The following is a 111,335-nucleotide window of genomic DNA, read 5'->3' as shown; positions in this document are numbered from 1 at the left end:
TCTTCATGCCTCACCCACCCAGCACATCTCTCTTCCAGGAGGGCTTCCTAATCTCCATACTTCACCCCCCTCAGTTTCCTCCTGCATCTGCGGTCAGTTCTGAGACTGGGGCGTGAGGCTGTGGGAATGAAGGGCAAGAGCCAGGACTTGTGCTACATTTTTTTCTTTCTTTCTTTCTTTTTTTTTTGAGATGGAGTCTCGCTCTGTCGCCCAGGCTGGAGTACAATGGCGCAATCTCAGCTCACTGCAACCTTCACCTCCCGGGTTCAAGCGATTCTCCTGCCTCAGCTTCCCCAGTAGCTGGGACTACAGGCGCCCACCACCGTGCCTGGCTGTTTTTGTATTTTTAGTAGAGAGGGGGTTTCGCCACGTTAGCCAGGATGGTCTCTATCTCCTGATCTTGTGATCCCTCCACCTCGGCCTCCCAAAGTGCTGGGATTACAGGCATGAGCCACTGTGCCCAACCTACATTTTTTTCTAATTGAAATTATTTTGGGTCCGGGTGCGGTGGCTCACGCCTGTAATCCCAGTACTTTGGGAGGCCGAGGCAGGCGGATCACTTGAGGTCGGGAGTTCGAGACCAGCCTGACCAACATGGAGAAACCCTGTCTCTACTAAAAAATATAAAATTAGCCGGGCGTGGTCGCACATGCCTCTAATCCCAGCTACTTGGGAGGCTGAGGCAGGAGAATCACTTGAACCCGGGAGGCGTAGGTTGCAGTGAGCCAAGATCGCGCCATTGCACTCCAGCCTGGGCAACGACTGAAACTCTGTCTCAAAAAAAAAAAAAAAAAAAAAGAAAAGAAAATATTTTGGGCTAGGCACGGTGGCTCATGCCTCTAATCCCAGCACTTTGGGAGGCCGAGGAGGGCGGATCATGAGGTCAGGAGTTTGAGACCAGCCTGGCCAACACAGTGAAACCCCGTCTCTACTAAAATATGCAAAAATTAGCCAGGCATGGTGGCGCCTGCCTGTAATCCCAGCTACTCAGGAGGCTGAGGCGGAAGGATTGATTGAGCCCAGGAGGTCCAGGCTGCAGTGAGCCATGATTACCCACTGCACTGCACTCCAGCCTTAGCAACAGACTGAGAGCCTGTCTCAAAAATGAAAAAATAAATAAGCTGGGCACCATGGCATGCACCTGTAGTCCCAGCTACTCTGGAGGCTGAGGTGGATTGCTTGAGCCGAGGAAGTCAAAGCTGCAGAGAGCTGTGATCGCACCACTGCACTCTAGCCTGGGCCACAAAGCAGGACCTGTCTCTAAAAAATAAAAAGGAACAAAAATAAAAAATTTCAGACATACAAAAAGTTATGAATATATGTGTTTATTTTTTTTAATTAAGAAATTTTTAGAGATGGGAGTCTTGCTATGTTGCCCAGGCTGAGCTTGAACTCTTGGTCCTCCTGCCTCAGCCTCCTGAATAGCTGGGATTACAGGCTTTAGCCACCATGCCCAGCTTTTATATACACTCAGTTTAAGAAACAAAAGGGGCCAGGTGCTGTGGCTTGTGCCTGTAATCCCAGCACTTTGGGAGGCCGAGGAGGGTGGATCACCTGAGGTCAGGAGTTCAAGACCAGCCTGGCCAACATGGTGAAACTCCATCTCTACTAAAAATACAAAAAAATTAGTCAAATGTGGTAGTGGACGCCTGTAGTCCCAGCTACTCAGGAAGCTGAGACAGGAGAATTGCTTGAACCTGGGAGGCGGAGGGTGCAGTGAGCTGAGATTGCGCCACTGCACTCCAGCCTGGGCAACAGAGCAAGACTCCATCTCGAAAAAAAAAAAGAAAAAGAAAAAAAGAAAAGAAATAAAAAGGGCCAGGTGCTATTTATGCCTGTAATCTCAGCACTTTAGGAGGCTGAGGTGGGAAGATGACTTAAGCCCAGGAGCTCAAGACCAGCTTGGGCAAAGAGCAAGACCCCATCTCTACAAAAAATAAAAACATTAGCCAGGTGTGGTGGCACATGCTTGTAGTCCCATCTATTCAGGAGGCTGAGGCAGGAGGATCTCGAGTCCAGGAGTTCAACATTGCAATGAGCTATGATTGTGCCATTGCACTCCAGCCTGGGGGACAGAACAAGACTCTGTCTGCCCCTCCCCATCAAAAAAATTTACCATTGTTACCAGTGACATTCTCTCTGTATACCTCTTCTGGAAGGTAACCATTCCCAGTTTGGTATGTGCAATACACTTCCATAGACCTTGCCATATTTTCCACCTCTTCCCTCTGGGAAGAGGGCTGTCCAGTAGAACTCTGTGCAGTGATGGAAATGGTCTATACTTGCACTGTCCAATATGTTAGTTACTGGCAACAATTGGCTACTGAGCACTTGAAATGTAGCTAGTGTAAGGGACTAAATTTTTTTTTTTTTTTTTTTTGAGACAAAGCCTTGCTTGCTCTGTCGCCCAGGCTGGAGTGCAGTAGTGCAATCTCGGCTCACTGCAAGTTCTGCCTCCTGGATTCAAGCGATTCTCATGCCTCAGCCTCCTGAGTAGCTGGGATTACAGGCACCCGCCATCATACCCGGCTAATTTTTTTATTTTTGTAGAGACAGGGTTTCACCACGTTGGCCAGGCTGGTCTCGAACTCCTGACCTCAAGTGATCCACCCACCTTGGCCTCCCAAAGTGCTGGGATTACAGGCGTGAGCCACTGCGCCCAGCCCCTACATTTTTAATTCTAATTTTAATTCACTTAAATTGAAATAGCCAGGCCCAGCACGGTGGCTCACACCTGTAATCCCAGCACTTTGGGAGGCCGAGGTGGGTGAATCATCTGAGGTCAGGAGTTCGAGACCAGCCTGGCCAACATAGCAAAACCCTGTCTCTACTAAAAATACAAAAATTAGTCTGGGTGCAGTGGCTCATGCCTGTAGTCCCAGCACTTTGGGAGGCTGAGGTGGGCGGATGATGAGGTCAGGAGTTTGAGACCAGCCTGGCCAACTAAAAAATATACAAATTAGCCAGGCGTGGTGGCGGGCGCCTGTAATCCCAGCTGTTCAGGAGGCTGAGGCAGGAGAATCACTTGAGCCCAGGAGGTGGAGGTTGCAGTGAGCTGAGATCACGCCACTACACTCCAGCCTGGACGACAGAGCAAGACTCTGTCTCAAAAAAAAAAAAAAAAAATTAGCCGGGCGTGGTGGCACACACCTGTAGTCCCAGCTACTCAGGAGGCTGAGGCAGGAGAATCGCTTGAACCTGGGAAGTGGAGGTTGCAGTGAGCTGAGATCATGCCACTGCACTCCAGCCTGGGTGACAGAGAAGACTCTGTCTCAAAAAAAAAAAAATAATAATAATAATAAATAGAAAAAGAAATAGCCAAACGTGGCTAGTGGCTAGTGGCTACCGTACTGGACAGTGAGGCTCCAGAACAGAAGTGCCATACGGGTGAGGACTTTGTTGCACTCACTTCTGTGAGTCTAGAACAGAGCTGGCAAATAGCAGGGAATCAATAAATATTTAAGTCAATGGCTGAGTCTTGACAGCAAGCTAGTCATGTAAGTATTATTCCCATTTCCCAGTGGGGACCACTGAGGCCCAGAGAAGTGAATGACTTGACAAGTTCACCTTGCTTCTCATTGAGGAGTCCAGGATTTGGGTCCAGGTCTTCCTGACCTTAAGCCTATACCCTCAACCACTCCCACAGGGCCTTCATTAAGCCTCTACCAGGGCTGTTGCTTGAACAAGAGGCAGCCTCTCCAGGTCCTTCTCAGAGCATCTCCCTCACCTGCAGTTGTGATAGCAGCTCCACAGTTCTCCAGGTGCCCTGGTTGGGCCCTGCCCGTCCTTCTACCCAGGCGGCACGGTGTCAACACCTTCTCCTCTCAGGAGCCAGGTGACCGAGCTCCCGAAGCCACAGATAGGTAGAACAGACAGAGGTGGAGAGAGGAGAACGGAGGAGGGTGGAGATAAGGTGAAGGGGACTGGTGCCCCGTGTGGGCAGGAACGGGAGGCTGGAACAAGCAGTTAGTTCCTCCAAGGAAGACGCATGAACCTTTTCTACACCTTTATTTATGAAATGCTTATTGAACGGATACAAAGTTAGTGTCTGTCAGCAGGCTGGTGGAGGGAGTTAATGTGCCCTCCTTCCTTCCCCTGGTGGGGGCTGAAGCCAGAAGTGGTTTATCCTTCCCTCCACCTTGGCAGCAATGGGCTGGGAGGGCCCTGGGACAGGGAGGGGGTTCAAGGGCAGGAAGAGGAAGGGAACAATGGGTAGTAGGGCCTGGGGCAGAGCCCCCTTCTCCTGGAATAAGAGGCTTGACCCTGCTCAACCTGGCAGGAGCTGTGCTTCTCCTTTGCAGCATGGAGAAGTGGTTTGCACTGGGCAGCAGGGGGGATGAGCTCTGGGACTCTCTCCTCCTCCCCAGCCCGGGGTTGGGAGTGCCCTTTTCAGCTATTTCTCACGTAAGGGTCCTCTGTAACACCTCTAGTTCCCTTCAGGAATGCCTGCCTCCCCAGATCTCAAAGGGCACTGCCCTCAGTCCTTGGGGTTAAGGGGCAGGGAGCCAGATGTGGTGGGGCACAGCAGCTGGTGACCTCTCCCTGACGGGGGCCTCAACTATGTCCACACTTCTAGGGGGATCATGCCCTCCTTGCTACCCAGCGGGGGCAGCAAAGACTCATCCTCTAGGAACTTGAGGGGGAAGTGGACCAGGTGGCCCTGGACCTGGGTGAGCTCAGACCGAGCCAAGGGGGGACTGACCGTGGCCAAGGGCTCCACGGCCACGTACTCCCGGAGAGTCCGCAGGGAACGCGTGGCATTGGATGGCAGGCAGCGGAAGATCTGTGGGCGGGGGCATGGACGCCAGTAAGGCTTGGGGAGACTCTCCCAACAATCTAAGTCCAACTAGGCTAGACCCCTTCCCCCATACCATCTCTCCATACCCCCCATTGACCCTGGGCCACTAACTCTCTCTCTTTTTTTTTTTCTGAGACGGAGTTTCACTCTTTTTGCCTAGGCTGGAGTGCAATGGTGCGATCTCGGCTCACTACAATCTCCACCTCTCGGGTTCAAGTGATTCTCCTGCCTCTGCCTCCTGAGTAGCTGGGATTACAGGTGCCCACGACCATGCCCGGCTAACTTTTGTACTTTTTTTTTTTGAGACAGAGTTTTGCTCTTGTTGCACAGGTGGCTGGAGTGCAATGGCGTGATCTCGGCTCACTGAAATCTCTGCCTCCTGAGTTCAAGAGATTCTCCTGCCTCAGCCTCCCAGCCACACCTAGCTAATTTTTTTGTATTTTTTTTAGTAGAGACGGGGTTTCGCCATGTTGGGAGGCTGGTCTCAAACTCCTGACCTCAGGTGATCCACCGGGCCTTGGCCTCCCAAAGTGCTGGGATTACAGGCATGAGCCACTGCACCCGGCCTGGGCCACTAAATCTCTTGATAGCAAATGTCCCCAGGCCCTCATCCCCCTTCCGAGAATGACTGTATGGTGGCGCTTCTCTCCATCCTACCCTGAGCAGGATAATCCACAAATTTCCCCAGGCCACTCTCCCCCACCCCTCCCAAGTTCCCACCTGCTCATAGATATTGGCGTTGCTCTCAGCCGTGTCTTGCCACAACTGGAAGAAGTCATCACAGATGGGGTCTCGGAGATCCAAGTCTGGCCGGGTATTTGCTCCAAGAATCACACTATAGGAGAAAGGGGTCCCAGCAGGGCCAGATTAAGATCCTTAGAGAACCTGAGTACCAGAAAAGTTACATTGTCCCTACTCAGGTAATTCAAAATTGGCTGGGCGTGGTGGCTCACGCCTGTATTCCCAGCACTTTGAGAGGACGAGGCCGGTGGATTGCTTGAGCTCAGGAATTCAAGACCAGCCTGGGCAATATGGCAAAACCCCATCTCTACAAAAAAATACAAAAATTAGCCAGGCGCGGTGGCATGTGCCTGTAGTCCCAGCTACTTGGGAGGCTGAAGTGGGAGGATCACTTCAGCTGGCGAAGTCGAGGTTGCAGTGAGCCGTGGTAACGCCACTGAACTCCAGCTGGGTGACAGAGCAAGACCCTATCTCAAAACAAACAAACAAACAAACAAAAACAAAATAAATGCAATATAAAATAGTAAAATAAGTGTAAAAGAAGCCAACAGAGTTCTGATTTGTCTTGACTTTGATGACTACCTTGATGCTTTAAAAAATTATTTTTATTTTAAATTTTCTTCTTTTTCTGTTCTTTCCCCAATCCTCAGAACCTGTGAAAAAAATTACTTTTAAAAGATTTTTTTTTTGGCCGGGCACGGTGGCTCATGCCTGTAATCCCAGCACTTTGGGAGGCTGAGACGGGCGGATCACGAGGTCAGGAGATCGAGACCATCCTGGCTAACATGGTGAAACCCCATCTATACTAAAAATACAAAAAATTAGCTGGGCATGATGGCGGGCGCCTGTAATCCCAGCTACTCGGGAGGCTGAGGCAGGAGAATGGTGTGAACCCGGGAGGCGGAGCTTGCAGTGAGCCGAGATCGCGCCACTGCACTCCAGCGTGGGTGACAGAGCGACTCCGTCTCAAAAAGAAAACAAGCAAACAAACAAAACACAAAAGTTTTTTTTTTTTGGCCGGGCGTGGTGGCTCATGCCTGTAATCCCAGCACTTTGGGAGGCCGAGGTGGGCGGATCATGAGGTCAAGAGATCTAGACCATCCTGGCTAACACGGTGAAACCCCGTCTCTACTAAAAATACAAAAAATTAGCCGGGCGAGGTGGCGGGCGCCTGTAGTCCCAGCTACTTGGGAGGCTGAGGCAGGAGAATGGCATGAACCCGGGGCGGCGGAGCCTGCAGTGAGCCGAGATCGCGCCACTGCACTCCAGCCTGGGCGACAGTGAGACTCCCTCTCAAAAAAAAGAAAAAAAAAAAAAGATTTTTTTTTTTTTTTTGGCCAGGGGCGGTGGTTCATGCCTGTAATCCCAGCACTTTGGGAGGCCGAAGCCTGAGGTCAGGAGTTCAAGATCAGCCTGGCCAACACAGCGAAACCCTGTCTCTACTAAAAATACAAAAATTAGCTGGGCGTGGTGGTGGGCGCCTGTAATCCCAGCTACTCCGGAGGCTGAGGCAGAAGAATTGCTTGAACCCAGGAGGCGGAGGTTGCAGTGAGCCAGGATCGTGCCATTGCACTCCAGCCTGGGCAACAAGAGTGAAACCGTGTCTCAACAACAACAACAACAACAGAAAAGATTTCTTTTTCGCGGCCAGGTGCAGTGGCTCACACCTGTAATCCCAGCACTTTGGGATGCTGAAGTGGGTGGATCACCTGAGGTCGGGAGTTCGAGACCAGCCTGACCAACACGGCAAAACCCCATCTCTACTAAAAATACAAAATTAGCTGGGCGTGGTGGCGCATGCCTGTAATCCCAGCTACTCGGGAGGCTGAGGCAGGAGAATCGCTTGAACCCAGGGCAGAGGTTGCAGTGAGCTGAGATCTCGCCATTGCACTCCAGCCTGGGCAACAAGAGCAAAACTCCATCTCAAAAAAAAAGATTTGTTTCTCTTTTTTTTTTTGGTGTTCCTGCTTTACTGATACTCTAAACTGATTAGTCCTAGTAGCTGGGATCACAGGCGCCCGCCACCACACCCAGCTGATTTTTTGTATTTTTAGTAGAGACGGGTTTCACTATGTTAGCCAGGCTGGTCTCAAAATCCTGACCTCAGGCAATCCACCCGCCTTGGCCTCCCAAAGTGCTGGGATTAGAGGCGTGAGCTGCCGCACCCAGCCTTGCCTATTGAGAATCTAGTACTGCCTCTACCTCTGGCTCCGGGAGTACCTATGCGGTGCTACCTCTTGTCCTGCTCAAAAGGCAGACCCCCCCATCTCCCTCCCACCCTGTGGCATCCCGCCCCAGCTCTACCTGAAGCAGTGCTTCCGCAGACTCAAGGCAAACCTGCCCGCCTGATACTCTGCCCCATTCATGAGGGATGGTTCCGTCTCTGTGTCCTCGATCAGCACGGCCAGCTCACTGTCCCGCTTCCCCAGCAAGCTCCGGTCATTGATGTTTGCAGAACCTGGGGTGGATGCGGGGCACACCGTCTGCTTGGGCCCAGGGCACTCCCCCAGTACCCCATCCCCTCTACTAAAGCACTGGCCTGCAACATTCCTTCTTGGACCCTCCACCCCTACATGAGCCTCAGCTGCAGTCTCTGTCATCCCGCCTCTCATCTCTTCGCCTGTCCCCACACCCTCTCCCTGCCAGAGGCCCAGATCCGGCACTGACCAATGATGACTGTCCGGTCATCTGCGATGAGCACCTTGCTGTGGATGTAGATGAGCTCCGAGACGGGGTGCCCGCCCAGCTCTCCGTGTGTACGAAGCCCGCAGATGGAAATATAGTCCCGCCATGCTGTCCCCACTGCGTGACAGGAGGGGAAGTGAGGTGAGAGGTGGCTCTGTGTGCACAGGGCCCTGTCCCACCTCCTCTCACTCCAGAAGCTCTTCCTACATAGAGTCTGGTCTCTCTCCTTCTCCCTGCAGTGAAAGGCCAGCTATGGTCTGCATAGCGTCAGAGGCTCACAGGAATGACAGCCTCCTTCCCCCACCCCCAGGCCTGCAGCGCCCCAATCTCCCTCTCCCAGGGGCCCAGGGCTTGAGCCCCCAGCCCCCAGCACTCACTGGCTGCTTTAAGGCGATGCAGGATTGAATACTCCCCACGACACAGGGTCCTGAGAGAAAAGAAAGAGGGAGAGAAGTGGAGGCTGGCAGAGGGGAGGGGAGGTCAGGAGAGGTGACCCTCCTTTAAGGCCCCGCAGGAAGGGATCAGGACAGAATCAGGAGGGGGACACGGGTGGGATGGGGCCACTGAGAGCTGGAGTCGGCCTGGGGGGTCACCTGTAAGTAAAGTGCAGAATGGCCTGGATGGAGTTGCCACCGCCCGTGGAGATGTCACCCTCGAAGCCAGGGAGTAAGGGCAAAAGCACGTAGACTCGGTAACACTGCCCCTGTCTGGGGAGGGGGTGGAGTCAGAAGTGCGACTGGTCCCTCAAACCCCACCCCCTTCAACCGGGCTCAAACCACACCCACAGTCCCCACCTTCCTGACAGTCCACCTTACTTGTGGGCCTTCAGGATTCTGTCCACAATCTCATCGCCCACCTTGTTCAGAACCGTCCGCCCATCTGAGCAGCTAATGAAGAACTGATTCTGGGGCAAGAATCAGAGACAGACATCAGCAGCCTGGCCCCTGGCCCTGTCCTCGGCCTCCAGCCTTGGTCCCAGGCTCCAGGCGTCTGCTTCTGCTCCACCAGCCCTCAATGACTGACTCCACTCATTCCCCAGGTCTCTCTCCTGGGACACCCCTTCCATGCTCTCCCCCACCTCCTCCCAGTCAGACCTCAATGTAGAGGAAGTGCCGGCTCTCCCTGATGGTGTGCAGGTAGGCATTGAGGATGGAGTTCTCCAGAGTCCCTGCTGACCAGCGGTCCACTGATCGCAAGACCTAGGGAATGGTGAATGCGATGTGCTTCATTTCTTTTCTTTTTTAAGACAGAGTCTTGCTCTGTTGCCTAGGCTGGAGTGCAGTGGCATGATCTCCGCTCACTGCAAGCTCTGCCTCCCGGGTTCACGCCATTCTCCTGCCTCAGCCTCCTAAGTAGCTGGGACTACAGGTGCCTGCCACCACGCCCGGCTAATTTTTTGTATTTTTAGTAGAGACAGGGTTTCATGGTGTTAGCCAGGATGGTCTTGATATCCGGACCTCGTGATCCGCCTGCCTCGGCCTCCCAAAGTGCTGGGATTATAGGCGTAAGCCACTGCGCCCGGCCTTTTATTTTATTTTTGAGATGGAGTCTCACTCTGTTGCCCAGGCTGGAGTGCAGTGGCGTGATCTCAGCTCACTACAACATCCTCCTCCTGGGTTCAAGCGATTCTCCTGCCTTAGCCTCCCTAGTAGCTGGGACTACAGGTACGCACCACCACGCCCGGCTAATTTTTTGTATTTTTAGTAGAGATGGGGTTTCACCATGTTAGCCAGGATGGTCTCGATCTCCGGATCTTGTGATCCGCCTGCCTTGGCCTTCCAAAGTGCTGGGATTATAGGCGTGAGCCACTGTGCCCGGCCGTGATGTGCTTCTTAACCCCAGGAAATGAGAGTGTGGGCAGCTCTCACACCAGGGAGAGTGGGTTGGGGTGTTAGGCTGAAGGAGACAAAGGGGAGGGCTGGCTGAAGTGGGGGGCCTCACCTGTACGGTGGTGCATTGCCCTCCTGGAAGTGTGAAGGGGAGCTGATTGGCCGTGCTGGTAGACTTGGGAAGCAGGTAGGGGTATGTGGGAGTCTTGTACTTGGCCTTGGTGGTCTGACGTGGAGGGATGGCAGAGTCAGCAGGAGGTGCCAATCTGCCCTGGCTCCCTCCCTACCTCCAGCCCCTATCGGAGGGAATGAACACCTTGGTGAAATTCCAGCGCTGGATGAAGTGCCGGGCGAGGTCCCGGGCTGGTAGGCCATGGACGACCACCCCAACGTCCCGCCATGGCATCCGAGGGGTCGTCTCCCTGTCAATGAAATCTGGGGGGTCCCAGGAGAGTCAGGGGAGACGTCAGGGCTGGACTCCTTGGGACACTTGGGGCAGGGAGAAGGAGCCTGCCAGAGGGAGGGCTGTCCCACCCTTGACCCCTCTCATCCCACTCTCAGTACCAGCCTCAGCTTCTGACCCTGCTCTCAGCTCTCTGGGGCTTTGGCGGGTGGGAGGCTTCACCTTCGAAAGGCCGGTCCAGCTGCACCCAGTCCTTGGTGATAAGATTGCTGTAGTCCTTGCCCAGCCAGAAGAATTGGTTGTGAGAGAGGTCTGGGGTGGCTGGCGAGTCTGGGCACAGGGTGGGAGGCTGTAGGGGGAACACACCCAAGCCAGGGGCAAGGGGAAGTCATGGGGCTGTACAGAGCCAGGGCCAAAGAGAGGAGCACTGAAAGAGTGAGAGAGACCGAGAGGAAGAATGAAACAGAGGGTCTGATTCCCCAGCCCTCCCCTCCAGCTGCCTTTGACACTTTTAGAGGAATGGGGTGATGGTCAGTGAAAATGGGGAAAGGACTGGGTGGGTGACAGCACTTTTTTTTTTTTTTTTTTTTTGAGACAGAGTCTCGCTCTGTTGCCCAGGGTGGAGTACAATGGCACAATCTCGGCTCACTGCAACCTCCGCCTCCTGGGTTCAAGTGATTCTCCTGCCTCAGCCTCCCGAGTAGCTTGAATGACAGGCAACTGCCACCATGCCCGGCTAATTTTTTGCTTTTTTAGTAGAGACAGGGTTTCACCATGTCAGTCAGGCTGGTCTCGAACTCCAGACCTCAGGTATCCACCCGCCTTGGCCTCCCAAAGTGCTGGGATTACAGGCATAAGCCATGGCTCCCGGCCAGTTACAGCACTTTCAAAGTGGGTTCTTGGAGTCCCAGAAAGTCTGAGGAACCCTGAGGTGGGCAGGGCCTGGAATGACTGAGGGGGTAAGGCTGGAGCTGGGAAACGGTGTTGATTGAGCTTATCTGAGTTTGGGGGTGCTCAGGAAAGCCTCAGGGGGATTACCTGGGAGGCAGCTGATTCAGAGGAGTCTCCAAGGTCAGTCAGTCGGTAGTGCAGGTCATCCCAGCGGCCATAGGCAAGGTCCAGTCCCCCCAGGAATGCTACCACTTGGTCCACCACCAGGAGCTTCTCATGATGGGCCCACAACGTCACTTGGTCTGGGTGACGCATCACCTGGAGCAGGCATGGAGGGTTCATTAGGGTGGGTTTAGGTGAAGGAAAACAGGAGGTACTGGGAGGGAGAGAGGAAAGATGGAAAGATGAGACCGTCAGGGAGCGGGAGCGCTGGGGGCTGGGACAGTGTGGGGAGAAGGGCTGTCATGTGGGAGGGTCTCTGAGGCCCAGAGTCACCTTTATGTTGGGGTGCAGCAGCATCAGCGCCCTCTTGCTATAGCCACTGTTGATGCCCAAGGCCAATTCCACTTCTTTAAACAGGAGAATAGACACGCGGACACCCTCCTCCTGGTGGTGAGTTGGGGAATCAGATCCTAGTGCCTCTCCCAGAGTAGCCCCTTTCCACACTCCCAAACCTTTTCCATGTGTGTCCCTCCAGCTTGTCTGGAGATCCTAGAGGCTCTGCCACATATGCCCTGCTTTGCTGCTTGCCGCAGACTTAGACTAAATGTCATCTGTGTGCTCACCCACTCACCCATCCACACATCTATCCACCCACCCTTCATCATCCATCCATCCATCTTCCCAAGCATTTACTCATCCCTTTATGTACCGTCTATCATTCATCCATCTACCCGCCTACCCTCCTAGCCCTCCACCTTTCCAACTCATATCCTTCCATCCATCACCCTTTCTGTCCTCTGTCCATCCACCTGCCCAGCCACCCTGCATCATCCATGCATCCTTCTTCCTGTCCATCAACACCACACATGCCCCCTCCATGGCAGGTACTGTGCCTTGTAGTGGAACAGTGATATTAACTAGTCCAGTGAGAGAGATAGACATGTATACCCCCAGATAACACAATAAAGTATTATGTATAGTGGGAGGGAAGTCCCTGCCAGGTGGAGGGAGCATGAAGAGGAAGTTGTCAATTCTCCTTAGGGCAGAGGGAGAGGGCGGAGGTGATGTCTGACAGGTGCTGCACCAGGATGGGCATTTTTGCCTCCCCTGAAGCCTCAGACTGCCTAATTCTCCCACATTGCAGCCCTGCTAATCAACCTCCACCCACAGGCAACCCCCTCCCCCTGCGGCCTGACCACTCTCCTCACCGCCTTCCTCTTGAGCATAATGTCCAGTCTCCAGTCATCTGAATGGGCCGGACGCTTCAGGTAAACCTCAGGACTCAACCTGGGATTCAGGGCAGTGGATTAGGGGCAAACGAAGCCCCAGACCACCAGCTGCACCCCCCTTCTCCTCCTAATGCTGATCTGCCCCAGGCTCTATCCTGCCCCATGTTGTTGGGGACTTTTCCCACTCACCACCAGTCTGTGATGAAAATCTCCTCTTGAGCTCGAAGGATGGCATCTGCCACAGCAGCAAAGTAACCTGCCCCATTCACAAACCTGGGGGGAGGCCAAGCCAAGGAGGTCAGGGGAGTCAGAAGCCAGAAAGCTCTGGAGAGTGAAGACCGGAGGACAGTCGTGGGTCAGAGGTGACAGCAAGGTCAAAGATCAGAAATGATCAGAGAACACAAGTGGTATCAGACACATCCAAATAGTGTTTGCCCATATGCGCTAAATACAAATAAAAATTACAAAAAGACACAATAACCTAATCAACTAAAGAACAGGAGGATTAATACATCATACATAAAGAACACCAATAAATCGACAAGAAAAAGTCACATGAGCCAACTGAAAAATGAGCAAAGAGTAAGAACTGACAGTTCACAGAGAAATTAAAATGGCCAATCGTGGCAAATGTTCAGTTTCACTAGTAAACAACGAAATTAAAATGAAATTACATTTAAAAAATCCATTAGATTGGTAATAATTCAAATCACTGGTAACATTCAATATCAATATTCAATATGCTGGGGAAGTGGGTATTCTCATAGACTATGGGAATATAACTTTTAGGAGACAATTTGGCAGTATCAAAAAATATATATATAGCTTTTTGGAGATGGTGTCCCACTCTGTCACCCAGGCTGGAGTGCAATGGCATGATCTTGGCTCACTGCAACCTTCGCCTCTTGGGTTCAAGCAATTTTCCTGTCTCAGCCTCCCAAGTAACTGAAATTACAGGCGCCCACCACCACGCCTGGCTAATTTTTGTATTTTTAGTAGAAACGGGTTTTTGCCATGTTGGCCAGGTTGGTCTTGAACTCCTGACCCCAATGATCTACCCGCCTCGGCCTCCCAAAGTGCTGGGATTACAGGCATGAGCCAAAGCGACTGGTCAGCAGTATCAAAATATTAAATGCATATACCCTTTAATATCATTAAATATACATGGTAATTACATGTCTAGGAATACATCCTATACAATGCTTAGGCAAATGTTGTGTTCATCACATTGTTTGTAAGAGTGAAAAATGGGAAATAATCTAAGTGTCTAATCTCTCACACAGGTATTAAGTGAAAAAATAAGTCACAGAAGAGGTTGCATGATCTCATTTATGTTGAAACAAAAGTAACACGTGCATGCACATGTGAAAATTTGCAGGAAGGCTGGGCAAGGCGGCTCATGCCTGTAATCCCAGCACTTTGGGAAGCCGAAGCGGGTGGATCACTTAAGGTCAGGAGTTCGTGACCAGCCTGGCCAACATGGTGAAATCCTATCTCTACTAAAAATACAAAAATCAACTGAGCATGGTGGTGCACGCCTGTAATCCCAGCTCCTCAGGAGGCCGAGGCAGGAGAATCGCTTGAACCCGGGGGGCAGAGACTGCAGTGAGCCGGTATCGCGCCACTGCACTCCAGCTTGGGCGACAGAGCCAGACTCCATCTCAAAAACCAAACCAAACCAAACCAAAACAAACGAACAAACAAAACTTCCTTCCATGACTGCCCTGTGTGCCTGTGATATTAGCACATGGGACCCTGTGAGATCAGGTGCCACTGACTCCCACCTTCTCCTCTGACTGCTCCTCCTCACTCAGTAACAACAATATGTCCTGGTGGTTCCCAAACACCCTGAGCTATTTCTGTCTTCTGTGCCTGGACTGTTCTGCATTTTCTTTATCTTGTATAGTTCCATGAGGATCAGCAAGTGTATGTTCCCACGCAATCACCAGTCCTATCAAAATATAGGACATTTTTATCGTCCTGGAATGTTCCCTCGTGTGCCCCACTACAGGCAATCATTTCCCCATACCCTGCCACAGGCAACTGCTGATCTGATTTCCATCACTGTGGATTGGTTTTGGCTGTTTTAGAAGTTTATAGCCAGGTGCAGTGGCTCATGCCTGTAATCCCAGCACTTTGGGAGGCCGAGGTGGGCAGATCACGAGGTCAGGAGATCGAGACCATCCTGGCCAACATGGTGAAACCCTGGCTCTACTAAAAATACAAAAATTAGCTGGACATGGTGGCATATGCCTGTAATCCTAGCTACTCAGGAGGCTGAGGCAGAAGAATCACTTGAACCGGGGAGTCAGAGGTTGCAGTGAGGTGGGATCCCGCTACTGCACTCCAGCCTGGTGACAGAGACAGACTCCATCTCAAAACAAAAACAAAAACAAAAACAAAAATTAGCTGGGTGTGGTGGCATGCACCTGTGATCCCAGCTACTTGGGAGGCTGAGGCAGGAGAATCCCTTGAACCTGGGAGGCTGAGGTTGCAGTGAGCTGAGATTGTGCCACTGCACGCTAGCCTGGGCAACGAGAGCGAAACTCTGCCTTAAAAAAAAAAAGTATATAGGCCAGGCACTGTCGCTCATGCCTGCAATTCCAGCACTTTGGGGAGGCCGAGGCAGGATGATCCCTTGAGCCCAGGAGTTCGAGACCACACCCGTCTAATTTTTAAAATTTTTTGTAAAAAAAATTTTTTTTAATTAGCCGGGTGTGGCGGCATGTGCCTGTAGTCTCAGCTACTTGGGAGGCTGAGGCAGGAGGATGATTTGAGCCTGGGAGGTTGAAGTTGCCGTGAGCCATGATCACACTACTGCACTACACGCCTGGTGACAGAGCAAGACACTGTCTCCAACAAAAACCAACAAAATTAATATTGTGTCAGTCTCTGATTTAAAGCAAAACTACCTGAGGGTCACCACCTCCTGGAAACCTGTCCTGATATCCCTGCTGGGTCAGGTACTTCCTCTCTGTGCGTGTCACCTTCTACCTATCACCAGTACGGCAAGTTCACATTGTTTCACGATTTGATCACCTACTTCCCTAACCCAGAGAGGACTGTGTGTTACTGCCAGCACTGCTAGGTGCTTAGAAAAATGTTTATTAAGGCTGGGCGCGGTGGCTCACGCCTGTAATCCCAGCACTTCGGGAGGCCGAGGCGGGCGGATCACCCGAGGTCAGGAGTTCGAGAAGAGCCTGGCCAACATGGTGAAACCCCGTCTCTACTAAAAATACAAAAATTAGCCAGGTGTGGTGGTGGGCGCCTGTAATCCGGCTACTCGGGAGGCTGAGGCAGAAGAATCGCTTGAACCTGGGAGGCGGAGGTTGCAGTGAGCCGAGATCAACAGAACAAAACTCTCTCTCAAAAAAATAAAAAAAAAAGGAAAAGAAAATGTTTATTAAATGAAGGACTAAATCAGAGAGATTTGAGAAGATCATGGAGAACAGAGAGGGTCAGTATTGTAGAGAGGGGTTTAAAAGGTTATAGGAGGTTAGAGAGGTCAAGGGTCAGAAGAGATGACCAAGTTTGGGGGTCAGAAAGGTCGGCGCGAAATCAGAGAGATCAATGTGGTTAAAGATGTCAAAGGTCAGGAAGATTAAAGAAGTCACGGGGCGGGTCATTGAGATCAGGAGGGTTCAGATGAGAAAAGAGAGGATGAAGGACTCAGAGATTACACAGGGGGTCAAGAAAGCCACAGACAAGCTCAGAAGGGATGTCAGTGTCTCACCACCGGGCCAAGGTCCCAGGCCGGGGTGGGGCGTAGCTGTCATGCTGGTGCAGCTGTAGGAAGTCTCTGCCTGGGCCCTGTGCCAGCTCAGTGATCTCTTGGGCCCACCACCGTGCCTGCCGATAGCTGCTGCACTTGAGAATCAAGGACCTGGACGGGAACGATGAGATGTCCATAAATCCTCGCCCTCCATACCTGTGATCTTGCCTAGAGACCTCCCCTTTCTTTCCCACTTCCTCTCTTAGTCCCTAATCACAACTGCACAGGGACAGGGCGTGTATGTATCTGCCTTATTTATTTATTTATTTTTGAGACAGAGTTTAGCTCTTATCCCCCAGGCTGGAGTGCAGTGGTGCGATCTCTGCTCACTGCAACCTCTGCACCCCAGCTTCAAGCGATTCTCCTGCCTCAGCCTCCCAAATAGCTGGGATTACAGGCACGCACCACCACGCCCGGCTAATTTTTGTATTTTTAGTAGAGACAAGGTTTTAGCATGTTGGCTGGGTTGGTCTCGAACTCCTGACCTCAGGTGATCCACCCGCCTCGGCCTCCCAAAGTGCTGGGATTGTAGGTGTGAGCCACCGCGCCCGGCCATATCCACCTTACTCATAGTTGGATCCTAGTATTGCATCAGCAACCAGTATTGTACTAGGCACTCGGGTTTGTTGAATGAACAAATGAACAAATGGAATTTCGTTTATGTCAGCAGTTCCCTTCCCAGGCTTCTACTAATCCCCTTTCTCTGGGCCCAGTCTAAGAGCAGTCTCAAGCATCTGGCTAGACCAGTTCCTGGTTCAAAACTATGTCCGGATCCAGGGAGGTGGAAAAGCCTTCCTCTCTCCTGTGGTCTCTCTTTCTCAACTCCCAGCAAGGCCGTGGGTGGGCTCACCACTCAGCTGGTGTCTCTCACCCCAGGGAGGCCTCACCTGTGGGAGGTATCGATCCGCACGCCGTGCCGTGCCTCCGTGCTCCTTTTCCCGACTTGCACCTCAAAGCCAGGGTCAAAGAGCTGAACAAATGAGATGGCACCCGTCTCGAGGCACATGTACAGCAGGAAGGAGTCCTTCACCACCAGCCACCTAGAGCAGAAGGGCTCCCTGTGTTCCTCTCTGCCCTCAAAATTTTCTTCCTCACCCCCACCCACTGCCCAGCTGCTTGGCCATAGCCCGTACCTCTTGGACCAGCGATAACAAACTTGGTCTCGGCCACAGCAGGTGAGGCCAGGAACACGGTGGCCACCTGAGCGCTTCCGGATCATCCCCTCCCTGTGGGACAATCAGGAAGAGAGGCGGGATGAGGACTCCAGACCCCCAGCCCACCCTGCACTGCTTGCCCCAATCTCAGGCAGGGAGAAATTAAGAGTGATGTCTACGGATGCCTGGGTGAAGGGGGCCAGACACTCACAGTCCTTTGCGGCCCAAGTCTGGGATAAAGGACAGCTGACTGACTTCCAGGAACTCTGTCTGCAGAGGAAAACAAAAGCCCGGAGGAGACACCTGGCTTTCAGCCCCTCAGACCCTGGGGCCCCTGGCCCTCCTCTCCGAGGGTCTGATAATCCTGCTCCACATCTAAAATCGGCCCCTGGACCTTACCATGGCATGGTAGTTGCGATAGAAAGACATGGTCAAGAGACGGTTGAGGTAATTCTCCAGGTATTTCTGAAGTGGAGATGAGAGAGAGAGAGAGACAGATGGGACCGAGCCATTTGTACCTCCAATGCCTTCCCGGAGGACCTGGCATCTGGTCCTACCTGTTTGCTGGCTGCATGTCTGGTGGAGCCCTCAGGACCTGCCCGGGGTAGAGAGGGCATCTCTCTGTTGCCTGCATCTCGGGCTGGAGAATAGGCAACGGCAAATCTGTGGAAAGGATGGATGAAGGTCAGGTAAGAGCTGGGAGGCTGGGTGCTCTGGTTCCTGAAAACACTGGAGATGGGGCTTGGAGGAAAAGAAGAGGCCTGGAGGTGGCCAGGCGTGGTGGCTCATGCCTGGAATCCCAGCACTTGGGGAGGCCGCAGCAGGTGGATCACTTGAGCTCAGGAATTTAAGACCAGCCTGGGCAACACAGCAGTACCCCATCTCTACAAAATATACAAAAATTAGTTGGGTGTGGTGGCTGTGGTCCTAGCTACTCTGGAGGCTGAGATGGGAGGACCACTTGAGCCCAGGAGGTTGCCATGAGCCAAGATCATACCACTGCACTCTAGCCTGGGTGACAGAGGGAGACCTTGTACAAAACAAAAACAAAAAACAAACAAAAGGCCTAGAGGCTGGCAAAACGGAGGCCCCCTACCCTGGGAATGGAGACTAGAAAAGGGTGAGGCTGCCAAGAGCATTTTGGGCATCCCGCCCAGCTGAGATGCTGGCACAGAACCATGGACAGGGAAAGCTGAGCAGGGAAAGTTTCCTGGTAACTGGGGTCAGGGGAGGCAGCACAGTGGCCAGAGTTGCAGGGAGGAAAGGTGGCCCCGGGGTGAGACAGACAGAAAGGAGGGTGGGGAGCACCTGCCCTCTACAGGAAGCAGTCCGGTCGCCCTCACCGAGCCAGAGGGAGCAGACTCATCAAGACTTTGTGTCTCAGGAGGTCCCGATGCAGCTCCTGAAAATGACGGTATTTCTTCTTGGTTGTCCAGGAAAAGTCGCCGTGAGTCAAGCGGACAGAATACAGAGTGCAGGTTCCCACCTAGGGGTATGAGGAACTGAATGGATGTCCCCTGCGTGGGTCCCCGCCTCCCCACTCTGGCCAGCCCTCCTTTTGCCCCTTCCCTGGGGCCAGCCCAGCCACCTTGGATCCATTCCGGGCCGCCCTCCCTTTCCCCCTCCCTGGGGCCAGTCTGGCCACCTTGGATCCGCTGGTATATCTTTCGGTGCCCACCACCTGGGCTGTGACAGGGACCCCAGGTGCGAACACCAAGGGGTGCACTTTCAGAGACTGAAGCTCATAGATGGCCAGAAACGGGTGCATCCGGTCGGCTGGGAGGAAAGAAAGTCGAGGAGTGTAGACCACAACAGGCCCCAGCCCCCTGGCTCCCGAACGCCTCTCCTCCCTGAGGGCCATCCATCTTCCCTGTGTACCTGGGTCCTCTCCCTCCTTCAGGGTGTCCACCTCATCGGACTCCATCTGGAGCTGGCTGGAGTCCAGTTCGTCCCCAGTGGGGAAGAGGCTCTCAGGGGTCGCCGTCATCCTAGGAACATTGGGAAGCCTCAGGGAGGCGAGCTGTCCTGCAGAACCCGCCCCCCATCCTAACTCCCGCAGGTCCTCCATCTCTTCCAGATCCTCCTCTTCCCCCACGGACTCCTGACCGCCCGCGGATGACGCCTGACCAGTTTGCAACGCCCCACCGACCCCTTCGAGCCCCCATCCCCTTCCTTAGTCCTTCATCCACAATCCCAGTCCCGCCCCCCGCCCCGTCCCGTAACCAGAGCCCCGGGGAACACCCAGCCAGGCCCGGAAGGCTCCGACCTGTGGCGGCGCAGCAGCTGCGCGGGGAAGCGGCCCCGGGTGGTCGGGAGAGCGCGCGGCTACCGGGCTCACGCCAGGCCAGGCGGGCCGGGGGCAGGGGTCCAGGCGGGAATGAGGAAGTTACGCGATCCCAGCCGGGGGTAGAAATCCCGAAATCTGAGGGCGCGACTGAGTCTGGAGGCCCCGCAGCCCGAGCCCGTTCCGTCCCCGCCCGATTTCCGAGACCCGGGACCCCCGCGCGCCCCTTCCCGGCCCCCTCACCCTGGCAGACGGAGCCAGCGCCCGCGGGGGTTCCCGAGCCAAGAGAGCAGAGCGGAGCTGCAGCCGGAGCCCACGCCCCGGCCGAGGCGGGGCCGGCCGAGGCGGGGCCGGGGCTCAGGGCCTGCCCTCGGGGGCGGGACGGCCCCCGGCCTCACCTCCGCGGGATTCTCGTCTGTCCTGTCCCGCCCCCGCTGCCCTCGGCCCGCCCCGCCGCCCAGTGCGCCACCGAGAGCCCGGGGCGGGGGGCCGCCCTGTGCCCTGCAGGGCCGCGGGGCCGCGTAGCTTTCTCGGTGCGGCGGGCAAGTGCTGCCCTGCGTCGGGGCGTCCCGCGCCGTCGGTCCCAGCGTGCCCGGCCGCTGCCTCCCGGGGTACCCCGCGCTGCGCGCATCCCTCGGGCTCGGCGCCCGCCCCGGGCCCCTCCAGCCGCGGGCGCTGCCTCGGCCCCCGGGGGGATGCGCCTCCGCTGCGGGAGCTGACGGTAGGTGCCCCGCTCCCGGACCCGCTGCGAGCCACATTTGGCCTAGCCCAGATAGCGTTTGTACCTGGAAGGAATGAGGGCGTAAAAGGCCTGAGGGCTGGTGGCTACAAACCCACTAGTGTATGAAAGCGGGCATTCTTTCATTCATTCACCAAACATTTATTGCGCGCTTACTCCGTGCCAGACACTGAGAGTATGGTAGTAAATAAGATGGTTAGAGAGCCTGCTCAGCTGGAATTGGCAGTCTAGGCGGAAATAAAATTTTTTCGGGTATTAAAATACAAGATATTTCCATCTTTTTTAAAAAGCAGATTTATTTTTCTCTTTTGATAGACATGTGGGTTTCTAGTTTTGCCCATTGTTTTAGCTCCTGTAAACATTCCTGTAAGTTTGCGTGGATAGTTTTCCTTTATCTTGGGTAACTAGGGAGTGGGGTTGTTCGATCATATCAGTGTATGTTTAACTTATAAGAAACTGCCAAACGATTTTTTTCTAAATGGTTTTTCTATTCTAGATTTCCAAAATCAGTGTATGGTGGTTCCAGTTATTCCATGGCATGGCCAACATTGGATATGGTCAGTCTTTAGCGTTGGCCATTTAATGGGTGTTCTAGGCACATCACTGCAATTTGATTTGCATTTCTCTGGAGATCAATGATATTGACCATGTTTCATGTGCTGATTGGCCATTTGTATGTCTTCTTTTATAAAGTGCCTAGTCAGTCTTTTGCTATTTTTTATTTATTTTTATTTTTACTTTTTTGAGACGGAGTCTCGCTCTTTTTTTTTTTCTTTTTTTGAGATGGAGTCTTGCTCTGTTGCCCAGGCTGGAGTGCAGTGGCGCGATCTCGGCTCACTGCAAGCTCCGCCTCCCAGGTTCACGCCATTCTTCTGCCTCAGCCTCCTGAGTAGCTGGGACTACAAGCGTCCGCCACCACGCCCGGCTAATTTTTTTTGTATTTTTAGTAGAAACGGGGTCTCACCGTGTTATCCAGGATGGTCTTGATCTCTTGACCTCGTGATCCGCCCTCCTCGGCCTTCCAAAGTACTGGGATTCCAGGCGTGAGCCACCGCGCCCGGCCAGAGTCTCGCTCTTGTCGCCCATGCTGGAGTGCAGTGGTGTGATCTCGGCTCACTGCAACCTCCCCCTTCCAGGTTCAAGGGATTTCCGGCTAATTTTTGTATTTTTAGTAGAGACGGGGTTTCACCATGTTGGCCGGGCTGGTCTCAAACTCCAGACCTCAAGTGATCCGCCCTCCTCAGCCTCCCAAAGTGCTGGGATTACAGGCGTGAGCCACCGTTCCCGGCCTTTTGCTAATTTTTTTTTTTTTTTGAGACAGAGTTTCGCTGTTGTTGCCCAGGCTGGAGTGCAATGGCGCGATCTCGGCTCACTGCAACCTCCGCCTCCCGGGTTCTCTCCTGCCTCAGCCTCCTGAGTAGCTGGGATTACAGGCACCCGCCACCACGCCTAGCTAATTTTTTGTATTTTTAGTAGAGACGGGGTTCCTCCATGTTGGTCAGGCTGGCATCGAACTCCTGACCTCAAATGATCCGCCCTCCTTGGCCTAAAGTGCTGGGATTACAGGCGTGAGCCACCGCACCCGGTCTTAAACTTATAAAACAGGCAAAAACAATCTATAGTGATGGAAATCAGATCAGTAGTTGCTTGTGGCAGGGTGTAGGGAAAAGATTGCCTGTAAAGGGACACGTGAGGGAACATTCCAGGATGATAAGAATGCCCTGTATTTTGATAGGAGTGGTGATTGCATAGGAGCATACACTTGGTAATACTCATGGAACTGTACGTTAAGATGTGTGCATTACATTGCATGTGCATTTTTGCTTCAATAAAGTTCATTGAAAGAAAAAGAAGGCGGGGCATGGTGGCTCACACCTGTAATCCCAGCACTTTGGGAGGCCGAGGCGGGCAGATCACAAGGTCAGGAGATCGAGACCATCTAGGCTAACATGGTGAACCCCGTCTCTACTAAAAATACAAAAAATTAGCTGAGTGTGGTGATGTGTGCTACTTGGGAGGCTGAGGCAGGAGAATCATTTGAACCAGGGAGTCAGAAATTGCAGTGAGCCGGGACAGTGCCACTACACTCCGGCCTGGTGACAGAGTGAGACTCTGTCTCAAAAAAAAAAAAAAAAAAAAGAAAGAAACATTTCTGTGTAACTCAGGCAGTACCCTGTAATCAGCAACCTAACATTCCCCACGTTGTGGCACCCTCAGGGAATGATGAAACAGCACTTGTGGCTGGGCGCAGTGGCTCACGCTTGGAATCCCAGCACTTTGCGAGGCTGAGGAGGGCAGATCACGAGGTCACGATATCGAGACCATCCTGGCTAACACAGTGAAACCCTGTCTCTATTAAAAATACAAAAAATTAGCCAGGCGTGGTGGCGGGCACCTGTAGTCCCAGCTACTTGGGAGGCTGAGGCAGGAGAATGGCGTGAACCTGGGAGGCGGAGGTTGCAGTGAGCTGAGATCGTGTCACTGCACTCCAGCCTGGGCGACAGAGCGAGACTCCATCTCAAAAAAAAAAAAAAAAAAGAAAAAAAACACAGCACTTCCACAGCTTTACTTAAGAGCACTTAGAGTCCTTGGCTAGGATGCTCTTGACTAGATGCTCCCAGCCTTGGCTCTGGCCACCCCAAACTGGCTGAGGGCATCGATGCTTGCTTGGGGACATGCTTCAGAAGCTCAGTGTACTGGTTAAAAGAGTAGATTCTGGGCTGGGTGTGGTGGCTGATGCCTGTAATCCCAGCACTTTGGGAGGCTGAGGCAGGCAGATCACTTGAGGTCAGGAGTTGGAGAACAGCCTGGCCAACGTGGTGAAAGCCCATCTCTACTAAAAATACAAAATGTGGCTGGGGATGGTGGCGGGTGCCTGTAATCCCAGCTACTTGGGAGGCTGGGACAGGAGACTCGCTTGAGCCCTGGAGACGGAGGTTGCAGTGAGACGAGATTGCACCACTGTAATCCAGCCTGGACAACAGAGCAAGACTCCATCTCAAAAATTAAAAAAAGGCCGGGTGCTGTGTCTCACACCTGTAATCCCAGCACTTTGGGAGGCCGAGGTGGCCGGATCACCAGGTCAGGAGATCGAGACCATCCTGGCTAACACGGTGAAACCCCATCTCTACTAAAAATACAAAAAAAATTAGCCGGGTGTGGTGGTGGGCGCCTGTAGTCCTAGCTACTCAGGAGGCTGAGGCAGGAGAATGGCGTGGACCCGGGAGGCGGAGCTTGCAGTGAGCCAAGACCGCGCCACTGCACTCCAGCCTGAGTGACAGAGCGAGACTCTGTCTCAAAAAAAAATAAAATAAAAAATAAAAAAAAACAATAGATTTTTGGGGTCAGACTGACTCAAGGTGAGGGTTGTGAGCCGGGCATGGTTCCTACTCGGCTAATAACTGCCTGCGTGACCTTGGGCAAATCACCTTACCTCTCAGTGCCTGCTTTTTCACATCTGTAAAACCAGGATAGACTTACCTAACCAGTGAGGGACTTACCTCAAAAGATCTTTGAGGCCGGGTGCGGTGGCTCACACCTGTAATCCCAGCACTTTGGGAGGACAAGGCGGGTGGATTGCCTGAGGTCAGGAGTTCGAGACTAGCCTGGCTAACATGGTGAAACCCCATCTCTACTAAAAATACAAAAAAATTAGCTGGACATGGTGGTGTACACCTGTAGTCCCAGGTACTCGGGAGGCTGAGGCAGGAAAATCACTTCAACCCAGGAGGCAGAGTTGCAGTGAGCCGAGATTGCGCCACTACACTCCACCCTGGGCGAGAGAGTGAGACTCTGTCCCCCCAAAAAAAGATCTTTGACGTGATTAAGTGAAATGAGATAACATGTAAAAGTCTCTAGCATTTACCTGACACAGCATAATTAATCAATTACAATCATCTTCATAACGGGGGACAGGAACTATCAGACCATTTAATGAGAATCTAACATCTCCCTGAATAATAAAGTTTCTTATTCTAAAAAAATAGAGTATTCTTTGAAAGTTTACATCTTGGGCACTTCAATTCTCATTCTAAAATACAAAGGAATCCCCAGCGGTGTCCAGCCTGGCGCCAAGTTGTCGGGCATTGCCATAGTGAAATGTGACTGCATCTGTCTGTCACAGCACCTCTGCGTCTGTCCCTGCTGTGCCACCTCTCCCAACCACCTCCTGCTTCTCCATGGGGATCAGAAAGGACCCCCAAATTAATGGGGCATAAAAATAGGTGTCTGAATGGGAGTGTACCCCCACCCCTTTCTTCCTCCCTCCTCTCCCCTTTCCATCCCTGGCGCCTGTAATCACCAGGCGGTCTGAGGCTAAGTGGTAGTTTTGCCCATGGTGGGGGGGCTTGGAAACCACACCCCTTTCCCGGGGGCCCTCCTGGCCATTCCCAGCTCTGATCGCCTCCACTGTTGAGATGGGTCTGAAGGGGGCATGGTGTTTCCCATGGTGCGGGTGCCGGAGGCAGCGGGGGACTGAAAGAGGAGCAGGTACGGAGTAGACTGAGGGTAAAGCGGGGCTGTCAGGCAGACAGAGAGACAACTGCATGGCGGGGAGAGAAATGCTCAAACCAGCAAAGGGAAAAGGATCATCTGTCTCCCTGGGTGGGAGATGGATCACCGAAGTCCTCACAGGACAGGCTAAATACTTTGTAGGGCCCAGTTCGAAATGACCAAGTGGGGCCCCTTGTTAACAATTTAAGAATTTTGGCCGGGTACGGTGGCTCATGCCTGTAATCCTAGCACTTTGGGAGGCCAAGGTGGGTAGATCGGGAGGTCAGGGGATGGAGACCATCCTGGCTAACACGGTGAAACCCATCTCTACTAAAAATACAAAAAATTAGCCGGGTGTGGTGGCGGGCGCCTGTAATCCCAGCTACTCGGGAGGCTGAGGCAGGAGAATCACTTGAACCCGGGAGGTGGAGGTTGCAGTGAGCCGAAATAGTGCCATTGTACTCCAGCCTGGGCAACAGAGTGAGACTCTGTCTCAAAAAAAAAAAAAAATTAAGAATTTCAAGATGGTGACAGCAGAGACCTATGCCAAGCATGGTGGCCCTTCTGAGTCGGAGGATCCTATGCAAATGCACAGGTCACGTGTGTGCGAGCCAGCCCTGCTTGCTCTGCAACAGCCCCTCTCCCTCCCCCTGCTGCTGCCACCAACACTCCTCACCAGCCCCCAGGCCCCAGGTGTCTTCCCTTGCTTCTTCCCTCCTCAACCCTGGGTTGGGGGTGAGGGAGGAGGTGAACCCTGACCTACAACTTCCTTCTTCCTCCTCCAATCTTTTAGGCCTGAGTCCTGCTGCCCCTCCAGATCCCAGTCCAGCTATAGCCCCCATCATGGCTGAGGGAGGGGTACCCTTGCCAGGGCCTGGTGCCTACTTCAGCAGGAAAGCCCGACTCTCCTTCCGCCACCAGCTGCATGACATAGCATCGGCCAATGACTCCACCATTTGAAGGGGATGGCGAGGAGCTGACCCTCCAGGAAGGCTTAGCAAGCTTCCTTCCCCAGATTTCTCAGCGATCCTAATGTCCACCTCCCCAAGTCCTTTCTAACCTTCTCATTAAATGTGTTCATAGTTGCTAAGTGCTGTGTGTGTGTGTTTGCTGGGGGTGTAGATGGGGCCAAGGCTGCAGGGCTGGGTTATGGGGCTGAGATGGGAAGTGTTGTCTACGGTGGGAGTGAGACACACGAATGATGAATATGAGGCAGCTGACCTAACGCAGAGCCCAGGTGTGACAAGCGGGAAAGTAAGAATTGGCTGACGTCAAGCTTCGGGGTTGAGTGTGGTGAAGGCAGGCTGGGGTGGCTGGGGGCAGGGCAGGATAGCAGATGGGATGAGAAAGCATATTCATTCAGTAAATGCCGAGTGTCCACCCCTGCCAGGCATGGAGGATGTATCAATGAACCAGGAAGGAACAATTCTCTCTTCTCACTGAACTGACTTGCTAGTAGAGGGAGGGAGACAATCATACACAGGTAACAGCTAAGCAGAACCCAAGATGGTGATGTGTGCTGCTTTGAAGAAAATGAAACAGGGTCATGTGAGAGTGGGATTGGGGGGTGGTGATTCTTCAGTTTCAGGTGGTTGGGAAAGGCCTTTCTGATGAGGTGACATTTGAGCTAAGAGCTGAATGATGAGCAGCCATGTGGAAATCTGGGAGTGATGTGTCAGTGCAGGTTTACTAGTTCCAACAAATGGCCATCTCTGGTGCAGAATGTTGACAGTGGGGGAGGTTGCCCACGTGGGGAGAGGAGCACATGGGAAATATCTGTATTTTTGACTCAATTTTGCTGTGAACCTAAAACTGATCTAAAAAATGAATTTTAGGCTGGGCGCGGTGGCTCATGCCTGTAATCCCAGCACTTTGGGAGGCCTGGGCAGGTGGATCACCTGAGGTCAGGAGTTCGAGACCAGCCTGGCCGACTTGGTGGAACCCTGTCTCTACTAAAAATACAAAAAAATTAGCCAGACGTGGTGGTGGACGCCTATAATCCCAGCTACTCAGGAGGCTGAGGCAGGAGAATCACTTGAACCCAGGAGGTGGAGGTTGCAGTGAGCCGAGATCACACCACTGCACTCCAGCCTGGGGGACAGAGCCAGACTCTGTCTTAAAAGAAAAAAAAAATTTGGGAGGCCGAGGCAGGTGGATCACCTGAGGTCGGGAGTTTGAGACCAGCCTGACCAAAGTGGAGAAACTCCATCTCTACTAAAAATACAAAATTAGCTGAACGTGGTGGCGCATGCCTGTAATCCCAGCTACTCGGGAGGCTGAGACAGGAGAATTGCTTGAATCCGGGATGTGCAGGTTGCAGTGAGCCAAGATCACGCCATCGCATTCCAGCCTGGGCAATAAGAGTGAAACACTGTCTCAAAAAAAAAAAAAAATTTATTTAAAAAGAGCTGGGTGCAGTGGCTCACGCCTATAATCCCAGCTACTCAAGAGGCTGAGGCAAGAGGATCTCTTGAGGCCACTTCAAGACCAGCTTGGGCAACATAGGGAGACCTTGTCTCTAAAAAATATTTAAGGCTGGGTGTGGTGGCTCATGCCTGTAATCCCAGAACTTTTGGAGGCTGAGGTGGGTGGATCACCTGAGGTCAGGAGTTCAAGATCAGCCTGGTCAACTTGGCAAAACCCCATCTCTACTAAAAACACAAAAACTAGCCAGGCACAGTGGTGCGAGCCTATAATCCCACTTACTTGGGAGGCTGAGACAAGAGAATCGCCAGAACCTGGGAGGCGGAGGTTGCAGTGAGCCAAGACCAGGCTACTGCACTCCAGCCCGGGCAACAGTGAGACTCCATCTCAAAAAAAATAAAATAAATAACTAAATAAAATAAAAAAAGGATGGGCACAGTGGCTCATGCCTATAATCCCAGCACACTGGTAGGCTGAGGCAGGAGAATCACTTAAGCCCACGAGTTTGAGGTTACAGTGAGCTATGACAGTGACACTGCTGCCTGGATGACAGAGCGAGACTGTCTCTAAAAAATACATAATAATAAAATTAGCCTGAGGTGAGGTGACACACACCTGTAGTCCCAGCTATTGAGCTCCTTTATGTCCCTGGCTTGAGTGGGGACAGCTTCGGAAGGGCCAGAGTCTATTTTCAGCCTCTCATCCAAGAGGTTGATCACACCCCCTACCATGGGAATGGTGGCTTCCAGAGCTGGCCAAACCACTCCCAGTGGTTTTGTTCTCCCACTCATCATTCATCTTAAATTCCATTTGCAGACAAGGCCCACCTTTCTCCCAAAAGCCAAGGAAGTCACAGTGCTACTGCTGACCACAAGGTGAGGTAACAGAGGTTAAGTGTGGAGAGAGGGGACCATGAGGCTGGGCTGGAGGAGGCTGGTCTTTGTGGCCTTAGGGACAGTAGTCACCCAGGATGACTGGCAGGAAGCAGGCTGAAGGAAGGTGACTCCAGTTTTAGTCAGAATTCCGAGTTCCACCTTGGGCTTGAATAGGGAGTGGGTGTTGCTGGTACCTCCAACACCAACCACAATCCAGTGGTTCAAGGACCTGGATATGGTGGGGGAAAGGAAGTTTGGGGGAAGGCAATTTGGAGAAGAGGTTTGAAAACCACCCATGTAAAAGTTTATTGGGGAATAAAGCATTCATAAACTCCTTTCATCTCCTCTCCAACTTGCTCTGAGTTCAGTGCAATGGTTTTTACAAATAGGAATGGGCCAGACAAATTCAGGCTTGAAGTCAAAAAAAAAAGAACCCCAAAGTACAAAGATTCTCTGTGACAAACTTTATTAAATTTTGCATCAGTACAGGGCATCTCTTATTGCATACTAGAATCCCAGGATTCAGGCGGGTGGTAAAGTGGCAATGGCGAATTTGGGTATCTGGTCTCCCAAAAGTACTTGCCGCTCTACCCCTGACTCTGCAATGGCTGCCAGGCGGATCACTCCTCCACTGGAGCCATCCCGCTCCATGGCCAAAGCGAGAGCTGTGGATAAAAGGAGAAAGCTGGGTTCACATTCAGATGCTGGGATCACTGCAAGGAATGAGGAATGCTGGCCTGGCTTGGGTAGTTGGGGTTGAAGCTCATAGGCCCAGAAGCCTAAGCTCTCACCATTGGCAGTGAATTGCAGACACTCTTCCTTGGTCATGCCTTCCCGGTAGGTAGCATCAACATAGCCATAGATGTAGGAGCTCCCGGAGCCTCCAATGGCAAAGGACTGCCTTACCATCATACCCCCCATAGGCACTGAGTACACCTGCCAGATAGAAGGAGAGGAGTCACCAGTCATATCCTCCCTCCAACACATGTACATTCACCTGTCCATTCTGCTATTGGTCTGAGGCACGTTAATAGTAAGAATAAGTGAGGTAGAGACTGGAAAGAAAAAGAAAATGGCTGGGGAGAGGATAAAAGTCCTGGCTCAAGTGTGCTCTGGTCGGGTGGGGATCTGACCTGCCCTCCTTCTTGAGGGTCCCAGCCTGCGATGATGATTCCCGCCATCAGGTCTTCCCGGTATCGGTAACACATCTCCTTAAAGAGGCTAGCTGCTGTGTGGACCAGTGGAGGCTCATTCAGTTCAATGCTAGAGGGTCAGGGAAGTCACAGAGAAAGTTTCAAGACCTAGAAGTCAGGCTATTTAGCTCCTCAGCTTCCAACTCCCTTCAGATACTTGCCCCTCCCCTGCCCACAAGCACCTGTGGAAACCGAGCTGGTAGGTGACAGCATCAGCTACTGCCTGGGTATCAGCAGCTGAGCCTGAGCGACAGCAGAAAATGCGGTCGTGAATAGGTGTCAGCTTGTCAGTCACTCGATTGGCGATGTAGGACCTGCAGGATGGCAGAATAGTGAGGAAAGGAGCCCACCTGTCTTCCACCTCCATCCCATCACTACCCACTCTCTTAGGGCTCAGGGATAGGATGTCCAGTATTGCCTTTTTTTCCTTTTTCTTTGAGATGGAGTCTCGCTCTGTTGCCCAGGCTGGAGTACAGTGACGCGATCTCTGCTCACTGCAACATCCACCTCCTGGGTCCAAGCGATTCTCTAGCCCTAGCCTCCCAAGTAGCTGGGACTGCAGGCACGCACCGCCACGCACGGCTAATTTTTGTATTTTTTAGTAGAGACGGGGTTTCGCCATGTTGGCCAGGCTGGTCTCGAACTCCTGACCTCAGGTGATCCACCCACCTCGGCCTCCCAAAGTGCTGGGATTACAGGCGTGAGCCACCGTGCCTGGCCACCAGTATTGCTTATTCTCATCCAAACTGAAGCGGGCTGGAGAACAGACTTTTGTAAGGATTCCACTAACGAGTGAGGGGAACTGAAAGTAACAAAAGTTGGGACAAATCTTTATCTCCAGAGAGAGAAGAAACCTCTCTTCCCACAGTGGTCTGTGGAGGCAGGCAGGGTGGGCTGGCAGGCAGGAAAGGAAAAGGAAGATGGGAAGACCTTTCACAAATCTGTCCTGAGCTCACCCAGTGGTTGTTCTGGAGTCCGCCCCCAGAACCACGCCCCCGTCAAATTGCACGGCCATGATAGTGGTCTGGGAAAAGGGAAAAAGGAGTAAGTCTACATTCTGCAGCAGACACAAACCTCAATGATCTCTCTACCTAGTTCCCAAAATACAAAATCTGTGCGTCGCTGAACCATTTTCAAATCTTATAGGGGCCTCAGCACCCCGCAGAATACCAGAATGCCAACCCTCAAATCTCAAAAGACTCATCCCGTACTTAAGCCCAAGATCTTCACTAGCCTCGCAGGATTTCAGAATTTCAAACTTCAGCCCACCCTCCACCTCCCACTACGAAGCTACCGCACCACTCCACCATCCTCGGGGTACCTCTCCCCATTCCTGGAGCACAACACATTCCACCTCCCCTCCACCCCTGCCAGATCTCTCAACCCCACTCAGGCTTTATCGCGTCAGGCCTTGTGCACGTCCTATGAACCCCGACTCCTTCCTCACCCCAGTGGAGACTTCTCGGCTTTCCCAGTCTGGAGTGAAGGCCTCCGGCCCCCAAGCCGGTGCTGGCCCGGCTCCCCGAGCAGCTAGTAAGGTAGCCGCCATCTTTCTCCTCCGGTACTGCCTCAAAGCAACTGTCGTAAAGCGCTCTGTCACGCTCTTTGGTCGCGCTTTGAGGCCTTCTGGGAGCGAAGCTACTCCGAGGTTGACGGCAGAAGGGAAAAGAAAAGTACAGTGCTGCATGGGGACGGTTCTTTTGCGACAGTGAGCACTTGATGGCAGCGTGGCAAGCAACAAACAAAACAAGAAAGTCAGCAAAAAAACCCCCCCAAAAGCCAAAAAAAAACCCCCCAAAAACCGTTTGGCACTTTGGGAGGCTGAGGCGGGCGGATCATGAGGTTAGGAGTTCAAGACCAGCCTGGCCAACATGGTGAAACTCATTCTCTACTAAAAAATACAAAAATTAGCCAGGCGTGGTGGGGCGCGCTTGTAATCCCGGCTACTGGGGAGGCTGAGGCAGGAGAATCGCTTGAGCCTGGGAGGCAGAGGTTACAGTGAGCCGAGATCACGCCACTGCACTCCAGCCTGAGCGACAGAGCAAGACTGTCTCAAAACAAAAACAAAAACAAAAACAAAACAAAACAAAAAACAGTCCTAGTGGCTTGCGCCGTACCGATCTCATGGAGTTACAGTCCAAAGGGCCCACAAAATAAACCTGAGAGTCTTTGGGCTAAAGTGACCACACCATGTTTTCATTTCTTTTAGTTATATACTTAGGAGTATATGCTGGCAGAGGAATTTATAGGTTCTATGATAACTGTATGTTTAACATTTTGAGCAACCGACAAACTGTTTTCCACAGAAACTGCACCATTTTACATCCCTACAAGCCATGTGTGAGGGTTCCACCAATTTTTCCACATCCTCACCAACACTTGTTATTGTGCATTATTTTAGTTATAGCCATTCTAGTGGGTGTGAAGTGGTACCCTGTGGTTTTCATTGGTATTTTTCTAATGATTAGTGATGCTGAGCATATTTCCATGAGATAATTGGCCATTTGTATGTCTTTTTTGATGCAATGTTTATTCAAGTTCTTTGCACATTCTAAAATTGGGATATGTCTTTTGTTTAATATATTTTAGGGGTTTAATTTTTTTTTGAGACGAGGGTGGGGTGTGTGTGTGGGGTGGGTTTGTCTTGTGGTGTTTCCCAGGCTGGAGTGCAGATGGGATCATGGTGCACTATATCAGCCTAGAACTCCTGGGCTCCAGTGATACTCCTGCCTCAGCTTCTCAAGTAGCTGGGACTACAGGTGTGTGCCACTGAACCCAGCTCTATTTGTCTTTTTATACTGGTGTGATCTTGGCTCACTGCAGCTTCCGCCTCCCGGGTTCCAGCAATTATCTTGCCTCAGCCTCCCAAGTAGCTGGGATTACAGGCACGCGCCACCATGCCCGGCTAATTTTTGTATTTTTATTAAAGAGATGGGGTTTTGCCATGTTGGCCAGGCCGGTCTCGAACTCCTAACCTCAGGTGATCCTCCCGCCTCGGCCTCCCAAAGTGCTAGGATTACAGGCATGAGCCACTGTGCCTGGCTCTATTTGTCTTTTTATTGTTGAGTTGTAAGGGTCCTTTTTAATATTCTAGGTACTAGAAACATCAGATACATGATTTGAAAATATTTTCTCCCATTGGATTGTCTTTTCATGTCCTTCATTGGTGTTCTTTGAAGCATGAAAGTTTATAGTGCCAGCTCTTACATTTTTAGGTCTGTGGTCCATTTTGAGTTAATTTTTGTATGTGATGTGAAGTAGAAGTCCAAATCCATGCTTTTGCATATGGATAGTCAGTTAGTTCTTCCAGCACCATTTGTTGAAAAGACCTGCTGGGTGCAGTGGCTCACGCCTGTGATCCCAGCACTTTGGGAGGCTGAGGCAGGCGGATCACGAGGTCAGGAGATTGAGACCATCCTGGCTAACACGGTGAAACCCCTCTACTAAAAATACAAAAAAAAAATTAGCCGGGTATAGTGGTGGGCGCCTATAGTCCCAGCTACTCGGGAGGCTGAGGCAGGAGAATGGTCTGAGCCCGGGAGGCGGAGCTTGCAGTGAGCCGAGATCGGGCCATTGCACTCCCAAGCCTGGGCAACAGAGCAAGACTCTGTCTCAAAAAAAAAAAAAAAAAAAAAAAAAAAAAAAAAAAAAAAAGACTGTCTCCCCATTGAATGATCTTGGCACCCTTGTTAAAAATCATTGACTGTACATGTATGGACTTACTTCTGGATTCTCAGTTTTGTTTCATTGATCTATATGTCTATCCTTATGCCAGTATCATATTGTCTCGATTACTGTAGCTTTGTAGTACTTCTTTTATTTTCTTTTCTTCTTTTCTTTTCTTTTCTTTCCTTCCTTCCTTCTTTGTTTCTTTTCTTTTCTTTCTTGACAGAGTCTTGCTCTGTCACCCAGGCTGGAGAACAGTGGCGTGATCTTGGCTCACTGCAACTTCCACCTCCCAGGTTCAAGCAGTTCTTTTGCCTCAGCCTCTGAAGTAGCTGCGACTACAGGCGCCTGCCACCACGCCAGGCTAATTTTTGTAATTTTGGTAGAGACGGGGTTTCACCATATTGGCCAGGTTGGTCTCAAACTCCTGACCTCATGATCTGTCCGCCTCGGCCTCCCAAAGTGCTGGGATTACAGGCGTGAGCCACTGCGCCCGGCCCTTTAATTTCTTTTAACAGTATTTATAATAGTTTTCAATATATAGGTCTTGCACTTCTTTGGTTAAATTTGTTCCCAAGTATTTTATTCTTTTTGATGCTGTTATAAGTGACATTGTCTTCTTAATTTCATTTTTGGATTGTTCATTGCTAGTACATAGAAATACAACTGATTTTGGTTTTGATCTTGTATTCTGCAACTTCATTGAACCATTTATTAGTTCTTTTTTGTTTTTTTGTTTTTGAGACAGTCTTACTCTGTTGCCCAGGCTGGAGTACAGTGGCGCAATCTCGGCTCACTGCAACCTCCACCTCCCGGGCTCAAGCAGTTCTCCTGTGAGCGCCACCATGCCCGGTTAATTTTTGTATTTTTAGTAGAGATGGAGTTTCACCCTGTTGGTCAGGCTGGTCTTGAACTCCTGACCTCGTGATCTGCCTGCCTCAGCCTCCCAGTGTTGGGATTACAGGCGTGAGCCACCGTGCCTGGCCATTTATTAGTTCTAAGAGTTTGTGTCTATATTCTTCAGGGTTTTTCTATATAAACCATCATATCATCTGCAAATAGAGATAATTTTATCTCTTCCTTTCCAATCTGGATGCCTTTTATTTCATTATCTTGCCCAGTTGCTCTGGCTAGTTACTTCACACAATGTTGAATAGATTGGCAAAAGCAGACATCTTTGTCTTGTTTCTCATTTTAGGGGAAAAGCTTAGGAGAAAGCTTAGGGAAAAGTCTTTCATCATTGAGAGTGCTGTTAGCCCTGGGTTTTTCACAGATGCCTAGGCAGGGGAAGTTCCCTTCTATTCCTAGTTTGTTGATTTTTTTTTGTTTGTTGTTTTTTTCTTTTTTGTTTTTTGTTTTTTTGAGACAGAGTCTTGTGCTGTTGCCCAAGCTGGAGTGCAGTGGCACCATTTCGGCTCACTGCAGGCTCTGCCTCCCGGGTTCCAGTGATTCTCCTTCCAAAGTGTTGGGATTACAGGCACATGCCACTGTGCCTGGCTAATTTTTGTATTTTTAGTAGAGACGGGGTTTCACCATGTTGGCCAGTCTCTACTAAAAATACAAAAATTAGCCTGGCATGGTGGTGTGCCTGTAGTCCCAGCTACTCGGGAGGCTGAGGCAGGAGAATCACTTGAACTCGGGAGGCAGAAGTTTCAGTGAGCCTAGATCGTGCCACTGCACTCCAGCCTGGGCAACAGAGCAAGAGTTGTTCTCAAAAAAAAAAAAAAAAAAAAAAAAAAAAAGGAATACAACATTGGTTCAACATATGAAAATTAATGCAATATACCATATTAATAAAGGAAAAATGCAAAATTATCTCAATAAACTCAGAAAAGCAATTTAAAAATCCAACATTCTCTCATAATAAAAAACAATCGTTGGCCAGGCGCGGTGGCTCGCACCTATAATCCCAGCACTTTGGGAGGCCGAGGTGGGTGGATCACCTGAGGTCAGGAGTTCGAGACCAGCCTGGCCAACATGGCGAAACCCCGTCTCTACTAAAAATACAAAAATTAGCCGGGAGTGGTGGTGGATGCCTGTAATCCCAGCTACTCAGGAGGCTGAGGCAGAAGAATCACTTGAACCTGGGAGGTGGAGGTTGCAGTGAGGCGAGATTGCACCACTGCACTCCAGCCTCAGTGACAATAGTGAAACTCCGTCTCAAAATAAGTAAAAAACAAAACAAAACAAAACATTATAGGAGGGTGGGAGAGGGGGCACAAAAATAAAATAAAATACATTATAGGGAGGGAAAGGATGGACAGAGAAACAATGAGGAGGCTAGTGCAGTAATCTAGGATATAGTCTCCCTTCATAGTCAAAGGTACTAGGAGTGGAGAAAGTGGGCACTGCTCAGATTTTCACAGATTGGATGCTGATGTGATGAAAGAGAAACAGAAGGGCTGGGGCTGGGCGCAGTGCCTCACACCTGTAATCCCTGCACTTTGGGAGGCCGAGGCGGGCGGATAACCTGAGGTCGGGAATTCAAGACCAGCCTGACCAACACGGAGACAGCCTGTCTCTACTAAAAATACAAAAAGTAGCCTGGTGTGGTGGTGCATGCCTGTAATCCCAGCTACTTGGGAGGCTGAGGCAGGAGAATTGCTTGAACCCGGGAGGTGGAGGTTGCGGTGAGCCAAGATCGCGCCATTGCACTCCAGCCTGGGTAACAAGAGCAAAACTCTGTCTCAGAGAAAAAAAAAAAAAAAAAAAGAAAGAAAGAAAACCAAACCAAAACGAAAAAAAACCCCAGAAGGGTCTGGATGACGAGGTTTTTGGTCTGAGGACCTGGAAGAATGAAGTGTCATTCACTGAGCCAGCAAAGACTATGAAGGGAGAATTTTCGTGGGGAGGGCGTGTTGGAGCTTAGTGTTGGACATGGTAGGTTTGCTATGCCTAGGTGACATCCAAGTGGAAATACCGAATAGGCAATCGTATATGTAGGATTCTGGAGTCCAGGAGAAAGTGGATTGAAGTTGTGATTTGGGAGTTATCAGTGTATGAAATGGCAAGATCTTTCATGTTCATTGTGGGAGTGGCCGTGGAGTCATTTAATAAACATACATTATGGAGCTGAGCACCTGCTCGGTGTGAGGCATGACGCACATGCGCTTGGGTAGCTGAAGGGTGAGGGTGCCATTTATTCACAGAGACAGGGAACACAGGAGGAGGTGCAGTTCTTAGGGGGATGGTGGTGGGACCCGTGTTGGACGTGTTGCATTTGCAGCGTCTGTGGAGTGTGCAGGATGCTTGCTGTATACTTGGCTGCACAGGGGTGAAGCTCAGGGACAAGTCTGGGCTGGAGACTCAGCGTGTGTTTGGCAACCGAAGCCACGGGAGTGACTACGATAGGCCGGGGGAGCGTGAGTCTCTCGGCTGCCGAGAACAGAGATGACACATCTTCTCACATTCGTTTTTTATTTCCCTGAAGCGCCTGTCGTCATCACACAAAACGCCCTACGTCGACGCTGCCAAATATTGCTTTTTTATTCCTCACAGCTCCTCCCGTCTTTCCGAGACTGCGGACAGAGGGAGCTCAACGCCATTCCCTGCCGGGGGCGGCCCTCGCCGCGGCGACGTCACGGAAGAGGCGGGATACGGAGGCGGCCGCGGCGCGGGCTGCAGGACTGACCCCGGGCTGCGCGGCCCCACCCCGGGCGGTCCGCTCCGTTCCCGCCGGTCCCCGCAGCCGCCGTCTTAGGCCAGCTGGAGCAGGCCGCGCTCGGCCAGCAGGCTCTGGGTGCGGTTGTAGACATCCTCCAAGGTGCCGGCGGCCCGGACCAGCGCGGCCCGCGCCTCCGCCTCGGTGGCTCCGGGACACGCCAGCTCCAGCAGGCGGCGGCGACCCGGGAAGGCGAGGAAGGCGAGGCGGGCGGTCTGACGGACCAGCCAGGGGTGATGCGAACCCAGGGCCGCACGGTAGGCGTCGCTGCACTGCACGCCCGCGTCCGGGCCTCCCAGCGCGCCGGTCGCCACCCGGTGGAGGCAGAGCTGGGACCAGCGCAGCGCGCGGTGCAGCAGGAGCAGCGTGCGAGAGCCCGAGCTCCGGGTCAGGTCCCGGGGGGCCGCCCCCGGCTGCTCCAGCAGTCCCGCCCTCCGCTCCCACGCCGCCATGGCCGCCAGCGACCAGTAGTGCTCCGCGTCCGGGCCGTGCACCCGAGCCTCCAGGTCTGTCACCTTGGTGAAGGCCTCCCTAGTGGCGAAGGCGAAGACGGAGCCGAGGGGAGTCAGGAACCTGCGGGCGAGACGATTTGAGAGAATGGAGATGGAGCCGCCAAGGGGGCGGGGACCGGTTGGGGGGCGGGAGGCCACTCACTGGACGAGTGCCCTCCATCCCGCCAGGTACGGCGACAGCCCCACATCCCCTTCGGGTTTCAGACTGGCGTGGAACCGCCTCATCATGCGGCCCAGCATCCCCCGAGGGCCCAGACACGGAGGCTGTTTCCTCTCCGGGGCCTCCAGGGTTCCCGACTCCTGCCGGACCTGGTGGGGAGACACGATGGGAAGAGGTGGGAGCGGATTCCGCCCTGAAGAAATTGTTCCGAAGGTTTAGCTGGTGGCTCTTCTGCTGTGCGCTCAGCTTCCGACGGGAGAGGGTAGACCGGGGGAGGACCCGCCCTTTGCCGGACCCTCAGCCTGGCTCCACGTCCCCCTGTTCTGGTCCCTCCTGGAGCGCCCGCGCCCAATCCTGCGCCTAGCGTACCTGGAAGGGCGCCGTTCCCCCTGGAACGCAGGGCTGCGCCCTGGGTCCGCAGCCCGAGCGGGCGCCTGGGGAGAGGAGAAGCGGAGCGGTGAGGGCTCGAGAAAGAGGCTTGAGTCGTGAGGGCCTGGATTCCGGGCTTCCTCCCGGAGCAAGTGAGGGAAGGGGCAGCTCACCTAGGCTCCGAACACTGAGATAAAGCAGCAGCAGCGCGAAGATAGCTAGAGGAATTGAGTGGCTGAACCAGTGCCGCAGGGCTGGGGGCCGCACCGCCACTCCCATGCCTGCTGCTGGGACCGCCGCCCCCTCACCAGCGCCTAGCCAGTCCGTGTCCCTCCGCCTCCAGGAGGGGACAGAAGCCCGTGGTGCCCTGAGGCGCAAAGGGTTAATAATTAACCTACTAAGGCCCCTTCCCCTGTGCCCTTCGCCCCAAAGGGCAGCTACCCTGGGTGCGAGGAACTGGGTGAAGGGAATTTGGGGGATTCGACAGCAGTGACAGATCAGTGCATTTCCGTTCCCTGTAGGGCCAGCTGTAGTAAGAGGCACTCTGAGTATTGGGAAGAGAGGCAGGGCCCAGAACAGCTCCCCTACTGAGCAGTGGTGTGGGCCCTAAATTCACTCTGGGCTTGAGTTCCCTCCACTGTAAATTGAGGATAATAATAGGTACTTTGCAAGCCTCATGTGAGGATTAAATGATAACGTATGTGAAAACACTAAATGGAAAAGCTGACCACAATTGCCCTATAAATCTTATTAAGTTCAAGCATTGCACGGCTCTGGGATCCAGGGAACACCCACTTCTCTCTCGCTCTCTCTCTCTCTCTCTTTTTTTTTTTGTTTTTTGAGACAAAGTCTCTGTCGCCCAGGCTGGAAAGTGCCGGCTAATTTTTATATTTTTAGTAGAGACAGGGTTTCACCATACTGGCCAGGCTGGTCTCGAACTCCTGACCTTGTGATCCACCCAACTTGGCCTCCCAAAGTGCTGGGATTACAGGCGTAAACCACCGCGCCCAGCCGGGAACACCCACTTCTAAATTCTCTATCTTATTCCCAGGGGACTTTGTCTTGACCTGGATACATGACCTCTTGCAATCATATACGTACGTCAGGCTTTATCCTTTTGCATTTTTGTGGTTTAATTTTCAAAACTCCAGATTGGCTCTTCAATCATTCATTGCACCAACTTTTATTAAGTACTTCCGCACGTACTAGGCTTCAAGAATACAAAAGTGCCTTCACAGAGCTCAAGGTCCACTGGGGGAGAATTTATCCTCTGTCTCCCCCACTGGAATGTGACCTCTGATGACAGGGGCCTTGTTATTCTTGCTTACAGCAAGTGGAATATTGCTTAAGCCAAAACATATTATTGCTAAATAGGTATTGAATAAACAAAGGAGTGTGTATGAGGGGCAGGTAAATCTGGGGTTGTGGCCCCTAACAAATTTAGCCAGGCATTTTTAGGCCAGGCACGGTGGCTCACGTCTGTAATCCCAGCACTTTGGGAGGCCGAGATGGGCGGATCACCTGAGGTTAGCCTGGCTAACATGGCAACACCCCGTCTCTACTAAAAATATACAAATTAGCCGGGCGTGGTGGCGAACGCCCGTAATCCCAGCTACTCGGGAGGTTAACGGAAGAGAATCGCTTGAACCCGGGAGGCAGAGGTTGCAGTGAGCCGAGATGGCGTCACTGCACTCCAACCTGGGCAACAGAGTGAGACTTCGTCTCAAAACAAACAAACAAACAAAAAACATACTTAGCCAGATTTTCTCGCTTTTTGTTTTGCAAATTAGGAGTCCATCTGGTGGTTACAGGGGGAAAGGCATTCCAGGAAAGGATAGAAGGATACAGAAAGCAATGGAAGAAACAGCATGATCTTTTCTTAGGGGTTCTTAGTCTCCTGTCCCCAAACTTCTTAGAGTTATTCCTGTTGGACCGGGCGCGGTGGCTCACGCCTGTAATCCCAGCACTTTGGGAGGCCGAGGCAGGCGGATCACAAGGTCAAGAGATAGAGACCATCCTGGCCAACACGGTGAAACCCGGTCTCTACTAAAAATACAAAAATTAGCGGGGCGGCGTCTTGGCGCGCGCCTGTAGTCCCAGCTACTCGGGAGGCTGAGGCAGGAGAATCGCTTGAACCCAGGAGGTGGAGGTAGCAGTGAGCCGAGATCGCGCCACTGCGATGCCGCCACTGGGCGACAGAGTGAGACCTCGACTCAAAAAATAAAAAATAAAAATAAAAAAGAATTATTTCTGTTTGTGTATGTCTTCTTCTAAGGTAGGGAGGAGTGTCCCGGATTCTCAAGGTGTTAGGGCCCTGATCTCTCAAGACCTCTCAGAGGAGGAAGAGACTTCTGAGCTGACAGGAGTTTTCTCAGCTTCTCCAGTTCGAGGATTCTTGTCCTATCCTCACTCTGATGTCCCCTCACATCCTGGAGGTCTCTGGGTTGCTCTTGCCCCATCCCGTCACTGGTGGGACTCCCGGGAGGTCACTTCCATCCCTAGCCCTGGTCTCCGCTCTGTCTCCGCTCTCACTGCTGGAATGTTTCCCAGCTTGCTTGGCTGTAAACCTAAGGCAAGTTGCTTGCCATTTTTGAGCCAGTTCCCTCATCTACAAAATAGGAAGGATAATTCTCACCCCCAAAAAATTGTTGTGAGGGTTAAACAAAATACTGCAAAGCGCTAACCATAATTCGTAGCCTATAGTAAATATTCAGTAGGTGATGGTTATTTTAATTCGCCCTCTCTCACTGCCCCTCCTACCCTAGCTCTGGGAGCCTCTGCCTCCGGGAGCAGGAAATAGGGTTCCGGGAGTGGATTAGTTTTGGGTTTCACTTAATCTGGGAGGCCCTTCCGCAATCGGAGCCCTCACAGAGGCCAAACTGATATAAATCTGCTTAGGAGGCCTGATTCACAGACGCTGCAGGATGGAGCGGGGCGCAGGAGCCAAGCTGCTGCCGCTGCCGCTGCTTCTGCGGGCGACTGGTTTCACATGTGCACAGGCAGATGGCCGGAACGGCTACACGGCGGTCATCGAAGTGACCAGCGGGGGTCCCTGGGGCGACTGGGCCTGGCCTGAGATGTGTCCCGATGGATTCTTCGCCAGCGGGTTCTCGCTCAAGGTTGGGGCTCAGGCGTAGGTCCTGGAGAGGGCGGAGATGCGTGGGACCATAGAGCCAAGGATGATAATTCCGTGACTCGCCCTTGCCCCTCTCCTCGATACCCAGGTGGAGCCTCCCCAAGGCATTCCTGGCGATGACACTGCACTGAATGGGATCAGGCTGCACTGCGCGCGCGGGAACGTCCTAGGCAATACGCACGTGGTAGAGTCCCAGTCTGGAAGGTGGGGCACAGGGGTCGAGGATCCCTTGGGGTGATGGTATGTCCCTTACCCTCTATTACATACTCCGTCGCAACAGGCAGGCTGGCTCCTCCAGAGCTACGGGGCAGTATAGACCGGGGAGGCGAAAGGTGGATGGAAGACCCCTCCTCCGCTCCTCGGCGGAGGTCGGGGAGCACCCAGCCCACCAGGTCATATACACAGCACTTGGCTTGGAAAGTCTCAAGGGCTTGGTGAATGGGGGGCCCGCAGAGGCAACGCATCTCCCTTTGCCTTGCAGCTGGGGCGAATGGAGTGAGCCGCTGTGGTGTCGCGGCGGCGCCTACCTAGTGGCTTTCTCGCTTCGCGTGGAGGCACCCACGACCCTCGGTGACAACACAGCAGCGAACAACGTGCGCTTCCGCTGTTCAGACGGCGAGGAACTGCAGGGGCCTGGGCTGAGCTGGGGAGACTTTGGAGACTGGAGTGACCATTGCCCCAAGGGCGCGTGCGGCCTGCAGACCAAGATCCAGGGACCTAGAGGCCTCGGCGATGACACTGCGCTGAACGACGCGCGCTTATTCTGCTGCCGCAGTTGAACGGCGCCGCCGCCGCCGCTCTCTCCCGGGCCAGGAGGCTAGTCCCACCCCTTGCTATTAAAGCTTCTCTGAGTTGACTTTGGTCTCGCCTGTTTATTTCATTTATTTATTTATTTATTTATTTATTTATTTATTTATTTGAGACGGAGTATCGCTCTGTCCCCCAGGCTGGAGTGCAGTGGCTCACTCGGCTCACTGCAAGCTCTGCCTCCCGGGTTCACGCCATTCTCCTGCCTCAGCCTCCCGAGTAGCTGGGACTACAGGCGCCCGCCACCATGCCCGGCTAATTTTTTTTTTTTTTTTTGGTATTTTTAGTAGAGACGGGGTTTCACCGTGTTAGCCAGGATGGTCTCGATCTCCTGACCTCATGATCCGCCCACCTTGGCCTCCCAAAGTGCTGGGATTACAGGCGTAAGACACCATGCCCGGCTGGTCTCGCCTGTTTAAGGGATGGGGAACTGAGTCTCCTTTTCCCCTCCTAACTTAGCATTAGGTGAGGCATACATTTGGATTTGGTCTCAGGGGTCTATGGTAGATTGCTGAAAAGTTATGGACTCGAGAAAAACGCACTTAAACATAATTTTCAGACAAGTGATGGAAGTCTGGCTTTTTTTTTTTTTTTTTTTTGGAGTCTCACTCTGTCACTCAGGCTGGAGTGCAGTGGTATGATCTTGGCTCACTGCAACTTCCACCTCCTGGGTTCAAGCGATTCTTCTGCCTCAGCCTCCTGAGTAGTTGGGACTACTGGTACCCACCACCATGCCCAGCTAATTTTTATATTTTTAGTAGAGATGGCGTTTCCCCATGTTGGCCAAGCTGGTCTCAAACTCCTGACCTCAAGTGATCCACTGGCTTCAGCCTTCCAAAGTGTTGAGATTACCAGCTTGCACCATCGTGCGGGGCCAGGAAGTCTGGCTTTCTGAGAGAGTCTGCAGACACCCTGCCCCCATTAGGTGCCTAGGTTGTCTCCTTTCTGAACCAGTGACCTAAGATTAAGAAAATTCTACCAAATTATGGCCAGATGTGGTGGCTCACAGCTGTGATCTCAGCACTCTGGGAGGCTGAGGTGGGTGGATTGTTTAAGCTCAGCAGTTGGAGACCAGCCTGGGCAACATGGTGAAATCCCCTCTCTACAAAAAGTACAAAAATTAGCAGGGGTATGGTGGTGTGCGCCTGTAGTCCCAGCTACTCAGGAGGCAGAGGCAGGAGGATTGCTTTAGCCCAGGAGGTGGAGGCTGCAATGAGCCAAGATCGTGCCACTGCACTCCAGCCTGAGTGACAAAGTGAGACCCTGTCCAAAAAAAAAAAAAAATTCTACCAAATTAGGAGGTGACAAGGCCACAATGGCTTCACAGTTCCATTTTCTAGAGCTTAAGAGGTTACAGTGTCTTTTCCATAGTTTTCATTATTTTCTCCTACAAAACTGATCCCTGTTTAGGATCTTTGTCCTTGCTGTTCTCTCTGCCTATAATCCCCCAAATATCCAGATGGTTAGCAAGCCCTCCTGATCTTAGCTCAAATTTCATTTTCTCAAATTTTCCCTGTCATAAAAGAGAGTCTCTCCATAAGTCAATGTCAATCCCATTACCAACATGCTTTTAAAAAGTGCTTATTGGCCGCGCACGGTGGCTCAAGCCTGTAATCCCAATACTTTGGGAGCCTGAAGTGGGAGGATTACTTTTGCTCAGGAGTTCGAGACCAGCCTGGGCAACCTTGTCTCTACAAAAAAATACAAAAAAGTTAGCAAGGCATGGTGGCATATGCCTATGGTCCCAGCTACTTGGGAGGCTGAGACGGGAGGATTGCTTGAGCCCAGGAGGTGGAGGATGCAGTGAGCCGAGATCGTGCCACGGCCTTCCAGCCTGAGTGACAGCGAGACCCTGTCAAAAAAAAAAAAAAAAAAAAAAAGTGCTTATTACCTATTGAAATAATTTTTTGCTTCTTTTAAAAATTGCCTATCTTCCACCCTTGGAATGCCAAGTTCTTTGAGAGAATAAAACTTGTCTGTCTTGTTTACCATCCTTATTTCCAGCGCAACCAAATAGCTCAGTATCTATTCGTTAAGAAAGTACAACTGGGGTGCAGGGGCCCCAAAGGCCAGGTGTATCCGTAGCCTCTCGCACACTCCTCCTTACAGAAGGCACAATCTCAGACAGAGAAGAGAGCGCAAAGCAGTTTATTCTAGCGAGCAAGGGAGTGAGCGAGCCAGGTAGGCGTCCAGGAAGGAGCAGGTGTAACCCGGCGGTCAGTGGAGCCTCAGTGAGGGGCGTCCTGCGGAAAAGAGAAGGTGAGAACGCAGCCAGGACCAGGCAGGTTCCCTCTACAACTCCACCGCAAGCCATTTCACCTGTTTTTTCCTGCAATCGCCACAGAAGACACCAATGGTCGCGTTCACCAGCTGGATCCCACACAGTACTATCTCCAGGCAGGAGGCGGCCACCAGCAGCGAGAAGAGCGTCACATTCCAGGGGACCACGCGAGGGGGCGCCTCGCACCGATCCCATAGAGTGCGGTTGAGCAAGTAAGCTCCCCTGTGGGAGGGGTAAGGTCACGTGGGAGAAGGCAGCGTGCGCGTGCGCCACCCCCGCCCCCAAGAATACGTCCCAGGGGATTTGCTAAGGCCCAGGTAGCCCACGTGGAGCGAGTGCCCTCGAAGTCGAGTCCCGCCCAGGTGTCCCAGTCCACGGGGGAAGGGCGGGAGGGAAGAGGCAGAGAATGGAGGACACGAATACAGGCTAAACCTTACGCGGTGTCTTCGAAGTGGTAGCCCCACTCGCCGTTTATTAAGCATCTGGGTCCATTTCGGAGCCCAGCTCCAGACACCGAGAGGCAGTAGATGGCACCAAGCACCCCGAACGCCGAAGAGAAGACCGAGCGCAGCATCTGGATGTGGTGTGGAAGGGGAGGTAAGGCCCAATCTCCCCACCTGTGGGTGACGACGCTCAGCGCCAGCCCCCACGCATTATCGAAATCTGCTCCAGTCGGGTTGTTAAAATGTATTTTTCAATGCCGGGCGCGGTGGCTCACCCCTGTAATCTCAGCACTTTGGGAGGCTGAGGCGGGTGGATCTCCTGAGGTCGAGAGTTCAAGACCAGCCTGGCCAACATGGAGAAACCTTGTCTTTACTGAAAATACAAAAATTAGCCGGGTGTGGTGGCACATGCCCGAGGCTGAGGCAGGAGAATAGCTTGAACACGGGAGGCGGAGGTTGCAGTGAGCCGAGATCGCGCCACTGCACTCCAGCCTGGGCGACAGAGTGAGACCCCGTCTCAAAAAGAAAAAAAAAAAAAATTAGAAATTCGGACTCGGTTTCTGCACCTGTCCTTGCAGAACCACAGCACTCTCTATGGAATTCCTAGCTACACAAGCTCCTCTGCAGACTCCCAGGCCCCACCCCACCCCTCCCTGGCACCCACAAATCTCAGATCTCAATGATCCTGAGGGGTAGGCGGGTGAGGGGGAGAGGGGGGAACTACAATCCCAGTGAATCTCGGCGGCCGCTGGCTTTCAGGTTAGCCTAACTGCAAGCCCGGGGTTTGAAGGGAAATTTATTTTAAACCTGACTCGAGGCTGGGCACGATATCTCACACCTGTAATCCCAGCACTTTGGGAGGCCAAGGGGGGCAGATCACCTGAGGCCAGGAGTTTCAGACCAGTCTGGCCAACAGTGAAACCCCGTCTCTACTAAAAATATAAAAATTAGCTGGGTGTGGTGGCAGGCGCCTGTAGTCCCAGCTACTTGGGAGGCTGGAAGAACAAGAATGGCTTGAACTAGGGAGGTGGAAGCTGCAGTGAGCCAAGATCGTACCACTGCACTCCAGCCTGGGTGACAGACCAAGGCTATGTCTAAAATAAATAAAATAAATAAATGTAAAATAAAATAAAAATACATTTTTTTTGAGGTGGAGTTTTGCTCTTGTTGCCCAGGCTGGAATGCAATGGCACAATCTTGGCTCACCGCAATCTCCTGCCTCAGCCTCCTGAGTAGCTGGGATTACAGGGGCCTGCCACCACACCTGGCTAATTTCTGTATCTTTTCTTTTCTTTTTTTTGAGACAGAGTTTCACTCTTGTTGCCCAGGCTGGAGTGCAATGGCGTGATCTCGGCCCACTGCAACCTCTGCCTCCTGGGTTCAAGTGATTTTCCTGCCTCAGCCTCCTGAGTAGCTGGGATTACAGGTGCCCGCCACCACGCCTGGCTAATTTCTGTATCTTTTCTCTTCTTTGTTTTTTTAAAATCACTGCTTACTGCAGCCTGGACCTCCTGGGCTCAAGCGGCCCTCCCACCTCAGCCTCCCGAGTAGCGGAGATTGCAGGTGCTTGCCACCACGCCCAGCTAATTTTTGTATTGTTAGTAGAGATAGGGATCTTGCCATGTTTCCTGGGCTGGTCTAGAACTCCTGGCTCAAGCCGTACTCCCACCTCAGCCTGCTAAAGTGTTGGGATTACAGGCATGAGACACCACCCCCAGCCCTGAATTCCTTCTTAATCTGGATCTTACCCTGCAGCGGTTTCCACAGCACCCAGCACCACAGCAGCCCTTGCCCCCTGCCCGAACGGCTGCAATCCCCGGACACAGTACCTGTGGGACAAGAGTCATTGTTACAGCACGTCCCCCCAGATCCTCCAGGCCTGACTTGCATCAGTGCCTACCTCCTTCAGGAAGCTGCCTGTCAGCCCTTTGGACTGTAGAAGACCTTATCTCTACATCTCCTGGAGCTGCTGGGCTTCACCTTACTTTATCCTTATTTATGTGCCTACCTTATCTCTGTCCAGATTGTGGCCTCTAGAGGGTAGGGCCCAATATCATTATTTTCCCCAATCTTGGCACATAGTAGGTGCCCTACTGAATGGAAATCAGGGAAACTACTTCACATGCTATGAATTGATTCATCTCTCAGGGTCTCAGTTTTGCCTGTGTAAAATGGGTCTGAAAGATCTACCTCACAGGTCTGTTCTCAGGATTTAATGGGAGAACAAGCTGACTAGGTGTTAAGACTGGCTCAGGGGCCGGGCGCGGTGGTTCACGCCTGAAATCCCAGCATGTTGAGAGGCTGAGGCGGGTGGATCACCTGAGGTCGGAAGTTCAAGACCAGCCTGACCAACATGGAGAAACCCCAACTCTGCTAAAAATACAAAATTAGCCGGGCGTGTTGGCACATGCCTATAATCTCAGCTACTCGGGAGGCTGAGGCAGGAGAATTACTTGAACCTGGGAGGTGGAGGTTGTGGTGAGCTGAGATTGTGCCATTGTACTCCAACCTGGGCAATAAGAGTGAAAGTCCATCTCAAAAAAAAAAAAAAAAAAAAAAAAAAAAAAGACTAGCTCAGAGTAACTCAATATTTATAAGTTCCCTCAGCAGCAGGAAGGGATAGAGGTGTTGGAGTGTCTGGTGAATTGGGATTACAGTAGAGTGTGGAAGAGTGCTAATGGATGGTCTGATATGGAGTGTAGCATTTTCCAAGATTCAACCCTTGGTCTTTTTTTCTCCCTGTGGCTTTCCTAACAATGCCCATCCCCTTTCAGGGAATCAGCTCTTCACTCTGCCAGAAGTTGCCTCCAAAACTGATGCCTCCAGATCCTATGTTCACTTGAATATCTTGGTTTTAGCTCAAATTCAACCAGCCTCACGCTCATCTCACAATATTCCTCAAATTCATCTCCCTTTGACTTTCTTGTCTCCATCAGTGGAAAAAATAACATCTACTAGGTCAGCCAGGCTGGAAATCTTTAATCTTGCACCCAGAAAGACATCAAATTTTCTCAACTTTTCCTTAAGTGGCTCCTGAATCTGCGAGTTCCTCCCCACATTGAATCCCTAATCACCTCCCATGAGGGTGTTCTCAGCCTCCCTATTACACTCCCATAGCTCTTGCCCCATGCCACCCTACACTCTATCCTCTATCAGGTTAAACATAGCTTTTTTTCCTTTCTTTCTTTCTTTTTGAAACAGGGTCTCACTCTGCCACCCAGGCTGGAATGCAGTGGCTTGATCATGGCTGACTTTAGCCTTGACCTCCTGGGCTCAAGTGATCCTCCTGCCTCAGCCTCCTGAGTAGCTGTTATCGCAGGCATGTGTCATCATTCCCAGCTAATTAAAAAAAATTTTGTAGACATGGGGTCTTGCTATTTGCTCAGGCTGGTCTTGAACTCCTGGGCTCCTCCTGCCCTGGCCTACCAAATTGCTGGGATTACAGGTGTAAGTCACTGCATCTGGCCTAAACATAGCTTTCAACTGGTCTTTTCTCTGCTCAAATCCTTTAGGGTCTCTTCACAGAGAAGCCCATCAAGACTGAACTCTTTTTTTTTTTTTTTTGAGACGGAGTCTCACTCTGTCACCAGGTTGGAGTACAGTGGTGTGATCTTGGCTCACTGCAACCTCCACCTCCCAGGTTCAAGTGATTCTCCTGCCTCAGCCTCCTGAGTAGCTGGGACTACATGCACATGCCACCACGCCGGGCTAATTTTTTTGTATTTTTAGTAGAGACGGGGTTTCACCATGTTGGCCAGGATGTTCTTGATCTCCTGACCTCGTGATCCGCCCGCCTCAGCCTCCCAAAGTGCTGGGATTACAGGCGTGAGCCACCGCGCCTGGCCAAGACTTGTAACTTGAACGCCTAACTCTTGTAAGGCATTTAAGCCTCCTCATCTGGCTCCGTTACCTTTATCTTTGTTGCACCAGGTCAGGTTCTTTGCCTGTCTCCTATCTCTGGAGTTCCACAGCTGTCTTGCTTTTTGCTTTCATGTGTGTGTGTGTTTGCTTTTTGAGACAGGATCTCACTCTGTCACCCAGGCTGGAATGCAGTGGCGCAATCATGGCTCACTGCATCCTCAACCTCCTGGGCTCAAACGATCTTCTCACCTCGGCCTCCCGAGTAGCTGGGCTAAATGTGCGGAACAACATGCCTGGCTAATTTTTTTGTAGAGTTCATGTCTTACTATGTTGCCTAGCTGATCTCGAACTCCTGGGCTCAAGCAATCCTCCTGCTTCAGCGTCCCAAATTGCTGGGATTACAGGCATGAGCCACTGTGCCTGGCTCCTCATGTGTCTTATCTGGCACATACCATCCAAGACAGCATTTTGTGCTTCTCCAGGGAAAGGGCTGAGAGTTTCAGTTCTATTATGTCATCCCCAGCAACCTCAGAGAAACACCTGCTCTCTCCTCTTCCTGTCTCATGGCAGGGCCAGGACCCATGCTGACACCTTACTTTACCTCCCTGGTTAGGTCACTTACTGGAGGCTTGCGGATCCAAACACACCTAGAATTGCCTTTTGGATTTACCAATTTTGAATGATCTACTTGTCTGAGGTTTCTGCTTTTGTTTGAGAGAGGGTCTCACACTGTTGCCCGGACTGGAGTGCAGTGGCATGATCATGGCTCACTGCAGCCTCGACCTCCTGGGCTCAAGTGATCCTCTCACCTTAGCATTAGAGTAGCTGGGATTACAGGCTTGTACCACCACACTCAGCTAATTTTTTCTTTTTTGAGACGAAGTTTTGCTCTTGTTGCCCAGGCTGGAGTGCAATGGCGCGATCTTGGCTTGCTGTAACCTCTGCCTCCCGTGTTCAGGTGATTCTCCTGCCTCAGCCTCCCGAGTAGCTGGGATTACATGCATGCGCCACCACGCCCTGCTAACTTTGTATTTTTAGTAGAGACAAAGTTTCTCCATGTTGGTCAGGCTGGTCTCAAACTCCTGACCTCAGCTGATCAGGCTGCTTCGGCCTCCCAAAGTGCTGGGATTATAGGTGTGAGCCACCGCACCTGGCCAGACCCAGCTAATTTTTAAATTTTTGTTGAGATAGAGTCTCACTATGTTGCCCAGGCTGGTCTTGAATGCTGGGACTCAAGCGATTCTCCTGCCTCCACCTCCCAAAGTGCTGGGATTTTACAGGCATGAGCCACCACACCTGGCCCTATTTGAGATTTTTACTCTTTTGATTAAAGTGTTTGCTTCCCTTTGTAGTATGTGCTTCTCTGTCTCATTCTTCACTATCTTTTTGTCTTAGTGAAAAGTGTCATCATAAATGAAGAAGAAAACACTGTGTTTATAGCCTGAATCAGCTCATATTTCTCCATTTCCATAGCCACTGGCCTAGTCCAAGCCACTCTCATCCCTCCTGGATGTCTTCCGTGACCTCAGTTTGGTCTTTTCTTTTTCTTTTTTTTTTTTGAGATGGAGTCTTGCTCTGTCACCCAGGCTGGATTGCAGTGGCATGATCTCGGCTCACTGCAACCTCTGTCTGCTGGGTTCAGGAGATTCTCCTGCCTCAGCCTTCCGAGTAGCTGGGATTACAGGCATGCACCACCATGCCCTGCTAACTTTGTATTTTTAGTAGAGAGGGGTTTCGCCATGTTGGTCAGGCTGGTCTCGAACTCCTGACCTCATGATCCGCTGGCCTCGGCCTCCAAAAGTGCTGGGATTACAGGCGTGAGGCCCCACGCCCAGCTCAGTTTGGTCTTTTTCTGTATATATTGCAGACCTTCTACTACCCATTCTCCATACAGTGGTCAAAGGAGTCTTCTTCATTCCAGTGGCATGTGGAGCAACCAGACCTCTCACACTGCCAATGGGAATGAAATTGGCATAAGAACTACAGAAAACTGGCAATATCTATTAACGCTGAATATTTGCATGTCTTAAGAATCAGCAGTTTTACTGCTAGGTTTTTATCCAATAGAAATGCACACATATTTGTACCTAAATACATCTACAAGAATATTTATAGCAGCATTATTTGCAAAAAAACCAAACTGGGAATGATCCAGATCTCCTTCAACAGTAGAATGGGCCGGGCACAGTGGCTTATGCCTGTAATCCCAGTACTCTGGGAGGCCGAGGCAGGCGGATCACCTAAGGTTGGGAGTTCAAAACCAGCCTGACCAATATCGCGAAACCCCGTCTCTACTAAAAATACAAAAATTAACTGGGCACGGTGGCACATGCCTGTAATCCCAGCTACTCAGGAGGCTGAGGCAGGAGAATCATGTGAACCTGGGAGTCAGAGGTTGCAGTGAGCCGAGATGTCGCCATTGTACTCCAGCCTGGGTGACAGAGCGAGACTCTGTTTCAAAAAAAACAAAAAAAAGCAAAAAAGCAAAACAAACAAACAAACAAACAGTAGAATGTATAAATGAGGTATAGTCACATAATAGAATGTATAAGAAAAAAAGAAAACTACAGCTACACCTAATAATATGGGTGGCTCTCACAAACATAATATGGAGCTAAAGAAGCCAGACACAGGCCAGGCGCGGTGGCTCACGCTCGTAATCCCAACACTTGGGGAGGCCGAGGTGGGTGGATCACCTGAGGTTGGGAGTGCGAGACCAGCCTGACCAACATGGCGAAACCCCCATCTCTACTAAAGTAAATACAAAAATTAGCCAGGCGTGGTGGCGCATGCCTGTAACCCCAGCTACTCTGGAGGCTGAGGCATGAGAATCATTTGAACCTGGGAGGCGGAGGTTGCGGTGAGCTGACATAGCGCCACTGCACTCCAGCCTGGGCAACAGCTCCGTCTCAAAAAAAAGCCAGACACATACTCTATGATTCCATTTGTGTAAAGTGCAAAATAAGCCAAACTCGTCTATGGGGTTAGAAGACAGAATAGTGGTTACGCTTGTTGGTGAAGTGATTCTGGGGTTCCGTGTGTGGTGAGAGGCATGTCTGGGCTTCTGGTAATGATCTGTTTCTTGACCTGGGCTCAGATGTGCTCACTTTGTAAAAGTTTGTTGAGCTTTGTACTAAGGATCTGGGTACTTGTCTGTGTGACTTAAATAAAAAGTTTTAAACCGTCAAAAAACAAAGTGCCAAAAGTCCTTCAATAGGGCCTGGCGCGGTGGCTCACTCCTGTAATCCCAGCACTTTGGGAGGCCGAGGCGGGTGGATCACGAGGTCAGGAGATCGAGACCATCCTGGCTAACACGGTGAAACCCCATCTCTACTAAAAATACAAAAAAAAAAATTTGCCGTGCGTGGTGGCGGGCGCCTATAGTCCCAGCTACTCGGGAGGCTGAGGCAGGAGAATGGCGTGAACCCAAGAGGTGGAGCTTGTAGTGAGCCAAGATCGCACCACTGCACTGCAGCCCGGGCGACACAGTGAGATTCCGTCTCAAAAAAAAAAAAAAAGTCCTTCAATAGTTTTCTGTTGTACTTATAATAATAAAAATTCAAATGACTCCACTGTGGCTTTTCAGGGTGTTCCAGGCCTAGCCTCTGCCCTCCTCAGAACTCATCTCATTACATCTCACCTCACCGGCCACCTGTCTGATCCTCAGAAGTGTAGAGCTTGTTCCCACCTTAGGCTTTGTACTACCAGCCCCTAGTGTCTGCAACACCACACCTTCTTCTTGTCATTTGGGTCTCAGTTCAGACATCACCTCATAGAGCCCGTCCCTGAAAATCCTATAAAAAGTGGCATCTGCTTTGCCTAGGAGCTCTTCATGCCAGCACCATTTCATTTTATTTTTATTTTTTACTTTTGAGACAGAGTTTCACTCTTGTTGCCCAGGCTGGAGTACAATGGTGCAATCTTGGTTCACTGCAACCTCCGCCTCTCGGGTTCAAGCAATTCTCCTGCCTCAGCTTCCTGAGTAGCTGGGACTACAGGCATGCGCCACCACGCCTGGCTAATTTTTGTATTTTTAGTAGAGACAGGATTTCTGCATGTTGGTCAGGCTGGTCGTGAACTCCTGACCTCGGTGATCCGCCTGCCTCAGCCTCCCAAAGTGCTGGGATTACAGGCATGAGCCACTGCGCCCGGCCGATGGTACCTACTTCTATCTGAAATTGCCTTGCCTAGTTCTATACTTCATTCAATGACTTTTTTATTTTTTATTTTCTTGAGACAGGGTCTCGCTCTGTTGCCCAGGCTGGAGTGCAGTGGCGCGTGGTCATAGCTCACTGCAATCTTTCATTTCTGGGCCCAAACTAGGACTACAGGCACACGCTGCCATTCCATGACTATTAATTGGGTGTCTGTTTAGTGCAAGGTGCTGGTCTAGCACTGGGTACATAGTGGCCAACAAAGCAGGCAGTGCTTGCTCTCGTGGGACTTCCAGCCTTGCTTCTGTGAGACTGGTGGCCTTACTAAAGGGAACACAAGCTTCAGGGAGAGCAGGAACCTGTCTGTGTCCCTGTGATATAGAGCAGTGCTTATTTATTTGTTTATTTATGTATGAGATGGAGTCTTGCTCTGTCGCCCAGGCTGGAGCACAAGGGCGCAATCTCGGCTCACTGCAACCTCTGCCTCCCGGGTTCTCCTGCCTCACTCTCCTGAGTAGCTGGGATTACAGGCGCCCGCCACTATGCCTGGCTAATTTTTGTATATTTCTTTAAGTAGAGATGGGGTTTCACCATGTTGGCCAGGCTGGTCTTGAACTCCTGACCTCAGGTGATTGGCCCGCCTCGGCCTCCCAAAGTGTTGGGATTACAGGCGTGAGCCACCATGCCCGCCGGGTGGTGCTTCTTGAGAGTGACTCTGGGCACAGAGGTGGAAGGAAGGCAGCTGTGAATGCATATTTGGGGAAGGCAGACTCAGGGAGCTCCGCTGAAGCAAGCTGGTTAGATGGGGCAGAGGAGTGTGGGGAGACAGGGGTGATTTAGGTTGCAGAGGGAGCACCCCGTGACAATGGCTAAGTGTGTCAGCCTGAGAGGAGTGTGACTCTCAAAGAGAGTTGAGTTTAGAGCGATAGAGTAGAGTACAGCAGCCAAGAATCCATGCAGGAGGAGGGAGTAGAAGAAAAGATACTAGAGAGTAAGAGGGGATTGTTGGTTAAAGGAGAGGTATCTTCTTTTAGCAAATAGAGGTGTGACCAGCGAGGTGTGACCAGCAAAAGGGACCAAGGGGAGCTCTCCCCTGGAGAATGTCATTAGCCAACCGTCCTGAGGAGTGGGGAACTGTGCTGGGTAGATCTTTTGTCTTTATCGCATGAAGCTATTAAACGAGGTTGACCATCCCGAAGTTTCCCTAAGTGGGTGGAGAGTTGGAAGATGGGGGTTAGTAAATTGGGGAAATCTGTGTCTCCTTTTCCTCCACTTCTGACAGATCCTAGTCTTGGCCAGGCGTGGTGGCTCACATCTATAATTCTAGCACTTTGGAAGGCTGAGGCAGGAGGATCACTTGAACCCAGGAGTTTGAGACCAATCTGGGCAACACAGAGATACTCCGTCTCTACAAAAAATGTAAACTGGGGCGGTGGCTCACATCTGTAATCCCAGCACTTTGGGAGGCCGAGGGGGGCGGATCACCTGAGGTCAGGAGTTCGAGACCAGCCTGGCCAACGTGGCGAAACCCTGTCTCTACTGAAAATGCAAAAATTAGCTGGGTGTGGTGGCACGTGACCGTAATCCCAGCTACTCAGGAGGCTGAGGCAGGAGAATTGCTTAAACCCAGGAGACAGAGGTTGCAGTGAACGGAGATGGCGCCACTGCACTCCAGCCTGGGCGACAGAGCGAGACTCCGGCTCAAAAAAAATAAAAAAATAATAAAAATAAACAAAATATTTAAAAGTTAGCTGGGTGTGGTGATGCCCACCTGTGGTTCCAGCTGCTCGGAGGCTGAGGTGGGAGGACTGCTTGGGCCCAGGAGGTTGGGGCTACAGTGAGCCATGTTCGCACCACCACACTCCAGCCTGGGCAACAGAGAGAGCCCTGTCTCAAAAAACAAACAAACAAACAAACAAACAAACACAAAAACCAACCCCCACCTCCGCCCCTGGCAAATAGATTCTCATCTCCCGGAAGACGACTTGAGGGCATCCTCCCTGCCATGCTGACCTAAGTTCTGAGTTTATCCTTAGCAGTCCGCACAGATTGGGCTTCCAGAAATGTGGGGTGAGAGTGAATGGACGTGGAGGCAAGGGAGGGCGACTGATCCGTGAGGGCAGTCCCTGGCTCTGGGTAATTTCGCTGCACCCCACCCTCATGCCTGTTATTATCCTGCCCTGATGACGTCTCTGACAACCAGCTGCTCCTTCTGCCTCGACCATTGTAGTGAGGTTTTCCCAGCATCTGCTCAACAGTGGGGACAGGGAGGACAGGCAGGACATGCTCCCTACCCGGTAGGGGAGCTCTTTAGAGCAGTGAGGCTCTCGTCGTTTCTGTGCCCCTCAGGCATTCAGCTTGGGACCCTGGGGCTCCTCCAGGACTGACTCCAGAGGGCTGCTAGCCCCCACGTAGCCATTGCCATCCTCTCCCAAGCAACCATTCTTATTCCTCTCTCCCTCTCCCTCCTGTTCGGAACCCCTTAGGTGGCACCGAGCCAGCTGGCCCGGGCTCCCCTGCCAGCCTTCTCACCATTAGGCCCCCGCCGATGAAGCCGCCCATGAGCCAGACTTGCAAGCTGAGATGGTTGGTGTTGGTCCAGGAGGTCTCCCCATTAGGTACCAGCAGGAGGGCGTTGGCCACAATGCAGACCAGGCAGAGGGTAATGAGGGAGAGCCCCACACAGTGGGCACATTTTCCTGTACACATGGTGAGGTGTCAGGAAGGACAGGCGCTGAGTGAAAGTAAGCCAGTGGTTCCCAGGTCCAGAGGAAAACAAGCCTGGAGCACGGAGCAAAGTTCAGACAGAGGCGTGGCAGAAACTGGCAGGATCAGAATGATAAGGGAGAGAGGCACAGGATGTGGGCCCTGAGGAGGCGGAGGCGGAGGAGCTGCAGCCCTGAGGTGAAGAGAGGATGTGGTGCTGGACAAGGTGGGGGCTATGGACACACTACCCCGGGTTGGTGCCTTCCTGCTTTTTCTGCACAGCTCCGCAGCCCCTCTGTTGGTTCCATACCTGCTTTGCAACTTAGCCAAGCCCCTTCATGTCTCTTAAGTCTCAGTTGCCACTTGTGTCTGGGCACGGTGGCTCACACCTGTAATCCCAGCACTTTGGGAGGCTGAGGAGGGTGGATCACCTGAGGTCAGGAGTTTGAGACCAGCCTGGCCAACGTGGTGAAACCCCGTCACTACTAAAAATGCAAAAGTTATCTGGGCATGGTGGCGGGCACCTGTAATCCCAGCTACTCGAGAGGCTGAAGCAGGAGGATCACTTGAACCTGGAAGGTGGAGGTTGCAGTGAGCTGAGATTGTGCCATTGCACTCCAGCCTGGGTGACAAGAGTGAAACTCTGTCTCGAAAAATAAATAAATAAATAAGTGACAAGAGTGAAACTCTGTCTCAAAAAGTAAATAAATAAATAAATAAATAGATAAATAAATAAGTGATGCCACTTGCCTTGTGCGCTACTTGTGAGGATTAAATGGGACAACCTGAGAAGTATTTTGTAAACTAGGAAGCACAGAGCAGATGTTTGGTGGCCTCTTCGTTTCTGCTAGCCTCTCAGGCAGCATTCTTCCCAGGGAGAAATTAAAGAGGTGATTGTGGGCTCTTATTGTCCTTGCATTTCGTCTTCTTGGTATTTGATTATTGATGTCTCCTCCTCTTGAGGCCACTACCTGTCTCTCAGGGTGGGCTCGGGACCTAGGCCTCATTGATGAGAGCATTCTATCCTGCTGGCCTCGGTGTTTGATTTAGCAACAGCCATGCGATCTGAGCCAACTCTGTGAGAATCAGCTTCTGCCTTTTTTCCATTCTGAGGTCAAAGAAGTTCTGTTTTTGTTGGGGTGCTGCAGCTTCCTTGATAACTTCTTTTTTCTTGAGACAGAGTCTCACTCTGCCGCCCAGGCTGGAGAGCAGTGGCGTGATCTTGGCTCACTGCAACCTCCGCCTCCTGGGTTCAAGCGATTCTCCTGCCTCAGCCTCCAAAGTAGCTGGGATTACAGGCGCCCACCACCACACCCAGCTAATTTTTGTATTTTTAGTAGAACGGGGTTTCACCATGTTGGCCAGGCTGGTCTCAAACTCCTCACCTCAAATGATCCACCTGCCTCAGCCTCCCAAACTGCTGGGATTACAAGCATGAGCCAAGCCGCCCAGTCGACTTCTTTTTTTTTAATTAAAAAAATGTTTTTGAGACCAGGGTCTCCCTTTGTTGCCCAGGCTGGTGTGGAGTGGATCATGGCTCCCTGCAGCCCTGACCGCCTGGGCTTAAGTGATCCTCCCACCTCAGCCTCCCGAATAGCTAGGACTATAGGTGTGTGCCACCACACCTGGCTAATGGTTTTTTGTTTTTTTTGAGACGGAGTCTTGCTCTGTCGCCCGGGCTGGAGTTTAGTGGTGTGATCTCGGCTCACTGCAACCTCTGCCTCCTGGGTCTCAGAAGCAAACAGGAGAGTGAAGGCCCCCACAGAATGAACCCTAGCTCAAGTAGGATGTGGGAGTGCCATGAAGAGATGAGGGTAGCAGGAAGGGCTGCAGGGCTTCAGAGGGTATGCAATGAGGCTGTCACCTGGAAAGTGTCACCAGCCAGTGGCCCCTGATGCAGCCCCTCCCTGCGGCCCACTCAGACCACTACAGAAATGTGGAAAATGGAGAAAAGCCAGAATCTCTGCTATTTATAAGACAGAGGAACTGGATTGAGAAAAATACATGGAGAATTTACCTCTTGAATCAGAGGATGTCTGAAAAAGAAAATACTTTGAACCTCCCCAACTATTTGTCTCTGACTCATAGGTAATTATGATGACTGATACATTTGGTTTTGCTTCTGTTGGCATGTTTAATGCTTTAAAAAACATTTCCATATTGCTTCTGATGTTTTCTGTCCCTCTTCTTTTTTGTTTTTTGAGACAGAATTTCGCTCTTGTTGCCCAGGCTGGAGTGCAGTGGTGCGATCATGGCTCACCGCAACCTCCACCTCCCAAGTTCAAGCAATTCTCCTGCCTCAGCCTCCCGAGTAGCTGGGATTATAGGCATGCGACACCACCCCCAGCTAATTTTGTATTTTTAGTAGAGACGGGGTTTCTCCACGTTGGCCAGGCTAGTCTCGAACTCCCAACCTCAGATGATCCCCGCCTCGGCCTCCGAAAATGCTGGGATGACAGGCATGAGCCACTGTGCCCAGCCTCTGTCCCTTTTCTTTAAAGATTTTACATTATCCTTTTTTTTTTTTTTTTTTTTGAGACAGGGTCTCTGTCACTCAGACTAGAGTGCCATGGTAAGATAATCATGGCTCGCTGCAGCTATGACCTCCTAGCTCAAGCTGTCTTCCCACTTCAGCCTCCTTAGTAGCCGGGATTACAGGCCCACACCACCACACTCAACTAATTTAAAAAATTTCTTTTTGCCGGGCGCGGTAGCTCACGCCTGTAATCCCCGCACTTTGGGAGGACAAGGTGGGCAGATCACGAGGTCAGGAGATTGAGACCATCCTGGCTACCATGGTGAAACCCTGTCTCTACTAAAAATACAAAAAAAAATTAGCCGGGTGTGGTGGCAGGCACCTGTAATCCCAGCTACTCGGGTGGCTGAGGCAGGAGAATTGCTTGAACCCGGGAGATGGAGGTTGCAGTGAGCCAAGATTGCACCACTGGACTCCAGTCTGGGTGACAGAGGAAGACTCCATCTAGAAAAAAAAAAAAAAAAAAAGATACAAGGAAAAGGGTCACCTTGGATCCCACCCTAGATTACCTGACCCGCAGCCAACTCCTGTGTGTGTATCAGTGAAATAAATGCTTATATTTATTTGACACTAAGACTTTGTCGAGGGGGATGGTTTGTTGCCCAGTAACAGACCCCCTTATCCAGGCCAGGGCTGGTTGATTGAGGAACAAGTAGCTGACCCAAAGGCAGACATGTAGCCAGAGACCTGTGAGGTCTCTCGAGGTGAGAACTCCATCCAACAGAGGTACACTGACTGGATAATGACCAATCCACCGACTGGATCTTCCTGATTGGGAAATGTGTCTGTGAGACAAGCTGAGACAGTCATCAGAGAGTGGGGTGGCTTCAGACTGAGAGTTGTATGCAAGAAAGAAGCAATCAAAAGCCAGAGGCAACTGACACCGGAAATAAGCAGAAGTCACAGCAAGAGAAGTGTATGGAGAATAGTTACTCTGAAACAGCACCAGAGGGAGAAGCACAGGCACTGGAAAGCTCTGGTTCCTTAGGAGGTGGCCGATGAGAGGTTGTCACCAGCACTAATGTTGAACTACCAGAGCAACTGTCATATCTCGAATAGTGGCCCTTCCAACCGTGGACCTGAAGAGGGGATTCAGCCATTGTCCTGATGGACAGAGAGAAGGGCCAAGAGCTGGCCACCTATTTGTCTACAAGTTGCTCAAGCTGATTCTGAGAGATGGTGCCTCTTTTTTATTTTTTTTGAAACAGAGTTTCGCTCTTATTGCCCAGGCTGCAGTGCAGTGGCGTGATCTCGGCTCACCGCAACCTCCGCATCCCGGGTTCAGGCGACTCAAGTAGTTGGGATTACAGGTGCCCGCCACCACGCTTGGCTAAGTTTTGTATTTTTTGTGAAGATGAAGACAGGGTTTCTCCATGTTGGCCAGGCTGATCTCGAACTCCTGATCTCAGGTGATCCACCCGCCTCGGTCTCCCAAAATGCTGGGATTACAGGTGTGAGCCACTGCGGCCAGCCAAATGGTGTCTGTTTTGAGGATGAATAAAGAGAAAAAAAATAGTTGTGTGGGTGGGGTGGTCCACAGGCATTCATTACATTATCTTTATACAATTCTGGATGAATGAAATAATGTTAATAATGTTAACAAAACATTATAGGGATTCTGAAAAATTTTCTCAAAACCAGTGGAGGGCAAATCAGCCTGAAGACTGAAAGAAACAGAATCCTCTGGAGGAGCATTTACTATAGGATTTGGAAGAGATTTCCAGGAAGATTTTTGGTGACATCACTAGAATTCTCCTGGAACTAGGAACAGAATAACTTAAGAAAGAAAAGGCTGGCCGGGCGCGGTGGCTCACGCCTGTAATCCCAGCACTTTGGGAGGCCAAGCTTGGTGAATCACCTAAGGTCAGGAGTTTGAGACCAGCCTGGCCAACATGGTGAAACCCCATCTTCACAAAAAATACAAAAATTAGCCAAGTGTGATGGCGGGCACCTGTAATCCCAGCTACTCAGGAGGCTGAGGCAGGAGAATCGCTTGAACCCGGGAGGTGGAGGTTGCAGTGAGCTGAGATCGTGCCATTGCACCCCAGTATGGGCAACAGAGCAAGACTCCATCTCAAAAAAAAAAAAAAAGGTCCGGGCGCAGTGGCTCACGCCTCTAATCCCAGCACTTTGGGAGGCCGAGGCGGGCAGATCACCCGAGGTCAGGAATTCGAGACCAGCCTGACCAACATGGGGAAACCCCGTCTCTACTAAAAATACAAAAATTAGCTGGGCATGGTGGCGGGTGCCTGTAATCCCAGCTACTCGGGAGGTTTAGGCAGGAGAATCGCTTGAACCCGGGAGGTGGAGATTGCAGTGAGCCAAGATCACGCCATTGTGCTTCAGCCTGGGTGACAGAGTGAGACTCCGGCTCAAAAAAAAAAAAAAAAAAAATTTCAGGAAACTGGCTTCTCCTAAGAACAAGAATAGAGCTGGTGGAAGTGACACAACAGTTAAAACATCTGCACTAGGAGAAGACGTCACTGAGCGCAGATAGATCCACTCAGGTCAGTAGGTTGAAAGTTATGCTGCACGGCAGGTAAAATATTAAAAGTCAGCTGACCATAGAGTCATCCTGACAAAATATCTGAATTAAAGGATACATCTAGGCAGAATTTAAAAAGGCTACTTAGAAAGAAACAATAGTTGGTGTGGCCAGAGTCTTCTCTGAAATACTGAATGTCAGAGGACAAAGGAGTAAGGCAGCTGTGTCCACCAAAAAAGGTAGAACTATCATATACATGTCTAAGTTGCATTTTGTATGTTAAGGGCAACACAATTGCATTTCTGAGAATGTTTGGATTTCAAAATAACACTTTGGCTCCTTTTTTTTTAGAGAAATTGTGTTGACTCACCAAGAGATGAAGTAAAATAAAAACCCCAAAATGGGGAAGTCTTGACGTAAGTCTAAATAATTTTCATATATCTGGTTACAAAACTGGATGCACATTTTGGAAAAAAATATTTTTCTTCTCCTTTGTTTTGAGTCAGAGTCTTGCTCTGTCATGCAGGCTGGAGTGCAGTGGCGTCATCTTGACTCTGCAACCTCAGCCTCCTGAGTTCAAGCGATTCTCCTGCCTTAGCCCCCCAAGTAGCTGGGATTACAAGTGTGGGCCACCAGGCCTGGCTAATTTTTATATTTTAATAGAGACTAAGTTTCACCATGTTGGCCAGGGTGGTCTTGAACTCCTGACCTCAAGTGATCCACCTGTCTCGGCCTCCCAAAGTGCTGGGATTACAGGTATGAGCCACCACAACCCGGCCAGAGCCATTGTGCCCAGTCTCATTTTTTTTTAAAGACAGTGTCTCACTCTGTTGTCCAGACTGGTGTGCAGTGGCATGATCTTGGCTCACTGCAAACTCTATCTCCTGGGCTCAAGTGATCGTCCTGCCTCAGCCTGCCAAGTAACTGGGACTACAGATGTTCACCACCCACCATGCTTGTCTAATCTTTTTGTGTGTATGTATGTAAATATATATATATATATATATATATATATATATATATTTTTTTTTTTTTTTTTTTTTTGAGACAGAGTTTCACTCTTGTTGCCCAGGCTGGAGTGCAATGGCGCAATCTCAGCTTACTGCAACTTCTGCCTCCCGGGTTCAAGCGATTCTCCTGCCTCAGCCTCCCTAGTAGCTGGGATTACAGGCGTGTGCCACCACGCCCGGCTAATTTTGTATTTTTAGTAGAGACGGGGTTTCTCCATGTGGGTCAGGCTGGTCTCAAACTCCTGACCTCAGGTGATCCGCCCACCTCGGCCTCCAAAAGTGCTGGGATTACAAGTGTGAACCACCGAGCCCGGCCATCATTTTGTATTTTTTGTAGAAATGGGGTTTTATTTTGTTGCCCAAGTGGTCTTGAACTCCTGGGCTCAAGAAATCTGCACACATAGGCTTCCCAAAGTGTTGGGATTACAGGCGTGAGCCACTGCACCTAGCCCCGTAAAAATTTCTTTTAAAGTGGCCGGGCGCGGTGGCTCACGCCTGTAATCCCAGCATTTTGGGAGGCCGAGGTAGGTGGCTCACCTGAGGTCGGGAGTTTGAGACCAGCCTGACCCACATGGAGAAACCCCATCTCTACTAAAAATACAAAATTAGCTGGACTTGGTAGCGCATGCCTGTAATCCCAGCTACTTGGGAAGGCTGAGGCAGGAGAATCGCTTGAACCTGGGAGGTGGAGGTTGCAGTGAGCCAAGATCGCGCCATTGCACTCCAGCCTGGGCAAGAGCAAAACTCTGTCTCAAAAAAAAAAAAAAATTCTTTTAAAGGGCAGCTGTATAATGTAAATTCTAAAAATGATATTAATACTATTAAATATGTCATTATTGCTTGCCATACTCTGGGTCCATTGTAAGGAACTATACCAGGTAACAGAAAACCCAACTCTATTGCAACAAAAAGGGAATTTATTGGTTCAAGCAATCAAAACATCCAGTAGGACTGAAGTAGGACTAACTGCAGGTGCAGTTTGGTCCAGAAGTTCAGGATGTCATCAGTGTTCTTGTTTCTCTGCCATTCTCTCTGCTGTTCCTTTTTTTGGCTTTGACTTCCTCCTTAAGTGGGATCTTCCTCCTGACAGTAGTATTAGCTGCAGCAGTTCCAGACCTTATGTCTTTACACCCTACCACCAGGAGGAAGAGAATCTCCTCACATAGCTTTCCCTGAGTAGAGAGGAAGTTTCTTTCCCATTTACCCCAGAAAATTTCTCCTTGGTGCAGACTGGGTTCTATGTCTGTCCCTTACACAGATCACTGTGGCCAGAGGGTAGAACATGCTGTATGAGTCCGTTCTCACGCTGCTAATAAAGACATACCCGAGACTGGTACTTTATAGAGGAAAGAGGTTTAATTGACTCACATTTAGCATGGCTGGGGAGGCCTTAGGAAACTTACAATCATGGCGGAAGGGGAAGCAAACACGTCCTTCTTGACATGGGGGCATTCCAGCACAGGGAGGTGTTGTCAATTCCGTCTAAGCCACCAGGCTGGGAAATTAAGGGCAGTATTAGGAAGGAGGAAAGACAGAATGAATGATGGGGAGGCATCCAGCGAATATCCTCTCCAGGGAATCTGTCTAAACTCTGTGGCTCCGTACTCACTGCCCATAGCTGAGTAGCACATGCTTGACCTAGTATGTGACAGAGATAGTGAGTTAGTCCCAGTCTTCTGTTTTTATTATAGTAGTAGACTTTGTAGTCTGCTGCTAAAGGCACATGGCTGCTAAGCTAGAGACTATATTTTCGGCCAAGCCCGGTGGCTCACGCCTGTAATCCCAGCACTTCGGGAGGCTGAGGCGGGTGGATCACCTGAGGTCAGGAGTTTGAGACCAGCCTGGCCAACATGGTGAAACCTCGTCTCTACTAAAAATACAAAAATTAGCCAGGCGTGGTGTCTCACGTCTGTAATCCCAGCACTTTGGGAGGCCAAGGCAGGTGGATCACCTGAGGTTGGGAGTTTGAGGCCAGCCTGACCAATATGGAGAAACCCCATCTCTATGAAAATACAAAATTAGACGGGCGTAGTGGCACATGCCTGTAATCCCAGCTGCTCCGGAGGCTGAGGCAGGAGAATCGCTTGAACCTGGGAGGCGGAGGTTGCAATGAACTGAGATCATGCCACTGCATGCACTCTAGCCTGGGCGACAGAGCGAGACCCCCTGTCAAAACAACAACAACAACAAAAAACCCTATTTTTTCTAACTTCTTTTGTAGCTGTGGCCATGCGTTGTCACATAGTTATGGCTTATGGGAAGGAGTGTAAATGATTTGATCAACTTTGTTTCTTTTTTGTGAGAATGCTGCTAGTTGATCTTACCTTACTGCAATGTTGGTTTTAAGGCATAATGCAGATGTTTTCTGTAAGTTCTATGAGATCCCCACAACAAAGTATTTAATTTATTTATAATTTCAGCTTTTATTTTAGATTTGGGGGTACATGTGCAGGTTTGTCATAAGGGTATATTGTGTGATGTTGAGGTTTAGGAACATGATTAATCCTGTCACCCAGGTACTGAGCATAGAACCCAGTAATTTTTTTGGTTTTTTGTTTTTTTGAGACAGCGTCTCACTTTGTCACCTAGGCTGGAGTGCAGTGGCACGATCTCGGCTCACTGCAACCTCGGCCCCCTGGGTTCAAGCGATTCTCCTGCCTCAGCCTCCCAAGTAGCTGAGATTACAGGCGCATGCCACCACACCTGACTAATTTTGGTATTTTTAGTAGAGATGGGGTTTCACCATGTTGACTAGGCTGGTCTCGAACTCCTGACCTCAGGTGATCCACCCGCCTCAGCCTCCCAAAGTGCTGGGATTACAGGCATGAGCCACTGCACCCGGCCAGAACCCAGTAGTTTTTTCAACCCTTTCCCCACTCTCTCCCTTCCCGTCTGGAGGCCCCAGTGTCGATTGTTTACATCCTTATGTCCATGTGCACCCAATGCTTAGCTCCCACTTGTAAGTGAGAACATGCAATATTTGGTTTTCAGTTCATGTGTTAATTGGCTTAGAATAATGGCCTCCAGCTGTATCCATATTGCTGCAAAGGACATGATTTTGTTCTTTTTCAATGGCTGCAACAATCAACTTTGGTGGTAGACTTTAAGGAATGAGCTTCCCTTTCCTCATCCTGCTGGCTGGAATGTAGGCCAGGAGTTGAACTGTTTGGACTCTTTGGTGAGGACAACCCTTAGAGATGGTGGAACAACAATATCAGGATTCTGGGCTCCTGAACAACCTAGAAGAGCAGGCGTGCTGCTGTGGACCACCTGCCTCCTTACTATTTATTTATTTATTTATTTTGTGAGACGGAGTCTCGCTCTGTTGCCCAGGCTGGAGTGCAGTGGTGCGACCTTGGCTCACTGCAATCTCTGCCTCCTGGGTTCAAGCAATTCTCCTGCCTCAGCCTCCCAACTAGCTGGGATTGCAGGTGGGCACCACCACACCTGGCTAATTTGTGTATTTTTAGTAGAGACGGGGTTTCACCATGTTGGCCAGGCTGGTCTTGAACTCCTGACCTCAAATGACCCACTCCCCTCGGCCTCCCAAAAAGTGCTGGGATTCCAGGCGTGAAGCACCGGGCCCGGCAGCCTCGTTACTATTTTGTGAGCAAGAAATAAACTTCTACTCTATTTGAGACATTGGTAATTTCAGTCTTTGTTTAAAGCAGTGGAAGTTACCAGAAATTTGTAAACTGTACCACAAGCTGAGTGTCCAGGCCAATTAGATTTGCTTTCTCTTAGGATATAAACTGGGAAAAATGGAAAAATTTCCAGTGGTTTCTGGACTTTAAATTGGTTATGAGAATACTGTGAAATTGAGTCAGCGACGTTTATTTCTTTTCTTTTCTTTTTTTTTTTGAGACAGAGTCTCACTCCCAGGCTGGAGTGCAGTGGTGCAATCTGGGCTCACTGCAACCTCCACCTCCCGGATTCAAGTGATTCTCCTGCCTCAGCCTCCCAAGTAGCTGGGATTACAGGCGCACATCACCAAGCCCAGCTAATTTTTTGTATTTTTAGTAGAGATGGGGTTTCATCGTGTTGGTCAGGCTGGTCTTGAACTCCTGACCTCAGGTGATACACCCACCTCGGTCTCCCAAAGTGTTGTGATTACAGGTGTGAGCCACCTGTTTGGCCTATTTCTTAAATATTTAGCATATTTCAAATTTTTTTTTTGGATACAGAATCTTACTCTGTCATGCAGGCTATAGTACAGCAGTGGTGTGATCTTGGCTCACTAAAACCTCAGCCTCCTGAGTAGTTGGGACTACAGCCATGTGTCACCACGCCTGGCTAATTTTTTGTATTTTTAGTAGAGATGGGGTTTCACCATGTTGGCCAGGCTGGTCTCGAACTTCTGGCCTCCAGTGATCTGCCCGCCTCGGCCTCCCAAAGTGCTGGGATTACAGGTGTGAGCCACTGCACCTGGCCAATCAATTCTAAGTCACGTGTTTTAGCACATTTTATTGTTCCCAAAATTAGGATATATTGTACAATCCATGGTGTCATACAACATGGTAGGTTTTGCCTACACTTGTGAGAACCCAGTCGTAGCTGTTCATATTGTTATCACTTCAGCTGAGTTGTGAACCCTACTGGTATTACACTTCTTGAGTTGAATTGCTGTTTATAATGTCTTCAAATAACACACAGTACCAATTACATTAGCACTGTCCCCAATTAAATACTGACATATAAATCTAACAAAATACGTATAAGATCTACATGAAGAAAACTACAAAACTCTGATGAAAGACATCGAAGAAGATATAAATAAATGGAGAGAGTCCATGTTCATATATAGGAACACTCAACATTGTCAAGATGTCAGTTCTTTCCAGCTTGATCTATATCTTCAACACAATCCCAATCAAAATGCCAGAAAGCCATTTCATGGATATTTACAAACTGATTCTAAAGTTTGTTTGGAGGGGCGAAAGACCCAGAATAGCCAACACAATATTGAAAGAGAGCAAAGTTGGAAGATTGACACGACCCAGCATCAAGACTTACTACAAAGCTCCAGTAGGGCTGGGCATGGTGGCTCATGCCTGTAATCCCAGTGCTTTGGGAGGGTGAAGCGGGAGGATTGCTTGAGGGCAGGAGTTGCAAGTTACAGTGAGCTGTGATTGTGCCACTGCACTCCAACCTGGGTGACAGAGCAAGACCCTGTCTCTAACAAAAACAAACAAAAGGCCAGGTGTGGTGGCTCACACCTGTAATCCCAGCACTTTAGGAGGCTGAGGTGGGTAGATCCCTTGAGCCCAAGAGTTCAACACTAGCCTGGACAACATGGTGAAACCCTGTCTCTATTTAAAAAAAAAAAAAATAATAATAATAATAAACCAAAACCGCCGGGCGTGGTGGCTCACGCCTGTAATCCCAGCACTTTGGGAGGCTGAGGCTGGTGGATCACCTGAGGTCAGGAGTTCGAGACCAGCCTCAACATGGAGAAACCCAGACTCTACTAAAAATACAAAATTAGCCGGGCATGGTGGTGCATGCCTGTAATCCCAGCTACTTGGGAGGCTGGGGCAGGAGAATCGCTTGAACCTGGGAGGCGGAGGTTGTGGTGAGCCAAGATCTCGCCATTGCACTCCAGCCTGGGCAACAAGAGCGAAAGAAACTCCATCTTAAGGGAGAAAAAAAAAAAAAAAAGTAAAAGGCTACAAGTATATGACTTTCTGGAAAAAAAACAGAACTCTGAAGACAGTAAAAAGTCAGTGGCAGCCAGGGGTTGGTAGGGAGGGGAAGGAGGAATAAACAGAGCACAGAGGATTTTAGGGCAGTGAAACTTCTTTGTATGATACTATATATATAATGGTGCGTCATTATATATTTGTCTAAATCCATGGAACGTGCAACACCAAGAGCGAATCCTAATGTACACTATGCTATGGACTTTGGCTGATAATGACGTGTCAATGTAGTTCACTGATTGGAACAAATCTATCACTCTGGTGCCGGATGTTGATAGTGGGGGAGGTTGTGCATGTGTGGGGGTAGGAGTATAAGAAAACACTATACTTTCGGCTAGGCGCAGTGGCTCATGCCTGTAATCCCAGCACTTTGAGAGGCCGAGGCGGGCGGATCACTTCAGGTCAGGAGTTCAAGGCCAGCCTGGGCAACATGGTGAAACCCCATCTCTACTAAAACTACAAAAAAAAAAAAAAAGAAGAAGAAGAAGAAGAAGAAGAAAAGAAAACCCTGTACTTTCTGCTCAATTTTGCTGTGAACCTAAAACTGCTTTTAAAAAATAAAGGCTATTCAGCCGGGTGCGGTGGCTCATGCCTGTAATCCCAGCACTTTGGGAGGCCGGGGCGGGCAGATCACTTGAGGTCAGGAGTTTGAGACCAGGCTGCACAACATGGCAAAACCTCATCTCTACTACAAATACAAAAATTAGCCAGGCATGGTGACGTACACCTGTAATCCCAGTTACTCCGGAGGTTGAGGCAGGAGAATCGCTTGAACCCAGGAGGCGGAGGTTGCAGTGAGCCGAGATAACACCACTGCACTCCAGCCTCGGTGACAGCAAGCGTGTCTCTAAATAAATAAATAAATAAATAAATGCTATTAAGAAAAAAAATCTTCAAAAAGATAACATGCTTTAAAACAGAAATCAAAAGGAAATGATGTATTAAGCATAGAAATAAAGTAGTGGAGCGAAAATTTGTTAGTGAAGACATCAATTTTGTTGACACTATTTGGTAAAACAAGAATGTGTCACTAGCTTAGAAGAAAATCTCGGAGACAGTAGTGGAGCACTTTTTAAAGAAATTCCGCTTCTCCAATGCCCTCGACAGTAGAGGGGACAGCAACACAGACACTGATAGAAAGTGATTCAGAAGAGTCAGACTTCAAAGATTTTTTTGGAATATTTTAACCATATTATTTTTGTTTTTGTGTATGCACCAGAATTAGATTTTTTAATGGTCTGAAAGAGACTTCAATTAGCATAAAATAAAAATTGAAGTGTTAAGAAAGCATTGTACATGGTTTGGCCGGGTGCTGTGGCTCACACCTGTAATCCCAGCACTTTGGGAGGCCGAGGCAGATGGATCACTTGAGGTCAGGAGTTTGAGACCAGCCGGACCAACATGGTGAAATGTCATCTCTCCTAAAAATACAAAAATTAGCCGGGCATGGTGGTGCACGCCTATAGTCCCAGCTACTCAGGAGACTGAGGCAGGAGGATCGCTTGAACCTAGGAGACAGAGGCTGTAGTGAGCCAAGATGATGCCACTGCACTCCAGCCTGGGCAACAGAGCCAGACTCTGTCTCAAAACAAACAAACAAACAAACAAAAGCATGATGTATAACACTTGAAAGTATTTAAGTCAGTGCAATGCAGGATCGAGTACCCTCTGTGTAACGTGCCTAGTTGTGAACCCAGTGGATACAGCACTAAACTTGACAGATGAGGTACCTCTTTGTAGTTTATGTTATAGTTTGGGGAGACAGGCAGTAAACTAGAAATTAGAGGTTATGTTAAATTACATGAAGGAAATAGGGTGGTGTGGTAGAGAGTGACTGGGAGGCAGCTACTGGGAGGCAGCTACTCAAGATTTGCTGGTCAGGGAATCAGAACTACCCTTAGACCTGGACAGGAGGGGCTCTTACTTGGCTGTCTGCTTAGTTCAGTACTTCTCAAACCGTAACTTCATACTGATTTCCTGAAGATGGTGTTAAAAGCAGATTCCGGGCTGGGCGCGGTGGCTCATGCCTATAATCCCAGCACTTTGGGAGGCCGAGGTGGGAGGATCATCTGAGGTGGGATTGTAGAGGAGAGCAGTGGAGGGAGGGAGACCAGGAATGAGAGTGATGCTTTTCTGAGGACCCATGAATTGCCACTGAAGGTGTTTGGCAATGTGACCTGGGGAGGAGTGGGGGTTGAATGCTCTCTGAGCAAGGCAAGGCCAGAGTTATCAGCTCCTGAGAACTAAGATCGACGTGAGGACCAGATGGAGTCATTAGAAGGGAAACCATCTCAGATGATGAAGATTGTTTGAAATCAGATTTTTCCATAGAAACCCTGCAAATATAGCCCTTTGACATTTCTCTCTTCTTCCTTCTCCTAGCTCAGACTCCTGGAGATCGGGAGACTGGAACTTGTTCACCCTCCTCTACGGTGAGCAGACACTGACATGCCAGAAAAAAAAAATGCATTTGGCTGTAATATTTGCAAGACCCAAGAAGGTACTGGGAATAAATTTATTTCCATAGAGGAAGTGGTTGGTGTTTTATGAGAAAGAGCACTCAGTCTCAAAAAAAACAAAACAAAACAAAAAAACAAAAAACCCCAAATAGTTAGAAATGCCGAGGGAGACTGTCAGAAATATAATAGTAGTGGGAAACTGTAATATAATTCTCTTCGACAAAGTAAGAAAAATATACAAACGTATAAAGAAACAGAGAACCTCAGTGATAAAGTTGATTGATTAGTTAGCCTCTCATTCAACAAATATTTACTAAATGATATGTGCCAGGCCCTTTGCTGGATACCAGGAAGATATCAGCCATAAATACATCATCGGTGAACATCCTGAGCCTCCATCCTCCTGGAGCATGTATTCAAGTGCTATTTACTTGACTTTGTATCTCATAAATGGAGAACCTACCTTTTTCAATGCCAATAAAACATTTACAAATCTTGGTCAAATATTAGGCCGTGAAGGAGATGAAATTCCCCAAACTTGAAATTGTACTGGACTGATACTCAGACCATAATGCAATAAACCAGAAATTTCTAAATGTTTAAGTAACAGCAACCTCTTAAAAAATCCCCAAATAGTTCTAATCAGTGAGAATATTCAAATTGCAAATACAGATGATTATAAACAGACAATAAGATGAGGCTTGGTAGCTGATGCCTGTAATCCCAGAATTTTGGGAGGCCAAGGCAGAAGGGTTGCTTGAGGCCAGGAGTTCAAGACCAGCTTGGGCAACGCAGTGAGATCCCTGTCTCTCCAAAAAATGTTTACTTAAATTAGCCTGGCATGGTGACACACACCTGTAGTCCCAGCTACTCGGAAGGCTGAGGCAGGAGTATTGCTTGAGCTTAGGAGGTTGAGGCTGCAGTGAGCCAAGGTCACACTATGGGGCACAAATAATAACAGATTTTTAGGAGTGTGTTGCTGTTGTTGTTTTTTAAGAGACAGCATCTCGCTATGTTGCCCAGACTGGTCTTGAACTCCTGGCCTCAAGCAATCCTCCTGCCACAGCCTCCCAGCATGCTGGGTTTACAGGCATGAGCCACTGCGCCCAGCCATGTTATTATTTGATAATGAACTAAGCTTGGTGTTAGGGGCTTCTCATACTTTGTTTTATATAATCCTCACAACTAACCTAGGGTAGCACCCTGCTGCTGAGTAGGAACTCAGTAAGTATTTGTTGAATGAGTGGATGTAGCTCCGAGTGAAAGTAAGTTGCCTGGCCAGGTGTGGTGGCTCGCACCTGTAATCCCAGCACTTTGGGAAGCACAGACGGGGAGGATCCCTTGAGCTAAGGAGTTCAAGACCAGCCTGGGCAACACAGGGAGACCCCTGTCTGTATTTTTTTTTTTAAGAGACAAAAAAAGGCCACCACACCCGACCTTTTTTTTTTTTTTTTTTTTTAAATAAAGTGACTTGCCTAAGACTACACAGCAGAAGTTAGTCAAGCTGGGGCTTGCACTTAGGAGGCCTCTGCTTAGTTCTGTGCTTGTCACTGCGATGCTACTCGATCAACGTGGTTGTTGAAACATGCAGACAGGAAGAGCTAATGATTTAAGATGGCTTTAACCAAAACCTTTTCTTTTTTTTTTTTTTGAGACGGAGTTTCTCTCTTGTTGCCCAAGCTAGAGTGCAATGGTGCGATCTCGGCTCACTGCAGCCTCTGCCTCCCGGATTCAAGCGATTCTCCTGCCTCAGTCTCCTGAGTAGCTGGGATTACAGGCATGCACCACCATGCCTAGCTAATTTTATATTTTTAGTGGAGACAGGGTTTCTCCATGTTGGTCAGGCTGGTCTCGAACTCCTGACTTCAGGTGATCCACCTGCCTCGGCCTCCCAAAGTGCTGGGATTATAGGCGTGAGCCACCGTGCCCGGCCCTCAGATGTCTTTTTTTGAGGAGGAATACTCTGGGCTGCAATGTGGCGATGAGATACAGTGGAGTTTGCAGCAGGAATGGACATACCTTGATGGACTTGAGTGATTTCAGAAGAGCTCAGCAGGAGTTGATTATTGAATACGAGGTGGTGAGAAAAGGTGGAGTTGGGTGGCTGGGGCCTTTCACTGAATCCAAACCAAGGATCTGTGTGGTCCCAGGAGGTTGATTGCTTCTCCCGCCCCCAGGAAGAAGCCACTTTCTGCTGCTCGGTCTTTCCTTGCCTTGGGGCTGGTCCCTGAGGGTTACCGGGGCTGGAAAGTGACTAGCCAACACATAATTAGGAGAACCATGGGATTACCAAGCAGGGTCACAATCCCTGACTCTGAGTTAAAGAAATGACAGCCGTCGAGGGGACTAAAAGGGGCTGGGGGAAAGTAAGTCATCCCTAACTCCTTTTCCGATGCGGGCGGATCACCTGAGGTCAGGAGTTCGAGACCAGCCTGGCCAATATGGCGAAACCCTGTCTCTACTAAAAATACAAAAATTAGCCGGGTGTGGTGGTGCATGCATGTAATCCCAGCTCCGGAGGGTGAGGCAGGAGAATCGCTTTAACCCGGGAGGCAGAGGTTGCAGTGAGCCGAGATCGTGTCCCCTGCACTCTAGCCTCGGTGACAAGAGGGAAACTCCGTCTCAAAAAACAAACAAACAAAAAAATCTTTCTCTTCCTTCCCAGTTTAATGGCCCAATTATGAGCGTGTAATCAAAAGATCCATGACTCAGTGGTTTCAAACAAGTAATTTTATTTACCTTTTCGTGTTTTACCAACCTGTCCTCCCCCTAGGCCTTGAGTGTTTTCACGTTTTCCTTTCAGTGTTTGGGAGCGGGGGACTACTAGGGTATCAGCATTCATTTCCGCCGGCGGGCCCCCCGCCCAGGTTTCTTTTCTCCTCGGCGCCTTCGGGTGAGGGCAGGAGGAGCAGAGGGAGTTGGGGACGGGGGTGGGGGGCCGGGCGCCGGGCGGGCCCCGCTCCCTTGCGCAGGCTTGTAAACCAGGTGGAAGATGAAGGCATTGCAGTACCTGCGGGGGCGCGGGGCGCAGTCAGGGACCACGGGGCGGGACTCCCAGGGGTCGGGGCTCCCAGGGGCGCGGTCAGGGACAAGGGGGCGGGACTCCCAGCGAGCTGGGCTCCAGGGGGCGCGGTCAGGGACAAACGGGCGGGGCTCCACCGGGCGGTCAGGGACCAGGGGGCGGGGCTCCCAGGGGCGGGGCTTGCCCCTCTGAGTTCCAGGGCGTGGGGCTAGACTCAGGGTTGGGTCTGTTGGAGGGTCGCGGGGTCTTCTGTGGGTTGGGGAGATTCCGTGAGCTAGATCTAAAGAGGGGTGTGCTGGGGGATGTCGAGAACTCCCATGGGGGCGACGAGTAGTGGGGGCAGAGAAGGCAGGTTGCTGGGCTGGGGGCAGGAGGGCCCCAGGACAGCAGGGACTAGGGTAGAGGTGGGCCTTTGAGGATGTGGAGCCAGAGAGTAAGAGAAGTTAAGGGTCAGGAAGGAAATAGGGTCGCAGACCCTTACCAGGGCATGCAGTTGTCGGCCGCTCTGAGGCGAAAGGGGGAGCGGAAGGGGTTGGGCTGGGGAGGGCTGGTGCCCCCTCCTGTGGCCACCGCCATGGTCTGGCCGTCCATCACACAGCTGTACTCGCTGCTCTCGGTGAAGAAGGCTGGCACTCGGAGGGACTGGGGTGGAGCGAGAGTCGCTCTGAGAGGCCCCTCCCCAAATCCATCCCAGCAGCCAGAATGACAGACCGGGCTGAAAGCCGAGGTCCCCGGACAGACCGGGCGGAGGGGAGCAGGGGGAGGACGGAGACAGACACAGAGAGAGGCAGGGGGACCCGTGGGCACTCCCCAGGTTTGTGGAGCAGGTGATGGTGAAGAGGAGGAGAGCCCAGAGACTTTCAGAAAAGGAGATGGGGAGGGGCCAGGCAGGAGGGGAGAGAAGTTCCCTTTTGCCCCCATTGCCCACCTGTAACCGGGGCAGAGACCTCAGCCACGTATCCTTGAGAGCAAACCCGGAGTTAAATCCTGCAGACAGAGAGGAGGGAGAAGCTGGCTCCCACGGTGGGCTTCTCTCCCACCTTCCCCACATGCCTAACCCTGAGACCCAGGCTTTTACCAATAACCAGGTCAGGCTTGGGCCCCTGGAACAGGTGGTAGGGCCTTGCTGACACCTTGATCTGCAGGTCCCTGCGGCCCCCTTTCTCCTTAGTGCCAGAGCTGGGCCGTGCTGATATGCCGGAACCAGGCCGGACAGACACCTCCAGGCTGTCCTGAGGGGCCAGGAGTGGGGTGGAAAAGCCACTGGAAGTCAGGGAACTGGAGGATGCACCAGGCAAGATGGGGAGTGGGGGGCAGAAGGGCAGGACCCAACCAGGAGGTCACTGGAGGGGTCAGGGCTGAAAAGCAGGGCCCCCTCAGCCCTCACCCTCTGCAGGGTAAAATGCTGCTCGTCGCTTTCGGGGGGCAGCCCATCACCTACAAACTGCAGCTCCAGGGCCACGTGGGGGAGCAGGACCAAAAGCTCCTGAAGGACAGAAAGAAAGAAAGATCTGGGGTCTACCCTGTGCCCACCCCCATACCAAAATGCCCAACCTTCAGGCCTGGGGTGACTTACCCAAAACACCATGACAAGGTCAAACTCCTTCCCGGCCTCCACCACGTGGATCTTCAGTGATTGTTTGTTTTGGATGTTGAGCTCAGGGACTGGGTGAAAAACCAGCGCTTTAAGGATGTGGTCCGCTCTCACTCCCCCATCCTGCTCCACCCCCCACTCCGCTCTCCTTACAGGACTGGGGCACCAGGTGGGTGATGACGTAGTACACGGTCAGCGGGTAGGTGAGAAGCACGGCTGTGGGGGAGTCCAAGCTGAGGCCCCGCCATGTGTAGTAATCGTGCCATGAGCCTGGCAGGAGAGGGTTGCTAGAGGACCTGGCCCTGGGCCCCCACCCCCTCTAGTCTAACAAACCTCTTCTTCACAGCCACCCGGGCTCTGGTTCTCCAGTCCCTGGCCCTACCCCTAGCTTCCACAGGGCCCCTCCAGCTCACCAAAAACACCCTGGGGTGGATGTGGGGGCACAGGAGGCATCAGGGCAGTCCCGTCTCCCTGGAGAAGCTGGTAGGGGTCTCCTGAGAGGATGAAAGAAAGAGGGGCCTGGGGTCAGGGAGACCCCCACCTGACCCATCTCCTTCCTTCCAAAGGGGCTGTATTCCCTGAGACAGCCGCAGTAAGAGGAATGGGGGTTTGCATAGGGATGGGGTTTCTGGGTGGAGTTGGTAGGGGTGATTCCATTGAGGGCTGGGAAAGGCCTGAAATGGCCCTGGTGCTGTTGGTAGGGGTCGGTGTGTATGTGGAGGGATCATCTGGGACCCAGACAACTTCTTCCCAGTCCTTCCCTCTAGGCCAAGGGGCCCATGCCTGGAGAGACCCCACGCACCACCGCGAGGAAGGCTGAGGGACGGCGTGTTGCCTCGGGGGTGTCTGGAGAAGCCCGGGCCTGGAATCAGCATGCTGAGCTGCGTCCAGTAGCCACGCGTGAGGCCCCGAGAGGCCAGGAAGGCCTCTTTGTTGAAGGTTTCACTGGTCACCTCTGGAGAAGGAGAAGGGGAGGAGTTGAGGTGCTGGGCTAGAACCCCAGACATTTTTTTTTTTTTTTTGAGACAGTGTCTTGCTCTATCACCCAAGCTAGAGTGCAGTGGCGTGATCACGGAACACTACAGCCTTGACCTCTTGGGCTCAAACGATTCTCCCACCTCAGTCTCCCGAGAATTGTGACCACAAGCGAGTGCACCATGCCTGACTAATTTTTTCTATTTTTTGTAGAGACAGAGTCTATGTTGCCCAGGCTGATCCCAAATTCCTGGGCTCAAGTTGGCCTCCCAAAGTGCTGGGATTACGGGTGTGAACCATTGCCCGGCCTAGAACCCCAGCCTTGAACTCTCCCTAGCCTCCCGCGAGGACCCTGGTTCTAAGTCTGGTTCCAGTCAGGCCGGGAACTACCATTTCTGAGTGCCTCCAGTGTACCAGGCACCAAGCCAAGATAATCCTTGTAACAATTCCATGGGCCTTCTCCGTATCCCTCATGAGGACACGGAAGCTTCAAGAAGTAAAGTGGTTTGTTTAAGGTCACACTGCAGTTAGTGGTGGAGCTGGGAAGCAAGTAAATGTTTGAATCCCTGTCCCCCAATCCCTGCACTCTCTCAGGGACCCAGACACTCAGGCCTCGGCTTCAGAGACCCTGTCTCCAGCCCCAAACACACAGCCCCTGCCCTTGTTCCAGGGATCTAGGCTCTAGCCCCAGACACTTAGCCTTCAACTGCAGGACCCTGTTCCCAGACATCTAATACCCAGTCTCAAAGACCTGGTCCCAGTTTCCCCCAACCATTCTGACCTCCTTATGGTACCTGCGGTGTAGGTAAAAGGCAGGGTTGCCAGTTCTCCTGCCCGCTCCATGAAGGCTGCAAGCCTTGGGCACCAAAATCGGTGGCTCACATCATCTGGGCACCGCTGCCAGTCAGCCCGGAGACAAGCCTCTCCACAATACAAGACAGCACTACACTGGGGGCTGGGGACACAGCGGGTGGTGGGCACCTACTGTTAACATCTGTAGGTCCTGTCTGCTGTTCAACTGCCCAGCAGCTGCCCATATGTCACTCGGTCTGTTTGTCTTACACCCTCTAACTGCCTGTAACAGTCTGTATTGTTTCCTCTGCATCTTCTCATGTCCCTGCCTCTCCTTCTGTCTGCTAGCCCCCCCCGCCGCCTTCCTTCTATTTGCCTATTGGGGTCTTCCTCTCCCCCAGCTTTGGGGCTGCTCACCAAGGTGTCAGCTTCGCTTCAAAGCTGTGCCTGTGACACACATGGCAGGTTCGAGCACGAAGGGAAGCAAAGGTGAAGCCTGGCCGGGGACCCCATGTCCGCATTGGGGTTTTGGCTAACTTCACACCTAGCCTTGGGACCAAGCTCTCCAGCTCTCTAAATGCGGGGTGGGGGGAGATGGCATCAGGCTGGAGGAGGTGCTTGGGAATCCAGGGCCCCAGTCCTCCCCAGCCTCAGATACCAGATTTCTATACCGATGCAGCCGGGCATCTCCCACAGTAAGCTGTCGGGGCTTTCGGGGATCCCCAGAGCCCATGGGACAGGCCATGCTGTGACAGAGGAGAGCATAGGCCCAAGGAGCCAGGTCCTTGGTCCCTGAGCCCCAGCTTGCGGTTCCCTGGGCTCCATCCACTAGCAGATCAATGCCCAAGATGGTGCCATGCTCATCCGTCACAAGTAAGAGACAGGAAACGTGCAGGGGGGCAGCCTCTGGGGAAAGAGGGAAAAGTTGAGGTGGTAGGGGGCAGCGAGAGACAAATGTGGTCAGGGTCAGGAGTACCAAACTCAAATACCTACGGGGCTAGGCAAGAAACCTCACTGAGTAAAGGGCTCTGGGTAGAGAGGGCACGCTCCTTCTAAAGGGGACAGCTGCTACAGAGGACCAGAATGCGCTGCCATGCAGAAATGCAGGCCCACTGTCAGAGCTTGAGATTTTTCTTGGGAATGTGTAAATCCAGACTTCTGGATACTTTTTTTCTTGCAATGTTTAAACATTAAATTAAAAAAAAAAAACCCACTGTGGGTCAATAAAAACACCTTTTCAGGCCAGATTGGCCTGAAGGCCAGCACTCAGAACTAGTGGCAGGGGAGGGCTTCCGAAGGGAGGATGGCTGGGCAAGGGGTAGGGCAGGGCCAGCCCTGGGTTCTTACCACTCCTCTGTCCCTTCCTCTTCTGGGGTCTTGTTTCGTTCTCCACCCTGTCCTCTCGGCAGCCATCCTTGCCACCTCCTGCCTCCCGGGCAGCCTCCTCTGACTCTCCTGGAGGGTTTGTTTCCTGGGGGGACTCCCTGCTGGTAGGGGCTAGCTCCCGGTCCTCCTCTGGTTCCACCTTCTCTGTGCTGCCTGCACCCCCGTCCTCTCTCTTCTCTTCTTCTTCATCTTCCTCCTCTTCCTCCTCCCCTTCCTCCCCATCCTCTAGGCTGACAAAGCTGATGTAGGGGCTCAGGTCTCGCAGGTGGAGTGGAGGGTTGTCTCCCAGGAGCCAGGCAGTCCCCAGGCCTGGTCCAGGACCTGGTTCTGCCCCTTGCCCCAGGCTGATGCCCACACTATGGTTGGGCAGGATATGGAGCACCCAAAGGGCAGGGTCCTGGGGTAGCCTTCTGATCTGGGCCTCCAGCTGCCGGCAGCGGCCCTCAAGGCTAGTCCCTACAGCTCCACGCTCTGCCACAAACTTTCGGAACCAGCCGAAGAGAAGGGCAGTGAAATCAAGGAACTCATCCCGGTATCCAGACACAAACTCCATGTCTTCAGCGGCACAGGGCCCCGGCCCAGACTGAGCAAAAGAAGGGATATATGGTGAGGGACAGGAAAGCAATGATGGAGTTTGGGGCTGGGTCACAAATTGAGGGAGAGGGTAGGTTTGAGAGTCACTTAGGGTTGGATCCGTGGATATGCTAGGAGCGGAGAAGAGGATTTTTCAGGGCTGAGGATGGGAGTTTAGGGAGGAAAATGGGGGCTGGACTTGAAAGTGGGTGACCAGGGTTGGAGACTACTCAGGGATGAGATGGTATTTGGGGCTTAAAATTAGCGAGTTCACACCCTCAAAAGCAGAGTTTAAATTAAGGCTAGAGAGGAGAGAGGGCTAATCCTATCGGGAACGGTTTGGTGGGGAGGGAAGCATTTTGGATGCGTCTGTGGGGTATGGGAGTGGGAGCGAGGGCGTTCCCTGGGCTCGGATCTGCGTGGCGGGCAGCCCCGGTAGACCTAGCCCCTCCCGGCCGCCCCACTCCTCCGGTACCTGCAGCCGCCACCACTTTTCGAAGGTAAATACCTCGCGGTGGAGGGTGCGCGGATGCGGCTGTGACGTCAGGGCTGCCCGAGCCCTCGCCGGCTCAGCGGGCGGCCACGCCCCCCGGGCTCGGTGCGTCCGCGGGTGGCTGCCCCGCAGGTGCGCGCGGCCGGGGCTGGCGGCGACTCTCTCCACCGGGCCGCCCGGGAGGCTCATGCAGCGCGGCTGGGTCCCGCGGCGCCCGGATCGGGGAAGTGAAAGTGCCTCGGAGGAGGAGGGCCGGTCCGGCAGTGCAGCCGCCTCACAGGTCGGCGGACGGGCCAGGCGGGCGGCCTCCTGAACCGAACCGAATCGGCTCCTCGGGCCGCCGTCCTCCCGCCCCTCCTCGCCCGCCGCCGGAGTTTTCTTTCGGTTTCTTCCAGGATTCCTGGCCTTCCCTCGACGGAGCCGGGCCCAGTGCGGGGGCGCAGGGCGCGGGAGCTCCACCTCCTCGGCTTTCCCTGCGTCCAGAGGCTGGCATGGCGCGGGCCGAGTACTGAGCGCACGGTCGGGGCACAGCAGGGCCGGGGGGTGCAGCTGGCTCGCGCCTCCTCTCCGGCCGCCGTCTCCTCCGGTCCCTGGCGAAAGCCATTGAGACACCAGCTGGACGTCACGCGCCGGAGCATGTCTGGGAGTCAGAGCGAGGTGGCTCCATCCCCGCAGAGTCCGCGGAGCCCCGAGATGAGACGGGACTTGCGGCCCGGGTCCCGCGTGCTCCTGCTCCTGCTTCTGCTCCTGCTGGTGTACCTGACTCAGCCAGGTTATTCGGGGGCGGGGCAGGGGACCCAGATTCCCCTGTCATGGGAAGGGGGTGAGTTGGGGAGGGGACACGAGGCCCACGGAGTTGAGTGGATGAAGGCAGCGGGGACAAGAGGAAAGCCAGCCAGCCGCCTAGGGTTGGGGACACAGGCCCGGGGACGCCTGGCTCCGGGCGGGATTATGGATGTTGTCGGGGGCGTGATGATGTGTGGGTTGAGCCTGGCGCTCTGACCCTGGGTCCACCGAGAGGCTGTCATGGGGCTGTGGATTGGATGCCAGGGAACAGCGGAGTGGGGACCCTGGGCCTGGGAATGGGTGCCGACCACCTTCGTCCCGCGCAGGCAATGGCAACGAGGGCAGCGTCACTGGAAGTTGTTATTGTGGTAAAAGAATTTCTTCCGACTCCCCGCCATCGGTTCAGTTCATGAATCATCTCCGGAAACACCTGAGAGCTTACCATCGGTGTCTATACTACACGAGGTAATTTCACCTGCCTCTGCGAGGGCAGCGCCTGGGCGGCCCCTCCTTGCAGGTGCCTCCAGGACCCCCTCTGGTCCAACCTGAACTCCTTCCCGGCTCACCGAGCCCCATCTCCGGGTTCCGTTTGCTCTCATTCCCCGAAACTTCATGACTCCGTCTCACCCACTGGGGAGTTTCCCAGTCCCAGGAGAAAGGGCTCTTTCTTGGTGGCAACTTCACGCCTCTGGAATGAGGAAGGAGCCGGGGAAGGAAAGAAGGTGCCGCAGCTAAGCCCAGGTCTCTCCTCCGCAGGTTCCAGTTCCTTTCCTGGAGCGTGTGTGGGGGCAACAAGGACCCATGGGTTCGGGAATTGATGAGCTGTCTTGATCTCAAAGGTGAGACTTTTCCACTGCTCTTCAGGCTCTGCCTCCAGGGCTTAGCGGCTTCCACCTGACAGTTTTCTTTACCTGAGCCTTTTCCCCTGGGGCCGCACATTCCTAGAACCTTCTTCTGATCCTGTCCAAAGTACTTAGACTCCAGTCCCTGTTTGCCAAACGGGGTGATCATTCACCATCACCTTCATGAGTTTTGCCAATTCATTCTACCACGTGTGCTATTGCCTACTTATTAATATTTTTCTTGAAATCAAAGTACTATTTTATTTTTTTTTTTGAGATGGAGTCTCACTCTGTCACCCAGGCTGGAGTGCAGTGGCACCATCTTGGCTCACTGCAACCTCTGCCTCCCAGGTTCAAGAGATTCTCCTGCCTCAGCCTCCTGAGTAGCTGGGATTACAGGCGCGCACCACCAAGCCTGGCTAATTTTTGTATTTTTAGTAGAGACGGGGTTTCACCATGTTGGCCAGGCTGGTCTCGAACTCCTGGCCTTGTGATCCGCCCGCCTCGGCCTCCAAAAGTGCTAGGATTACAGGCGTGAGCCACCACACCTGGCCTATTTTTCTTTTCCAATATTTTATTATGAAAATTTACACATATACAAAAGTTGAAAGAATGGCACACTGAATATCCAATGCCTCCACCTAGATTCTACAATTTTATTTATATATGTATATTTTACATATTTACATAAACATATATTTTACACTATCAATTTTACAGCAATTACACGATATTTGCTTTATTAAGTATCCATCTATTCATTCTTCTATCCATCATCCATCACCTCATTTCTTGATGCATTTCTTTTTTTTTTTTTTTTTTTTTAATGGAGTCTTGCTCTGTCGCTCAGGCTGGAGTGCAATGGTGCCCTCAGCTCACTGCAGCCTCCGCCTCCCAGGTTCAAGCAATTCTCCTGCCTCAGCCTTCCGAGTAGCTGGGATTGCAGGTGCCCGCCACCATGCCCAGCTAATTTTTGTATTTTTTTAGTAGAGATGGGGTTTCACCGTGTTGGTCAGGCTGGTCTCAAACTCCTGACCTCAGGTGATCCACCCGCCTCAGCCTCCCAAAGTGCTGGGATTACAGGCGTGAACCGCCGTGCCCGGCCTCTTGATGCATTTCAAGGCAGGTTGCCGACATCATTGCACTTCATCCCAAGACATTTCAGCATGTATATTAAGTAGAGTTCAATATTTTAACGTTTTTTTTTCTTTTGAGTTCAAATTTACATACAATGAAATGAATTACTTTTAAGTGTGCACAAACTAGTTTTGAAAACTTAAGTAGAGGCCAGGACGGTGGCTCACTCCTGTAATCCTAGCTCTTTGGGAGGTTGAGGCCGGTGGGTCACCTGAGGTCAGGAGTTTGAGACCAGCCTGACCAACATGGTGAAACCCCATCTCTACTAAAAATACAAAATTAGCCAGGCATGGTGGCATGTGCCTGTAATTCCAGCTACTCAGGAGGTTGAGGCAGGAGAATCACTTGAGCCTGGAGGCGGAGGTTGCAGTGAGCCGAGATCAGGCCATTGCACTCCAGCCTGGGCAACAAAAAAAAAGAAAGAAAACTTAAATAGTAAATTATCCTAAGCAATAATATCTGTGAAGTCACAAGTTTGATGCATTGGTTGTATTTTTCTCTTAAAATAAATATACAACCATTAAAATACAAAAGGTTCTTCCATGTCCTAGCTAAAGTTTTGTAGGATCTGTGTCATCCATACTGCCTTTAAGTCTGCCTAGACCTGTATGATTTCCTTTCATCCTCCCAGGAACCCTGGCCCTTGGTACTACAATTATCCTCATTTTACAGCTGGAAGATATCACTTCCGGAGAGGTTAGGGACAAGGGGCGAGGTTACACAGCTACTTGAGGTTACACAGCTACTTTACAGCAGAGCTTGGAATCCAACCCTGGTCTTCTGATTTCCCAGTTCATGACACCCACTTGTCTCGTGGTTTGCTCACTTCCTTGTCCCCTACCTTTTCCGTCTGTCATCTGCCTTCCTCTTCTGGCCTTCAGCGTGATAACCTCCCTGACTCACTCTTCCCTCTGTTGGAGCTCAGAACATGACACTCCAAAACGTGGCACCTTGGTAATTAAGAAAACAGCAGAAGTAAGTAGCTCACTCTGCTCTTTCTGTTTTTCTGTGAGAGCTGGCCATAAAGGAATTCTCTAACTTCACGTGGAAGTAGGTCATAGGCCCTCATTTCAGAGGGGTCCTGCCCTATACTTGGAGGCCAAGAAGAATCTGGACAGGCCTTGCTGCTCCCCCACCCCCCATTTATTGCCATTAGATGATACCCTTTTTGTCCAATCATACTTCTTTTTTTTTTTTTTTTTTTTGAGATGGAGTTTCGCTCTTGTTGCCCAGGCTGGAGTGCAATTGTGCAATCTTGGCTCACTGCAACCTCCACCTCCTGGGTTCAAGCGATTCTGCCTCAGCCTCCCATGTAGCTGGGATTACAGGCGCATGACACCATGCCTGGCTAATTTTGTATTTTTAGTAGAGACTGGGTTTCTCCATGTTGGTCAGACTGGTCTCGAACTCCCGACCTCAGGTGATCCACCCATCTCAGCCTCCCAAAGTGCTGGGATTACAGGCGTGAACCACCGCGCCTGGCCAATCCAATCATACGTCTATACAACTGTCCATTCTTCACAGCAAGCCTAAGCATAAAAATGCACTTTTCCTCAGGTCTTTGTTTCTGAAGGTTCCTATGTCATGTAAAACTGTGATTAAATAAATGTTAGGCTTTTCTCTTGTTAATGTTTTTTATTTATAGGGGTATCAGCCTTGACCCTTGTGATGGGTGAGGAAAAGATATTACTTTTTCTCCCCTATACCTCTATCTGCTTTTTCACCTTGTCTCCTGATAGTCCTGATTCCTCATTTCTTTCCTTTCCAGAATGTGGACATGCTTACTCGGGGATTGTGGCCCACCAGAAGCATTTACTTCCTACCAGCCCCCCAATTTCTCAGGCCTCAGAGGGGGCATCTTCAGATATCCACACCCCTGCCCAGATGCTCCTGTCCACCTTGCAGTCCACTCAGCGCCCCACCCTCCCAGTAGGATCACTGTCCTTGGACAAAGAGCTCACTCGTCCCAATGAAACCACCATTCACACTGCGGGCCACAGTCTGGCAGTTGGGCCTGAGGCTGGGGAGAACCAGAAGCAGCTGGAAAAAAATGCTGGTCCCACAGCCAGGACATCAGCCACAGTGCCGGTCCTGTGCCTCCTGGCCATCATCTTCATCCTCACCGCAGCCCTTTCCTATGTGCTGTGCAAGAGGAGGAGGGGGCAGTCACCGCAGTCCTCTCCAGGTAAACTGGACCTTTGAACCCTCCCCCCAGGGACCCAGAGCCTTCCTGACAGGCATCCTGACCCAGTGGCTCTCAGGTGGCTGGAAACCTGGCCTTGGCACAGAAGTATCAAGGTTGTCTGCACAAGGTTGACTCTGGGCCCTCCGAGGACAGTCAGCCGGGGACTGTAGACAGTGGAGAGGGAAGGAAGCCACCACGGGCACAAGGACTAGTGCTTGGAGCAACATCATGGAGAAGATGGCTAGAGCAAGCTAGTGGGAGATGAAGCTGTGGAGGGAGGTGAGGGCCAGTCATTCAATTCACAGATTTTCACTGAGCACCTACTGTGGGCCAGGTTATAGTGTTGATGTCTTGATCTGATTCCCTAGTTCAAGCTATCATCCCCCAAACATTCTCCTTGATCTCAGAGCTCATCTGTCAATTTCTTTATCCTTTCCAGGTTTGCCGGTTCATTATATACCTGTGGCACCTGACTCTAATACCTGAGCCAAGAATGGAAGCTTGTGAGGGTAAACTGTGGCTTATTCTTACAAAAAGTGTAATAAAGAAGACTGACCCCTGACAACATGGTAGGCACTGTATACATACTTGTTTTTGTTTTTTGTTTTTTAGAGACGGACTCTATGTTGCCCAGGCTGTTATAGAACTCCTGAGTCAAGTGATCCTCCCACCTTGGCCTCTGAAGGTGTGAGGATTATAGGCATCACCTACCACATCCAGCCTACACGTATTTGTTAATATCTAACATAGGACTAACCAGCCACTGCCCTCTCTTAGGCCCCTCATTTAAAAACGGTTATCCTATAAAATCTGCTTTTCACACTGGGTGATAATAACTTGGACAAATTCTATGTGTATTTTGTTTTGTTTTGCTTTGCTTTGTTTTGAGACGGAGTCTCGCTCTGTCACCCAGGCTGGAGTGCAGTGGCATGATCTCGGCTCACTGCAACCCCCATCTCCCAGGTTCAAGCGATTCTCCTGCCTCCTCCTGAGTAGCTGGGATTACAGGTGCTCACCACCACACTCGGCTAATTTTTTGTATTTTTAGTAGAGATGGGGTTTCACCATGTTGACCAGGCTGGTCTCGAACTCCTGACCTGGTGATCTGCCCACCCAGGCCTCCCAAAGTGCTGGGATTAAAGGTGTGAGCCACCATGCCTGGCCCTATGTGTGTTTTTTAACTACTAAAAATTATTTTTGTAATGATTGAGTCTTCTTTATGGAAACAACTGGCCTCAGCCCTTGCGCCCTTACTGTGATTCCTGGCTTCATTTTTTGCTGATGGTTCCCCCTCGTCCCAAATCTCTCTCCCAGTACACCAGTTGTTCCTCCCCCACCTCAGCCCTCTCCTGCATCCTCCTGTACCCGCAACGAAGGCCTGGGCTTTCCCACCCTCCCTCCTTAGCAGGCGCTGTGCTGGGACACCATACGGGTTGGTTTCACTTCCTCAGTCCCTTGCCTACCCCAGTGAGAGTCTGATCTTGTTTTTATTGTTATTGCTTTTATTATTATTAAAACTCTAGTTCTTGTTTTGTCTCTCCGAATGAAGAAGTATGTATCTTCGTTAGGCCAAGTCTGCGGGAAGCCTGGGGCAGCAGCATGAAGTGTTTGAGGAAGTGGGTTGGGTATGTCAGTTTCCATCTCCTCTCTGAGCCTGTCAGGGTGTTTCTGGAGTGCAGAGGAGGAGCACCCTGCTGGAGAGGCCAGGGCATAGCTGTGGGCAGGCTCGGGCTTCAGTTTTTCCATGCCTACCATTTGCCCCTTTGTCCTAGGGTACTTTGACCAGCAGGGTATGTTGGTGCTCATACTCCCCACCCTACATGTTCCCAGGTTCTGTCCCATGGCACAGGTGATGGTCTCCCTCTCAGCTCTGGGTCCATCTCCCTGGCCTAGTTCTCCAGCATCTGCTCACAGGTTCGAGCCACATCACTGAGCTTGAGGCGGGCATAGTCCACTCGCTTCAGAGCCATCTGACAGTCCTTCCTCGAAGAGTAGCTGGAGCCCTCATGGGGCTGCCCTGTGGCCACCTACAAGACAGACTATCAATGGAGCACCATCTCCTTTACCCTAACTCCAACCAGGCATCAGGTCTTGTCTCATTTCTTTCCCGAGTTTGAATTTGTTAGGCCACCTGGTAGCTGGGTAAATAAATCATTTAACTTATGTTAATCTTGCCTGTAAAATGGGGGTGACAATAACTACTTCCTAGAGTTGTTGAGGATTAGATAAAGTAATGCAGAGTATCTGGCACACCATAAAAATTAGTAATGGTAGTGGTCCCTGCGACGATTTCAGAACCTTCTCAATCCTGTCCCTCTTCTCAGGATATAAGGATTTGGGACCTCGTGGCCTGGAGGTCAGGCCAAGTTTCCAGTGACAAAGTTCTGTAGTTCTAGCATTAGTTACACATCTTCTGCTAGGCACATGTGATGTTACCCAGTGAGGTATGCAGGGCCACCTTTAATTCTTTCATTTTATTATTTATTATTTTTTGAGACAGAGTTTTTGCTCTGTTACCCAGGCTGGAGTGCAATGGCATGATCTCGGCTAAGTACAACAACCTCCGCCTCCTGGGTTCAAGCGATTCTCCTGCCTCAGCCTTCCAAGTAGCTGGGATTACCGGTACTCACCACCAAGCCCGGCTTTTTTTTTTTTTTTTTTTTTTTTTTTTGGAGACAGTCTTGCTTTGTCACCCAGGCTGGAGTGCAGTGCTGCAATCTTGGCTCACTGCAACCTCCACCTCCTGGGTTCAAGCGACTCTCCTGCCTCACCCTTCCAAGTAGCTGGGATTACAGGTGCCCGCTACCAGCCCAGCTAATTTTTGTATTTTTAGTAGAGATGGAGTTTCACCATGTTGGCCAGGCTGGTCTCGAACTCCTGACCTCAGATGATCCACCCGCCTCAGCCTCCCAAAGTGCTGGGATTACAGGAGTGAGCCACCGCGCCTGGCCTAATTTTTATATTTTTAGTAGAGACGAGGTTTCACCGTGTTGGCCAGGCTGGTCTCGAACTCTGTCAAGCCACTGCGCCCGGCCCATTCTTTCCTTTTAGAGGAAGAAACCCGCTCTGGATGGCCGGCTGGGGAGGTCTGGTCCTGCCCAGTTAATGCTCCACCCGGGATCACCCAAGCCTGAGGCTTTGACCCAGAGCTGGGGTTCGCTCGCAGAACCCCCCAGACACACCGACCTGGGTGAGGTAGCGGATCTGAGCTGACAGCTCCGCCTCCACGTGTTGCACTGAAGCGGTGAAGGCCGCCGCCTGCCGGTCTAGGAGCCGCTCGTTAGTTTTTTCCTTGGACAATTCTAGGATCACAGTACCTGCCAGGGCGGAGAGAGGGCGGGGACACACGGAGACTGCCAGTGTAGCCTCGCCCTAGGCCAGCCCCTCTCAGTCCCGCCCTTTCGCTGCGCACGGAGGTAGGATTCCCTTCCCAACCCTGCTCCAAGTCCCAGGTCAGCCTGCCGGTGCAGCCCGGTCACGCTTTCGCTCCCCGCTGTCCGGGTTGTCGCATCCCGAACCTGCATTCTGAAGGATGGCGCCGATTTCCCGTTCAATGTCTTCCAGAGCGCGTAGTCTCTCGTTCGCCAGGCTGTAGGTAGCCATTATCACTTTGGGATTTCTCACCAAGAGTGTCTCCTCAGAAACGCGACGCTTGTTCCGGAAGTGGCTCTCGGTGTGCGCCTGCGCAGAGAGCACCGCGTAGCGAGCACTACGATTCCCAGGATGCTCAGCGCAGCCTCGCCTCCTCGTTCCGCTTGATGAACTACAACTCCCAGGGCCTGCTGCGCCTCAGCCACAGGACCACCCGTAGTCAGAGGCGACAGTGGAATATCCCCTAGCCCGAGGCCATTCAGGCCTGTCCATCTTCTTGACACTGTCTGTGGCCTCTAGTTTATTCTACACAAGTTTATTTATTTATGAGACAGTCTTACTCTGTCGTCCAGGTTGGAGTGCAGTCGCAAGATCTCCCTCCCTGCAACCTCCACCTCCCAGGTTCAAGCGATTCTCCTGCTTCAGCTTCCCGGGTGCCTGAGATTATAGGCGCCCGCCACCACGCCCGGCTAATTTTTGTATTTTTAGTAGAGACAGGGTTTCACCATGTTGGCCAGGCTGGTCTCGAACTCGACCTCAAGCGATCCACCCGCTTCGGCCTCCCAAAGTGCTGGGATTACAGGCGTGAGCTGAATCTTAAAGGTGAACTACGTGGATGAGAGCTTGTAGTGGAAAAGGGGGACGGCATAGGCAAGAGCATGGTGCTGTGACGGGAACAGCGCATGTGGAGTCCAGCAAGGGATTCTGCCTGCCTGGAGTGAACGGAGTGTGGTGGGGGTTAGGTATGACAATGGTGAGGCTGGAGAGAGGAGCGGAATCAGGAAAAGGCTTGCAAGCTATGTACTTTGGACTTGAGTCTGAAGACATTTGAGCCTTTAAAGGGTTTTTAAGAAGTGTGTTATGACCAGAATTACCTTTTTTGGAAAGATCGCTTGTAACAGTTTATAGTGGATTATCAAGAATGAAACTAGTTTGCCCAAGGTTAGCAAATGAAGGTTAGACTCAGTTAAACTGAATGGTCTAGCCTGGGGAACATAGTGAGATACTGTCTTTATAAAAAAATTTGGGGGCTGGGCATGGTGGCTCACTCCTGTAATTTCAGCTCTTTGGGATGCTGAGGTGGGAGGATCACTTGAACTAAGGACTTCGAGACCAGCCTGGGCAATATAGTGAGACCCCGTCTCCTATATTTAAAAAATAAAGGCTGGGTGTGGTGGCTCACACCTGTAATCCCAGCACTTTGGGAGGCCGAGGCGGGTGGATCACCTGAGGTCAGGAGTTCGAGACCAGCCTGACCAACATGGAGAAACCCCGTCTCTACTAAAAATACAGAATTAGCTGGGCATGGTGGCGCATGCCTGTAATCCCAGCTACCCAGGAGGCTAAGGCAGGAGAATCACTTGAACCTGGGAGGCGGAGATTGCGGTGAGCTGAGATTGCGCTGTTGCACTCCAGCTGGGGCTACAAGAGTGAAACTCCGTCTCTAATAAATAAATAAATTCAAATAATTTTTTAAAAAGTATAAATTAAAAATTAAAAAAAATAGCCAGTCTTGGTGGCTGATGCCTGTATTCCCAGCTTCTTGGGAGGCTGAGATAGGAGGATTTCTTGAGCCTGAGAGGTCGAGGCTGCAGTGAGCCATGGATTGTGCCACTGCACTCCAGCCTGGGTAACAGAACGCGACCCTGTCTCAAAAAACAAAAAACTTGATGGGTCTGGCATTTGACTTAATCCTTCCCTAAATGCTAATAAAATAACAGAAAGTTGCTTTTTAAAAAAAATTTTATTTTTTGAGACAAGGTCTCACTCTGCTGCCCAGGCTGGAATGCAGTGGCTCAGTCATGGCTCACTGCAGCCTTAAACTCCCATGCTCAAGTGATCCTCTCACTTCAGCCTTCTGAAGAGTTAGGACCATAGATGTGTGCTACCATATCTGGCTAATTTTTAATTTTTTTTGTAGAGACAGGGTCTCATTGTGTTGCCTATGCTGGTCTTGAACTCCTGGACTCAAAGGATCCTCCTGCCTTGGCCTCCCAAAGTGCCAGGATTTCAGGTGTGAGCGTGCTGTGCCTGGCCTAAAGTTGTTTTAAAAAGGAGTCAAAGGGAGAGGAGTTAATAGCAAAACTTGAGACAGATGCTGGAAAACAGACTCATTTTGCAGTGAGGTGGTAACTAAGCCAGCAGCAAAGAAAGCTTACAAGCAACCTGATTTACCATGAAATTAGTAGCATCACTTACAGCTGGGGTGAAAGTGGTACTAAAATTAGGAGGATTATTTGAAGTTAGACCTCCAGATCTCTTTATTGACTCTATATATCTTGGCAACCGATCTCCCCCAACCCATCAGAATACTGGAGTTTGTTGGAAATGGAAAACGGGTTTTTTAGCTTAGAGAGCACCTGAGTACAGTTGAGGGCAAGGGTACTGCATTGAAAACAGAGATTAAGCCGGCCGCGGTGGCTCACGCTTGTATTCCCAGCACTTTGGGAGGCCTAGGCGGGTGGATCACCTGAGGGCAGAAGTTCGAGACCAGCCTGGGCAACAGGGTGAAACCCCGTCTCTACTAAAAATACAAAAAATGAGCCAGGCGTGGTGGCGGGTGCCTGTAATCCCAGCTACTTGGGAGGCTGAGGAGGTTGCAGTGAGCCGAGGTTGTGCCACTGCACTCCAGCCTGGGTGACAGAGTGAGACTCAGTCTCCAAAAAAGAAAAACAGAGATTAAGTGAAAGTTTAGGGCCAGGTGAGTTGGCTCATGCCTGTAATTCTAGCACTTTTGGAGGCCAAGGCAGGAGGATCACTTGAGCCCACAAGTTTGAGACCAGCCTGGGCAACATAGTGGGACCCTAACTCTACAAAAAGTATAAAAATAGCCTCAGCTACTTGGAGGGCCCTGAGGTGGGAGGATTGCTTGAGCCTGGGAGTTGAGACTGCAGGGAGTCCTCATCACGCCTCTGCTCTCCAGCCTGGGTGACAGAGTGAGACCCTGTATCAAAAAAAAAAAAACAAAAACAAAAACGAAAGTTTATATAGTGAGTGGTAGTTTCCAGAACTCCAGCAACAAGCTTATACTTTCCAGGTAAGAGACTGGAAGACTCTTCTCTGGGGAATTTGGTAAGTGAGAAAAGACCTCAGGATATGAACATCAGGGGTTCTCCAACCAGTCAGTTGGCCAGATCACCTCATACTGAAACTCACAGTTGGCAAGTCCCAACTGTGTACATGGAAATTCTAGTCAACTTCTTAGCACCTCACTCTTTTTTTTTTTTTTTTAGTTTCTTGAGATAGGGCCTCTCTGTGTCACCCAGGCTAGAGTGCAGTGGCGCAATCATAGGTCATTGTAGTCCTGAACTCCTGGGCTCAAATGATCTTCCTGTCTCAGCCTCCTGAGTAGCTGGGACTGCAGATGTGAGCCACCATGTCAAGCTAAGCACCCGCTCTTAAATGTAAGCAGAAAGCAAAAATTTCTAGGTATGTAAAGAAACTTTCTAACATGAAAGACAGAAACCAAAATAAAAAGGGGGAGGTGGGGACAACTGTTGAAGCTTTTAGGTAAGACATAGTATAAAACATGATTGAATCCGAAAAAGCATCCTTGGCTGGGCATGGTGGCTTATGCCTGCAATCCCAGCACTTTTGGAGGTCGAGGCGGGAGGATCACTTGAGGTCAGGAGTTCAAGGCCAGGGTCGGTATAGAGCTTTTCATTCCAGAGTCAGGCTCTCAAGGTAATTGGCAGAGAGCAATGCCAACATTTTATTGAAAGTAGATGTTGTTGCTATTGTTTATGTGTCCAGTAGGGTTGGTCCTGAGGGAATTTAAATGATGGTGCTACATTTCTTGATCCCTTCCTCCACAAACATTATTTTCAGAAGACTAGAAGGTATCAGTAACACTGCAATTTGGAGCAAGACTCCATCTCAAAAACAAAACAAACAAACAAACAAAACACCCTTGAAAAATCAAACCATGAGGGAAGTAATGAAAAAAATCTGTCACACAAGCCAGGTGTGGTGGCTCATGCCTATAATCCCAGCACTTTGGGAGGCCGGGACTGGCGGATCACCTGAGGTTGGGAGTTGGAAACCATCCTGGCCAACATGGTGAAACCCCATCTCTACTAAAAATACAAAAATTAGCTGGGCGTGGTGGCACGCATCTGTAGTCCCAGCTACTCAGGAGGCTGAGACAGGAGAATCGCTTGAACCTGGGAGGCAGAGGTTGCAGTGAGCTGAGATTGCACCATTGCACTCCAGCCTGGGCGACAGAGCGTGACCCTCTCTCAAAACAAAAAAAAACAAACAAAAACAAAAATCATGAAGTTGCCAAATAAGCATGTTTAGAGATAGGGAGGTAAATGCCAAAATAAACATGTAAAGGTGGTGAAAGTAGGCTGGGTGTAGCCTGAGCGACGTGAGGATACTCCATCTCTACAAAAAATAAAAAAACTGGCCGGGCGCGGTGGCTCACGCCTGTCATCCCAACACTTTGGGAAGCCACGGTGGGTGGATCACCTGAGGTCAGGAGTTCAAGACCAACCTGGCCAACATGGTGAAACCCCATCTCTACTAAAAATGTAAAAACTAGCTGGGCATGGTGGTGGACACCTGTAATCCCAGCTACTCAGGAGGCTGAGGCAGGAGAATTGCTTGAACCTAGCAGACGGAGGTTGCAGTGAGCCGACACAGTGCCACTGCACTCCAGCCTTGGCGACAGAGTGAGACTCTGTCTCAAAAAAAAATTAATAAAATAATTTAAAAAGTTAAAAAAACTAGCTGGGCATGGTGGCTTGCACCTGTAGTCCCAGTTACTTGGGAGGCTGAGGTGGGAGGATCTCTTCAGCCTGGGGCATCGAGGAGGCTGCAGTAAGCTGTGATCATGCCAAGGGTGACAGAGCAAGACCCTGTCTCAAAAAAAAAGGTGGTGAAAGTAGTTGCCTCTGAGGAGGAGGAAATTAGAGCGGGAAGGGTCTGCTTTTTATTGTAATAGGTCTTGTAGTACTATCTGATTCTTTATATGTATATATAACTTTGAAAACAAAAAGTAAAGAAAGAATGAAGAGTGAGAGAGGGCTGGGTGCAGTAGCTCATGCCTGTAACCCCAGCACTTTGGGAGTCCGAGGCGGGCGGATCATGAGGTCAAGAGTTCGAGACCAGCCTGGCCAACATGGTGAAACCCTGTATCTACTAAAAATACAAAAATTAGCTGGGTATGGTGGTGGGTGCCTGTAATCCCAGCTACTCGGGAGGCTGAGGCAGGAGAATCGCTTGAACCCAGGAGGCGGAGGTTACAGTAAGCTGAGATCTCGCCATTGCACTCCAGCCTGGGTGACAAGAGCGAAAATCTGTCTCAAAAAACAAAACAAAACAAAACCAAAGAAGAGAGGAAATAAAAAAGAGACGTAAGTGTAGAGGAGAGTGTATGGTTTGGTTTGTCCTTTCCTTCTTCCTCTTTTTTTTCTTCTCCCTCCTCTTTCCTTAAATGGAATAGACTTATGTGGGCTTATTTACCATGGAGGAAGAGCCATAGACACAGGTAGGAGAGGGGTGTGGTTTGGTGAATCAAGGTCTCAATGGAGGTGGGAGGACAGCAATCTGAGCACAGGTGGAGGGATTAGCTTTGAACTGGAGAAGGCATCTTAACCTTGGTTGTGTAGGAGAATTGGTGTAGATGTCACTGTTTCTCAGTAGGAGGTGGGAAATTGAAATTATTCATCCTTCATTGCCTAATCTCTGTGAAAAACAGAAGTCACTTCGAGCATGAGGAAGGTAGAAAATTAGTGCGTAGGTAGCTGGGCGCGGTGGCTCATGCCTGTAATCCTACCACTTTGGGAGGCTGAGGCGGGCAGATCACCTGAGGTCAGGAGTTTGAGACCAGCCTGGCCAACGTGGTGAAACCTCGTCTCTACTAAAAATATAAAAATTAGCCAGGCATGGTGGCGGGCGCCTGTAATCCCAGCTACTTGGGAGGCCGAGGTGGGAGAATCGCTTGAACCGGGGAGGCAGAGATTGCAGTGAGCCAAGGTCGTGCCATTGTACTCCAGCCTGGACAACAAGAGTGAAACTCCACCTTAAAAAAAAAAAAAAAAGAATTAGTGCATAGGATGGGAGCAGGAGAGGGAGGTAACCAGGGACATGGAGAGAGACAAAAGCTTATCGGGTGTTGGGGGCCCACCTTGGGTTAGAGACCATATATTTTTAGCAGCCCCAGATTCATACCTAGTGTCTGGTACCTAGAATGAGTTCAAAAAAGTTTGTTGGCCAGGCGCGGTGGCTGACGCCTGTAATCCCAGCACTTTGGGAGGCTGAGGCAGGTGGATCACATGAGGCCAGGAGTTCGAGACCAGCCTGGCCAACGTGGTGAAACCCCATCTTTACTAAAAAATACAAAACTTAGCCAGGCGGGGTGGCGGGCACCTGTAATCCCAGCTACTCAGGAGGCTGAGGCAGGAGAACCGCTTGAACCCGGGAGGCGGAGGTTGTGGTGAGTCGAGATTGGGCCACTGCATTGTAGCGTGGGTGACACAGCGAGAACTGTCTCAAAAAAAAAATTTGTTGAATGAACAAGCAAGTGGTTGTATGAGCACCAACCCCTGTGTTCAGAGCAGAGAAGGGAGATAGTTGGATGGATCCAGGCTGTGGATTGAGAACAGGATTGTGAATGGAGGGTGGAGTGTGCTGATGAGATCGGGGTTGATACGGTGACCTTGAAGTATAGGCTGGAAAGAAAAGGAAGTGTCAAGTAGTGAGAAAACAGAAGGGCCAAAAGCTTTGTGACAAAACACCCAATAAGCTGGTTTTTTTGTTTGTTTGTTTGTTTTTGAGACGGAGTCTCACTCTGTCACCCAGGCTGGAGTGCAGTGGCACCATCTCGGCTCACTGCAAGCTCCGTCTCCCGGGTTCACACCATTCTCTTGCTCAGCCTCCCGAGTAGCTGGGACTACAGGCACCTGCCACCCCGCCTGGCTAATTTTTTGTATTTTTAGTAGAGACGGGGTTTCACCGTGTTAGCAGGATGGTCTCGATCTCCTAACCTTGTGATCCGCCTGCCTCGGCCTCCCAAAGTGCTGGGATTACAGGCATGAGCCACCGCGCCTGGCCATAAGCTGTTTTTTTTTTTTTTTTTTTTGTGTGGCTATTATAACTGACTACATGAAAATAAATATAAAAAATTTTCCTAGTGTATGAACCTAAAAAGCAAAAAGAATTTTTTTTTTTCTGAGATGGAGTTTTGTTCTTGTTGCCCAGGCTGGAGTGCAGTGGCACAATCTCAGCTCACTGCAACCTCCACCTCCAGGGTTCAAGTGATTCTCCTGCCTCACCCTCCCGAGTAGCTGGGATTACTGGCGCCCGCCACCATGCTCAGCTAATTTTTTGTATTTTTAGTAGAGACGGGGTTTCACTATGTTGGCCAGGCTGTTCTCGAACTCCTGACCTCAGGCGATCCACCCGCCTCGGCTTCCCAAAGTGCTGGGATTACAAATCACAGGTGTGAGCCACTGTGCCCGGCCTTAAGAAAGACAATTTAAAAAAATTTATCTGTTATTGAAAATACAGGAAGCCAAATGTTTGGAAGTAGACAGAGGGGATTGTTGTACAACATTGTGAGTATACTAAATGCCATTGAATTAGACTATTTATTTATTGAGAGAGAGTTTTGCTCTTGTCGCCCAGGCTGGAGTGCAATGGCGAGACCTTGGCTCTATAAAAATACAAAAATTAGCCGGGCATGGTGGCACGTGCCTGTAATCCCAGCTACTCGGGAGGCTGAGGCAGGAGAACGGCTTGAACCCGGGAGGCGGAGGTTGCAGTGAGCTGAGATTGCGCCATTCCACTCCAGCCTGGGTGACAAAGTGAGACTCCATCTCAAAAAAAGATAATAATAAATGTTAATTAAATAAATAAAAAGGGCAGTTTCTCAAAGTGTGTACTAATTAAAAATCGGGATTTTTGGATTCTTCTTGGGACCTTGTGACTCAGAATCGGGAAAGGTGGAGCCCAACTCTGGATTTTTACCATGGCACCCCGAGGGTTCTGATTCTCCTGAAAAAAATTTGAGATCGGCCAGGCGCGGTGGCTCACGCCTGTAATCCCAGCACTTTGGGGGGCCAAGGTGGGCGGATCAGGAGGTCAGGAGTTCGAGACCAGCCTGGCCAATATGGCAAAACCTTGTCTTTACTAAAAATACAAAAATTAGCTGGGCGTGCTGGCGTGTGCCTGTAGTCCCAGTTACTCGGGAAGCTGAGGCAGAAGAATTGCTTGAACCTGGGAGGCAGAGGTTGCAGTGAGCCAAGATAGCACCATTGCATTCCAGCCTGGGTGAGAAAGCAAGACTCCATCTCAAAAAAAAAAAAAAAAAAAAAAAGATTGAGATACCTGGGCTTAGAGGTCAAGGAGCAGGTGCATGGGAGTCGGAGGGATGCTGGAGATGGTATTAGGAGGGATGGTTCTTCCGTTCTTCCGCATGAGAAAGTCCAGGGTCTGCAGGGGAGGCTGCCGCCGTGGCGGGGTAAGCAAGGTCATGGGGCCTTTTGGCAGTACTTAAAGCTTGTGGGTAAATGGCGATTTAACTAGAAGTCACGAGTCATAACATAGACTAAAGGCCTGTGCCAGCCGTCCCCATCTGGCTCAGCAGCCAGAAGGAACTACTTTGCCTCTGGCTGTCTCTGTCCCAGTCTCTCTGGCCTCTTTAGATCCCAGATGTGCTGTTTCCTCCTGCCTTCACACGACACTGCCATTGCCCAGAATGCTCATCCCTGGACGGTCCCCGAACTCCCCTCATCTTTCACTTCTCTGCTTAAAGGTCACTTTCTCAGGGAAATCTTCCCCAAACCCAACCTAGCTCAGAACTCCCTGTCACGCGTTCTCCTGGCTCCGGTACTTCTCTGAAGCAAAGATATTGTAGTTAAATAACTAGGGAGGCCTGGCGCGGTGGCTCACACCTGTAATCCCAGCACTTTGGGAGGCCGAGGCGGGTGGACCACTTGAGGTGAGGAGTTTGAGAACAGCCTGACCAACATGGCGAAACCCCGTCTCCACTAAAAATACAAAAATTAGCCGGGAGTTGTGGTGGGCGCCTGTAATCCCAGCTACTCCGGAGGCTGAGGCAGGAGAATCACTTGTACCTGGGAGGCGGAGGTTACAGTGAGCCGAGATGACGCCATTGCACTCCAGCCTGGACGACAGAGCAAGACTCTGTCTCAAAAGAAAAAAAAAAAGGGAATGAATTAATGTTTTGTTGTTGTTGTTGTACTGCTATACTATGCCTGGTACCTTGTAGGGACTCAAATCCAGATTGTTTGTGGAATGAATGAAGGAGCTTTAGGAGAAAGATTGGGCTTCAGGAGTGGAAGCAGATGATGGAGGTGAGAAATGTTCGTGGAGTGATGCTAACTCCCTCCAGCCCAGCCTGGGGCTTCGGTCAAGCCTCAGGGAGTCCCTGATGAACATCCCATGAACAGCACTAAGATGTGGTCCCCAGGACAGGGGCCCACGGCAGCATGATGTTCTTGCTGCCCAAGCCTCAGCTTCTGTGTTAGAATGTAGGTACCAGACTCCAGAGACGTCATGTGGCTTGTCTGGTGAGGCCTGCGGTTGTGGCACCACCGAGCCACAGGAGCAGATTGCTTGAGCAACCATAAGGAGCAGTGGAAATGAACACGACTCGGTCACAACAGGTCACAGGTGGTCATGTGCGTCGGCCGCAACAGGGAAGGGCCTGCCCTGGCTAGCTCCTGTGAGCATCTGTGTGCAGGCAAGTTAGTTTGGTTACTGTGACCTCTATAAATGACTAAGTTTACTTTGTGGCCTTATCAAGCCTCACCCTTGAGTTTGGACTAAGTCAAGTTTTGATGTTTACCTTGGAACACAGCCACAGCACAGTCATCCAATAAACATTTACTGATAGCCTCCGTGTCAGGTGGCTTTTGGGTGCAGAAGAGAGACTGGGTCCTCCCCCACAAGCTAACAGAATCATGGATAAGCACACCATACACTCTCTAAACACTACAGAGAAAACACACACTCATGCTTAGTAAAAGATTTATTTTCTTCTTTATGCTCAGAAACAAAGAAACGGCCTTGTCCCCAAAGGGTCTCCTCTTGAAGGAATGGGGGCAGAGAGAGTGATAATGGGAGGTGTTGGTGTGAGGTTGAGAGTAGGAGTTTTGTCTCTCCCTTTCCCTCCTGTCACTCCTCTTTTCACTGTCCCCTTCCAGAAAATTTAGGTATGAACACAGCTTGCCACCCACGGCGGGGCTGGAGAAGCAGAGCTGCAGTCAAAAAATTAATGCCCACATTCAGCAAGAGAGGGTCCAGTGCGTATCTTGGGGGGATGGGGGAGAGAGTGTGAAGGGATTGGTTGAAGAAGCTTCCAGGTGAGGGGAAGGGAAGAGGGGCTGGGACAATCCCCCATTGACAGTGGGGATCTTAATCCTGCCCTCACCTCTCCCAGCCCCATCCCCTCCCTTCTTCCCACCCCGCTTCCTAGCACAGTTGATCATCATAGTCGTCATCCTTCATCCCCTTCAGCCGAAGCCGGGCAAAGTCCTCAAACACAATGTCATCATCTGTGGCATAGCTTGGTGGTGGGAAAGAGGGTTGTGAGGTGAGGGCTTCTGACTCTTGTCCCAGCCTCCCACTCCCTGCCCTCCCCGAAGCTAGGCCTCTGGGACAGAGGCGTTCGAACGGCAGTGGGACCAGAGGTATTTACAGGAAGGGACAAAGAAAAGGCAGCAAGAGGCAGCCTCACAAGGCTAAGGCATCTTGATTTGATGCTACAATCCGCTTCTCCCCCCCAAAAGCAAGGAAGAGGTATGAGGGCAGATTTGAATGTTATAGGAATCTTTGTCCCAAGAGGGTCAAGTAGGGGAATGAGTTTCTTACTTGGTATCAAATTCAATGAGGTTGGTGTCCACAGGGACATCTGTCTCCGGAGCGGCTGGGGGGACGGGAAGAGGGGGTGTGTGGGTGGGTGCTGGAAGGGCCAGTTTTCCTCCACTGGCCCTGCTTCAGGCCCTCCCTCTGAGGGCTTGGGGTGGGTAGTGTGCTCACCTGACTGGGGTCTGGGGAGGGGGATGTGGTCGTGGGGCTTGGGGTGCATAAGAACAAAAGGCAGCTCCACAGAGACATCCCTGGGGAAGGGGAGAGGCATCGTGAAGAGGACGACGACATGGGACTAGAGAGAGCCAGTGTGACCCCCACCCAGGCTCCCCCATGACACTCACCCGCCTCGAGACACCACCAGCTTCACCTTGACCCTGTAGGACACCAGGATTCCCAGCACCTCCTTGTTGGCACCCTCCTTCACGCTGCAATTGAGGGTGTTGGAGTCAGACCAGGGCCTATCACCCTGTCACCTGACCCACCGTGGGGTTCCCACGGGGACTCTGGGCAGGACCACAAACTCGCACAGGCCCCCAGGGCCCCAGCAGCCCAGGCCGTGCGGTTATGGTACAGTGCGCACTGCACTCCCTGCTCAGAGCCTCCTGTGGCTCCTCTCCAGGAAAAGCTGACGTCCTTCTCCGCTAACAGCCCTGCACCGTCTGGCTCTCCATTAGCCCCTGACCTCACCTCCTCCTCCTCTCCTGGTACTTAGTTCTTCTCCCTAAGTTGCCCTCCGGGCCTGCTGTGTGTGGCTGTGCAGTGAGAACCCTGAACAAAGGCATCCGGAGAGGTGAAATCCAGCCCTTTGTGAAGCTGGGGACCTCCAGGGCTGCTCCTGCCCCAGGGCACGATGGCACCTCCCCATTCCTCCAACACCCCAGGCTGCCCCACCTCTGAGTCTTTGTTTTCTCTCTGCCCAGAACCCTCCTTTCCTGCTCACCCACATTGCTTACTTCCGCTGGGTCTTTACTCTGAATTCACCTTCGCACCTCACTGCCCCCCATCCCTTCCTTCTCTGCCTGGCTTTTTCTCCTTCATACTTGTCACTAAACCTGCTGTACAGTGACCACTGATCAGATTTGGCTATCCTCCCTCCCCTAGACTGTAAGAGTTCTTTTTGTCTCTTCTGTTCACTGATACATCCCTGGCACACTAGGATAGAGCACTGAACCGACGTCTGGCCCCTGGCCTGCAGGGGACCCGCCCCAGCCCCACCCTCACATGGTGCTGGAAGCCAGGTTGGTGTCCTCGTGCTTGAGTTTCCCATCCAGGGCGAGACCCCGCTTCTCCCGGTTGTCGCTGAGCAGTGGGGTTATGGTGTACACCTTACAGAATGTGGAGCTGGGAGATACCTGGTCACTGGGGGTGGGGACAAGAGAACAAGACGCTTAGGGGCGCTGGGCTGGGCAAGGGGCGGCCTATCACCCCCAAGCAGCATCTCCCCCTCACTAGTCCCTTGTTTCTTTGGACACAGGTCACAAGGGAGTAGGTTTTGGCTCAATGTGCTCAAGAAAATTAACAGCCTGGAGCCTGGCTGTGGAGGGAATACCCTTTTAAGTGAAGATGGTGGCCGGTCGCGGCGGCTCACGCCTGTAATCCCAGCACTTTGAGAGGCCGCGACGGGTGGGTCACTTGAGGTCAGGGGTTCGCGACTAGCTTGCCCAACATGGTGAAACCTCGTCTCTATTAAAAATAAGCCGGGTATGGTGGTGCATGCCTGTAGTCCCAGCTACTTGGGAGGCTGAGGCAGGAGAATCGCTTGAACCCGGGAGGTGGAGGTTGCAGTGAGCAGAGGTTGCCCCATTGCACTCCAGGCTGGGCAACAAGAGCAAAAACTCCATCTCAAAAAAAAAAAAAAAGTGGAGATGGCTCAGGAAGAATTCTTCCTCCACCTCACATTCTCCTGATCCTGCTCTTCTCCCCTAGATTGGAACATGGGTCTCTCCCGATACTCACTCTTGTTCGAGTTGAGCCACAGGACACTTGTACTGGGCGGTGCTGAAGAGGCAGATGTCGGCGTACTGTCTCACTGTGGGGTGGGACGGGGTCAGGCAGCTCTGGATGGAGCACAAGCCACCACCACACCGCAACTCCAGACCCCGTGGCGTGGCCCTCCCATGCTCCCCACTGAAGCAGTAAACACCGAGGCTCCCCGTATCATTCTGGAACAGCCTAAATTCTTTGAGCCCTGGTGGGTCTCCCGCACTGGGAAATGGCCTGGGCTGAGATCACACCAGGAGCCACCTGTGCAGTAATGCCCTCCCCGAAGACCCCCTTCCAAACCCCACCTCCTACCAGAGACTTTGATCTTCTTGACGGTCTTGGTGGAGTTGTTGGTGACGTGGACATTTACACTGAGGGGCTCCCCATGGTAGTACAGCTTTTGGGGGGAGGGGGTCATGTGAATTGGAACTGGTTTTCACTGTTCCCATCATCAGTGTGTCCCCAAACACAGACACATTGTTCTGGCCCCCTCCCCTCAAACCCAAGCCCACGGCAACTGTCCACACCCAGCCAAAGCAACCTCCTTTACAAATGTCATCTTGATGTGTGGCTTCGCCCCTCCCCCAGGGTCTAAACTGCACCGTGGCATCCGTGTCACCCTCTCACGCCCCACCTCCTTGTCCAGGGAAGCCTCGAGGTGCAGGGACCGGTCAGACATGAGGAAGTGGCGTGTGGTTTCGGCTGAAGGCTGGGGGCCGGGTTTCTCTGGGGCGAACTGCACCTTTCGGATCACCAGCCGCACGGAGTTCCTGGGATCAGAGTAGGGGCAGGAGGGGTCATTCCTTACACACCCCAACCCTACTCCTCCCCCGCACGGGGCCTGGGCTCCTGGAAGCGGGGAGGAAAGCCTCCTCTTATACCACAGAGGAGGTCACTTCCCTTACCTTTTGTGGCTTTTCTCTTCTAGTGATTTAGCACAGAAGGCTCGAATCTCAAAGTCTACGCCGCAGGCCTCGGGAAGGGGAGAAAAGGCCACATCTTACCGGAGGCTCCCGCCACCATCACTGCCCTTTCTTCCTCCCCCTTCCCTCCTCTCGGGCAGGGACTCTTGCCTCATTGTGGTCTCACGACCCTGGGGACTAAGTCTTCTTCCTCTCCAAAGCCCAGAACCTGGCAGAGGCTTGGTCATGGTAGTGCAAGGGGAGCCCCCATCCCCAGATCCATGCGGGTCCACAGAGCAGGAGGCAGTGTCATGCGTGCACAATGACCACCATATACGCCCCACTTCCACGGGGGACACTGGCCTACCCTCGGCCCCACCCTGGCATCTCGACAGTTCACCCTCTGGCTCAGCTGTGCCTCCAGGCTCCTGCTGGCCCCTGTCCTGCCCTAGGAGCCCTCAGAGCTGTTCCTCCCGTACCTTCCCTGTATCCTCTGGGCCTGGCTGCAGTGTGACGGAGCATGGAAGATTCTGGGGTATCTGTGGCGGAGGAAAGAGAAGACTTCAGTTCTTCCAGAAAGCCCCCAGATCTTCCTCCAAATCTCAACCTAAGAGGCTGGAGACGCTGGGTGTGGTGGCTCATGCCTGTAATCCCAACACTTTGGAAGGCTAAGGTGGGCGGATCACCTGAGGTCAGGGGTTCCAGACCAGCCTGACCAACGTGGCAAAACCCCATCACTACTAAAAATACAAAATTAGTCGTGTGTGGTGGTGCGTGCCTGTAATCCCAGCTACTCGGGAGGCTGAGGCATGAGAATCACTTGAACCTGGGAGGCGGAGGTTGCAGTGAACCAAGATTGTGCCACTGCACTCCAGCCTGGGCGACAGAGCGAGACTTTGTCTCAACAACAACAACAAAAAAGAGGCTGGAGAAAGGACTCCTGGGGATGAGAAGGGAAGAAGGAAGGGGCCCCAGAGAGGAGGCAGATAATCAAGGGCTTCCTGAATGCACTGGGACCCTGAAGGGAAGTGGAACTAGGGTCCCTGCCTCACTGTTTCTTCCAGATCTGCCCACAGCAGTGCCTTACCCCCACCCCAGACACAGTCCCAGCCCCAGCCCCCTGGCCCTCAGAGGGCAGGGGCATCCTCACGGTGAAGAAGAAGGGGTGGGCATGCTGGCCCAGCTTCCTCAGCAGCCGGTCCTGCAGGCGGGTGGGGGGCCGGGGCGGGTTGGGCACCGGGGGGAAGGCCTGGTAGGTGGCGATGAACAGGTCTTTGCGGAAGGACAAGCCCAGCACATCCAGGTCTTCACGGCCATAGCGGAAGGCGCAGGTGAGGGTCACAAACACTGGCAAGGGAGGGTGAGATGAGTGGTCAGGAGCCCCACTTCCCCAGTCCCCCGGCACCTAGCAGCCGCTGCTCCTCCCTCAGCAGCATAAGACTTGCCTGAACCCTACTCCTGGCTTCCACCTCCAGCCTCCATCTCTCTGGGGCGCCCTTCCAAGGCCAGCCCATTTCACTTCCCTAGCCCCCACTTTCCCTGGGCCCCCTGGACTTGGGGCCAGTACCTTTGCGGTCCTTCAGGTAGTCAGGGTCCACAAGCACCACGCCATCTAGGAAGGGGACACACCAGCTCACTTCCTGAAAGGGCCGCTCCCCCCTTTCCTGGGCCCGGGAACTTCTTCCCCTCTTGGGGAACGAGCTGTCCCTTTCTGGGAAAACTTACCTACAGGGTCCACTTTGTCCAGGTGATCTACGAAGTCCCGCTTGCCCAAGTACACGGTGAGCTGAGGATGTCAAGGGGTCACAGGGGAGATTGGGGAGGATGGTGACAGGGCATCGGAACCCTCAAAACTGGCTGCCCTGCCCGGGGATCTCCAGGCTGGGCTATCAGGAAGGAGTTGTTCCAGGCTTCCTCCCAATAGTGTTGGAAAGTGAGGGTGGTGGCGTTTCTCAGACTAGTGGACCTTTAGGCTTTTGAGCTGCTCCTTTATCTCTGCACACCTCTGCCCACCAGCCCGGTGTGTGTGTGTGTGTGTGTGTCCTCAGCCAACCAGTCAGGTGTGTGTGTGAACATGTATGTGCATGTGTGTCTGTGTGTGTCCTCAGGGAGGACTCAGCCCAACCAGCGAGGTGTGTTTGTGTGTGTCCGTGTGTGTGTGTCCGTGTGTGTGTGTGTGTTTGCATCCTCAGGGAGGACTCAGCCCAACCAGCCAGGTGTGTGTGTGTGTGTGTGTGTGTGTCTGTGTGTGTGTGTGTTTGGATCCTCGGGGAGAACTCAGCCCAACCAGCCAGCTAGAGAGCAGCTGCCACCCTCACTAGGTCCCCTCAAGGGGCTCTAGGATAAATAGGCCATAGCCCGGGGGCTGTTAGGTTTTCCCAGCCCCACGCACCTTGGGTTGGCTCCTAGGAGGGCTACAGGCACATGGCTTGCTTTTGGCCTCCTCCTCTGTGGTCTTGCTTGGGGACCCAAGCCTGCCCCACCCAGCCCTGTGGCTGGCTCAGGCTGAGCAGCCTCTGCGGCAAGGGGCTTCAGGAGGGAAGGAAGTCGGCGCTTAGCTGTCACAGGAAGTGGGGAGCTAGGGGTTGGGGATCATCTTTGGGTAGGTTGGGGATCATCTAGGGGAAGGCTGGGCTTTGTTGGGGCCCAGGGAGGGTCAAAAGGGTAAGTGCTGTAGAGACTCACCTTGCAGTTAGGGCTCGACTTCTTGAAGACCCTAACAAAACAGAAAGGGAAACCCCACTGCCTCCCTCAGACTCAGCAGGGACCCCACACCAGGACCCTCTCCCTCCCAGGCCTGAGAAGCAGTGCTCACCCAGGCCTCCTGCCTGAGGCTGCGGGGCTTTGCCCAGCTCTGCCCCTTTCCCCTTCTTCCCGGAAGGTCCTTCCTATTTCTAACGTGGTGGCAAGGGGAAATGCCCCTTGTCTTGTCCACCCTCCTTCGTCCCCTTCCCTCCGCAGTAATGGCCACTGGTTGCCCTAGGAACCACCCAGGCTCTTCCCAGAGGACCCGAATGGGCAGGTAGCCGCAGTGTCTGGATAAGACCTAACCATCTTTCCATCTGGTCTACAGCTCTGACAGCTGGAGCATATAGGAGAGCAATGACCCTGGCCTTTGGCCCTCAGATAGTTTCTACCACAGGCCCTACCCAAGAGTTCGACTCTACTCATCTCCAACTGTCCCCAACTCCGATCTCAAGAGCTTAAAAGCCTATTTGTCTTTTAAGGCCCAGCCTTTAGGAAGCTGACCCAGCCCAGACCCTGGTCACTCCTTGTTTTGGGTTCCTGTCACACCTTGTTTATGTTTTACTTGTGGTGTGGTAGCACACAAGGATAGTTAGCTCTCTCCCTCCTCAGACTGTGAGCCTCAGAGGCCTTATTAATTTAGGCATCTCCAGCACAATGCCAGCCATATCATGAAGATGGTAATGCTGCTAACATTTCAGAGTGACTACTCCATGCCCAGCACTGTTCCAAGTGTTTCAAATGTGTCATCTCTTGTAATACTCTGTTTTTTGAGACGGAGTCTCACTCTGTTGCCCAGGCTGGAGTGCAGTGGTGCGATCTCAGCTCACTGCAACCTCCGCCTCCCAGGTTTAAGCGATTCTCCTGCTTCAGCCTCCCGAGTAGCTGGGATTACAGGAGTGAGCCACCACGTCCGGCTATGTTTTGTATTTTTTTTTTTTTTTTGGAGACGGAGTCTCACTCTATCACCAAGGCTGGAGTAGAGTGGCACGCTGTCAGCTCACTGCAACCTCTACCTCCTGGGTTCAAGTGATTCTCATGCCTCAGCTTCCTGAGTAGCTGGGATTAGAGGTGCCTGCCATCATGCCTGGCTAATTTTTTTTTTGAAACGGAGTCTCACTCTGTCACCCAGGCTGGAGTGCAGTGGTGCGATCTCGGCTCACTGCGACCTCTGCCTCCCGGGTTCATGCCATTCTCCTGCCTCAGCCTCCCGAGTAGCTGGGACTACAGGCGCCCACCACCACGCCCGGCGAATTTTGGTATTTTTAGTAGAGATGGGGTTTCACCGTGTTAGTTAGGATGGTCTCAATCTCCCGACCTCGTGATCCACCTGTCTCAGCCTCCCAAAGTGCTGGGATTACAGGCGTGAGCCACCACGCCCGGCCGCTAATTTTTATATTTTTAGTATAGATGGGGTTTCCCCATGTTGGCCAGGCTGATCTCAAACTCCTGACCTCTAGTGATCCGCCCGCCTCAGCCTCCCAAAAGGCTGGGATTACAGGCTTGAGTCACGGTGTCTGGCCTGTATTTTGTGTTTTTTTAGTAGAGAGGAGGTTTCCCCATGTTAGCCAGGCTGATCTCCAACTTCTGACCTCAGGTGATCCACCCGCCTCAGCCTACCAAAGTGCTGGGATTACAGGCATGAGCCACCGTGCCCGGCCTTAGGTTGCAGTGAGCTGAGATTGAGCCACTGCACTCCAGCCTGGGTGACAGAGCAAGACTTTGTCTCAAAAAATAAATAAATAAATAAATAAATAAATAAATAAAATAAAATAAAACCACCCAGTGATGGAGCTCCTAATATCTCTGTTTTACAGGTGAGGAAACTGAGGCAGAGAGAGGTCAAGTGTTTCAAGGTCACAGAGGGAGTAAATGGTGGGAATTAATAGAAACCAAGGCAGTCTGGCTCCAAGTCCATCCTCTCGATCAATATTACACTATCTGTCTCTGCAGTTGGCATAAATAGTTTGTTGAATTGAAGGTTATTCGCTTTCCAGTTGCTGAAACAATTTAAGCCTGGACTCCACCCATTGCTGGGAGGGTAAGGAAGTGTTTGGCAACCCCAGTGATCTGGCCAATTGTGGGCCTGTTCTTTGAAGCACCACCTTACTCCTTCCAATCCACTCTGCCTCAGCAGTGATCCCTGGAAAGGATCCTCAGATAGACAGCAGAAACGTGAACTCCTGCCAACTAGCCCATCCCTCCTCCAAGTCTACCACCCCATTCCCAGAGGACCCCAATGGGCAGGTTACCACAGTGTCTGGGTAAGACCTAACCATCTTTCCATCTGGTCTCCAGCTCTGACAGCTGGAGCATATAGGAGAGCAATGACCCTGGCCTTTGGCCCTAAATGGCTTCTACCATAGGCCCAGTTTCTGCTACAACTTCACTTGCCCCTTCTTCCCAGAAAGCCAAGCTGTCCAAAGGTTGTAAGGCAAAGGGTATGGAGGGCCCCAGGTATTCCTAACCAATAAAAGAGAATACACATCGATATGGTAGCCGCTAGAATAAACACCCTATCTTTCATCCCAACTTGGGAGCTGAGTGCCGTGGCATCATCCAGGCTCTCCCTCCCCTTTGCTTCTGGTTTTCCTCTTTGTCCCAGGGTGTCCTCCCATTAGGAGCCCTGGCACAGGGCTGTGACAGCCACAATCAGTGGGCCAACTGGAGTGTGGTTCTGGGGCAATTGCCCTGGAGCAGCTGCAAGGCACCTGCCCTTTGGATCCTAACCCAGCCACCTCCTGCCAGGCTGGGGAGGAGCAGCATGCATATACTAGGCTGGCCAAGGAGGCAGAGTGTGGGGATGACCAGGGAGGTGCCCAGTGGGAGCAGGGGTAGCTGAAGCAGATGTCCTTTCACACTTCCTGCTATTCGCTCCATTTCCTGTGGCCCAGAATTTGATGGGGGTGAGGGAAATTGTGCCAAGTTAGCAGTCCCCTTTGGTCCATCTGTCCCACTCCCTGAACCACATGACGGAAATCAGGGGCCTCCCACAAGTCAGCAACTTCCCCTTTCTCTGGGATGTTTAAACCCTGATCCAGGAGACCGATCATCTCTCTGATGATCTCTTTCTGATGCTCGTCCACTTGATGCTCAGAAACCCGGGTTCTCATACTCTATAGGTTGGAAGTGGGGTTGATATGATGTTTTGCAGAGCAAGCCAGAGCTCAGGACCAATTCCCTATTCCTGATACCCTCTGAGTTGAGGCCTACAGCCCCAACCTTTTCGTCTTTTGCTCCCGCTCCCCTGGGACTCAGGCATCCACCCCTTGCCCCTTGGGGGTGTTGAGTCACAACAGGAAGTGGATTTTGCTAGAGACCAAAAAAGAGAACTCGGGGTATCAGTGGAAGGAAAGAGCCTCGATTGCACAGAAAACATCCGGGGAGTGGACGCGCGCCCAGGGCGAATACTGCCTCCCCCACCCCCAGAGAGAGGGATACGATCTAGTTTCAGGGAGGGTCGCCACGCACTCGGCTCCCCCAAGATGAAGCTGTTGCTCCTGGCAACCCAAGGGAAGGTAGAAGTTTGGGTGAGGAGCCACCCGGCCCTCGGGACAGGTGTGGGCAGCGCGACTACCTGGGGGATATTGGACAGGAGGCTTTCCATTGGCTTGGCGCGAGTCTGGAGTGGATCCCCCACCTCCCGGCATCCAGCCTCCCCGTACACGACCCCTCGGGGCCAGCCACCTGCTCCTCCTTCCTCCGTCCCTGCATCGCAGCCTGCACGGGAGAGCCCAGTAGTCTGGCCCCACATCCCTGCGAGAACCCCGACACCGGTTTTTCTGATCCCCCTCAGGCCTCGCTTTCTGCAGGGGCCCGGGCATTTCCCCCCCACCCTCATTATCCTCGAGGACCTGCGCGTGCGGCCCCGGATGGCTGTCCCTAGGGACCCAGGCGTCCGGCCCCCAGATCCTCTCCGCTGCGCCCTCGTCTGGGACCGTCCCAGCCCCCGCCCCGAGCCGCCGCCCATGCCCCGCCGCGTGGCCCCACCTCCCTTACCTGGTCCCGGGTTTCTCCCCCATGGTGCGCGCGCCCGCCGCCCGCTCGGTTCGCGGCTCGCTCGCAGCCTCCTCGCCCGCTGCCAAGATCCCTGCTCCTCCCCGCGCCAATGCGCACGCGCGCCCTCCGCGCTCTCGCCTCTTCCCCCTCCCTCCCGGCCCCGCTCTGGTCTGGGGGAACCGGGGCCAGATGCGTCAGCCGGATCGCGCGCGCCGCGGCACTGCCCGCCCTCTCCTAGCAGACACGCGGGGCCATTGGCTCCGCCCCCAGCCCTTCGCGCTCCTTCCCAGCCTGGTAGCCCTCCCCCGCGCGCGGGGCCCGCTCCCGCTCCTCCCGCCCATCTCCCCGCCCCGCTGCAACCCCTTGAAACCGATTGGACCCCCCTAAACCAAGGCGCCCGCCTTCCAGGGGATCTAAGTCTTTCGATTGGCCTTCGGCATCCAGAACCTGCAGGGGTCTCCTCCCCTTTGTTTGCTTTCTCAGTGGCGGTGGGGGCGACCGGGCTGCTGGGGGCTGTGGAATGAGCTGAAGCGCCGTCTGGGAAGGAGGATGGTGGGGGGGAACACGTGGGTGAGCGGTTCAATTGCGTGATGCTTGCTTCAGTGCGCGCCGCTCACCTGCTCCACTCGGAGCGTACCGCCTTCTGTGGCCAGCCCTCCCGCTTCTTCACTGCAGCGTGTCAGCTCCTCCTGGTGTTTGCATTTGATCTTCGCAGGGTTCCCTTTTCCAATGTCTCTGACTATCCATCTCCTTCACCCACCCATCCCAGCTAACATCCACTCACTCACCCGCTCCCATCCATCGGTCCATCTATGGACCCATCCATCCGTGCCTATGTTATGCTATTCACTATGCCAATCGATGGGGACACATACGAATTACCATGGCCCCTGCCTTCCTAGAATAGTTGAGGAGACACATACACAGGTATTACCCAGGAATGCTATTACAGAGGTCTGAGTCAGAAGACACAGCCGCTAACAGCAATTGGCCCGGGCGGGGGTGGAGGGAGTGCAGGCTGTCCAGAGCGGGGAACGGATGAGGACAGTCTTTCTGAAGGATGCGCAGAAGTTTTTTTTCTTTTTCTTTTTCTTTTTTTTTTTTTTTTTTGAGACAGTCTCACTCTGTCGCCGAGGCTGGAGTGCAGTGGTGAGAGGTGACAGCGTGCTGGCAGCCCTCACTCGCTCTCGGCGCCTCCTCGGCCTTGGAACCCACTCTGGCCGCGCTTGAGGAGCCCTTCAGCCCTCCACTGCACTGTGGGAGTTCCTTTCTGGGCTGTCCAAGGCCGGAGCCGGTTCCCTCAGCTTGCGGGGAGGTGTGGAGGGAGAGGCGCGGGCGGGAACCGGGGTTGCGCGCGGTGCTTGCGGGCCAGCGCGAGTTCCGGGTGGGCGTGGGCTCGGCGGCCCCGCACTCGGAGTGGCCGGCCAGCCCCGGGCAGTGAGGGGCTTAGCACCTGGGCCAGCAGCTGCTGTGCTCAATTTCTCGCTGGGCCTTAGCTGCCTTCCCTCGGGGCAGGGCTCGGGACCTGCAGCCCGCCATGCCTGAGCCTCCCCTCCCCCTCCGTGGGCTCCTGTGCGGCCCGAGCCTCCCCGATGAGCACCGCCCCCTGCTCCAAGGCACACAGTCCCATCGACCACCCAAGGGCTGAGGAGTGCAGGCACACGGCACAGGACTGGCAGGCAGCTCCACTTGCGGCCCCCAAGCGGGATCCACTGGGTGAAGCCAAATGGGCTCCTGAGTCTGGTGGGGACTTGGAGAACCTTTATGTCTAGCTAAGGGATTGTAAATACACCAATCGGCACTCTGTATCTAGCTCAAGGTTTGTAAACACACCAATCAGCACCCTGTGTCTAGCTGTGGGTTTGTGAATGCACCAATCCACACTCTGTATCTAGCTAATCTAGTGGGGACTTGGAGAACTTTTGTGTCTAGCTCAGGGATTGTAAATGCACCAATCAGCACCCTGCCAAAACAGACCAATCAGCTCTCTGTAAAATGGACCAATCAGCTCTCTGTAAAATGAACCAATCAGCAGGATGTGGGTGGGGCTGATTAGAGAATAAAAGCAGGCTGCCTGAGCTAGCAGTGGCGATGCCTTTGGGTACTCTTCTGTTAAGGTAGACCGTTTGTTCTTTTGCTTTTTGCAGTTAAATGGTGCTGCTGCTGCTTCCTCTTTGGGTCCATACTGCCTTTATGAGCTGTAACACTCACTGTGGAGGTCTGCAGGTTCACTCCTGAAGTCAGCATAAACCACAAACCCACCAGGAAGAATGAACAACTTCGGAGACACGGCCTTAAGAGGGTTAACACCACAGAGGTCTGCAGCTTCACTCTTAAGCCAGCAAGACCACGAACCCACCAGAAGGAAGAAACTCCGAACACATCTGAACGTCATGAAGGAACAAACTCCGGATATGCTGCCTTATAAGAACTTTAACACTTGCTGTGAGGGTCCATGGCTTCATTCTTAAAGTCAGTAAGACCAAGAACTCCATCAATTCTGGACACAGTGGTGTTGTGTTGGCTCACTGCAACTTCCATCTTCTGGGTTCAAGCAGTTCTCCTGCCTCAGTCTCCCGCGTAGCTGGGATTATAGGCGTCCACTACCCTGCCTGGCTAGTTTTTAAATATTTTTTTTTAGTAGAGATGGGGTTTCAATATGTTGGCCAGGTTGCTCTTGAACTCCTGACCTCAGATGATCTGCCTGCGGGGGCCTCCCAAAGTGCTGGGATTATAGATGTGAGCCACTGTGCCCAGCCTTTTTTTTTTCTTTTTTATGAGATGGAGTCTCACTCTGTCACCCTGGCTGGAGTGCAGTGGCGGGATCTCGGCTCACCAAAACCCCTGCCTCCTGGGTTCAAGCAATTCTCTGCCTCAGCCTCGTGAGTAGCTGGTGTATTACAGGCACCTGCAACGCCTGGCTACTTTTTGTATTTTTAATAGAGACGGGGTTTCACCATGTTGGCCAAGCTGGTCTCGAACGCCTGACCTTGTGTTCCACCTGCCTCAGCCTCCCAAAGTGCTGGAATTACAGGTGTGAGCCACCGCGCCCGGCCGGGCAGAAGTTGAGGAAGGGCATTTCAAAGAGAAAGACAAGGCACGTCCTGTTGCGTAGTGTTGGTGGGGAAGTCTGGAACAGGCTGTGGAGGAGTTTGTATAGCAGATGGAATGAGATTGAGGGCCGCACAGAAGGACATGTGGAACCAGTACTGGTTTTTAAAGCAGAGGGGGTTGGGTTCAGTGGCTCACACTTGTAATCCCAGTACTTTGGGAGGCCGAGGGGGGCGGATCACCTGAGGTCAGGAGTTCGAGACCAGTCTGGCTAACATGGTGAAATTTAGCCTGTAATCCCAGCTACTCGTGAGGCTGAGGCAGAAGAATCGCTTGAACCTGGGAGACGGAGGTTGCAGTGAGCTGAGATCGTGCCGTTATATTCCAGCCTGAGTGAGAATAGTGAAATTTCGTTTCAAAAACGAACGGGCCGGGCGTGGTGGCTCACGCCTGTAATCCCAGCACTTTGGGAGGCTGAGGCGGGCGGATCACGAGGTCAGGAGATCGAGACCATCCTGGCTAACATGGTGAAACCCTGTCTCTACAAAAAAGTACAAAAAATTAGCCAGGCATGGTGGCAGGCGCCTGTAGTCCCAGCTACTTGGGAGGCTGAGGCAGGAGAATGGCCTGAACCTGGGAGGCAGAGCTTGCAGTGAGCCAAGATCGCGCCACTGCACTCCAGCCTGGGTGACAGTGCGAAACTCCATCTCGAGGAAAAAACAAAAAACCTCCAAAAAACCAAAAATGAGCCAAGTATAGTGGCTAGTGCCTAGAGTCTCATGTACTAGGGAGGCTGAGGTGGGAAGATCGTTTGAGCTGGGAGGT

The 111,335-nt window shown here is 51.7% G+C and overlaps 10 protein-coding genes across 25 annotated transcripts; 3 read left to right on the top strand and 7 right to left on the bottom strand.

Annotated features, from left to right (window-relative positions):
* Nucleotides 1–3,993: 3,993 nt before the first annotated feature.
* PLD2 (phospholipase D2) lies at nucleotides 3,994–20,315 on the bottom strand. 3 transcript variants are annotated; one of them, XM_063799508.1, is made up of 26 exons: nucleotides 20,192–20,314; nucleotides 19,543–19,652; nucleotides 19,310–19,440; nucleotides 19,008–19,150; nucleotides 18,222–18,327; nucleotides 18,064–18,129; nucleotides 17,876–17,934; nucleotides 17,644–17,736; nucleotides 17,398–17,550; nucleotides 16,472–16,621; nucleotides 12,928–13,011; nucleotides 12,718–12,796; nucleotides 11,843–11,953; nucleotides 11,495–11,665; nucleotides 10,679–10,805; nucleotides 10,370–10,488; nucleotides 10,166–10,279; nucleotides 9,319–9,423; nucleotides 9,040–9,128; nucleotides 8,818–8,931; nucleotides 8,602–8,651; nucleotides 8,207–8,341; nucleotides 7,844–7,997; nucleotides 5,519–5,633; nucleotides 4,703–4,783; nucleotides 3,994–4,164 (listed from the first exon to the last, which is right to left on the bottom strand). In XM_063799508.1, the coding sequence occupies exons 2-26, from the start codon at nucleotides 19,649–19,651 to the stop codon at nucleotides 4,123–4,125; spliced, it is 2,700 nt and encodes an 899-aa protein (XP_063655578.1). In that variant the 5' UTR covers nucleotide 19,652; nucleotides 20,192–20,314; the 3' UTR covers nucleotides 3,994–4,122. The 3 variants fall into 3 exon arrangements, with proteins under 3 accessions (XP_063655578.1, XP_016786773.1, XP_063655579.1); XM_016931284.4 differs by lacking the exon at nucleotides 3,994–4,164 and having other exon boundaries at nucleotides 4,416–4,783; nucleotides 20,192–20,315; XM_063799509.1 differs by lacking the exons at nucleotides 3,994–4,164; nucleotides 19,310–19,440 and having other exon boundaries at nucleotides 4,416–4,783; nucleotides 20,192–20,279.
* A 4,746-nt stretch (nucleotides 20,316–25,061) lies between these two features.
* C19H17orf114 (chromosome 19 C17orf114 homolog) lies at nucleotides 25,062–26,258 on the top strand. The gene is made up of 2 exons (XM_054671075.2): nucleotides 25,062–25,175; nucleotides 25,972–26,258. The coding sequence occupies exons 1-2, from the start codon at nucleotides 25,103–25,105 to the stop codon at nucleotides 26,136–26,138; spliced, it is 240 nt and encodes a 79-aa protein (XP_054527050.1). The 5' UTR covers nucleotides 25,062–25,102; the 3' UTR covers nucleotides 26,139–26,258.
* Nucleotides 26,259–28,926: 2,668 nt separating this feature from the next.
* PSMB6 (proteasome 20S subunit beta 6) lies at nucleotides 28,927–31,424 on the bottom strand. Of its 2 annotated transcripts, none has more exons than XM_511290.7 (6): nucleotides 31,118–31,424; nucleotides 30,627–30,694; nucleotides 29,853–29,984; nucleotides 29,611–29,740; nucleotides 29,269–29,413; nucleotides 28,927–29,142 (listed from the first exon to the last, which is right to left on the bottom strand). In XM_511290.7, exons 1-6 carry the CDS (start codon nucleotides 31,355–31,357, stop codon nucleotides 29,000–29,002), a joined length of 858 nt encoding a protein of 285 aa, XP_511290.3. In that variant the 5' UTR covers nucleotides 31,358–31,424; the 3' UTR covers nucleotides 28,927–28,999. The 2 variants fall into 2 exon arrangements, with proteins under 2 accessions (XP_511290.3, XP_003952995.1); XM_003952946.4 differs by having other exon boundaries at nucleotides 28,956–29,162; nucleotides 31,118–31,267.
* Nucleotides 31,425–36,460: 5,036 nt separating this feature from the next.
* On the bottom strand, nucleotides 36,461–38,588 carry GLTPD2 (glycolipid transfer protein domain containing 2). 2 transcript variants are annotated; one of them, XM_523554.9, is made up of 4 exons: nucleotides 38,212–38,587; nucleotides 38,039–38,103; nucleotides 37,652–37,818; nucleotides 36,461–37,570 (listed from the first exon to the last, which is right to left on the bottom strand). In XM_523554.9, the coding sequence occupies exons 1-4, from the start codon at nucleotides 38,315–38,317 to the stop codon at nucleotides 37,033–37,035; spliced, it is 876 nt and encodes a 291-aa protein (XP_523554.5). In that variant the 5' UTR covers nucleotides 38,318–38,587; the 3' UTR covers nucleotides 36,461–37,032. The 2 variants fall into 2 exon arrangements, with proteins under 2 accessions (XP_523554.5, XP_054527049.1); XM_054671074.2 differs by having other exon boundaries at nucleotides 38,039–38,588.
* A 7-nt stretch (nucleotides 38,589–38,595) lies between these two features.
* Nucleotides 38,596–42,030, top strand: VMO1 (vitelline membrane outer layer 1 homolog). Of its 3 annotated transcripts, none has more exons than XM_016931282.4 (3): nucleotides 38,596–41,157; nucleotides 41,263–41,358; nucleotides 41,656–42,030. In XM_016931282.4, exons 1-3 carry the CDS (start codon nucleotides 40,963–40,965, stop codon nucleotides 41,671–41,673), a joined length of 309 nt encoding a protein of 102 aa, XP_016786771.1. In that variant the 5' UTR covers nucleotides 38,596–40,962; the 3' UTR covers nucleotides 41,674–42,030. The 3 variants fall into 3 exon arrangements, with proteins under 3 accessions (XP_016786771.1, XP_016786769.3, XP_016786770.1); XM_016931280.4 differs by having other exon boundaries at nucleotides 41,263–41,378; XM_016931281.4 differs by having other exon boundaries at nucleotides 41,263–41,414.
* A 2,083-nt stretch (nucleotides 42,031–44,113) lies between these two features.
* TM4SF5 (transmembrane 4 L six family member 5) lies at nucleotides 44,114–55,509 on the bottom strand. Its single transcript, XM_523818.7, has 5 exons — nucleotides 55,253–55,509; nucleotides 46,454–46,534; nucleotides 44,700–44,836; nucleotides 44,301–44,484; nucleotides 44,114–44,224 (listed from the first exon to the last, which is right to left on the bottom strand). Exons 1-5 carry the CDS (start codon nucleotides 55,427–55,429, stop codon nucleotides 44,210–44,212), a joined length of 594 nt encoding a protein of 197 aa, XP_523818.1. The 5' UTR covers nucleotides 55,430–55,509; the 3' UTR covers nucleotides 44,114–44,209.
* A 16,821-nt stretch (nucleotides 55,510–72,330) lies between these two features.
* ZMYND15 (zinc finger MYND-type containing 15) lies at nucleotides 72,331–78,639 on the bottom strand. Of its 2 annotated transcripts, XM_003315318.6 has the most exons (14): nucleotides 78,433–78,639; nucleotides 77,346–77,967; nucleotides 76,670–76,904; nucleotides 76,416–76,571; nucleotides 76,001–76,161; nucleotides 75,034–75,186; nucleotides 74,645–74,725; nucleotides 74,385–74,501; nucleotides 74,214–74,302; nucleotides 74,025–74,123; nucleotides 73,716–73,869; nucleotides 73,566–73,624; nucleotides 73,119–73,279; nucleotides 72,331–72,625 (listed from the first exon to the last, which is right to left on the bottom strand). In XM_003315318.6, exons 1-14 carry the CDS (start codon nucleotides 78,637–78,639, stop codon nucleotides 72,454–72,456), a joined length of 2,466 nt encoding a protein of 821 aa, XP_003315366.2. In that variant the 3' UTR covers nucleotides 72,331–72,453. The 2 variants fall into 2 exon arrangements, with proteins under 2 accessions (XP_003315366.2, XP_016786765.1); XM_016931276.3 differs by lacking the exon at nucleotides 76,416–76,571.
* Nucleotides 78,640–79,086: 447 nt separating this feature from the next.
* CXCL16 (C-X-C motif chemokine ligand 16) lies at nucleotides 79,087–84,936 on the top strand. Of its 2 annotated transcripts, none has more exons than XM_511288.7 (6): nucleotides 79,087–79,222; nucleotides 79,563–79,701; nucleotides 79,993–80,075; nucleotides 82,984–83,400; nucleotides 83,840–83,909; nucleotides 84,013–84,936. In XM_511288.7, the coding sequence occupies exons 1-5, from the start codon at nucleotides 79,087–79,089 to the stop codon at nucleotides 83,884–83,886; spliced, it is 822 nt and encodes a 273-aa protein (XP_511288.2). In that variant the 3' UTR covers nucleotides 83,887–83,909; nucleotides 84,013–84,936. The 2 variants fall into 2 exon arrangements, with proteins under 2 accessions (XP_511288.2, XP_009429934.1); XM_009431659.3 differs by having other exon boundaries at nucleotides 79,087–79,273.
* MED11 (mediator complex subunit 11) lies at nucleotides 84,882–87,102 on the bottom strand. Of its 2 annotated transcripts, none has more exons than XM_016931279.3 (3): nucleotides 86,919–87,102; nucleotides 86,587–86,717; nucleotides 84,882–85,538 (listed from the first exon to the last, which is right to left on the bottom strand). In XM_016931279.3, exons 1-3 carry the CDS (start codon nucleotides 87,001–87,003, stop codon nucleotides 85,497–85,499), a joined length of 258 nt encoding a protein of 85 aa, XP_016786768.1. In that variant the 5' UTR covers nucleotides 87,004–87,102; the 3' UTR covers nucleotides 84,882–85,496. The 2 variants fall into 2 exon arrangements, with proteins under 2 accessions (XP_016786768.1, XP_001161315.1); XM_001161315.7 differs by having other exon boundaries at nucleotides 84,882–85,427; nucleotides 86,919–87,079.
* A 9,868-nt stretch (nucleotides 87,103–96,970) lies between these two features.
* ARRB2 (arrestin beta 2) lies at nucleotides 96,971–107,794 on the bottom strand. Of its 7 annotated transcripts, none has more exons than XM_009431656.4 (15): nucleotides 107,460–107,794; nucleotides 103,401–103,431; nucleotides 102,441–102,501; nucleotides 102,283–102,327; nucleotides 101,866–102,062; nucleotides 101,195–101,254; nucleotides 100,719–100,786; nucleotides 100,448–100,583; nucleotides 100,126–100,210; nucleotides 99,787–99,859; nucleotides 99,052–99,189; nucleotides 98,172–98,255; nucleotides 97,999–98,078; nucleotides 97,831–97,885; nucleotides 96,971–97,525 (listed from the first exon to the last, which is right to left on the bottom strand). In XM_009431656.4, exons 1-15 carry the CDS (start codon nucleotides 107,480–107,482, stop codon nucleotides 97,432–97,434), a joined length of 1,230 nt encoding a protein of 409 aa, XP_009429931.1. In that variant the 5' UTR covers nucleotides 107,483–107,794; the 3' UTR covers nucleotides 96,971–97,431. The 7 variants fall into 7 exon arrangements, with proteins under 7 accessions (XP_009429931.1, XP_063654278.1, XP_016786763.1 ...); XM_063798208.1 differs by having other exon boundaries at nucleotides 103,401–103,457; nucleotides 107,460–107,712; XM_016931274.3 differs by having other exon boundaries at nucleotides 101,803–102,062; nucleotides 107,460–107,685.
* Between the last annotated feature and the right edge of the window lie 3,541 nt (nucleotides 107,795–111,335).

Source organism: Pan troglodytes, chromosome 19 (genome assembly GCF_028858775.2).
Source record: "Pan troglodytes isolate AG18354 chromosome 19, NHGRI_mPanTro3-v2.0_pri, whole genome shotgun sequence".
Classification (NCBI taxonomy): domain Eukaryota; kingdom Metazoa; phylum Chordata; class Mammalia; order Primates; family Hominidae; genus Pan; species Pan troglodytes.
The sequence above is the reverse complement of the archived record's forward strand: the minus strand, read 5'-3'. Positions and strand labels throughout refer to the sequence as shown.

What these genes read in the sequence shown, in the direction of transcription:
- ARRB2 (XM_063798205.1), bottom strand. Translation starts at nt 107,430, where the DNA reads ATGGGCGGCGGCTCGGGGCGGGGGCTGGGACGGTCCCAGACGAGGGCG. An exon ending in GAAGAGAAAAGCCACAAAAG is followed by an intron (nt 100,584 to 100,718) that starts GTAAGGGAAGTG and finishes CTCTGATCCCAG; the next exon opens with GAACTCCGTGCGGCTGGTGA. An exon ending in AGGCTTCCCTGGACAAGGAG is followed by an intron (nt 100,211 to 100,447) that starts GTGGGGCGTGAG and finishes TCCCCCCAAAAG; the next exon opens with CTGTACTACCATGGGGAGCC.
- VMO1 (XM_016931280.4), top strand. Translation starts at nt 40,963, where the DNA reads ATGGAGCGGGGCGCAGGAGCCAAGCTGCTGCCGCTGCCGCTGCTTCTG. An exon ending in CCAGCGGGTTCTCGCTCAAG is followed by an intron (nt 41,158 to 41,262) that starts GTTGGGGCTCAG and finishes CTCGATACCCAG; the next exon opens with GTGGAGCCTCCCCAAGGCAT. An exon ending in GTAGAGTCCCAGTCTGGAAG is followed by an intron (nt 41,379 to 41,655) that starts GTGGGGCACAGG and finishes TTTGCCTTGCAG; the next exon opens with CTGGGGCGAATGGAGTGAGC.
- PSMB6 (XM_511290.7), bottom strand. Translation starts at nt 31,357, where the DNA reads ATGCAGCACTGTACTTTTCTTTTCCCTTCTGCCGTCAACCTCGGAGTA. An exon ending in ACCCTCAAGAAGGAGGGCAG is followed by an intron (nt 29,414 to 29,610) that starts GTCAGATCCCCA and finishes TCTATCTGGCAG; the next exon opens with GTGTACTCAGTGCCTATGGG. An exon ending in TCTGCAATTCACTGCCAATG is followed by an intron (nt 29,143 to 29,268) that starts GTGAGAGCTTAG and finishes TTTTATCCACAG; the next exon opens with CTCTCGCTTTGGCCATGGAG.
- PLD2 (XM_016931284.4), bottom strand. Translation starts at nt 19,651, where the DNA reads ATGACGGCGACCCCTGAGAGCCTCTTCCCCACTGGGGACGAACTGGAC. An exon ending in AGTCTGCTCCCTCTGGCTCG is followed by an intron (nt 18,328 to 19,007) that starts GTGAGGGCGACC and finishes TCCTTTCCACAG; the next exon opens with ATTTGCCGTTGCCTATTCTC. An exon ending in ACGCCAATATCTATGAGCAG is followed by an intron (nt 4,784 to 5,518) that starts GTGGGAACTTGG and finishes CCCCGCCCACAG; the next exon opens with ATCTTCCGCTGCCTGCCATC.
- CXCL16 (XM_009431659.3), top strand. Translation starts at nt 79,087, where the DNA reads ATGTCTGGGAGTCAGAGCGAGGTGGCTCCATCCCCGCAGAGTCCGCGG. An exon ending in TCCCCTGTCATGGGAAGGGG is followed by an intron (nt 79,274 to 79,562) that starts GTGAGTTGGGGA and finishes CGTCCCGCGCAG; the next exon opens with GCAATGGCAACGAGGGCAGC. An exon ending in CGGTGTCTATACTACACGAG is followed by an intron (nt 79,702 to 79,992) that starts GTAATTTCACCT and finishes TCTCCTCCGCAG; the next exon opens with GTTCCAGTTCCTTTCCTGGA.
- TM4SF5 (XM_523818.7), bottom strand. Translation starts at nt 55,429, where the DNA reads ATGTGTACAGGAAAATGTGCCCACTGTGTGGGGCTCTCCCTCATTACC. An exon ending in GCTGTGGAAACCGCTGCAGG is followed by an intron (nt 44,837 to 46,453) that starts GTAAGATCCAGA and finishes CACCACATCCAG; the next exon opens with ATGCTGCGCTCGGTCTTCTC. An exon ending in TACCACTTCGAAGACACCGC is followed by an intron (nt 44,485 to 44,699) that starts GTAAGGTTTAGC and finishes CCCCTCCCACAG; the next exon opens with GGGAGCTTACTTGCTCAACC.
- C19H17orf114 (XM_054671075.2), top strand. Translation starts at nt 25,103, where the DNA reads ATGGGTCTGAAGGGGGCATGGTGTTTCCCATGGTGCGGGTGCCGGAGG. An exon ending in GGGGACTGAAAGAGGAGCAG is followed by an intron (nt 25,176 to 25,971) that starts GTACGGAGTAGA and finishes CCAATCTTTTAG; the next exon opens with GCCTGAGTCCTGCTGCCCCT.
- ZMYND15 (XM_003315318.6), bottom strand. Translation starts at nt 78,639, where the DNA reads ATGAGCCTCCCGGGCGGCCCGGTGGAGAGAGTCGCCGCCAGCCCCGGC. An exon ending in GAAGCGAAGCTGACACCTTG is followed by an intron (nt 76,162 to 76,415) that starts GTGAGCAGCCCC and finishes CTGTGTCCCCAG; the next exon opens with CCCCCAGTGTAGTGCTGTCT. An exon ending in CCTCAGCCTTCCTCGCGGTG is followed by an intron (nt 74,726 to 75,033) that starts GTGCGTGGGGTC and finishes TCATCCTCTCAG; the next exon opens with GAGACCCCTACCAGCTTCTC.
- GLTPD2 (XM_054671074.2), bottom strand. Translation starts at nt 38,317, where the DNA reads ATGGGAGTGGCGGTGCGGCCCCCAGCCCTGCGGCACTGGTTCAGCCAC. An exon ending in GGGGAACGGCGCCCTTCCAG is followed by an intron (nt 37,819 to 38,038) that starts GTACGCTAGGCG and finishes TCTCCCCACCAG; the next exon opens with GTCCGGCAGGAGTCGGGAAC. An exon ending in GGATGGAGGGCACTCGTCCA is followed by an intron (nt 37,571 to 37,651) that starts GTGAGTGGCCTC and finishes TCTCGCCCGCAG; the next exon opens with GTTCCTGACTCCCCTCGGCT.
- MED11 (XM_001161315.7), bottom strand. Translation starts at nt 87,003, where the DNA reads ATGGCTACCTACAGCCTGGCGAACGAGAGACTACGCGCTCTGGAAGAC. An exon ending in CGCCATCCTTCAGAATGCAG is followed by an intron (nt 86,718 to 86,918) that starts GTTCGGGATGCG and finishes CCGCCCTGGCAG; the next exon opens with GTACTGTGATCCTAGAATTG. An exon ending in AGATCCGCTACCTCACCCAG is followed by an intron (nt 85,428 to 86,586) that starts GTCGGTGTGTCT and finishes TCTGTCTTGTAG; the next exon opens with GTGGCCACAGGGCAGCCCCA.